General features: G+C 42.9%; 1 protein-coding gene and 1 pseudogene across 1 annotated transcript; both read right to left on the reverse strand.

Moving 5' to 3' along the window:
• Nucleotides 1–10,766: 10,766 nt before the first annotated feature.
• FAM124A (family with sequence similarity 124 member A) lies at nt 10,767–118,829 on the reverse strand. The gene is made up of 4 exons (XM_046028167.1): nt 118,722–118,829; nt 109,754–109,785; nt 91,344–92,077; nt 10,767–14,164 (listed from the first exon to the last, which is right to left on the reverse strand). The coding sequence occupies exons 1-4, from the start codon at nt 118,784–118,786 to the stop codon at nt 13,352–13,354; spliced, it is 1,644 nt and encodes a 547-aa protein (XP_045884123.1). The 5' UTR covers nt 118,787–118,829; the 3' UTR covers nt 10,767–13,351.
• On the reverse strand, nt 27,265–27,905 carry LOC123955965 (annotated as a pseudogene).
• Nucleotides 118,830–144,179: the final 25,350 nt, after the last annotated feature.

A 144,179-nucleotide genomic window follows, 5' to 3' on the forward strand; every position in this document is an offset into this window, starting at 1 on the left:
CTCATGAGGAAAATGGTGGAAACTATGACCTCATCTATCTAAGAGTGAATGAGATCGTGTGTAGAAAGGACTTAGCACAAGCACTGAATTCTCAATACGTGTCCGCTGTTTGTTTCAGCATCATTAGCATAGCATGTATTCTTCAGTGGGCACCTTGAGATAAGGTGGTTTCTTTGCTGAGCAAGGGCATAGTGCTAAATGAAGTTTAGATATGATCAACAGTAGCTCATAAAAGCAAAGCAACGGTAATAGACTCAAGTAATTTCAACCGGTAAGATGATGCTCCAAGTTCTGTAGACAATAATGGGCAGGTTTCCAGAAGGACCCAATGTACCCTCAAGCATACATTGAGCACATAAAAATACAACTCAACCTCATCATAAATTTGATCTACAGCCAAGAGCATCATGTCCATTATCAGGTGAGCGCATATAATGCTGGTCTCCCTGTGATGCCGTGTACCTTTGGTGGTATTTTGAGTCCCCTGCCCTTTTAACAGGACTCTCCAAGGAAGGTTAAATTAATGCTTTATTTCTCTCTGCATTCATTTTTCTATGGCAAGCAGAGACCTTTGCAGTCTGTGCCCATCAGCTCAACAGCCAGGCTAGGTTTGGCCAATATCCTTGGATGATGAGGTTGAGGCAGTTTTTCACAAAGTTCTGTTTTTGAAGGAGGAGCTAGATCCAGCATTCCTTTCCTTCATGTTCTCCAACTTTCCCAGTTACAGCACAGCTACTCTGCATGCATTTTCTCTGGCATCATGGGCTTTCACTCATCTTCCCAGACCGAATGCAAACATTTACTTCCTCCGAGAAGCATTCCTTGTTTCCCAGGAAGAGTTATTCGTCCTGCCTCTGGGCAGCACAGTGGTTCTTTCTTGTGTCATTGCCATGATCTCATTGTAGGGCAGTGTGTGTTTTTTGTTTTTTTTTTTTTTTTTTTTTTTTTTTTTTTTTAAAGATTTTATTTATTTATTTGACAGAGAGAGATCACAAGTAGGCAGAGGCAGGCAGAGAGAGAGGGGGAAGCAGGCTCCCTGCTGAGCAGAGAGCCCGATGTGGGACTCGATCCCAGGACCCTGAGATCATGACCTGAGCCGAAGGCAGAGGCTTAACCCACTGAGCCACCCAGGTGCCCCGGGCAGTGTGTGTTTAAGGGTTTGCTTCTACTGGTAGACTATGGGCCCCTAAATAGTATGGGTTTGTTTCTATCTCTACATTATAACAGGATGGTTTGAGGACAGTGAGATAGACAGTTATGAGGTCTCCTTCAAGCCTGCCTGGTGCAAAGTTCCTGTCATACTTGAGACCAGAGTGCTACTCTAGTGGTCACGATGGCCAGTGCCATGGATAAGTCCCAGCCTCTCCCCTGACTTCCCAGCACTGGATAAGCCCACATTATTACATCATTCCTGGACAGGGGGTGGGAGCCCCAGTGAAGGCAATGATCAAATTTCCTGTGATGACATGGGGACAGTAGGTCAGGGCTTTAGGAGATAACATTTGATGTATACAAACAAGGGAAACTGATAGATCGTGTACTCTAGGCTTGTGGACTAAAATCATGCAAATATATGGCAATGCTCATCCTTCACGTAGGAAATCACTTATTTATCCTTTTGACAAATATTTATTGAGCGCCTGCCCGATGCTAGACCTCGAAGGACAATGATATAGAAGTTAGGGATTGTCTTTGCCATCACGAAGTGTATTGTAGTCAGGTGCCAAATGAAAAATAATGCCATATACAGAGACACTTAAACATTGTGATCCCTATCAGAAAAAAAGACCAGAGGCTGATTGGAGAAGAAAAGGAATGGAGGGAAGAGAATCTGTGTGTGTGTTGATAATGAGGTGACAGGGAGACAGAGACAAATGGTCAAGGAAGGCCTTTTAGAGGAGAGGGCATTATTTTTATTTTTACTTTATTTATTTAATTTTTAATTTTTATTAACACATAATGTATTATTTGCTTCGGGGTACAGGTCTGTTGAATCATCAGACTAACACACTTCACAGCACTCACCATAGCACATACCCTCCCCAATGTCCATAACCCAACCACCCCATCCCTCCTCCCCCACCCCCAGCAACCCTCAGTTTGTTTCCTGAGATTAAGAGTCTCTTATGATTTGTTCCCCTCCCCAGTTCCCTCTTGTTTCATTTTTTCCCTCCCTTCCCCCCACAACCCCTCACCTTGATTCTCAAATTCCTCCTGTCAGAGAGATCATATGATAATTGTTTCTCTGATTGACTTCTTTTGCTTAGCATAATACCCTCTAGTTCCATCCACGTCATTGCAAATGGCAAGATTTTGGGGTTTTTTGATGGCTACATAGTATTCCATTGTCTATGTATACCACATCTTCTTTATCCATTCTATTGATGGACATCTAGGTTCTTTCCATAGTTTGGTTATTGTGGACATTGCTGCTATAAACCTTAGGGTACACGTGCCCCTTCAGATCACTACATTTGTATCTTTGGGGTAAATACCCAGTGCGATTGCTGGGTCGAAGGGTAGCTCTATTTTCAACTTTTTGAGGATCCTCCATGCTATTTTCCAGAGTGGCTACACCAGCTTGCATTCCCACCAACAGTGTAGGAGGGTTCCCCTTTCTCCACATCCTCACCAATATCTATCGTTTCCTGACTTGTTAAATTTAGTTCATTCTGATTGGTGTGAGATGGTATCTCATTGTGGTTTTGATTTGTATTTCTTTGATGCCGAGTGACGTGGAGCACTTCTTCATGTGTCTTTTGGCCATTTGGATGTCTTTGCAGAAATGTCTGTTCATGTAGAAGAGAGGGCATTTAAACTGAGCCCAAAAGAGTAAGGCAATCTGGGAGCAACGTGGAGGGGGAGGGGCGTCCCGGGCAGAGGAGACCATATGTGCAGGTCATATGAGTGTTGGGTGAACTGCAGCCAGCGTGTCCAGTCAGCAGAGTGGGAGCTGGGCAGGGAGGGGCATGGGAGGGAAGACTGAGAGAGAGATGAGGGGCCCGATCAGGTAGGCCTTTGTGGCTGGGGACAGGCACTTGGATTTTTAGTCCGAAGGCAAGGAAAAGCCACTGAAGGACCTGAAATAGGACAGGGATGTGGTCCAGCATGCAGATTCCATCCCGTTCCCCTCTCTTCTCCTCCTGGGCTGCGAATGCACCACCAGCTCCTGCAGGGGCTTATGCAGAGAGGTTCTTGACTGCAGGTGTTCTCTGCTGCCTTTTCTCCCAGGATCGATTGGGACATGGCAGTCCTTCTGAGGTCTGACCCATCTCTGAGGAAGGTGACTTCCGAGCTGCTCACCTGCTATGTGGAAGACCAACGCTTTGAGCCACACCCCTTGAAAGAGATTAGTGGCTCCTTCCCTACAACCATTGTTTGTGCCTAGTAACCTAGCGTTGGAAAGTCCATAGCTGTCCGCTGGATTTCAGAAATAAGTGACTCATTCACTGCACAGTAAGTAGATGACATGGTGACAATGCAAAGCAAATGGGACCCGTAGGTCCAGGGAATGGCTGTGGTTCTGAATGAGGTTCTCGATGCACCGTCCCATTCAAGGGCACCCCATGAGCTGTTTTATGTTACATATGTGGCTTTGAAGATACAAAGCCTCCAGGGGCCTTGGTTGGTCTACCCTGAGGGAAATCTTGGAAGGTGACAGTGGAAATGATTTTCAGTCTGAGGCAAAGAAACAGGTCAAATACATAAACCCCCGGCCTCTCCTTGAAAGGCTCTAATTCTAACCTGACAAACATTAAAGAGAGCAAGAAAGTGCGTTCGTGCCATTTCAATGTTCTTCTTCAAACATGTGGGTTTAAGCCAGTTGGGTTTGAAATCCGTTCAGTTTGTGTTTTTGCCAAGAGTTTAGTGGGCGTAAAGTTTAAAAATAACTATGTACACATAGGATGTCTGTAGGGAAATGGTGGGTAAATTCTAGGTTGGAAAAATGTTCTCTGAGCAAGTGCCCTTAGTGTTTAGCCCTCAATGTTTGTAAAGACAAGAAACATTTTAGAGGTCAGAGTAACAACTCTTACTCTTGGTCCAAATCAGGGTGTGTCTGGATCCAAACGTGGGTGTGCATAGAGTGACTCAGAAATACGTAATGGGGAGAATGAAGGGCCCAGGAAAAAATAATTAAAATAGAAAAAGAGGTGAGGGGGGAACGGAGAGAATTCCGTACAACAGATAGACAATTTAGGAGTTTTTAGTCTGGAGGCATAAAGGCTGATGGGATTGAAAACAAAAGTCAGAGTAAATGGCTGAGGTTTGGGTAAATTTGGACCCACTCAGCACGGCCTCCCGAGTTTGCTAGCTGCATAGTTTCTCCTCTTGACCCCGTAGGGCATTTGGATTGACTAATCATGATCAGGGTCAGGGGCCTTGACTTGGGCATCTGAGCATGGGGGTTTATCGTGAAAGGAACACCAGCCGGGCCCGCTGCGGAACTGTGCCCTACATGAAGACCTCACTCACATGCTCGCTCGGTTGAATCTTATTTACTGAGTTACTGCTTTGGACCAAGGACTAGTATATCATTTGCCTGGGTAATCAGCTTTGTGGCTCAACAACCACAAGACAGGGCACCCTGTGATTTGTGCTGAGTTAGGGACAACCGAGAACTTGCCCATTCTGGCACTAGGCAATGTGCTCTGGCAGTGAGATCCAGATAGGCTTCCTGAAGGAGGAGCCCTTTGCACTGGGCTTTGGTGGATGGTAGGATTTGGAGGGGCTGAGTTGAAGGAGTAACCTGAGCTTTAGCATGTGGATGGGAAAGCACAGGATACATTTGGCTGAGACTCAAGAGCCTGTTTGGCTGGAGCATAGAATAGCAACTGCTAGTATGGAGAAGGTGATGGGAGATGAGTGCTGCAAGTCTTGAGGGGGTTTCTGGGGAGAGAGCACTTTTGCTTGGTGGGCAAAGGGAGCCATGGCAGGGTCTTGAGCAGGAGTGTGTGCAAAGCATTTAAAAAAATTTTTTTGGTAAGAGCAGGCAGATGTTAGAACCACAGAAACAAGTTGGAAGTCTATAGCCATAGCCTAGGAAGGGGATAACATTGTTATAAAGACACTGGATAGTGGGCGTGGCTCTCAGAGAACAAAATCAGGGATGCAGAAATACTACTTTTTCCTTAAATCAAATTCATTCTGACTTAAAGCCATCATACTGTATGTCCTAGGGAAATTCCATTATAGTTATAATTGAGGGCTCCCCTCCGCTCAAATGGGGACATATCAGAGGGTTACATGGTAGGTGAAATAGGGGAAGGGCTTCTTGTCTCTTGTGGTCCTACTAGGAACCTTGCCATCCTTGCTGACTCCCTGGCCAGGGGGTCCACGAAGCCGATTTCTGTATCATACAGACAAATTTCCTGAGAGGTGAAGTATTTGAATGCCCTCGCTTCACAGATGAGGAAATGGAGTCACAGAAGATCATAGAAGCTGTCCAAGATTTCACAGCTCGTAAGGAAGGGACCAGTCTTTAAAGACCCTTGTTGTAATCACTAGACTATCTCCACATGTGCCTCTGGGGCCGCAGGGAAAGGAACAGAAGTCTGTCCGACCTGGAGAGGGTGAATAAGCAGGAATGGGGACAGATTTGATGTGAACATTGAGAACATTCAACGGTGGCTGGGTGTTCCTAGTTTTATTATCTTTGTTTTTTAATTATATAGTTGATAAATGCTTATCAAAGAAAATATGTCAAGTACCAAAAGGAAAATGAAGCAGAAAAAACACCACCCATGACTGCACTACCTGGAGGCAGAAGCTGTAATACTTTGACCTACTCCCTTACAGTCTGTTTTTCTCTGCACTGTTTTGTGTGGTCAAGGGCAGTATGCACACGTATTCCGGCTGCTTCCTAGTGGTTTACTATTCAAAAGTGTACTGTGACAAACAGAAGCATAAGGCTTTACCTCTGTTTTGGATCATTTCCTCATCTCTCCAGGGACAGAGCCTGGAAGTTGAATGACAGGGTATAAGTATTTGATAGATGTATTGTCACAGTTCTCTCTAAAAAGGTTGTGCCAGTGACTGCTAAGAGCCACATATAACTTAAACCGAATATTAGTTTAAGACCTTTGCTAATGTGAAAGGCGGAAATGACCTCTTGCCGTGCCAGACTTTGCATCTTGAAGTCATTTGTTCCTTAGAATGGCCCTATGAACGAGGCCCCCTTTCTTAAAATATTATTAAACTTGCTGACTATTTCCGTATCCTCTTCATTTTGGCTCTGAGGCGAGCGCCCTGCAGCCAGCTCTGATCTGCTCCACTTTGCCAATAAAGAAACCAAGGGTGAGAAATGAAGTTTTTTGATCAGGGTCACACAGCCAGTAAGTCTCAGGGATGACATTCAAATCTGGGTTTTTGAACGTGAATGAGGAGGAGAGAGAAGAAACCATTCACAGTACTGAAGAACCGCGGGGCAGAGGGAGCTGGTCTTGCCTGGTGTGTCCGTTGGGTGTGCCAGTTTGGTGTGGGTCACACTGATTCGGGAACCAGATGCGTGCATGTGAGGAATGCAGGTAGCTGAAGGTTTAGGTCCGTCCCATAGGGAAGCGTGTGAACTGAATGAGCGAGAGAGGCAAGGTTTGGAAGAGCAGGACTGGAACCAGGCAGGGTTCCTGGGGATGACCGCATGTGTTTGGGTCACACTCCTGAACTTGCTGCCAGGTGCCCCGAGTGCCCCCTTCCGTAACTTCAGCCAGTTCACTGTGTCCAGCAGAGGCATGAAGGCAAAGCTAGACAGGGAATCACTCCCGGGCGGTCTGCGGCAGGGCTGTGAGCTCAGACATGGACAAAGGAGCAGAGGGGTCCCTGCAGGTCTGCCTAGCCAGCTCAGGTGATAATCCTAGGGCCCAGACTGCTGCTAAGCTTTATGGCCAAGGAGGATTCCAGAACCGCCGGCGTGGGGTGATTTCCTTGTATTGGGCACAGGAGGCTCATTCTGCAGGAAGTGGAACATAACTCTTGGAGTGGAAATAATATGAGGACGGTCCCCACCGTACAGATCAACTTCCTCCGTCGTGCTGGGCTGCGTTTCCAGTCCTCAGACAACTTCCAAGGGTGGAGGACCTGACAGTCAATCCATTCTACCTGTTAATGTCGTCTTGTGTCTTCCCTCCTTGGAGTTGGATGCATCTTATGGGATAGGGAGGGAGGCTGAGGGGGAGGCGGGTGGCTCTGGTCCAGGCTGGATTGGGGGTGGGGGTGAGCTCGCTGCTGAAAGCAGTGCAGACTCAGGTGGGGTAAGTCATTTGGGAAGTCAGAGCAGGTGTGTAAGTTGCATGGAGGTTGGCCAAGTGGCAAGGATGGTGGAGTGGAAGGGGTGAGCCTCCATGGAGGGGTGAGACAGCAACCGCGGGGTGACTAGGACTGCGGCGAGGGGGCAGTGGAGCGTGTAGATGCCACACAGGCCCAGGGTGCAGTGGTCAGCAGTGGACCAGCCAATCTGGAACCCCAAGCAGAGAGGAGGCGGGAAGGCAGAATGGGTTTCACAGGCTTGAGGGACAGGCGGGTTAGGGAAGGGAGTTGGGTGGTAAAGGCACAAGGTCTGGCTTTGTGGCAGTGGCTTGAAATGGAGGAAGGAGAAGAGCCAGGAGGCTGAGCATGTGATGATAGAAAGACAGTTTCCCATCAGGTGGAATTCTGTCCAGAGACGTGGTGTCCAGAGGCACAAGGAGAACCTGTGTTGTGAGAAGCATCTGGAAGGCCACCCTTGTCTGTGTTCCCTGCCACCGAGGATTGTGGGGAGCCTGGAGCCTGGCGGGCAGAGCAGGTGCCCCTTCGCAGCCCGAGGGGAGGGAGGGAAACTCAGCCTTAGTTCCACAGCGGCTGTGTCGTAGGTAGCCCGGGAGGCTTTCATGTAAATGACACAATTTAAGTCTCATTATCCTCCAAGGTAGATATTCTTGTCCGTGTCTTACAGATGATCTAATGGGGGCTCAGGGAAGTGAAATAACTTGCCCTTGGTTCACAGAGTGAATGAACCCGTTCAGTCCTGGGTCCCCAGCACCAGCCTGACACGCAGCGGAACTCAGTAAGTGTTTGCTGAATGATAAGCCAATCCACGAAGAGCAATGAAGGAGGTGCGGGGACCCGAATCCCTATGGGTTCTCCAGAAGCTCCGGGAGGGGTGCTGAGGGAATTTATAAGTTATGTGGAAGGGCTTCTCTGTGCCGGAAGCCTCTCTTAACGGGGAGGTTAGGGAATGGAGTGGATTTTGGGGCCACAGGGCAAGGGTGAGGTTGCAGAGGGGCTCAGGAGATGGGGAGACTCTAGGCTTGCAGGCTGAAACTGGGGATTTCAGCGGTTCAGAGACCGCTGGTCTCTCAGGAGGATGTCGGCCTCACCCCCTGCCCTCCACTTGCCAAACTACAGATTGGGTCTCAAGAGACTGGAGGAAGCCAGCCTTTAGAATTTCCACTGAGGGCCAAATTTCCGTCTCCCCACAATATGGCTGGAGAGGTCTAGGGAGGTTCACCTGAAGCCTGAGCCGTGTCCGCTCCTCTAGGTCTTATAAATTCCAGCCTTCAATCAAGAAAGCTATCCTCTTGGACCAAACCAGTAACCTTTGAGACAAAATCCTTCATGGAAATCCCCTTCTGAGAAAGTAATTTTAGAAACTGTGTCAAGAAAAATGTGGTTCCCATTGAGGAATAACCTTGAGACAACGTTAACAATGAGGATAAGACAATGTCACTAGATCTTCAAACTCCACAGAACTGCGTTATTCATGTTTCCCTTTTTGCTTTGGCTCTTGGGAAGGTCTTCCCCGGCAGTTACGTTTTTCTTTATCGTTGGTGTATTTACGGACTCTTTTCTCCCTAGCCCTGATTTTCTACTTCTATCTGCATTGTCTTAAGTCCTTGTGGTTTCAATTGCCTCAGTACCTTGTAGAAATAATTAAATGCAGAGTAAAAAAATGGAAGAGAAATGGTTCCTTTTTGTTCATCTGGGTGGAGCCGTCTTCAGGAAAAGGGGGCTGCTTGACCTCCTGGCTAGGGCGGCCACCAGGTGGCACCAAAGCTTCCCCACAGCCGGCCAGCGCGGTGACTTGGCCTCAAAGTATTCTATTCATCAGGCCCTTTTTTGGATTGTGCCACGAACATGTAGAGCTCTTCCTGTCCAAAAGGTTCTGGGTTTTGTTGTTCTGGAAATTGGGCAGGGCTGACCTAAGGAAGCCTGGCTGGCTTCTTTCAGACATTCGACTTACAAGACAAACGTGTCAGATGGGGTGGTTGTGGTGATTCTCACCCAGACCACACCAGTTAGGGGCTGTGCCCCATGTGTGGAAACATTTTTTCTATGCCATCTTAGGCAACAGGAGGTGGGACCCTTATCACAGATGGAGAGATTAGGGAGCATGTCGTAAGGGCACAGAGAAGGGGCGTTTTCAGCTTCACCAAATACTCTGGTGACTTCTGTTTTGAATGGATATATTGATCCTAATTCTGAGCACAAAACTGGATGATAGTTATCACATCTCTAAAACAGAAGTTGTTAAAAAGACTCAAGTGTGCCGACATTACCATTAAGGTTTGCTTCTGTTATTCATATGATGGGATTTAAAGACATTTTGTGTTTGGACTTCTGTTCCCAAAGATTGGAGAAAAGCCTTCAGTGAAGGTTGGAAGAGTGTGATTATATACAAATATATAGATTCAGCTTCTTTACCCTTCCTGGGTAAAGGAATTTTTATAATGTGATGTCAATTTCTCATGTTATTTTCTCAAACCTCTGCTGGATCCGATCAATTGTATTTCCAGAGAATTAAAGAGAAACAGAATCCTATAAATCCTAGGAGACATCTATGTTCAGACCAGGAACATGGAGCAATGCAGTGGGCAGGGATGGGGAGGAAGACCATTGGGCTGTTCCCACTGCTCTCCTGAAATGCAGACATGAGATCATTGACCATAACTGGGTCATGTCCATCTGGGGGTTTGGGAGGGAGAAGCTCTCCACAGTTAGTTTTATTTACCCTCAAAAATCTCTTCCAGGAATTCAAGTCTACTTAGGTGTTTCTTACCTGATGAATAGGAGAATTCATTCATCTTCAGAAAGCCCAGGAGGAGGATAGATTTCTCCTGCGTGTCTCCTGAATTACGTGGGGCTGATGATATCAGCTGTGGGTTCAGAGGTCTTCCCAGTAAAAGTAAAATTTGGTCTAACCTGGAATACTAGACAGTGTAGTCCAACTGGCTTCCATGTGATTATTCCCTTGTACTGGGTCACAGGGCTCAAGGGACACCCAGCACTATAAGCCATTTTGTACAACCACATGTCTGCACTCCCAGAATATAAGTATCTTTGGTAGCTCACCACTCCGCCCCCATGGGTGACCCAAGATGATTTTTGGAGGGCTTGGCTGGTCAGTTAGGAACTGTCTAAGAAACATCTCATCTTTATAGTGGCTCCTTGGTGGTGCTTAGGTGACATGATGGGATTGTGAGCAGTAACTTGGGGAGTCTTTTTGGAGAAGAGACAAGGGATGGGTTGTGAACTAGACTGGGACACTTAGTAGCCCCCTCTCCCCCTCCCCTGGGCCATGCTGTGGGGAGGTGTAAGGCCAAGAAGACAAGAGACCGGGTTCCATTAAATAACAAAAAAACAAAACAAAAAAAAACCCCAAAACCACAACAAAACCCCCCCAAAAAACCTAGGGCTAAAATCTAGATTTCCTATACCTCAGAGCCCAGTCCAGGAGAGAAATAATTTGAGATAGCTTCATGTTTTTTAATTGAACACATTTATTGAGCATTTACAGTAGGCCAGCCTCCATCACAACAACAGCAATCCAAAAGTCAGGATCCCACAGTGGGTATCAGGAGCCTTCCCGGATGAGGAAAATTCTAGAGTCCAGAAGTGGAAGCCAGGCCTTTGTCAGTAGGTCTCTGTGACATTCTTCTGCACAGAGGGTACTGCCACTCCGGAGCACAGCCTGGGAGGGAGGCGGGGGGAATGCCCGAGTGTGGTCTGTGCTGGGTTCCTCCATTCTCCCCTCATGTTCTGGGGGCATCTTGCATTTCCTGCTTTTGAATGGTGTCGCCGACATCTTTGAGGTCCCTCAGTTGGTAGACTGGACTGTGCTGAGGGTGGGTTACTAAGAAGGGGTGAGGCCAGAGAGCATCACGGTTTGGGTTCCGAAGTAATCGTAGGGGTGCATGCAAGTATGTTAAACTAAACTCAGGGCACGGATGGGGCAAGCCAGGAGGAGCCATCACTTGACGGTGGTCCATTTGTTTATGCCTCATTGACCTTTGCTGCTCACGAGCTGGCGTCAACACCTCGGAGTTATTTTTCTCCTTCCTAACATTAACCTGTTGTTTCTCATCCCCCTGCTGCCTTGAGTCACATTTCCGGATGGGAGGTGGATGGCTAGTGGCTTACTAAGAACCATCTCTGCACAAAGAAGCCCCTCAGGGCCCTGAGCCCTGTGCTTCTGGGGTCACCGACATGACAGGAGGATCCTGTGGCAGCAGAGGGCTGAGGACGCAGATCCTTTATTGCTGACTGTGCCCGAGGTCCTAGATCAGCCTCTCTTTAGCACAAGGTTTGGTCTGTTCTCGTAAATAAGATTTGATTGGAACCCAGCCATTCCCGCTCACCCACACATCTCCCCTGGCTGTTTCCACGCTCCGATGACAGAGCGGGGTATTTGCAACAGAAACCAAATGGCTGGCAAAACCTACCACGTTTGTTATCTAGCCCTTTCTAGAAAATTTGTTTGCTCCTGGCCTAAAAGTAGAAGAGACCATGTTTTTATTTACTTAACTTGGAGAATCTTATCATTTGGGTGTTGGGGACAGGATCTAAGGTTCGCACTGCAGGAATGGCAAAGGCTTCACGGCTGCCTGGAGAGCAGTGTTGAAATGGATCCTGAGGCTGTGTGCAGACTGATGTGGGTGCTTTCAGAGAGGGGAAAGCTGGGCGAGGGGTCACGGAGGCAAGGAGCACCAGACTAGGAAGTGAGCAAGGCCAGGAAGTCCATGCTCCTGTTTCCCAAAGGGAGGTAGCAGGCAGGCACAGCTCGGCGTCACCGTGCCCCAGGCTCGGCACTGCTGAGGTCGGAGTTGTAAACATGCCCTCACTGAGTGGGAGAGGGAGAGAGGTGCTATTTAAAGATCACTCATGCTTCAACAGAAGCAGAAAACAGGCAGAAAAGGTTAAGGTTGGGCTAGAGCGCCAGCTTTAATTAAGGCTTCTATGCACTCGTGGAAGGCTGGCGATGAAACGGGGTCTGTCCAGTACAACGTTTTGGATAAAACTTCCCATTTGGAGAAGATGGGGGCCTTTATTAATTTGTGCCATCAAAGTGCCACTGAAAAAGGTTGCAGGTTGATTAGAAACAGATCAGGGTGTGTGGTAATACATGTTTACTGGAGAGAGCAGTATAAAGTGTGGCTCCTGTCCTTTATATACATACATATATACATAGCCCTTGGATGGTGGTTTTTAAAATGGAACTGTCTTAAGCCTAGCTACCCCTATGACGGATATATCCTGTTATCTTGTGACTCCAGCGAATGGTTCTTCAGGGAGCCCCATAAATCCCGGGAGTGGAGTGGTCTCCTGTAGACTCCACTTGTTACAGTGAGGTGTTGTTGAAAAGTGGATGCGAATCTGGTTTTTGGAACTCAGATCATATTTTGATTCCACCAAGAGTCTGTTACTCAGGATAAATCCTTATAAAGTATATCAGCTACTTTTGCATTAATTCAGATTTTCAGATGCGCACGGCATCACAGCGAGGCATTACCGCAGCCTGATAGGCTTTTCACTGTATTATCAAGCTGACTTTTCGCACTATCAGCACTACCTGGAAATTCTTAGAGCCACCGTTGCCTGGTGATGCAAATATGTATGCAGAATCCAGTAAGCCGTACGTTACGTTACTGCGCACTAATCTCTCATACAGGTCACTTAGTAGCTTTCCCACATTCAACATTTTGGCTTTAATTGTTTTTCCTTCACAGCATGAAAAACTGCCGAATCAGCTCCGGCTGACTAGGTTTTCTTTTCATTTCAAATAATGATACGAAGCATTTAAATTGTATTAAGTGCACTAAACCATATCTCAAAAGGAATTGGGTTTCAAAAAAAATTTTACAACTTAAGCTCGAGAATTTATTTGCATAAAAATGCGAGTGTTTTTCCAGCAAGTCTCTAAAACGTGCCACCTCTCAGGTGAGAATAGGTGGTGTGGCCCCCGTGCTAGCGAGCCCGTGAGAAGGACGGGATTTCCCACAGACCAGGGGGAGCGGGCTGAGAGCACGCACGGGTGGCGTGCAGACGCAGTGGGGCAGTAGGACCTGGGTCTGTGTGTCTGGAACACAAGAGCAGAGGGTGTTCAGATGTAGAATTCCTCCATGTCATTGTCCACGGGTCCGGCCAGCATTGGGGGCGGCGGGGCGTCTCTGCCCGCGGTCTGCTCAGTGCGGGGAGCATCACAGGGAGGCTCTGGGGAGGACTCTGTGCGTGAGGAAGGGCCGCGAGTGGGGGGAGCCGCAGCAGCAGCTGGGGCTGAGGAGCTGCAAGACCCTTTGGTGAAGAAAGGGAGGGAAGCCCAGGCGGTCTCTGTGGTCCCCGCACTCCCGGTGGGCAGCGGTCCTTCTCTGAAACCCTTGGGCTTTGACCAGGGGCTGCTGCACCTTTCAGGGGGGAGGGTTGCTTCCACAGTGCTGCAGAACCGACTGGGTGCTGAATAGGCAGAGACCACAGAGAGGTCTGAGGAGGACAGCCGGAGGCCCGTGTCCACGTCGGTCTCCTGGGCCCCCTCCAGGTCATCGATGGAGAGGAGGTGGCTGTGCCTCGCCTCCGTCGCCCTGTGCCCTGGGCCATCTGTGTTTGAAAACCACTGTGGTAGAGCTGAGGAGCCCGGCAAGCAGTCTCCTGTGGGCAAACAAAACAAGGACTTGCTTCTCTGGAAGGACCAGGGGAGGCTGGGAGGGCTGCCGGCTTGTCTGGCAGCTTCTTGCGGATGCCCGGTTGGCCGGCCTGTCTGGCCAGGGCCCGGGTGTGAGCTGTCCGGTAGGGGCTGCTGGCTGCTGCCAGGCGTCCGGCTCGGGGTGGTGGTGCTCGGGGAAGGCATGGAAGGAGGTCTTTGCTCGGATGCGTGGTGGCTTCTACCGGCCTTGGGAAACCTCTTGTGCACCCTTTGCGCCTGTAGGGGAAGAGGGCGCATCATGTTAGCGTAGGACTGGGATCACTGGCGAGGAGGATGTTAACTCGAAACTTCCGGCAGTGCCGTGGCACTCAAACGTTACCAGATAAGCTCATTCTCCAAACTCTAAAGCCAAGAGGTAGCAGAGTTTGGGTGAGTGTGGACCCGGCTTCTCAGCCTGAGGAGACCTCTCTGAACCTGGGAGGAGATGCAGCCCTTGGCTGCCGTCGGGGCTACTGTTATTTCAAGGACATAGGGAGGGCTGCTTGCTGCCTGGATTCACCACAAGCATGAGGGCCTGGCCGAGCGTGAGGATGCTGAGATGAGGATACCAGTAAATAGAAAAAGAACGTTTGAAGGGCGTGTCTCTCTCCAACCAAAGCAGCACTGTTCGAATGTAACTGATGGGAAGATGGGGGTGATCAGGGTAGGGTAGTACAGTCTTAGGTCAGGTCAGCTGTGAGATTGCCAGGCTATGTCCCAGGGGCAGTGGCCCATGGCTCAGGGTGGTAAATCTTTGATGAGTGAGGGGCTATCAGGAAATTAGCATTTATTCTCTTGCTGTCTGGAACCAGACTCTTCCATACTCTCTGCCCTGCAGGGACTGGACAGGAGGGGGTGCTGCTGGCTACTGCCAGACCCCACGGAAGCCCCTTAGGGCTTGGACAAGCACTGTCTCCCTCTAACACCTCACTCTGTTCTGCTCTTCCCCCCACCCTCCCTGCAGCGCACCAGGGACCTGCTTCTCTTCTGTGGAACTGGGGACCTCTATACAAGACAGTCTCCATCTGGTCTAGCTCAGTGCCCAAGTGTACAGGCCAAACTTACTATGCAAAATTTCCATTACATAATGGATTTAGGGACAGTGGGTCTGGCCCTATTTCGTATGGATCATCTAATTTATGAATCCTTGAAATAAGGGTCCTGAGTGTGGCTTACTACCTAGGATCTTTCCTGGCACCCAGCAGGCCCTTCCCTATACAACAGACACCCTTGCTTCCCTATTAAATGGGAACTAGGTTTTCCCACAGCCACTTGAGAGATATGGGTGAATGTAAAATACATTTATTTTGTATCTATTACAGGTGAAGGAGGGGAAACTAAAATGAGACTCCGTGTTTGACCACACGAAGCTTACCTTTCATTGAAAGATAAGAGAAAGAAATCGCTTGGGCAAGAACCTGAGGACGGGCACAACGAGAGGGCTGTGGAGAGACCATGCACACCTGCCCCGTGGGAGCAGAGGAGTCTGCAAAGGAGGTGGCCCCACAGGTGAGCCTTTGAGATGCACAGCTGGCCTCCCGCTGATGGCATGGGTGGGGAGGAGGCTGCGCTGGAGAGAGGCCAACCCAAACAGGCTGACTGTTAGCAGGGAGGCAACAAGTGTGGAGGGGGTGCGGGGCTGACAAACAGCCGGCTTGATTACAGTCGAGGTGTGTGAAGAAAAGCAGTGATGAAGTTCACGTGGGAATGGAGTCTAGCGCTGTTCTGGTCAAGGAGACCGTGGCTAGGTAAGAAATCTACATACTCATCCTTATGTTGCAGTCTTAATTCTGTTATTCATGTATGACCATTCCTTCCACTGATTTCTAAGGTCTTTGCCTACTTGCAGATCTCTCCTAATCTTACACAGTCTGATTCATTCTTTCAATCTCAACACTAACTGAGGGTCTTCTCCATGGGTGTGTTTAAGTTTTGAATGGGTTATTAAAGGTGCGTCAAGATACTGCTCTCTTTTACCAGCAGCCTCTTGCACCACAGAAAACATTCTAATTCTCATTTTCTATGGGATCTTTGGTGGGAGAAAGGGCCGGAGGGCCAGGCACATTAATTTTGAACAAGACTTAATCTAAGCCCCTAACAATGAACAATACAGTGTTCAAGGATGATAAAGTGAGCCGCGATGAGAAAGTGAGTGACAACACATGGACCATGTTTGGGCACAAAGGAGGGAGAGGCTGATTTTGCTGAGAGCTGAGGCAGCATGGGGAGAGGGTAGGAAAAGCTTGCCTTGGGCAGTCATACTTGGACAAAGTCTTGGAGGTGCACAAGGTGCCCTCCAACTGGGGGGCGACCAGTGTGGCATGGAGGCACGCTCATGCACAGAAGCAGCCTGATCAGAGGCTGTAGGTGTGAACCAAAGCAAGAGGGGAGCCCTGAGAGGAGTCTCGTCAGGGTGGGCCCCAAATCATGTGTTCATGTAAGTCCCCTGCACTTTAAAACCGGAAGACTTGAAAGCCAGATGGTGACACGGCCAAGTCTGTGGCTGAGGCATAAAGGAGAAAGGACTGGATGGGGAGGAAGACCGGTGGTAGAAAGCATTTTAGAAGATACTGCTGTAGTCTTTCACTTTGTAAGATCTGTGACAAGCCACATTCCCGGTTGCTTGCCCGAGTGTCTTCCCAAGCATCAATTCAGATATTCAGGTCTTTGTACGGATTATCTGTCCAACCTCCTGATCCTCTCCTTAAATTTCAGTCTCTATGTTCTGTGGTGTGTGTCCCCATGGCCTGATGATTCTAGTCTTGCCCTTTCTGTACAGTCCACTGAAATTTCCAAGTCGTTCTGCCAAAGGTGGCTTAAGGAACCGAAGGTCAAAGTAGCACTTATGGAGATTTTTGATGTCCAAGTTATTGATCTTTGAAGAACATGGTGCAAAATGCTTTTGGTACAGCCTGTAAGTGGGTACAGTGTGGTTCTCCTGATGGTCTCAATCATTTGAATCTGGCTAAACAAAAAAAGATAAGTCATGAAGTTCTTGAGAGAAGGAAGTCCTCGGGTATGGAGGACACTTTGGGAGGGGAGAGGCAATGTTTATTAATCAAGCTGTGAATCTAGGATTTTCCCCAAGGGCCCATTCCCCAGGGTGCCCCGATGTAGTTCTTATTTGGTAAATGCACATGACCCTATAACTTCCATCTTTGGAGCCTTACTCAAGGAGCTTGCATTTGGTAAGCGTGTTTGCATTCTGAATCTGCCTGAAAAAGGAAGCCTCCATGAGGATTGCTTCATGAGCATCAAAAGACCAAGGTTGCCATGAAAGAAACTGCCTGGGGACATCTAAATCTTCCTGCTATCAGGGGGCAGAATGGTGTTAAATTTGATTTAAAACCAGGAACAATTGGCACAGGACAAACAATTGGTGGTTTTGAAGGGATTTTTACCTCTGTGCTTGTTCAATGGAAACCTACCTGTGCTCTCTCATTTTGGCTCCATCATGAAGGCAGAAGCTCAGATAAACCGGGAATTACCTGCCTTGAAGAGAGGACACACCCCATGTTGGTTACTGGTGCTTCCACGGGGCACCTGGGCTGGTGGGGTTCCAGCTGGACCAGCACTGGCTGGTGTTAAGGGCAGGGTCGGGGGGCAGGGAGTTGCAGGAGGGTGGCTGTGAGCCTCCACCTCTCCCTCCACCCCAGCTCCCACGCTGAGTGCACGGGGAATGTGTTTGCTGCAAATCTGGTGGTATTCTCCAGCTCTGCAGAGAAGTCAGCTTCAGAAGCAGCGGCTGGTCTATCTTAAAGACAACTCACATAGACACTGGATGGAGCTTCTTTCCATGCCCTTCTCCTGGCTGTGCCTCCGTTTCTGGCCTCTCTTGTCTGCTTGTCTAACTTGACCAGGAACAGTACAGGCTGAGAATGAATCATTTAATATTCCAGGAAACTCTCCCTCAGGTGACCTTTCCAGAGTAAAAAACACCCTGTGGGCCCTCCTTCCAGGGAAGTCTCTCTCCGCCTGGCCTCGGGCTCTCAGGGCTGCCTTCTGTGACAGCAGCCATGGGCCTTGGAGTCCCCTGCCTTTCTCTCTGAAGCAGTGCAGGCTGCTGACTCACTGGAAGCCAGTGGTTCCTCCCTTCGCTATTTATGGAACAGAATAGCGTTAGATAAATGAATCTGCTTCAGGCAACTAGCCAGGGAGATCTGGTTATGTCTCTGAAATCACAAAGCAGTGACATGAGGCAGTCACCCCAGAATCTTCTCCGGCAACTTTGAGCCTAGGCAGTTTGCAGTTAGGAACATGAAGAAGTCTGAGCTGAGGCTTCTTTTTCAGTGATCTGGGTGTCAGTAGGCTCATGTCCCGGCCCATGGGTAGAACCCCTGGTGAAGGGGACCCTGCCCTGACCCAGTAACCCTGGGCAGTGTCACACTGGAATTCTCTCTCATTCTCACACCTCCTCTTTCTGAGAAGGGTCATTTCCTCTTGTGTCCTTGGTGCAAATACAACCAGGGTGACAATGTGTGCCGAGTAATGAGACAGCAATAGAAATTTTCATCCAGCGACTAACAAAAACATTAGGGGCAACTCAAGGAAATTGGGCAATGGGTTCACACGAAAAATCAGATTTTTGTTCTGAAGAAAAATGCATCTTGCTTCCCATTTTACTGTCCTCTGGGAAGTTTTCATATAGCCTATGTTGTCTTTGAAATTATTTAAAACATTTAAAGTTGTTTAAAAACTTTTTAAAGATTTTTATTAGAGAGCATGAGCAGGGGTGGGGGAGAGGCATTGGGAGAGGGAGAAGCAGGCTCCCTGCTGAGCAGGGAGCCCAATGTGGGGCTCGATCCCAGGGCCCTGAGATCATGACCTGAGCCAAAGGCAGATGCTTACCCGACTGAGCCACCCAGGTGCCCCTAAAAATTATTTAAAATAGAAATGATTAAAATAATTCTTCTTGAAATATAGTTGATATATAAAAAATAGAATCACCATAATAAGCCTAGTTAATCACCACACATCCCCCATGAGCTCAAAATGGGAGCTGGCTGTGGTGGGGGGAGGCTCACGGCCACATTCCTGCAACCCTTACCCCAGGCCCTTCCATTACCACCAGCTAGTACTGGTCCAGCTGGAACCCCACCTGCCCAGCTAGCGCTTCCACGGTGCACCTGAGCCCCCCTCTGGTGACCAACATCAGGTGCATCCTCTCTTCAAAGCAGCATAATTTAGGGTTTACCTGAACCCCTGCCTTCATGACGGAGTCAAAAATCAGACAGCACAAGTAGTTTTCCGTTAAACAAGCACAGTGGTGAAGATCTCTGCAAAACCACCAAGTGTTTGTCCTCTGCCAGTCATTCCTGATTTTAAGCAAAAAAAAAAAAAAAAAGTTTTTCTTGTAATGCAAACTCTTAATCTTCTCTCTTAGTAGTGTTCAATACACAACCAGGTATTGCTAACCAGTCATTAAGCTGTGTCACATCTCCAGGGCTTATGTATTTTACAACTGAAAGTACAACTTTGAACAGCTTACTCCCCATCCCCCAATCTGTTCTCTGTATCTGTGAGTTTGTTTGAATTCCACATCGAAGGAAGATCATAGGGTACCTTTCCCTGACTTGTTTGCTTTAGCATACTGCCTTTGAAGTCTATCTGTGTTGTTGCAAATGGTGGGATTTCCTTCGTTATGACTGAAAAAATATATTTTTCTTTATACATTCATCTGCTGATGGGCACACAGGTGGCTTCCGTGTCTTGGCCATTGTAAATAGTGCCGTAATGTACATGCAGGGGGGGGGGCAAGTTCTTTGTGGGTGTTTTCATTTTCTTCGATGAATACTCAGAAGTGGAATTGCTGGATCTTCTGGGAATTCTATTTTTAGTTGTTGAGGAACCTCCATAAGGTTTTCCACGGTGGCTGCAGCAATTTCCATTCCCACCAACAGCCTTCACTCCACATCCTCGACAACATACTATTTCTTGTCTGATACTAGCCGCTCTGATGGGCATAACACTTGGTTTAGATTCGCATTTCCCTGATGAGGAGCGATCCTGGGCACCGTCTTATAGACCTGCTGGCCATCTGAATGTCTTCTAGAGAACAATCTCTATTCAGATTCTCTGCCCATTTTTTAATCAGGTTCTTTGCTACTGAGTTATGTGAATTCTTTACGTATTTGGATATTAACCGCTTATCAGATAAACATTTGCAAATATTTTCTCCCACTCAGTAGGTTGCCTTTTCATTTTGTTGATGGTTCATTTTGTTGATGGTTTCCTTTGCTGTGCAGATGCCTTCTCCTTTGATGCCGACCCACTGTTTATTTTGGCTTTTATTGTTTTCCTTTTGGTGTCAAATTGAAAAAAAATCACTCGGACTGATGCCATGCAGCTTACCTGTTATCTTCTAGGGATTTCATCATTTTAGTTCTTATGTTCAAAGTTTAATCCACTTTGAGTTCATTTTCGTGTATGGTATAAAACAGTGGTCCAGTTTCATTTGTTTTAATGTGGCTGTCCAGTTTTCCCAGTACCATCTACTGAAGAAACTGTCCATTCCACATTGTATATTCATGGCTCCACTGTTGTAAATCAACCAACCATGTATGTGTGAAATTATTTCTGGGCTCTCTATTCTGTTCTCGGGTCTATGTATCTGTTTTTATGCCAGTATCATTTGTATGGCTACAGCTTTGTAATGTAGTTTGAAATCAGGAAGTGTGATGCCTCTGGCTTTGTTGTTCTTTCTTAATTAAGATTACTGTAAGCTGACTAACATAACACAGTAAAAAAACTAAAAAAAAATTAAGATTGCTTTGGCTCTTCAGAATTTTTTTGTGGTTGCATACCAATCTTAGGATTATTTGTTCTAGGTCTATAAAAAATACCACTGATATTAATAAGGATTGCATCGAATATATAGATTGTTTTAGACTGTATGGACATTTTTACAATATTGATCCTTCTAATCCATCAGCATGGAATACCTTTCCATTATTTGTATCTTCTTGCGTTTCCTTCCTCAGAGTCTTACAGTTTTCCATGTATGGCCTTTCACCTTGGTTAAAATTCATTCTTAGGTATTTTATTCTTTTGGTAAAATTAGAAATAGGATTGTTTTCTTAATTTCGCTTATGGATTATTGGTGTATAGAAATGCAACACATTTTTATATATTGATATTATATTCTGCAACATTACTGAATTCATTTACCAGTTTTGACAGTTTTTTTTAAATTTTATTTTAGTATAGGCTTAAGGGTTTTCTCTATATAATGTTATGTCATCTGCCAATAATGACAGTTTTACTTCTTCCTTTCCAATTTGGGTGCCTTTTATTTCTTTTTCTTGCCTAATATCTCTAAGACTTGCAGTATTATGTCGAATAAAAGCAGTAAGGTGCGAATCTTTGTCTTGTTTCTGGTCTTAGAGGAAAAGTTTTCTGCTTTTTCACAACTGTGTATGAGGTTAGCTGTGGGCTATTATATATGCCCTTTATTATGTTGAGGTATGTTTCTTCTGTTCCCAACCTATCCAGAATTGTAAATGTTGAATTTCGTCAAATTCAAATGTTGAATTTCTTTATTTTATTGTAAATGTTGAATTTCGTCAAATTCAAATGTTGAATTTCTTTCTGCATCAATTTAGATGATCATATAATGTTTATCTGTCCTTTGATAATATAGTGTGTAACCCTGATATGTGGATGTTGAACCATCTTTGCCTCCCTGGAATAAATCCCACTCAATCACGGTATATCATCCTTTCGAAACTCTCTGGACTTCTTGGATCTGCAGGTCTGTTTCCTTCCCTAGGTTAGGAGAGTTTTCATCCATTACTTTGTCAAATAAGTTTCCTACTTTTTCTCTCTCTTCTCCTTCTGGGGACCCTTATAATGTGAATGTTAGTCTGCTTGCTGTTGTCCATAAGTTCCTGAAGCTATCTTCACTCTTGTTCTTTTTCCTTTTTGCTGGTCTAAGTGGAGGAGTTCTGATGCCTTGTCTTGGAATTTACTGATCCTTTCTTCTGCTTATCTAGTCTGTTGTTGAACCCCTCCAGTGCATTTTTCAGTTCTATTTCTTCTGCTTTATGACTTAATCTGTGGTACTTACATTTTCTTTTTGTTGAAATTCTCACTTTGTCCATTTTCTCCTGAGCTTAGTGAACATAATTATCAGGTAAATTCCTTACCTCTATTTCATTAAGGTCTTTTTCTGAGATTTTACTTGTTCTTTCATTTGGAACATGTTCCTTTGTTTCTGCATTTTCTTTCATTCTCTGTGTTGGTTGCTATGCATTAGAGAAAACAGCCAAATCTCCCAGCCTGAAGGAGCAGGATCATGCGGGAGATGAAATTATTATTCAGTCTTGCTCTGGCTTTTCTCTGTATCTCGGAGCTTTGCGTTTGTCCCAGCAGTCTATTTTTTTTTTTTTTATAATTTTTTTTAATGTATTTTTTTTTCAGCGTAACAGTATTCATTGTTTTTACACAACACCCAGTGCTCCATGCAATATGTGCCCTCCCTATTACCCACCACCTGTTCCCCCAACCTCCCACCCCCCGCCCCTTCAAAACCCTCAGGTTGTTTTTCAGAGTCCATAGTCTCTTATGGTTTGCCTCCCCTTCCAATTTTTTTTTTAAATAAACATATAATGTATTTTTATCCCCAGGGGTACAGGTCTGTGAATCGCCAGGTTTACACACTTCACAGCACTCACGATAGCACATACCCTCCCCAATGTCCATAACCCCCTCCCCCTCTCCGAACCCCACTCCCCCCAGCAACCCCCAGTTTGTTTTCTGAGTTTAAGAGTCATTTATGGTTTGTCTCCCTCCGAATCCCATCTTGTCCCAGCAGTCTATTTTATTCCTAGTGGCTTCAAATAATTGAGGGTGCTCTAAGACTTGTGAGTGTCCCAAAGAGAGGATCTCAGTCAGAGCCTACATTCAGGCTGATTGAAAGCAAGAACCTCAGGCAGCAGAGTTTAAAATATGCAAATATAACTCTTTCAGGGGAAGACCGGGAGACAGGTGTTGTCTGCTTTCTCTGCACCAATCCGCTCTGGGATGATAGCCAATTAAGAAGCATTTCTTTGTTTGCTACCATCCCATTGACTCCGTGAACAGAAGCCCTGCTGGATACCAGGGTCAAGCTATCAAGGAATGTTTTCCGGAGTGGCAGACACAAAAGGTGGGACACCAAAAAAAGTATATAAGCAACTCCTTTCTTGCAACCTGGGGCTAGGAGGAGGAAAAGCATGAAGATGGAGAGCATAAGGATGGTGCCACCAGCCTTCCCAGTCTCTGGAGAGGATTATAGTCAGCTCCCATACAAGTATTGAAATAAAAGCATGCCCCATAGGCCACAGCTATAAAGATACAGTAATAACCTGCTTTTATAGAGAGAGTGGGAATTTCAGTCTGATACCTCTTTGCCCTGTGGTATAGTTGGTTAAAAACTCCTTTTCAATTTGTTATAGTCTCCTGGAGCCTGCAAAAGTTCAGGCCTGCTGGCCAGCAGAGCCAAGCAGCCTCCCCTGGAGGGCAGCTGCAAAAACAGGGCGCAAGACAAATGCACAAACTCCTTTCTGGGAGATACTGGTGACCTGGAATGAGGCAGAGGGAAGAGCACAAAAATAGCACCCACGGGCATCTGTTTTGTAAAGCATTTCAGTAGGTTCCTGGATATGTGTTAAATTAGATGTGCCAGGGGCACCTGGGTGGCTCAGTGGGTTAAGCCTCTGCCTTCAGCTCAGGTCATGATCCCAGGGTCCTGGGATCGAGCCCCACATTGGGCTCTCTGCTCCGCTGGAAGCCTGCTTTCTCCTCTCTCTCTGCCTGCCTCTCTGCCTACTTGTGATCTTTGTCTGTCAAATAAATAAATAAAATCTTTAAAAAAAAAATTAGATGTGCCAGCCCTCAGGTGAAGCTTTAAGACAGGTAAACAAGGGGTGGGTTTTTTTGTTTGTTTTGTTTTTTTTTTTACAGGAAGACTTGGTGCTTTCTGCTTTCTAGCTTTCTGCTAGGCCCTGAGGATGGGTAATTCTGGATAGCCCTTTAAGAACTACTTCTCAAAAAAAAAAAAAGGAACTATTTCTCAGGTCCTGATAGACTTGTGGGGCTTTTGGACAGGAGCCCCGTGGGTTTTCAAAGCTAGGTGTTTTGGGGACTCATTTCTCAGGTACAGACTTTAAAAAGCTGCAGCACTACAAGAGGAGTTCAAATCCCTTTACTCCCCAGGGAGAGGTCTGAGTTGTGAGATCCCTCCTGATGGTGGGTTACTTTACCAGGACTGAGATTCATTGTGAGACTGTCTCAGCCTATCCTACCATTTTTTTTTTCCCTTAATTGAAGTAGAGTTGACACACAATGTTTCATTAGTTACAGGTGTACAACATAGTGATTCAACAAGTCTAAATGTTATGCTATGGTCACCACAAACATGGCTACCGTATGTCACCATCCAACACTATTACAACCACACTATTTTCCCTATGCTGTACCTTTCATCCACATGACTTACTCATTCTGTAACAGGAAGCCTGTGCCTCCCACTCCCTTTTCCTCTGGCAACCATCAATTTGTTCTCTGTACTAATGTGTTTGTTTCTGGTTTTTCTTCCTTTTATTTCACTTAGCATAATACCTTCTAGATCTATCCATGTTGTTGTAAATGGCAATATCTTATCCCTTCTTATGGCTAATATTCCATTGTGTATATGTATGTGTGTAAACACACACGCCTTAATTCACTCATCTCTCAATGGACACTTGTGTTGCTCTATATCTTGGCTAATGCTACACTAAATATAGTGTTACTTATATATATAGATATATATACATCTAGATATATATATAAATACTTATATAGATCAACTTTTTGAATTTGTGTTTTTGTTTTCTGTGGCTAAATAGTAGTGGAATTACTGGATCATATGGTATTTGTTTTTAATTTTTTTGAGACACTTCCGTACTGTTTTCCACAGTGTCTGTACCAATTTACATTCCCAGCAAGAGTTCACAAGGGTTCCCTTTTCTCTATATTCTTGCCAACACTTACTTATCTTTTTGATACTAGCCATTCTGATAGGTGTTGATATCTTCTTGTGGTTTTGATTTACATTTCCTTGATGATGAGTGATGTTGAGCATCTTTTCATGTACCTATTGGCCATCTTTGTTTTCTTTGGAGAAGTTTCTATTCAGATTCTCTGCCCATTTTTAAGTTAGATTATTATTATTTTTTTGGTGTTGAGTTGTGTAAATTCTTTATGTATTTTTGGATATTAACTCTCTATCAGATATATCATTTGCAAATATCTTCTCTCATTCAGTAGGTTGCCTTTTCATTTTGCTGATAGTTTCATTTGCTATGCAAAAGCTATTATTTTTTGGTATAGTCCCAATAGTTTATTTTTGCTTCTGTTGCCCTTGCCTTATAGGAGCCATACCTAGAAAAATGTTGCTAAGGCATGGCCATGTTCAAGAGATTACTGCCTGTGTTTTCTTCTAGAGGCTTTATGGTTTCAGGTCTCACAGTTATTAGGTTCCTTAAAAAAAAAAAAAAAAAGATTTATTTTTTTAGAGTTGGAGGAGGGAGAGAGAGAGAGAACCAATGAGCAGGGGAAGGGGCAGAAGGAGAGACTCTCAAGCAGACTCCCTGCTGAGCATACCCACGCCTCCCCCACACCCAGACTGGGGCTAATCCCACTATCTTGAGATCATGACCTGAGCCAAAAACCAAGAGTCAGATGCTCAACCAGCTGAGCCACCGGGTGTCTACTCACATTTAGCTTCATAATCTATTTTTGTTTATGGTAAAAAAGTGGTCCAGTTTCATTCTTTTACATGTAGCTGTCTAGTCTTCCCAGCACCATTTGTTGAAGAGATTGTCTTTGCCCTGTTGTATATTCTTGCCTTTCTGGTTGAGATTAATTGACCATATATGCATGGGCTTATTTCTGGGCTCTCTAGTCTGTTTCCTTATTTTCTGCCTGCATGATCGATCCACTGATATACGTGGAGTGGTAAAATCCCTACTATTATTGTATTTCTGTCAGTTCTTGTCTTTATGTCTGTTAAAAGACACTTTATATATTTAGGTGCTCCAGTGTTGGCTATATAGATATTTACAATTGTTACATCCTCTTGTTGAAATTGGCCCCTTTATAATTATGTAATGACCTTTATCTTTTGTTACAGTGTTTGTTTTTTTGACATTCTTAACCCATTTTATTACATTGGCTGGAATGCTCTAAATCCATGAAAGCCTTTCAGAAAATCTTCAATTCACAACCCTTTAAAAAAGTGTGTTGAGCCCCCCGCCCCGAAAAAGAGAAAAAGAAAAGAAAAAGTAGAGAACTAATGACCTGGACAGGTACACAACAGCATGCCTTACTTCCTCTCATCCCCAACTGCTATCTGTGATGAAGAATTCTCAGAAAGCAGACGTTTTAAGAATTCATAAATGAGGGGCACCTGGGTGGATCAGTGGGTTAAGCCCCTGCCTTCGGCTCAGGTCATGATCTCAGGGTCCTGGGACCGAGCCCCACATCAGGCTCTCTGCTCAGTGGGGAGCCTACTTCCTCCTCTCTCTCTGCCTGCTTCTTTGCCTACTTGTGATCTCTGTCAAATAAATAAATAAAATCTTAAAAAAAAATTCCTATATGATCTCACCAGTGTAAAAAACGATAACAACACTGATCTGGTGCCTCAGGTCACGCTTTGTAGACCATTTTTTTTTTAAATTCCCAAGGTGTGATTATACATTTCCCATGCATTTGTGAGATATGTAAACATTATGCTTATATCCCACATGAGTCAAGCTAAAGGTTTTCTAAATACTGTGTGGCACTAGAAACTTCATGCTGTTATCAAGTCAGTATCAGTATTAAGCGAATGGATTCTACAATGAATTATCATAGACATTTACTGAAAACCAATATAAATCTGGCCCAGAAAGACCAGAACAGAAATATGCAATTTTCTTGATTTAAGATGGTCAAGTGTTGTTTTTTTTTTTTTTTTTTTAAAAAGGGGGCACCTGGGTGGCTCAGTGGGTTAAAGCCTCTGCCTTTGGTTTGGGTCATGATCTCAGGGTCCTGGGATGGAGCCCCGCACCGGACTCTGCTCAGCGGGGAGCCTGCTTCCCTTCCTCTCTCTCTCTGCCTACTTGTGATCTCTGTCAAATAAATAAATAAAATCTTAAAAAAAAAAAGGCTGTATACATTGTTTAAGACAAGTATGTATAAGAAGCTTTTGTGTGTGTGCTGACTTTATCATGACAACTCTAGCTGATTCTTTATGAAGGATTAGGGCTACACATCTTCAGCAGTGCACAAGAGAAACTCTGGAAAAGGCAATTTCTTGGGTTTAGAAAGGACTGTATTCTGGGAAGTACTTCAGGGGAACAGACAGTAATTCTAGGATTACAGCCAGGAAGGACTGGAAGACTTCAGGAGATGCTTCAGCCTCTTCTCGATTTTGAATGTTGAATAAGCCACTGAAGTGTGATATCTATATTTTCTTTTTCTTTGCAAGAAATTGAATAGCAGCAAATTACCCTATCCTGAATAGCAGACAGGTTCATTTTTTCAGTGTGCTGTTTCTCACCCAAGGCATTAGGAAGATCTCTCTTGCTTCCAAGTACTACACTGGAAGTCCTTGTAACTGTGGCTTTTCTACAAGATTATGTAGTTCATTTCGAGAGGCTTCTATCTTTTCACGATCAGCAGCATCTATCATGTAAACAATGGCATTGACTCCCCTGCAGTACCGTTCCCACGTGCTCCGGAATTGGAGTTGTCCTTCTATGTCCCAAGTCTTTCTTGTGATGTTACCTTTAGTTACTTTCCTCATGTTAAAGCCCACTGTGGGTATCCTATCTTCACTGAACTGACCTGATGCGATGACATTCACGAAGATGGTCTTGCCCGAGTAGTGCAGCCCCACTAGCGACCCCTCCATATCTTCCTTCCAGAAGATCTAGTGAAACCAGTCCAGCAGGTGGGAGATGAGCGCCAACATGATGGCAGCCGAGAGGGAGAACGGACGGGCGGGCGGAAGGACAGCAGCAGCGACGGCTCCAACAAGAGCGGGCCTCAACCTCGACTCCTCAACGGCTCCTCGGAGCCGCGGCACATATTGGCCTTGTTTTAATGTCTATTATGTCCAATATAAGCGTTGCTACCCTGGTTTCTTTGCTGCTATTTGAATGGAATTTCTTTTCCCATCCTTTCACGTTTAGTCTTTAGGTGGCTGTAGATCTGAAGTGAGTCTCTTGTAGGCAGCCTACAGATGGGTCTTTTTTTGTTTTTAAATCTATTCTTTCACCCTATGTTTTTTGATTGGAGCATTTAGACTATTTACATCTAAGGTGATTACTGATATATATGTTATTACCATTTTAACTGTCTTCTGGTTCTTATTGTCTTTCTCTGTTCCTTTCTCCTCTTGGTTTCTTTCCTTGTGATTGGTGATTTTCTGCAGTGTTATGATTGGTTTTCTCTTGTGTGTATGTGTGTATTATAGGTTTTTGGTTTATGGTTACTGTGAGCTTCATATATATTATCCTAAGTATACACTAGTCTATATCAATTGGATGGTCCCTTAAGTTTGAACACATTCTAAAATAATTGTTTTACTCTCTCCTCCTTTTTATGTATATGTTGTCATAGTTTATACTTTCCTTCTAATTATGGCCTTTTCTTTTCCACTTAAAGAAGTCCCTTTAACATTTTAAGGCTTGTTTAGTAGTGATAAACTCCTTTAACTTTTGTTAATCTGGGAAACTCGTGCTCTTTCCCATTCAGAATGATAACTATGCCAGGTAGAATATTTTTGGTTGTACGTTTTTATCCTTTCAGCACTTTGCAAGCCAGAAGGGAATAACATGATACATTCAGTTTCTGCTGAAGAGTCAGCTAATGGCCTTATGGGCCCTCCCTTTTGATTCTTTCTTGCAAATCTTTAGCTTTCGACACTTTAATTATTATGTGTCATGGTGTGGAACACTTTGGGTTCATCTTGTTCTTCTCTATTGTTTCTTCAGATAAGTTTTCTACACCTTTCTCTCTTAATCTTCTGGGACCCCCTATAAATTGAATATTTGTTTGCTTGATGTCCAAGAAATCCCTTCATCTATCTACACTTTTTAAAATTCTCTTTTCTTTTTGGTGTTCAGCTTGGGTGCTTTCTGTTACCCTTCCAGATCACTAATCCATTCCCACCCTTCTGCATCTGCTAATCTACTACTGATTTCCTCCAGTGCATTTTTCTTTCAGTTATTGTATTCTTCACCTCGGTTTCTCTTTGTTTTGAAGTTCTCATTGAGTTCTTCCCCTTCTCCCTCCACTCCTGCAAGCATCTTCACATATCACTACTTTAAACTCTTTTTTTTTAAGATTTTATTTTTATTTATTTGACAGACAGAGATCACAAGTAGGTACTTTAAACTCTTTATGAGGCATGTTGCTTACTTCCATTTCATTTCATTTTCTGAGATTTTTTTTTTTTTAAATTTGAAACCTGTTCTTCAGCTCCTCATATTGCTTAACTTGCTGCATTTGTTTCCATGAATTAGGTAGGACAGCTACTTCAAAACTTGAAGGAATGGTCTTGTGTATAGTCATTCCCTGTGTAGACTGCGTGGGCCTGGTAACTTTGGCTGGAGCTGTGGCTTGTGTGGGCTGGGTTCCCAGGGTGCTCTGTGATGGTGCTGTGGTGGTGAAGTGGGTGCAAACCAAGATTTCCTGAGGCTCTCCACATGGAGGGTACCCGGTAGGGTCCCTGCTCTGGATCTGAGACATGGTACAGGCTGGAGGATCCTGGGGTGCTCTGGCAGTGTGGCTAGAACTGAGGCAAGCATGAGCACACTGTGGGCATGTTCCAGAGCACTCTGTGCTGGGGGTAACTTAGCAAGCCATCTGAAGCTGAAGTGGTATGAGTCTGGGGTATTCCAGGTTGCTTGTGCCACCTTCCTGCAATGACTGGAGATGTAGTAATCGCTCTGCAAGGGTATCCCAGTGTGAGCAGCACTGTACTGACGCCATCTTGGTGGGACAGCTGGGTGTGGGTTAGAGGCCTGGAGGTCACTGAGGTAGGCAGGCTGGCTGGGGCACCTGAACCCTGTTTCTACCCATACTGTCAAGCTTAGGGGTGGGGAATTTAAACCATAGTGCTTGTTCACTTCTTAGACCTGGAGAGTTCCAGCACCTCCCCCACCTTCTGGCTGGTGTCTAGGGCTTGTTTCTTTATATTCTACTTGTTCTGCTAATCTGTAGTCTTTTTTCTTCCTGTGCCCTTGGACAGAAGGCTCTGCTCATAGCCTCTTTGTGAACTCAAGTGGTAGAGGTAGTACATTATCAAGGGTAGGGGTTCCCGTCATACCTCCATCTCTCTTGATGGTCTCAGTCTTTTGTTGTACAGAAGCTGTTCGTCCAGTCTTCAGTTGTTCAGAAGGAACTGCTTTATAAACAGTGCAGATTTGGTGTGCCCATAGAGGAGGGTGATTTCAGGGTCTTCCTACATTGCTATCATGGATCACCCCCCCCACTTTGATGTGGGTGTTTTGGGGTTTCTTTCAGAAGAATTTTTTTTTTTAATATGTAGCTGTAGATTCAGTGTGTCCATGGAAGGAGGTGAATTTGGGATACTCCTATGTCACCATCTCAAACTGAAAGTCCATTTTTAAAAAATGGGCCTTAGAAATGAGGACAATTTAGAGGAAAAATGCAGGTTTCATAGTAAGGTAAAACCCGTGTACATTTGGTGAAAACAGTGACATTTCTAGATAGGACACTTGAAAATTGTCAGAATGGTTCAAGCAAAGATTTGCTTAACCACTCATCTGTTCATTTCTTATAGAATGACACACCAGGATAATGCAGAATATAAGGAAAGTGCTTATTCTCCAGAATTGGCAAAATGGCAGCCAAGTGATAAACATCCATCTGACCTCCTGCTAACTGTTACATAGCCTCCCTCACTTCACTCCAGTGCACCGATTTGAACGATCTTGATAAGTACAAATCTGACCATGTCCCCTGGCAGAACAGACCCATTAGCAAGCTCTGCAATACTCTACTCCTTCAGCCTTGTAGCTTTCCGGAATCGTAATCTACGTGGTCCAGCTGTTTAGAACTTACATTTTCCCCCAATACATCAGGTTGGCTTATATCTCCATGACTTCATGTTCTTCTAAATGCTTATCTGCTTAGAGGACACCTGCCTATCTTCAGAGACCAAACTCAAGGCGATGCTGTGAACCCTCATCTGGCCACCTGCCCTCCTTTGTGAACAATGTGCACTCACTTCTCTTGGGCATATATATAAGTGTGGAATTGCTGGGGCACAAGGTGAGTTTTTCTTAAGCTTTGTAAGATTACATCAATGTATAATTCTATGAGGAATTTGTGTTTTAGTTGCTTCATATCCCCATTAACATTTGGCTTTACTGTTCTTTAAAATTTTTGCGATTCTGGTGGGTAATGATGGGTGGTGGGAAATTGGCATTTCCCAGATGACTGATTATATTGAGTATCTTATTTTTTATTATTCTTATATTTTTAATGGTCATTTGGATATCCTCTTTAGTGAAGTGCCTATTCTTTATATATACATATATTCTGGATCTGATATGTATACATTACAAATATCATCATTCATCTTTTAAGGCTGGTACTTACTGTGCTGCATTTTAAGAAATTGTTGCTGCCCATCTAGCAGCTATTCTAAACCACAGGGCGGGGGACCAAACAGAAAAAAACTTGGAACCCTGAAGACTGTGGGCTGTCATATGTAAGAGAGAGAATTAAGCTTGTATCTAATAAAGCCACTATTTGTCCTTTCATGAACCTGACCTTACAGACTACCAAAACATAGACATTTTGCAGAAATGTACATTGAACAGAGGAACTGGGTTAACTGCAAAATCTTTAGTTGCTGGTGTAAGGCTTTTAGCACCCCAGCTGAATGACTTCTAATACCTGCCCAAATGTTCATATTGGCACATACAAGCACACAACAAATTCCTACGGAATGAAGGAATACAAAAATACATGTGAGGTAAAAAAAAAAGCACTTCTAAGAGTGCATATTATCAGGGGAATATTAAGTATGTACAAATATCCGTAAACCACAAATGGTTTTCATAGGAAAAAAATCATGAGGACTATGATATTTTGAGAAAGTGGGAGCAACATCTATGGTAAAAAGAAAATTTTCAAGTCAAGAAATGCCTTAGGGACCACCTTGTTCAATAACAGTATCAGCTCTTGGGAGTGTGGGGTAAGTATCACCTCTTGGGAGTGTGGGGTAAGTATCACAGAAGATGCTAGATAAAAAGGGACTATGACCAGCTGGAACTGTTAGTTCTGATTGACCTGGTGTATATTTAAAAAGCTATCCATTTGAGGATCAACAGACAAGGTCATAGATCTGAGGAATAGCTTTAATGAGCGAATCTATAAATCTAAAGAACAATTCATGAAAGGAGCATATCATGTCCAATTTAAATTCTTCCCTAAGTTCTATGTTTTTCCCTGATTATTTTTCAGTATGACTTATGCATTACTATACCATTGGCTATAAAATAAAAGGGTAGACTGAACTGATTTTTGCGTTAACAAAGGGTTGTTACAATTTGACAAAGTATCACTGATTTAAGGAATTTCAGAAGAGAAATATTCCTTATCATACTTCAATGAACAGATCTTAGAAGCAGCTGACTGAAATAATTAGTATCAACTTAAGCAAAATCCCATTTTTGAAATTAGAATGAAAAAGCGTGAAGAAATCCTACTTCAACTGTGGAGCATGATAAAAAAATATATCTTTCTGGGACTTCCAAAATAAGGATAAGAGAGGGAGAAAGGGAGAAAGGAAGAGGAAACTTAAATGGCTGAAACTCCCTCAAACTGGGGAGACATATGGTCATCCAGGCACAGGAAGCAGCTCAAAGATCAATTTTCACCAAGACACCTTATAAACAACCTCTAAAAAAATCAAAGACAAAGAAACTTGAAACCAGCAAGAGGAAAAAGAACCATTACATACAAAGAAATCCCAACAAGGCTTTTGGCAGAAACCTTACAAGTGAGGAGAGAGTGGGGTGACATATTCAAAGTGCTCAAAGAAAAAAAAAACTCAGATACACAAGGAGAAAGAATTAGAGCAAAGCACTACAAAAGATGACAGCAAGAAAGGAACTATAAGACAATCAGAAAGCAAGCAATTAAGCAATTGCTTAATTAATATTGCTTAATAATATAATTAAGCAATTATAAGCAATTAAAGCTATAGCACATCCTTATTTATCAATAATTGTTTTAAAAAGACAAAATTCTCCAATTAAGGGACACAGATTGGCTGAATGGGGGAAAAAAAAACCCATCTGTATGCTGTCTACATGGGATTCACTTAAGCAGTAAGGACACTCACAGGCTGAATGTAAAGGGATGGACAAAGACATTGCAAGCAAATGGAAACCAAAAGAGAGCAGCGGTAATTAAATGAGATAAAATAAACATTACATCAAAAATTATAACAAGAGACAAAGAATGTAATTACATAATGATAGAGGTCAATTATCAGGAAGATACACAATTCTAACTAACTATGCACCCAATATGGGAGCACCTAAAAAAAAACCAGTTGTTAACAGATCTGAAGGGAGAAATAGACAGCAATGCAATAATAGTGGAGGACTTCACTATGCTACTTCAACAATAGATCATCCAGACAAAAAAATCAATAGGGAAATGGATTTGATAACCAAATTTGGTTATCAAATCCATTTCCCTTAGACCAGACATAATAGATGTATAGAGAACATTCTACCCAGCAGCAGCAGAATACATATTCTTCTCAAGTGCACACAAAACATTCTTTAGGATAGATCACATGATAGGTCACAAAAAATAACTTAGCAAATTTAAGAGTAAATGATACCAAGTATCTTTTCTGACCATAATGGTACAAAACTAGAAAACAGCAGTAGGAGGGAAGATGGAAAATTCACAATTGTGGAGATTAACGTACGCATGAAAAACCAATCGGTCAAAGAAGAAACCAAAAGGGAAGTAAAAATATATGAAGACAACTGAAAATGGAACTACAACATAGAAAAACTTCTAGGATGCAGCAAGAGCAGTACTAAAAGTTCAGAGCAATAAATGCCCACATCAAGAAATGAAAAGGATCTCAACCAATCTCCTTCTAACCTCAAGAACTGGAAAAACAACAAGCTAACACCAAAAGCAGAAGGAAAGAAAGATCAGGGCAGAAATAAGTGAAACAGTGACTGAAAAGTTAATAGGAAAGATCAATGAAACCAAGAGTAGTTTTTGTAAGATAAATAAAATTGACAAAGCTTTGGCTAGACTCACTACAGAAAGAACTCAAAACAAATGAAAGAAGAGGTGTTAAAATGGATATATTACTAGAAATATCCAATCTACCATGACTGAATCATGAAGAAATTACTGGCAAGGAGACTGTAGATTTTTGATTAGTGATTCAAATAAAAAGTCCGGAACCAGATGGCTTCACTAGCAAATTCTACAGAACATTAAAGGAAGACTTAAACTCTTTCAAAAAAGAGGAGAGGAGGGAACACTTCCAAACTCATTTTATGAGGTCAGTATTACCCTGATACTAAGTCAGATAGGGGCATTAGAAGAAAAAATCATAGACCAGTATCCCTAATGAACATGGATAAAATATTGTTGAAATATTGATTTCAACAATACTTGAAAGAGACATACACCACCATCAAAGAGGAAGAGATGGCTGATTTGGGGTTCAAACACTGTATGTATATGTTAGAATAAAACTTTATTTACACAAATAGGTAGCAGGCCAGATTTGGCCTATGGTTATGCTTTGTTGAATCCTGTCAAAAAAGCATTTCATACAGACTTTTAAGCCAATTATCCAATTTTACCAGCCCCTCACCAAAGCCAGAAACACTGCATGCACTCTGGTTCATCTCCCTTGGTCATCTTCCTCCTGCCTCCTTCCTTAGGGCAAGATTGGGTCTGAAACATCAAGTCTTGGCCATTCAGTGGCTCAGAATGATAAAAACAGGAGACTATAGTCCATTAGGCAGGTAGGGAGTACAGTTAGTGGACCCTTGATCTTGTAGGGAACAGAGGGGCTGTGTTACCCCCTATTGACCTGACATGCCCCAAGTGCTCCTCTATGGAGATGGGGGTGGATGGAATTCCAGTTCTGCTGAACTGGGGCACCCAGGATGCCTTGAAGATGGAAATGGCTGGTCTCACTATTGGAGTTTCTCTGAACTTAAAGGGTGGGGTACTTCTTTGTTTCTCTTCTTTGTTTTTTGGCCTGGACTCTAATCATCAATTCAGGGATAATTCTGTGTTATTCATGGATAACTCTGTGCTCCTCACCACTTTCTAACATAAATCAGTAAGAATGAATTATCAAAACTAAAAGGCAGTGGTTTTTCAAGTCTGACTTAGCTGCCTATATCTGACAAGGAACCACACCTAAAATAAGGCAACACAGAGGCATGTCTACAAACCATCTTCAAAACCTCCCAGTGGACTTGGCAATATATGTTATTGCCAGACTACTGCTGGTCATGTTGGTCCTCTCCTGGCCATTCTCAACTTTGCACCCCGCCCCCAACCACCACCATCAGGATCACTGAATACATGTGTTTTCCAGTACAGATTAAACAAAAATACACTTATTTGACAGAATAGTCCTCAAAACCCAGGCTGTTTTAAAATCATGCTGAAAGTAACAGAAATGAAAGCAGAATTTATTGTATAATACAATAGGTCAGTTTATAACCTGGTGGCTCATAAGAATTACTTGGGAAGTTTAAAAAAAAAAATCCTACTCTAGAGCAATTGAAACAATCTCTGGTGTGGGAATCAGTTGAAAAACTTTCCAGTTGATTTTATTATGAACCCAGATGAGGGACTACTGTTTTAGGCCAATTTCCTGATCTACCCTTATGCCTAGCTTTATGTTTCCTATGCCTGGGACCCATACTTATTTTTATGGCTACTGAAAGTATATTTTCAGGATTCTGTGCTTTTTTATATACTAACAATGTAACTGTAGAAAGAGAAATTAAGGGATCAATTCCATTTGCAATCGCAACAAAAAACATAAGATACCTAGGAATAAACCTAACCAAAGAGGTAAAGGATCCATACTCTAGAAACTATAGAACACTTATGAAAGAAATTGAGGAAGACACAAAAAGATGTCTCACACACACACACACACACACAAAAACAGGCCATGCTCATAGATTGGAAGAAAAAACATTGTTAAAATGTCTATCCTGCTCAGAGCAATTTATACTTTCAATGCCATCCCTATTAAAATACTATTGGCATTTTTCAAGGAGCTAGACCAAACAACCCTAAAATTTGTATGGAACCAGAAAAGACCCCGAATCACCAAGGGAAGGATGAAAAAGAAAAAGCTGGGGACATCATGTTGCCTAACTTCAAACTATATTATAAAGCTGTGATCACCAAGATTGCATGGTATCGGCACAAAAACAGACGCACAGACTAATGGAACAGAATAAAGACTCCAGAAATGGACCCTCAACTCTATGGTCAACTAATCTTTCACAAATCAGGAAAAAATATCCAATGGAAAAAAGACTGTCTCTTCAATAAACGGTGCTGGGAAAAATGGACAGCTACATATAGAAGAATGAAACTGGACCATTCCCTTATACCACACACAAAGATAAACTCAAAATGAATGAAAGACTTCAATGTGAGACAGGAATCCAGCAAAATCCTAGAGGAGAACATAGGAAGTAACCTCTTTGACACTGGTCACAGAAACTTCTCTCAAAACACATCTCCAGGGGCGCCTGGGTGGCTCAGTGGGTTAAAGCCTCTGCCTTCTGCTCAGGTCATGATCCCAGGGTCCTGGGATCGAGCCCCACATTGGCCTCTCTGCTCCGCGGGGAGCCTGCTTCCTCCTCTCTCTCTGCCTGCCTCTCTGCCAAATAAATAAAAAAAAAAACAAAAACACATCTCCAAAGGCAAGGGAAACAAAAGCAAAAATGAACTTCTGGGATTTCATCAAGATAAAAAGCTTCTACACGACAAAGGAAATAGTCAACAAAACTAAGAGACAGCCCAATGAAGGGGAGAAGATATTTGCAAATAACACTATGACAAAGGGCTGATATCCAAGATCTAAAAGAACTTCTTAAACTCAACACTCAAAAAATGGGCAGAAGACATGAGTAGATATTTCTCTAAAGGAGACATACAAATGACTAACAGACAAATGAAAAATGCTTCACATCACTTGGCAACAGGGAAATACAAATCAAAACTACACTGAGATACCACCTTACACCAGTTAAAATGGCAAAGATTAACAAACAGGAGATAATTAAATTGGCAAGGATGTAGAGAAAGGGGAACTCTCTTACACTCTTGGTGGGAATGCGGACTGGTACAGCCACTCTGGAAAACAGTATGAAGGTTTAAGATGTTAAAAATGGGATTTCCCTATGACCCAGCAATTGCTCTACTACATGTTTACCCCAAAGATACAGACGTACTGAAAAGAAGGGGCACATGCCCCTCAAAGTTCATAGCAGCAATGTCCACAATAGCCAAACTGTGGAAGGAGCCAAGATGCCCTTCAGCAGATGAATGGATATGGAAGATGTGGTACATATATACAATGGACTATTACTCAGCCATCAGAAAGGGAAAATACCCACCATTTGCATCAACATGGAATGAACTGGAGAAGATTATGCTAAGTGAAGTAAGTCAAACAGAGAAAGACAATTATTGTATGGATTCACTCATATGTGAAACATAAGCAATAGTATGGAGGACCATAGGGGAAGGGAGGGAACTCTGAATGGGGAGAAATCAGAGAGGGAGATGAGCCATGAGAGATTATGGACGCTATTTCTTAGTGTTTCAGAGAGGAGGAGGGGGGAAGGGTAACAGGGTGATAGGTATCGAGGAGGGCACCTGTTATGATGAGCACAGTGTGTTATATATAACTAAAGAATCTTTGAATACTACATCAAAAACTAATGATGTGCTATACAGTGGCTAACTGAACATAATAAAAAAAACTTAAAAAACCCTTTTTCTATTGCTGAACAGTTGATAGAGTAGGAGGACCCTAAGCTCACCTTGTCCACGTTCACAATTAGGTAACACATCAGTGTAAGTAACCTAGAAAATGACCTGAAGACTGGCAGAAGAAACCCCACAAATAAATGTAGAGAAGAGGCCACACTGAGGAGGGTAGGAAGGGTAGGAGGCACACTGGGGAGCTAAGTGAACTATATGGTCTATGAGAGGGAGGGACCCATGGACTCAAACTGGAGAAACTGATTATCACACCAGTGGCCTGTGCCGGGAGGATGAAGATCCATAACATTTGGCTTTAAAAACAAGAAGGGAGGGGTGCCAGGGTGGCTCAGTGGGTTAAAGCCTCTGCCTTCAGCTCAGGTCATGGTCTCAGGGTCCTGGGATCGAGCCCCACATCAGGTTCTCTGCTCAGCGGGGAGCCTGCTTCCTCCTCTCTCCCTGCCTGCCTCTCTGACTACTTGTAAACTCTGTCTATCAAATAAATAAATAAAATAAAAAAAAAGATGAATTTCATGAGTTCTTACAATCAGCAAGACTTAAAAACTGGAATTTTAAAAATCAGCAGGCTCACTATGGGAGAGCTGGCAGGGCAAGAGGAAACAGCACAAAAAACAGCCTGTGGAGATAGTTAGAAGCAGCAGTTTGAAAAACACCTGGGGTATACGAGACTGAGAGTCGTTAACTAATTTCAGAGCCTGTCCTGGAGGGCAAGAGATCACTGGGAGACTCTTCCAGGAACAATGGAGCTGGAAGGTGCCCTTTTCCTCCTCCGACCCCCCCCCCCCCATAAACAAATGGCCACCTGCGGGAACCAGTGTGGCACTAACACTTGCCACTTAACTTGCTAACACCACACTTCCTTCTTTACTCCCTATACTTCAATGGATCTTCCCGCTCTAGACAGGCCTGCTTCAGTCCCAGTGCTGCAGGTTTCCCTCCCCGAGACCAGTGCAAACCTTCCTAACACTGTGTATCCTGCCATTGTACATGCTGAAGATTCATCCTCTTCTGTAGACTCCTGGTGGAGTCTATCCACAGCAGTGCTGCAGGCTTAGCTACTTAGCAAGCCTGAAAGCAGCCCTGATAGAGGCTAACACCACTCCCAAGTGACTCCTACCCCAGGGAGAGGGAAAAATTATCACACACATCAGCCAGACTGTGGCTCCAGCAGTGGGTGGAAGGGCAGACAGCTGGTCTGACTAGGCCCCACTCACCAACAAAAGCTTCTCAAGGGACAACACAAGGAAAGTACCCTGCAGTTTGGTGCTGCTGCATTTCTGGCAAATGCCTGGTCTGACTTGTCAAAGGTGGCCCCAGCCTGACCCACTAACACAGGGACCAATCCCTGCCCCCAACAGGCAAAGAGAGCCATTACAGATGACTGAAGATTAAAATGACTCAGCCACAAGAGGAGGGCACATGCAACACACAGAGGGGAGAGCCCTGAAGCACCAGGTTCTAGGGAACAAAGGACATTGCACCACAGGACCACCGCTTTCAGGAGTGGGTGTTGTAGCTGACTTTACTAACACACAGAAACAGACACAGAGTTAGACAAAATGAGGAGACACAGAAATATGTCCCAAATGAAAACAAATCATAGCAAGAGACCTAAATAAAATGAAGCTAAGTAATATGCCTGACAGAGAATTTAGGGTAATGATCATAAAGATGCTCACTGGACTTGAGAAAAGTGGAGGACATCAGTTAGACCCTTAACAAAGACATAAAAAAACACACTAGATGGGATAAATAGACTAAAGGAAGTAGGAGAATGAATCAGTGACCCAGAGGACAGAGATTCTGAAAGTCACCAAGCTGAGCAGATGACAGAAAAAAAAAAAAGAAGTTAAAGGAAGTTATGACCACTAAACCAGTCCTACAAAAAATGTTAAAGGGGAAAAAAATGTTAAAGAGAACTCTTTGAGTGAAAGCAAAGACCATAAATAAGAGTAAGAAAAGCAGGAAGAACACAATCAGTAAAAATATGTATATCGTAAAAAGTGAATCAAGGGACTCACAAAATAAAAAGATGTAAAGTATGATACCATATACCTAAAAGAGGGTGGGGTGGGGGAGAGAGGTAAAGAATGGGTTGAAATTTAAACTACCATGAACTTCTGCTATATGCAGATAATGTTATATACAAACATAATGGTAACCACAAATCAAAAACCAGTAATAGATATGCAAAAAATAAAGAGAAAGTAATCCAAATGTCAATAAAAAGCCAACTAATCATGAGAGAGGAGAAAAAGATAAGAAAGGAACAAAGAACTACAAAATCAATCAGAAAACAGGGGCGCCTGGGTGGCTCAGTGGGTTAAAGCCTCTGCCTTCGGCTCAGATCATGATCCCAGAGTCCTGGGATCGAGCCCCACATCGGGCTCTCTGCTCAGTGGGGAGCCTGCTTCCTCCTTTCTCTCTGCCTGCTTCTCTGCCTACTTGTGTTCTCTGTCTTCAAATAAGTAAATAAAATCTTTAAAAAAAATTAAAAAATCATAAAACAAATAAAATGGTAATAAATACATAGCTATCAGTAATTACTTTGAATGTAAGTGGACTAAACATGCTAATCAAAAGACACAGGGTGACAGAATGGATTAAAAACAAAACAAAACAAGGGGCACCTGGGTGGCTCAGTGGGTTAAAGCCTCTGCCTTCAGCTCAGGTCATGATCCCAGGGTCCTGGGATCGAGCCCCACATCCGGCTCTCTGCTCAGCGGGAAGCCTGCTTCCTCCTCTCTCTGTGCCTGCCTCTCTGCCTACTTGTGATCTATCTGTCAAAAAATAAGTAAATAAACAAATCTTTAAAAAAAAAAAAAAAAACAAGACTCCTCTGTATGCTGCCTGCAAGAGACTCATTTCAGACCTAAAAGGACACCTGCAGATTGAAAGTAAGGGGATGGATAGGCATTTATCTTGCAAACGGATGTGAAAAGAAAGCCAGGGTATCAATACTTATATTGAACAGAATAGATTGCCAAACGAAGACTCTAACAAGAAACAAAGAAGGATATTAGCATAAAGGGAACAATCCAACAAGAAAATATGACAACCGTAAATATTTATGCATACAACATGGGAGCACCCAAAAGCAAAGCAGTTAATAACAAACACGAAGTAATCCATGGTAATATGATAATAGTAGTGGACTTTAACACCCCCTTATGTCAATGGACAGATCATCTAAACAGAAAATCAGAAAATCAGAAAATCAACAAGGAAAATTCCAACAAGGAATGACACGTTGGACCAGAGGGACATCACAGATATACTCAGAACATTCCATCCCAAAACAGCAGAATATACATTCTTTCAAGTGCATATGAAACATTCTCCAAAACTAGATCACATATTAGGCTACAAAATAAGTCTCAACAAATTAAAAAAAGATTGAAGTCACACCATGTATTTTCTATGACCACAATGCTATGAAGCTAGAAATCAACCACAAGAAAAAATCTGAAAGTAACATAAATACATGGAATTTAAATAACATGCTGTTAAACATGAATGGGTCAACCAAGTACTCTAAGAAGAAATTAAAAAAAAAATACATGGAAACAAATGAAAATGAAAACACAATGGTCCAAAATCTTTGGGATGCAGCAAAAGCTATTTTAAAGAGGGAGGTTGATAGCAATACATGCCTACCTCAAGAAGTAAGAAAAATCTCAAATAAATAATCCTATGTTACACCTAAAGGAGCTAGAAAAAGAACAAAGAAAACTCAAAACCAGTAGAAAGAAGGAAATAAAAAAATTAGATACCGGTTGAGACTTGATTTGTGATGCAGGATGTGATCTATTCTGGAGAATGTTCCATGTGCACTTGAGACAAATGTGCATCTGTTGCTTTGGGATGAAATGCTCTGAATATACCTGTGAAGTCCATCTGGTCCAGTGTGTCATATAAAGCCCTTGTTTCCTTGTTTGATCTTCTGCTTAGATGATCTGTCCGTTTCAGTGAGGGGGGTGTTAAAGTCCCTTAGTATTATTGTATTATTCGCAAGATGTTTCTTTAAATTTCTTATTAATTAATGTTTATTACTTATATTAATATTAATATCAAAATTAGAATAAAAATAAAATTATATTAATATTATAAATATTTGTTATTATTATTATGCCCAATTATTTATTAATTAGGCATATTTATAGTTGTTGGATCTTGTTGGATAGTCCCCTTAATTATGATATACTGTTCCTCTTTATCTTTTATTACAGTCTTTGGCTTAATCCAATTTGTGTGATATAAGGATTACTACCCCAGCTTTCTTTTGATGTCCATTAGCATGATAAATGGTTTTAACCCCCCCTCCAGTCTGGAGGTGTTTTGGGGTCTAAAATGAATCTTTTATAGGCATCATATTGGTAGGTCTTGTTTTATTATCCAATCTGATACCCTATGTCTTTTGATTGGCCCATTTAATCCATTTACATTCAGAGTAATTATTGAAAGATATGAAATTAGGAACATGACAGGGATGTCCACCTCACCACTGTTGTTCAACATAGTACTAGAAGTATTTGTCTCAGCAATCAGATAACAAAAAGAAATAAAAGGCATCCCAATCAGCAAAGAAGTAGTCAAATTCTTACCTCTGACTCTGGAGATAACATGATCCTCTGTGGAAAACCCAAAAGGCTCCACCCCAAAACTGGTAGAACTCATATAGGAATTCAGTGGCAGGGTATAAAATCAATGCACAGAAATCAGTTGCATTTCTACATGCTAACAATGAGACAAGAAAGAGAAATTAAGGAATCGATCCCATTTACAAATTCACCCAAAATTACAAGATACCTAGGAATAAACCTAACCAAAGAGGTAAAGGGCCTGTACTCTGAAAACTATAGAACACGTATGAAAGAAATTGAGGAAGACACAAAGAAGTGGAAAAACATTTCATGCTTATGGATTTGAAGAACAAATATTGTTAAAATGTCTATGCTACCCAGAGCAATCTACACATTCAGTGCAATCCCTATCAGAATATCATTGACATTTTTCACAGAGCTGGAACAAATAATCCTAAAATTTATAAGGAACCAGAAAAGACCAGTGATATAGCCAGAGGAATGTTGAAAAAGAAAACCAAAGCTGGTGGCATCACAGTTCTGGACTTTAAGCTCTATTGCAAAAGTGTAATCCTCAAGACAGTATGGTACTGGCACAAAAAAAACCAGACACATTGATCAATGGAACAGAATAGAAAACTCAGAAATGGACCCTCAACTCTATGGTCAACTAATCTTTGACAAAGCAGGAAAGAATATGCAATGGAAAAAAGATAGCCTCTTCAACAAATGGTGTTGGGAAAATTGGACAGCCACATATCCAAAAAAATGAAGAATGAAACTGTCGTAATGAGACTAGTGCCGTCCAGCGAGAGGGGATGCCACTGATGGTGGCATCTAAAACCACTGCTAAAACCCAGGATTGAACCAGGAACCTTTAGATCTTCAGTCTAACACTCTCCCAACTGAGCTGCTTGTGGAAAGAACCTATACAGATGAATGGATAAAGAAGATGTGGTATATATATGCAATGGAATATTATGCAGCCATCAAAAAACCAAGATCTTGCCACTTGCAATGACATGGATGGAACTAGAGGGTATTATGTTAAGTGAAATAAGTCAATCAGAGAAAGACAATTATCATATTATCTCTCTGATATGAGGAATCTGAGAGGCAGGGTGGGGGCTCACTGGGGAAAGGGAGAGAAAAATGAAATAAGATGGGACCAGGCAGGGGGACAAACCATAAGAGACTCTTAATCTCAGGAAACAAACTGAGGGCTGCTGGAGGGTGGGGGGAGGGATAGGGTGGCTGGGTGATGGACGTTGTGGGGTGTATGTGCTCTGGTGAGTGCTGTGAATTGTGTAAGACTGAAGATTCACAGATCTGTACCCCTGAAGCAAATAATACAATATATGTTAATAAAAAAAAAGAAGAATGAAACTGGACCATTTTCTTACACTGTACACAAAAATAATCTCAAACTGGATGAAAGAACCAAATGTGAGCAGAAATCCATCAAAATCTTAAAGGAGAACACAGGCAGCAACCTCTTCATCCTAGGCTGCAGCCATTTCTTGCTAGATACGTCTCCAAAGGCAAGGGAAACAAAGGCAAAAATGAACTATTGGGATTTCATCAAGATAAAAAGCTTTTGCACAGCAAAGAAGACTAATTGATAAAACTGAAAGACTCCCTACAGAATAGGGAAGATATTTGCAGAATCCTTATCAGATAAAGGGCTCATATCCAGAATCTATAAAGAACTTATCGAACTCAACACCCAAAAAACAAACAATCCAGTCAAGATATTGGCAGAAGATATGAACAGACATTTCTCCAAAGAAGACATACAAATGGCCAACAGACACATGAAAAAAATGCTCCACATCACTTGGCAACAGGGAAATACAAATCAAAACCACAATGAGATACCATGTCACACCAGTCAGAATGGCTTAAATTAACAAGTCAGGAAACAACAGTTGTTGGCGAGGATGTGGAGAAAGGGGAACCCTCCTACACTGTTGGTGAGAATGAAAGCAAGTACAGCCACTCTGGAAAACAGTATGGAGGTTCCTCAAAAAGTTAAAAATAGAGCTACCTTATGACCCAACATTTGCACTACTAGGTATTTACCCAAAAGATACAAACATAGTGATGTGAAGGGGCACCTGCACCCCAATGTTCATAGCAGCAATGTCCACAATAGCCAAACTATGGAAAGAGCTGAGATGTCCATTGTCAGATGAATGGATAAAGAAGATGTGGGATATATATGTACACACACACACACAATGGAATATTACTCATCCATCAACAAAATGAAACCTTACCATTTGCAATAACATGGATAGAACTAGAGGGTATTATGTTAAGCGAAATGAGTCAATCAGAGAAAGACAATTATATTATTTCACTCATATGTGGATATTAAGAAACAAAACAGGATAGGGATGCCTGGGTGGCTCAGCTGGTTAAATGATTGCCTTTGGCTCAGGTCATGGTCCCAGGATCCTGGGATTGATTTCCACATCTGGCTCCCTGCTCAGTGGGCAGCCTGCTTCTCCCTTTGCTTCTGAAGCGCCCCCTACATGTTTTTTTTCTCTCTCTCTCTGATAAAAAAATAAATAAATAATAAAATATTTTGAAAAAAAGAAACAAAACAGGATCATAAGGGAAAGGAGGGAAAATAAAGTAAGATGAAATCAGAGAAGGAGACACACCATAAGAAACTCTTAACCACAGGAAACACTGAGGGCTGCTGGAGGGAAGGTGAGCAGGGGAATGGGGCAACTGGGTGATGGACATTAAGGGAGGTATGTGATATAATGAGCACTGGGTATTACATGCAACAGATGAATAACTAAACTCTACTGCTGAAACCAATGATACACTATATATTAACTAATTGAATTTAAGTATGATTTTAAAAAATAAAAAAATAAAAATATTAGAGCAGAAATAAATGAAATAGAAATTAAAAAAAAAAAAAGATCAACCAGGAGCTGGTTATTTGCAAAGATCAACAAAATTGATAAACCTTTAGCCAGACTTATCAGAAAGGAGAGAGCATGCTCAAGCAAAATCAGAAATGAATGACAAGAAATAATAACCAATACCACGGATATACAAAGGATTATAAAAACTATATGCCAACATATTGGACAACCTAGAAAAAAATGGATAAACCCCTAAAAACATACAACCTCCTAAAACTGAATCAGAGAGAAAGATGAAATTTGAATTGATTGATACCAGCAAGGAGATTGAATCCATAATAAAAAAAACTCCCAACCAACAAGAGTCCAGGAGCAGATGGATTCACAGGTGAATTCTACCAAACATTTAAAGAAGAGGTCAAACTATTCCAAAAAATAGAAGAGGAAGGAAAACTACCAAGTTCATTCTATGAGGCCAGCATTACCCTGATATCAAACCCAGATAAAGACACTATAAAAAAGAAGTATAGGTCAATACCTCTGATGAGCACAGATGCAAATATCCTCAACAAAATATTAGCAAACTGAATCCAACAATACATTTAAGGGAATCATTCACAATGATCAAGAAGGATTTATTCCCAGGTTGCTTGGGTGGTTCAATATTTGCAAATCAATCAATGTGATACACCACATCAATAAGGGAAAATGTAAAGAACATATGATTGTTTCAAAAGACACAGAAAAAGCCTTTGACAAAGTACAACATCCATTCATGATAAAAACCCTCAACAAAGTAGATTTAGAGGGAATATACCTCAACATATTAAAGGCCATCTTGGAAAAACCCACAACTAACATTTTATTCAATGGTGGAAAACTGAGAACTTTCCCCCTTAAGATCAGGAACAAGACAAAGATGTTCACTCCTACCACTTTTATCAAACATAGTACTGGAAGTCCTAGGCGCAACAGTCAGACAAGAAACAGGAATAAAAGGCATCCAAATGGTAAGGAAGAAGTAAAACTTTCACTATTTTCAGATGAAATGATACTATATATAGAAAACCCAAAGGGCTTCACCAAAAAAATTGCTAACACTGATGAATGAAGTCAGTAAGGTCAGGTCACAGGATACAAAATCAATGTATAGAAATCTGTTGCATTTTTATACACTAATAATGAAGCAGCAGAAAGAGAAATTGAGAAAACAATCCCATTTACATTGCATCAAAAAAAAAAAATACCTAGGAATAAACTTAACCAAGGAGGTGAAACACTTGTACTCTGAAAACTATAGAACACTGATGAAAGAAACTGAAGATGACATAAATGGAAAGATATTCCATGCTCATGGATTGAAAGAATAAATATTGTTAAAATGTCCATACTACTCAAAGCAATCTACAGATGTAATGCAATCTCTATCAAAATACCAACAGCATTCTTCACAGAACTAGAATAAACAACCTTAAAATTTGTATGGAACCACAAAAGATCCCAAAGCGCCAAAGCAGTCTTAAAAAAGAAAAAGCTGGTAGTGTCACAATTCTCAATTTTGAGATACTACAAAGCTGTCATAATCAAAACACTATGGTACTAGCACAAAAAGAGATACATAGAAAACAGAACAGAATAAAAAGCCTAAGACCTAAACCCATGATTATATGGTCAATTAATCTCTGACAAAGGTGGCAAAAATATGAAATGGGAAAAAGTCTCTTCAACAAATGGTGTTGGGAAAACTTGACAGCTACATGCAAAAGACTGAAACTAGACCACTCAGATACACTACGCACAAAAAAGAAATGCAAAATGGACTTAGGACCTAAATGTGACACCTCAATCCTTAAAAATCCTAGAAGAGAACACAGGCAGTAACTTCTTTGACATCGGCCAAAATAGCTACTTTCTAGATGTGTCTCCTAAGGCAAGAGAAACAAAAGCAAAAATAAATGATTGGGATTAAATCAAATAAAAATCTTCCACACAGTGAAGGAAATTATCAACAAAACTAAAAGACAACCTACTCAATGAGAGAAGATATATGCAAATGATATATCTGATAAAGGGTTAGTATTCAAAATATATAAAGAACTTATACATCTCAACACCAAAAAACCCTATAACCCAATTTAAAAATGAGCAGAAGAAATGAACAGACATTTCTCCAAGGGAGACATCCAGATAGCCAACAGACACATGAAAAGATGCTCAACATCACTGATCATCAGGGAAATGCAAATCAGAACCACGAGATATCAGCTTACACCTGTCAGAATGGTTAACATCAACAACACCAGAGACAGAGAGTGTTGGTGCCACTTGCACTGTTGGTAGGAATGCAAACTGGTGCACCACAGTGGAAAATAATGTGGAGTTTCCTCAAAAAGTTAAAAATAGTACAATTGTATGATCCAGTAATCACACTTCTGGGTATTTACCCAGAGAATATGAAAACACTAATTCAAAAGGGTATATTTACCCTATGTTTCTTACAGCATTACTTGCAACAGCCATATTATGGAAGCAGCCCAAGTGTCCATCAAGAGATAAGTGGACACGGGAGAGGTGGCCTCTGCATACAATGGAAGACTATTCAGACAGAACAAAGAATGAGATATTACCATTTCTAACAACAGTGATGATCTAGAGGTTATAATGCTAGCAGAAATAACTCAATCAGAGTAAAACACCTTATGATTTCACTCACATGTGAAATTTGAGAAACATAGGGAAGGAAACTTACAAAGGAAAACAGACAACCTCCAACACAGACTCTTAACTATAGAGAACAAACTGATGGTTACCAGAGGGGAGGTGGGTAAAACCGGTGAAGGAGGTTATTGGTGAGCACTGAGGACAGTATAGAATTGTTGAATCACTCTATTGTAAACCTGAAACTAACATAACACTGTATGTTAACTCTACTGGAACTTTAAAAAACCCCAAAACTCTCTTTTGTACTTTCTGTGAAATAAACGCTTATAACCTTCCAGACGTCCCCCCCCCCCCCCATCTAGGATTCTAAAAAACCATGGAAACCAAGACCCAGAATATTGGGCCTTGTAGAATTTGCACCAAGAAAGCTACTGGGGGAGGCAGAGCTAACACAAAGGAATATTCTTTTCTCTTTGTTTTATCCCCCTCCCATATTAATAATCAGAACAGCATTCACTTTTTCCTCATTTTATACAACTATTTTGGCTAAAGTATACTGACTGTGTCCTCTCAATTAACCTTTGTCTGGAAAATGATATGAATAATGGAAACCCTAAAGAATAACTTTCCACTGCCATGTTCCCCTCTCAATAATTTTTTACTTTGTTATCTGAAAATCTACGATAATAACAAAATGTGCTTTTTAGCCTTGAATCCTCATCAGTTCCTATCATTGCTGTTACTTACGTAAGTTTCTTCTTGAAGTATTATCTGTTAACTCACTTAAAACAGAACTACTGAATGCCTCCATAATGCTTGTGCCAGAAACACAAGGCTACCGACATCAGAAGAGATCAACTAACCGCTTCACAGAACAAAGACCAAGGCTGAACAAAAGCTCCATCAAGCCTTCCCCAGAACACACAGCCATCATTGTCAGCGCAAAGATGGACCTAATCTTTTCCATAAATCTGCCTCACTGGGGAAAAAAGTTGATTGTTGAGATTACTTTTGTAATAACAATGCCTCCACTCAGCGCACAGAATTTAGGACAGTACCTAAAAGTTTCATGGGTTAGTTGATATGTCAAGAACTCACTATTATTTGAGAAGCAGCAGTACTCATTATGTCCTTAGGTACTCTCCTGGCTAGAATGGTGTGTGGGCTTTCCTGGGTGATGAAAAGTAAAAATATTAACTTTAAAAAAATCCTGTCTTTGGAGAGCTTGCTGTTCAAGACACAGATGCAGAAACAGAAGGACCTAAAGATGGAACAACTTGATAGCTATGCAACAAATACATCAATTAAATAACCATTTTTACTGAAGATGAGATGGGATACAAGTGTCTTCATATGTTGTAAGTGATGAGTCATTTCAGGCTTGTGTTTTCAGATATGGCAACAACCTGGCATGTATTCAGTTATAGGATATTTGCCTGAAGAAGTACCAGCCACTTTAACCTGCTGAAATATCTGGGCTGGAGGACATATGGGGCCGGGTCATTGCTCCAGGTTGGGCCCACCCTGGAGCTGCAAAAGATCATCAAGGGGATGGGCCGGATCCCAATTTCTGTGAGATTTTGGGGAGCCCTAAGTAAACAGAACCTGTCCCAGAATGCCACAGGTGGGAGTGGGTCCCTCATTGGTCCTAAACTCTCCCCACTCAGTAGCTGGGTCCTTGGACTTTCTACAGTCTTGGGGACCAACCCCAGCTGTACATGGACTCATTCTCCCTGGGATTAAACTAATTTTCCAGTAGTTATTCACTTAAAATTCTAAAATTTCAGTGTAGGTCTTATCTTCTTTTGTGTACAGAAAAATAACCAAAACTACATTTGAAAAATTAATATCCAATTAAAATCACTAATATTAAACCCAATTTCTTCTTATATTTATGATTTGAGTTCAACTCCCAAATCTTATTCTAATCTATCAAATTTTAACAACTAATACTTATTTTTAAAAGAGCTCTTGCAGCTTAATTTCCTTTAACATCTTAAACTGCATTTATACCTTTAATGTAATGATTTTCTAAGTTGTTCAGTGACTGCTGATTTGATTAACAAAATCCTTAAAATGCTTTAAAAATTCCTATAAATCTGATCAATTAAACAAACACTGAATATTAAATCCTCTTAAATGTTTCGATTTTACAAATTTACTAAAACTTCACCCTATATTCCTCAAAACTTAAAATGCCAAGTAAAAATCAATTCTAAAGTATATTTTATTTTTTAAAGACTGATTTATTTTAGAGAAAGTGCACATGGACATATGTGCATGGGAGGGGGTGGGGTAGGGAGGAAGGGAGAGAGGGAATTCCAAGCAGACTCCCTGCTGGACATGGAGCCAGACGCTGGGCTTGATCTCAAGACCCTGAGGTCATGACGTGAGCCGAAATTAAGACTCAGATGCTTAACCAATGAGGCACTCAGGTGCACCTCAAAGCTGCATTTTAAATTGGAACCACAAAGTTGATCTCTTATTCTAAGAGACCAAATTCTCTAAAACACAACTAATTCTTGAAATATCAAACATGAACAAATTATTTCTGAACCTAAAACAGAAATTTCAATTTTTTTTATTATTTATGTATATAATTCTACTTTTTTCTGGAATTAAAACATAAATAGCCTCTAAAGGGATAACTATATTATTCCAAATAATTTGGGGTTGCTTTTCTAGCTGACTAAGGTTACACATGGATAGCTACTTGGTCAGGAGGTGTCCAAAGGAGGGACAAGTAGGACCCTCTTTTATGGCTGCAATAACAGGGATTCCAGGACTTAAAGGGCCCATCTCCCCAGCTGAGTCAAATCACTATGCAAATCCTCTCCACTAATAGACTTCTGCAACCTTCTCTCAGATTGTGGCTAACTTCTATTACTGCTTCATTAGGTCTGTGTGTCTTTGTTTCTCTGAGGATATTTACATGTTATCCCACTGGATTCTATATTTTTCAAGGCTTTGCTGTCTCTACAGTCCTCTGATAACCAAATGTTCTTGGGTTCATGGAGTAGAAGGGCCAGTTGAGCCTGGAAGGCCCAGGTAGTTGAAAGGTCCCATGTGAAGCTGGTGTTAAAGGGATGACCCCAAAGCAGCTGGGAACTGAAGAGAGAAGTAGGATCAGAAAAGAAAGGTGCTAAGCTGTTCATAACTCACCTATCGACATCATAAAAACTTAAGGGGGTCATGGAAAACAATGTGAGGTGTTGACTTCCAGGGCCCTAAAACATGGCACCTTCTTGTGGCCATCTGTGGGCCCGTAGGCTTCTAGAGTCGCCCCCCCCCCCCCGCCCCGCCGAGGTCATGATTCTCCTCCCACTGCGTTGGTGGGTGACAGAGCCATGACTGAACACCTGACCTAAGGGAAAGGAAGCAAAACACTGGACTGAGTAACTGAATTTGCTCCTCAACAAAGACACACAGTCTAGGGTGGTCACACCAACAGCGTAGCAGGAGTCTGAAGTTATGTCTATAGAAAAAAATATTAGTTTTGATCTTACCCCATTTATTCTGGTGAAAAGAACATTAAAGACCTTCTTTTTTTTTTAAGATTTTATTTATTTATTTGACACAGAGAGAGAGATCACAAGTAGGCAGAGAGGAGGCAGAGAGAGAGGAAGGGAAGCAGGCTCCCTGCCAAGCAGAGAGCTCGATGCGGGGCTCGATCCCAGGACCCTGAGATCATGACCTGAGCCGAAAGCAGAGGCTTAACCCACTGAGCCACCCAGGCGCCCCAAGACCTTCTTTTTATAGCATTGGAGAAGGTTATAAAATTGTTTCTTTACTTAACAATGACCAAGCTCTGGAAGCTTCCTCCATGATCTTGTTTACTATTTCTTTATAACAGTTTTCATTGATCCTTTCTACAACCCTTTCAAAAGAGGGTCATCAAAATTGATTTTTTTCCTATGACTGAAGGTATTAATTTTTCAGTTGTCAAGGACAGAAACTCATCTCTTACTTTTTAATAAAGAAAAACCTAAGCATACTGGAGACATAGCTGCAGAAGTGCAGTGAGTCACAGGAATTAGTGGAGCTTAGGATTCACACAGAGTAAGGACCATCCTCTTCTCTTCTCTAGCCTTTTCTCATAGGTCAGTACCATTCTTTTCTCTCATGGCAGTGTGGCTTTCTCCCTGTGGTGCAGCTGCTAGCTGCTCCCAAGCTTTACATGTTAGAGCTTCAGCCCCCTGGAAGAAGACAAACTTTTCTTTCCCAACCAGTACTAATTCCCCCATACAAAAATGACATCAGTGCACAAGTAGTGTAAATACATCAACTACAGGGGGAGGCAGGATTTGGTTATCCTAACATGGTGCTTAGGATGTACCTATGTGAATGGGGGAGGAGGCTTTCAACAATGGAGTACTAGGAAGGGAATACCTTACTTGGCCATGACATGGAGAGGACCAGTGCCAAACAGTAATAGGAGGACATCTTAACCCCTTATACTTCTAATCATTACTTAGATGGTTCAACATTAGGCTTTTTCTTAAATAAATTACATTTCTCATTTACGTTGTTTGAATGTCTTTTGAATCGAAAGGGAGAACATTAAAAAAAGTCTTGTTTATATTAAGGTTAGGTGACACACCACAAAATCTAATTTCCTGGACATTTCTACAGAGTGAACAGGTAGTCAACAACCTAATGATTTAGCTGTGATTTGAGCCTTGCAGTATTAGATATTTTCTTTACTTCTCTTTTTTAGGAAGATATTCTTCTATTTTGAGGTCCAAGGAAGAAAAATCTATTTGCAGTTTCTGACAACAAATATTACAGATAAACAATACATTGGGATCAGACTAAAATGACATACAAACATACATTTTGAATTTTCAAAGTCATATACATATATTGTTAAGTACACATGGAAGATTCTCCAGAATAGGTCATATGTGAAGCCACAAGTCTTAATAAATTAAGGAAGTCTGAAATCATATTAACCATCTCTGACCACAATGATATGAAACTAAAAATCAATTACAAGAAGAAAATTGAAAAATTCACACATATATGGAGATTAAACAACATGGTATTGAACAACCAAAGGGTCAAGTAAGAAATCAGAATTAAAAAATTACCTGGAGAAAAATGAAAATGTAAATACAACATACAAGATTTATGGGATGTAGCAAAAGCTGTTCTAAGAGAGAACTTCATAACAATAAATGCCTATGTCAAGAGACAAGAAAGAGCTCAAATAAATAGCCTCACTTTACACCTCAGCGAAGTAGGAAAACAACAAACAAAACCCAAAGTCAGTAGAGGAAGAAAATAACACAGATCAGAGCAGAAATACATGAAACAGAGACTAAAAAGACAATTAAGAAGACCTATGAAACTAAGAGGTGTTACTTTTAAAATGTTAATTCCAGTGTAGTTAATACAATGTTATATTACTTTGGAGTGTACAGTACAGCAATTCAACAATGAAGAGGTGGTTTTCTGAGAAACAAAATTGACAAACTTAGAGAGACCCGCCAATAAAAACAGAGGACTCAAATAAAATCAGAAAGGAAAGCAATGTTAAAACTGATACCATAAAACAAAAAGATCAAATGATATGGCAATAAAGTGCACAGCCTAGAAGAAACAGATAAATTCCCTAGAAACCTACAACCTACTAAGGCTAAATCATGAGGAAACAGAAAATCTGAAGAGATAAATTACTAGGAAGGAGATTGAAGCAGTAATTAAAACCTTCCAATCAACAAAAAGTCCAGGACCAGATGGTGTCACTGGTGAAATCTACCAAACATTTATTTATGCCAATTCCTTCTCAAACTCTTCCAAAAAATAGAAGAGGAGGGAACACTTCCAAACATTTTATGAGTTCAGCATTGCCCTGATTCCAGAACTAGACAAGGGTGCCACAAGAAAAAGAAATTACAGGCTAATACCTCTGATGAACACAGATATAAAAATGCTCAACAGTATATTAGCAAACTGAATTCATAAGATATTAAAAAGATCATACACTGTGTTCAAATGGGATTTATTCTAGGATTATAATGGGTAAACATTAATCAATGCAACACACCGTGTCAACAAAATGAGGATAAAAACTCTCAACATACTAGGTATTGAAGGAATGTACCTCAACAAAATAGAGGCCATATGTGACAAGGCAACAGCTAACATCTTACCCAAAAGAGTGAAAAACTGAAAGCTTTTCCTTTAAGATCAGGAACAAGACAAGAATGGCCTCTCTCACTACTTTAATTCAACATAGTATTGGAAATCCTGGTCAGAGTCATTAGATAAGAAAAAGATAAAAAGCATCCAAATAAAAAGGAAGAAGTAAAACTGTTCCCTATTTGCAGATGACATAATATTATATATAGAAAACCCTGAAGACTTCACCAAAAAGTTAGAACAACTAAATTCAGTAAAGCTGCAAGATACAAAATGAACATATAAAAATTTGTTGAATTTATATACACAAATAGCTATCAGAAAGAGAAATTTTAAAAATCCCATTTACAATTGCATCAAAAAATAAAATAAGATTAAATTAAAGCAAGGAGATGACAAACTTGTACACTGAAAATTGAGACACTGATGAAAGAAATTGAAGATCACATAAATAAATGGAAAAAGTATTCCATGCTAATGGATTTGAAGAATTAATATTGTTAAATTGTCCATACTATCCAAGGTTATCTACAGACCCAATGCAATCCCTATCAAAATTCCAAAGGTATTTTTCACAGAAATAGAATAAATGGTCCTAAAATTTGTATGGAAATACAAAAGACCCCCAAAAAGGGAAAGCAAACTTGAGAAAGAATAATAAAGCTGGAGGCACCACATTTTCTGATTTCAAACTATATTACAAAGCTATAGTAATCAAGTAGTGGTATTGGCATAAAAACAGACACAGGGATCAACTGAAACAGAATAGAGCGCCTGGAAATAAACACATGAATATATAGTCAATTAATTTACGACAAAGGAACAAAAAAAAGTGGGAAGATAGCCTCTTTAATAAATGATGTTGAGGGTTCCCCTTTCTCCACATCATCTATAACACTTGTTGTTTACTGCGTGTGGTGGGAATGCAAGTTGGTACAGCCAATTTGGAAAACAGTGTGGAGATTCCTTAAGAAATTAAAAATAGAGCTTCCCTATGACCCTGCAATTGGACAACTGGGTATCTCCCCCAAAGATACTAATGTAGTGAAAAGAAGGGTCATCTGTATGCCAGTGTTCATAGCAGCAATGGCCAGAGTTGCCAAACTCTGGAGAGAGCCAAGATGCCCTTCAATGGATGAATGGATAAAGAAGATATGGTCTATATATACAATGGAATGCTATGCCACTACCAGAAAGGATGAATACCCAACTTTTTTTATCAACATGGACGGTACTGGAGATTATGCTGAGTGAAATAAGTCAAGCAGAGAGAGTCAAATATCATATGGTTTCACTTACTTGTGGAGCATAAGGAATAACATGGAGGACATTGGGAGTTGGAGAGGAGAAGTGAGTTGGAGGAAATCAGAGGTGGAGATGAACCATGAGAGACCATGGACTCTGAGAAATAAACTGAGAGTTTTGGAGGGGGGTGGTGGGGGGCTGGGTGAGTCTGGTGGTGGGTATTAAGGAGGGCATCTATTGCATGCAGCACTGGGTGTGGTGCAGAAACAATGAATCTTGGAACACTGAAAAAATAAAATTACCAACCCCCTCCCAAACCTGTGACAACCATCTAAGCTAAAAAACAAACAAACAAAAACAGGAGAGCTACATGCAAAAGAATGAAACTGGCCCACTATCTTATACCACTCAAAAATTAACCTTAAACAGAGCAAAGATTTAGATGCTTGAAATCATAAAACTCCTAGAAGAAAACGCAGGGAGAAAAAGATCTTTGATATTGTCTTGGTGATAATTTCTTGGGTAGTCACCAGAAGTACAGGCAACAAAAGCTAAAATAAACAAACAGGCGTACATAAAAATTAACCCAAAATAGATTAAAGACTTGAATGTAAGACCTGAAACTTAAAACTCTTAGAAGAAAACACTGGTGTAAGCTCTTGACATCAGTCTTTGTGATGACTTTGGTTTTGACACCAAATACAAAAGTGACAAGGACAAAAATAAACAAGTAGGACAAAATCAAACTAAAAAGCTTGTGCACAGCAAAGGAAACCATCAACATAATAAAGGCATACCTACTGCATGGGAGAAAATATTTATCTGATCATTTATCTGATCAGATAAATCATTTATCTGATAAAATGTCTAAAATATATAAAAAACTTTACAACTCAATAGCAAAAAAAACAATCTGACTTAAAAGTGAGCAGAGGATGCCTGGGTAGCTCAGTTGCTTAAGCAACTGCCTTCAGCTGAGGTCATGATCCTGGAGTCCCAGGAATCAGACTCCCCGCTCAGCAGGATGTCTGCTTCTGCTTCTCCCTTTGACCCTCTCCCCTCTCATGGTCTCTCTCTCTCAAATAAATAAAGTCTTTAAAAAAAAAAAAAACAGTAAGCAGAGATCTAAATAGACATTTTTTCCCCAAAGACATATAGGTGTGCCCACAGACATAATATGCTCAACATCATTTATCATCAGAGAAATGCAAACCAAAACCACAATGAACTGTCACCTTACACCAGTCAGAATGGCTCTTTTCAAAAAGAAAAAGAAATAACAAGTGTTGGTAAGAGAGGACATGGAGAAGAGGAAACCCTTGTACACTGTTGGTGGGAATGTAGGTTGGTAGAGGATCTACAGTAAACAGTATGAAGGTTCCTCAAAAAGTTAAAAATAGAACTACCTAACCATCCATTAATTCCTTCTGGGTAATTTATCTGAAGGAAACAAAAATACTCAAATAAATACCTGCACTCCCATGTTCTTTGCAGTATTATTTACAATAGCCAAGACATGCACACAACCTAAGTGTCCACTGATAGATGAAAGGATAAAGTCACACACACACACACACACACACACACACGGAAGAATATTACTGAGCCATAATAAAGAAAACAATTTGCAACAACATGGATGGACCCTGAGGGCATTAAGCTAAGTGAAACTTAGTCAGACAGGGAAAGACAAATGCTACATGACCTTTCTTCTATGTGGAATACAATAGATACAGAGATTGCATTGGTAATTGCCAGTGGTGGGAGGTTGGGGGAAGGGTAAAATGGATTTAACTGGTCAAAAGGTATAAACTTCCAGTCAGAAAATAAGTAAGTCATGGAGATATAATGTACAGCATGGTGACGACAGCCTCATGATACGCTATTGCATATTTGGGGGCACCTGCGTGGCTCAGTGAGTTAAACATCTAACTTTGGTTCAGGGGGTCCTGGGCTTGAGTGCCATGTTGGGCTCTCCACTCAGCAGGGAGTCTGCTTGTCCCTCTCCCTTGCCCCTCCTCCCACTTGTGCTCTCTCTCTTTCAAATAAATAAATAAAATCTTTAAAAAAAAAAAACACAACCTCTTGCAGTTCCATTCATGATAATGCAAATGCTGGGTATTCATCCTTTTTGATGGCTGAGTAATATTCCATTGTGTATATGGACCACATCTTCTTTATCCATTCACCTGTTGAAGGGTATCTCAGCTCTTTCCATAGTTTAGCTATTGTGGACATTGCTGCTATGAACGTTGTGGTGCATGTGCCCCTTCTTTTCACTACATCTGTGTCTTTGGGGTAAACACCCAGTAGTGTGATTGCTGGGTTGTAGGGTAGCTCTATTTTTAACTTTTTGAGGAAAGTCCACACTGTTTTCCAAAGTGGTTGCACCAGCTTGCATTCCCACCAAGAGTGTAAGAGAGTTCCCTTTCTCTGCATCCTCACCAACATTTTGTTGTTTTCTGACTTGTTAATTTAAGCCATCTGACTGGTGTAAGGTAGTGTCTCAATGTGGTTTTGATTTGAATTTCCCTGATGGTTAATGATGCTGAACATTTTTTCATATGTCTGGATGTCTTCTTTGGAAAAGTGTCTATTCATGTCTTCTGCCCATTTTTTGACTTGATATTTGTTTTTTGGGTATTGAGTTTTTTGGGTATTGAGTTTAATAAATCAAACAGAGAAAGACAATTATCATATGGTTTCACTTATTTGTGGACCATAAGGAATAGCATGGAAGACATTAGGAGAAGAAAGGGAAAAATGAAGGGGGTTGGAAATCAGAGGGGGAGATGAACCATGAGAGACTATGGACTCCAGGAATCAAACTGAGGATTTTAGAGGGGAGGGGGATGGGGGATGGGTAAGCTTGGTGATGGGTATTAAGGAGGGCATGTATTGCATGGAGCACTGGGTTTTATATGCAAACAATGAGTCATGGAACACTACATTAAAAACTAATGATGTACCTAATGGTGACTAACATCACATAATTAAAAAATTATAAAAAACAAAAACAAAAATCTCTTGCATATTTGAAAGTTTCTGAGAGTAGATCTTAAAAGTTCTGCTGATGGATAGTAACTAGACTTACTGTGATCATTTTGCAATATGTCAAATCGTTTTATTGTACATCTGAAACTAAAAAATTTTTGTTAGTTATATCTCAATTAAAAAAACACCAAGGAAACAAATCAACATCAAAGTTCCTGAAGTAGGGGTGCCTTGGGTGGCTCAGGTCATGATCTCAGGGTCCTGGGCTGATCCCCGTGTTGGGCTCCCTGCTTGGCAGGAACCTGCTTTTCCTTTTGTTCCTCCCCCTGCTCATATGTGTGTGCTCGCTCTCTTTCTCTCTCACATGCTCTCTTTCTCAAATAAATAAATAAAATCTTAAAAAGAAAAAATGGTCTTAAGTATAGAGCAGAATAAAACATCTTGGTACAGATTCACCAGCCTTAGTCAAAAGAAAATGAATCAGTAGTCTGGGGAATATATGCATTTTTATCACTCTAGATGACTTTGATGCAGATGGTTTAGAAAAATAACTTCTACATATATTTTGCATAATATATTATGCAAAAGCAGAAGAGGGCATTTGAAAGCTAATATGGTCATTTCATCAAAGGAAGTTTATCTACATGTTTCTAGAAGTTTTTGGTCTATATTCTAATGAAACTTAGCATGTCTGAGGACAAATATTGCTTGACTAAAGTTTAAATTAAAAATTCTTAGGCTTTGAAGGTTTAATAAACAATGTTTTGATAAATAGAATCAGCCTTGTTTTACAGGTTTTAAAAAGCATGAATCCATTTCTCCCCTCAAAGTACCTCCTAACATCCTATACATAAAATTTTTGTTACATTTATTTTTATTTTTTTAAGATTTTATTTATTTGAGAGAGAAAGCACAACTGGGGGAAGGGCAGAGGGAGAGGGACAAGCAGACTCCCTGTTCACTGGGAAGTCAGATGCAGGACTTGATCCCAGGGCCCCAAGATCATGACTTGAATCAAAGTCACACGCTTAACCAACGAGCCACCTAGGTGCCCCTGATTTTTGTTACATTTATTATCTGTCTTTTCCTGCTAGTATGTAAATTTCCCACAAAGGCAGGGATTTCTGCATTGCTTACTGCTGTATTCTGAGCTCACAGTACCTAACACAGAGTAGGTACTCTGCACATTAAATAACTTGAATGAACAATTGGTTAAATTTAGACATGATGTAAATTCCCCATGACCTAAAGATTACAGGTCTGTGTTGATGCCAAAGACAGCCGTAAGGGTTAATTATGGCAGCTGATGTTGCAGGACTGTTTCTTATTCCCAAGTGCCAGTATGAGAGTGCTGGTGCTAGGTAGAAGCCAGAGAGCCATGTGGGAGCAGAGATATAGGAACATGGCCACACTGGCAGCAGGCCATACTCTTCCTAGGTAGGGGGCCTTTTTTAGTGTGAGGATACTCAAGTTGCTGCCCTTGTGACTTCCATTCCTTACAGACATTTTTACAATGGCTATAACTGGACGATTGTAAATCATTAATCTATGTTGCCCATAATAGGCCTCATCACCCTCTTTCTAGTTAAGTTGCCAAGTCCTTCCAGAAGCAAACTGAAGGTACTTACTACTCATTACTGAGCCCCACGAGCTCAGCTAGATTTGAGGTTGGACAAGAGGATGGTACTAATGCACATTAAAATGCTGCTTTAGATATCCAATTCAAGAGTAAAGAAGCACTGTATTTTGTTTTTTATTTTACCTAGCACATTATAACTTTTATATATTCTAAATACAAATCTTGCAATGTCTATGCAGGTGGCTCTAATGAAAGGCCCCCCAAACTATCCCCTAAAATTGGCTGAAAATATGTTTACGTTTCTCCAATGTTTATACTTCTTTTCAAATATACAAAAAATGTTGAAGGAATAGTACAAGGGACACCCTACCTACAACAGTTATTTTGTCTTGTTTTCTTTATCTACATGTGTACAGATATATCTTCTATGTCTATATTTTATCCTTCAGTTGGTCTATATGTATATGCATATTTATGAGAATATATTTATGAGAATATGTATATGTGGTAGAATCTATATATAGCTTTTTGCTGAATCTCCTAAAAGCAATTCGTGGCTCTCACAACATTTTACTCCTACATATTTCAGCCTGCATCGCCTAAGAATAATTTAGGCATATCCCATTTAGGTGGCTGAGATGAGCACATCTACATATGTACCAATCAAGCATCTTGAATTCTTGTCTCAGGCAGGAAGGTGCTTTGTTATAGTCTGGAGAGAAGCCCAGAAGTTGGAGGTCCTGGTAGTCACCAATTCAGCTACTGGCAGAGCCCCCTCTATACCTGTGAACCCTTAGTGAGTGAGCCACTTGTTAGCTCTGTGGCCTGGGGCAAGTGACTTACCAGCTCTGATGATGATAGTGCTGGTGGTGATAATGATAACAGTAGCCCAGCAAACACTCAGTAGACCTTACCATGTGCCATGACTTACTTCTAGATTTTTCCTAGGAGGAGCATCACCAAAATGGTGACTCAGCTTGTTCCTGCCTTTGCTCCCCTTCGTAAGAACTAACAACTATTCGTGAACAAGACACCACTGAGAAAACCCTAGAACTGGGGAGGGGGGTAAGGCTGAAGCACCCCCTATACCACAGAAACCAAGACAGATTGATTAGAAGAGTAAAAGAATCAACTACCTTGACCACATTGCCCCTCCCCCAGGACAGTGTAGCACCATGCAGAGAGGTCTCCCCTGAGCCTCCAGTAGGAAAAGAAAACTTTGGATGGACATCCAGGTCCCCTAGCATAGTGGGTTGCTTGTTGGGAGCCCCTACTCCTGTCTTACCTCATGCGGATCATGAGGGAATCTGTAGAGCTTGACTGGAAATCTGATTAGATGGAGAAGGTGGGAGGGGCTCACAAACAATCAGCAATGGGATTCTGGCACACTGAGTTCCTACCTGCAGCATCTAAGTAGTAGTCCCAAACAACTTCGTTCATCTGCAGAGCCAAGATGGTGGCACAAGATGATCAGGGAACAAGAACACAGGTCTGCCTGATTCAGGACTTCAAATGAAAAGGTTTCACAGCTCTAGAGCCTGGTGAGTCCCCTCACACAGGCAGGGAGCTGAGTCATAGTCCTGCCTGCTACCAAGAATAGCTCCTGGCCCTGCCTAACCAGGAAGTCAGGCTGGAACACCTTAAAGCCGCATAGCCCAGGAACACTTGAGTGGAGTTTGAAAGACAGAACAAAGTCGGTGGCACCATTAGCCAGGGTACTTGAGGTGTGGGTTGACTTAACTCAAGACCACAAAGAACCTTGACAGGCTTGGAGACAGTTCTCTTTTCTACCCAGGCAAAGGAGTTAATTCATTGTTCCATCCACTGGTGAGTATAGCTCCCAGCCCCACACAGCCAGAGAGCCTTCCAGAACACCTGGGAAGTTATATGAAGTTCTCTCTCCTGCTCTGTCTGGAAGGGGGAGCTAATTCATAGCTTCGTTCACTGCCGAGGAGGGTAGCTTTGGGGCCTGCCTGACAGGGAAGCCTGGTACTAGTCTGGCCCAGTAGCACTACAGCACACCCAGCCAATAGTTCTGCCTGTCTTCAGAGGCAAGCTGGTGACCCAGTCTAGACAGAGGCGGGGGCACAACCAGAGCAATCAGAGCTCTGGCTGAACAATCAGAGCAAGTCTGCCTGATTAGCTCTCCAAACAAGCGTCTTGTCAGCCTTGAGGTGTGTGTTCCTGACCCCCTTACCCCTCTGGGACAGGGAAGCTAACCTGTAGCCTTGCCCAGTGCTGAATACAGCCTCCAACTGTGCTAACCAGACACCTAATCAGAGCTCCTGGGAATCTCAGCAGTTCACTCCACAACCCTGATTACTGTGATAGTTGAACAGAAAATCCAAGTAGTGGCTCTGCATCCACAGAGTCAAGATGGTGACCCTATCTGTCCAGGGAGCTTAGCATGTAGGTCTGTGTGATTTCCCAAAGAACCCTGTCAGATCTGGGGACTGTTCTCCAGTCCCAACCATGAAAGGAAGGTAATTTATTGCTACATCCAAAGCAGGAAAGAATCTCTTAACCCCACCTGACCTGGGAACTTAACGAGGCCTCCCAGGACTCTGTAGGGCCCATTTTGCAATTCCTATTTGAGAAGCACTGAGTGGAGAACCTAGCCGGTGGACCACCCATCTAAAGAGTTAGGATAGTGCCCTGTCAGGCCAGGGAACTTGGTGCATAGTTCATTCTAATTTGACCCCCCAAACAAGAGCCTGTTTTGAGTGTTGGGGCCCTGCCTGGGTAGAGAAACTAAATCATAGCCCCATTCACTGCTGAATGCAGTTTTCAGCCTGCCTGACTAGGGGCACCAGAGCACATGAGAAGGTATATAGTCCACTCTACAGCCCAGCTTACAGTGGCCCATGAATGGAGTACAGAACACAGGGTTTTCCCCATTTGCAGAGCAAAACTGGTAGCCCTGTCCAACCAGGATATTCAGTGCAAAGTCTGTTCTGATTCAATCCTCGAATAATGAGCAGTGCAGGCCTTGAAGCCTATTCTGCTACCCCACCAGAACAGGGAAGCGAATTCATAGCCCTGATTATTGCAGAGTATATAACCACTCCCAGCTATGTGGGAAGCCTGACCAGAGAATTCAGGTAATCATGGAGCCCATTCCACAACCTTCCTTGATCAGGGAGCTAAGAACAGTCCTATCCAGTGTTATCAGCCAATGGCAGCTCTCCCCAATCCCCATCATGACCTCAGAGCCTGCTCTGTGGCCTCATCCAAAAATAGACCCTGATAGCAAGTTCCAGCTGTTTAAGTATATTATCAGATGACATGTTCTGAACCCTGAGCTGAGAAGACTGGTGAAGGACTGCTTGCCATAGTGAACCTACAAAGTCTGGAAAAGGAAATAGCTTACTCAAATACACACATACTAATGTAAGGAATCAGGAATCATGAAAAATCAGATAAACATGATACCACCTAAGGAAATTAATAAAGGTCCAATAATTGACTTAAAGAAATGGAGATCTATGAAATCCATGAACTATCAGACAAATAATTTAGAATATTCTTCCTAAAGATGTTTAATAAACTACAACACACAACTAAATGAAATTAGGAAAACAATTTATAAGCAAAATGAGTTCAATAAATAAATGGAAGCCATCAAAAAAAATCAGCAAAGTGCACAGAAATCCTAAAGCTAGAAAGTACAATGATTGAACTGGAGAATTCAATACAGAGCTTCAAAAGCAGACTCGACCATGCAGAAGAAAGAATCAATGATCTAGCAGATAGGACATTGGAATTATCCAGTCACAAGAGCAAAAAGAAAAAAAAATGAAAAACAGTGAAGAAAGCCTAGAGAATGTATGTGACACAAACAAAAGCAACAATATCCACATTATGGGAATTCCAGAAGAGAAAGAGAAAAGGACATAAAATAGATTTAAAGCAATAATGGCTAAAAACTTCCCAAACCTGTGCAGAGAAATGGACATCCAGAAACATGAAGCCCAAAAGATCCCATATAGGATGAATCAAAATAGGATGATACTACCACACATTATAATTAAAATTTTAAAAGTTGAAGACAAAGAATTCTGAAAGCAGCAAGAGAGAGCAGACAAGTTTCACGCAAGGTCACTCCCATCATACTATCAGCAGTTTTCTCAACAGAAACTTTTTAGGACTTCTCAGGCCCAGTTAAAAAAGATGATATATACAAAATATTAAAAGAAAATCTCTCAGAGGAGGGGCAGAAAAAAAAGCATTTGACAAGATATACCATCTGTTCCTCATTAGAACGCTTCAAAGTATAGGGATAGAGGGAACATTCCTCAACTTCATAAAATCTATGAAAAACCTACAGTGAATATCATTTTCAATGGGGAAAAGCTGACAGCCTTCCCTTTGAGATCAGAAACATGTCAAGGATGCCCACTCTCACCACAGTTGTTCAATATAGTACTAGAAGTCCTAGCAATAGCAATCAGAAATAAAAATATATTCAAATTGGCATTGAAGAAGTCAAACTCTCTCTCTTTGCAAAGACATGATACTTTATATGGAAACCCAAGAGACGCCACCCCCAAACTACTAGAACTCAGCAATTCAGTAATGTGGCAGGATACAAAATCAATGTACAGAAATCAGTTGCTTTCGTATACAATAACAAAGAAAATATAGAAAGGGAAGTCAGAGAATTGATTCCATTTATTATAGCACCAAGAATGATAAGATACTTGGGAATAAACCTAATCAAAGAGGTAAAGGATCTGTACTTGAGGAACTACAGAACACTCATGAAAGAAATTGAAGACACAAACAGATGGAAAAGCATTCCACGTTCATGGATTGGAAGAATAAACAGTGTTAAAATGTCTATACTGCCTAGAGCAATCTACACTTTCAATGCCATCCTAATCAAAATTCCACCAGCATTTTTCAAAGTGCTAGAACAAACAATGCTAAAATTTGTATGGAACCACAAGAGATCCTGAATTGTTAAGGAAATGTTGAAAAAGAAAAAACTGGGGGCATCACGTTGCCTGATTTCAAGCTTTACCACAAAGCTGTGATCACCAAGACAGTATGGTACTGGCACAAAAACAGATTATAGATCAGTGGAACAGAGTAGAGAGCCCATATATGGAACCATAACTCTGTGGTCAAATAATCTTTGACAAAGCAGGAAAAAATATCCAGAGGAAAAAAGACAGTCTCTTCAATAAATGGTGCTGGGAAAATTGGACAGCTATGTGTAGAAGAATGAAACTTGACCATTCTCTTACACCATACACAAAGATAAACTCAAAATGGATAAAATACCTCAATGTGAGGCAGGAATCTATCAAAATCCTAGAGGAGAACATAGGCAATGTTCTCTGGATTTCTTCTTTCAAGACATGTCTCCAAAGGCAAAAGAAACAAAAGTGAAAATGAACTTTTGGGACTTCATCAAGATCAAAAACTTCTGCACAGCAAAGTAAACAGTCAACAAAACAAAGAGGCAACCCACGGAATGGGAGAAGATATTCGCAAATGACACTGATATCCAAGATCTATAAACAACTCCTCAAACTCAACACTCAAAAAACAGATAATCATGTCAAAAAATGGGCAGAAGACATGAACAGACACTTCTCCAAAGAAGACATACAAATGTCTAACAGACACATGAAAACATATTCATCATCATTCGCCATCAGGGAGATTCAAAGCAAAACCACATTGAGATACCACCTTATACCAGTTAGAATGGCAAAAATTAACAAGACAGTAAACAACAAGTGTTGGAGAGGATGTGGAGAAAGGGGAACCCTCTTACACTGTTGGTGGGAATGCAAGTTGGTGCAGCCACTTTGCAAAACAATGTGGAGATTCCTTAAGAAATTTAAAATAAAGCTACCTTATGACCCTGCAATTGCACTACTGGGTATTTACCCCAAAGATACAGACATAGTGAAAAGAAGGGCCATCTGTACACCAATGTTTATAGCAGCAATGGTCAGAGTTGCCACATTGTGGAAAGAGCCAAGATGCCCTTCAACAGATGAATGGATGAAGAAGATATGGTCCATATATATGATGGAGTATTATGTCTCCACCAGAAAGGATGAATACCCAACTTTTGTATCAACATGGATGGCACTGGAGGAGTATTATGCTGAGTAAATAAGTCAAGCAGAGAGAGTCAATTACATGGTTTCACTTACTTGTGGAGCATAAGGAATAACATGGAGGACACTGGGAGAAGGAAAGGGGAAGTGAGTTGGGGGAAATTGGAGGGGGAGACAAACCATGAGAGACTGTGGACACTGAGAAACAAACTGAGGGTTTTGAGCGGGAGGGGGTGGGGTGTTGGGTGAGCCTGGTGGTGGTTATTAAGGAGGGTACCTATTGCATGGTACTGCACACTGGGTGTGGTGCATAAACAATGAATCTTGGAACACTGGAAAAATAAAATATAAAATAAAATAAAATAAAATAAAATAAAAAGAGGGGCACCAGGGTGGCTCAGTGGGTTAAAGCCTCTGCCTTCAGCTCAGGTCATGATCCCAGGGTCCTGGGATCGAGCCCTGCATCAGGCTCTCTGCCTGGTGGGGAGCCTGCTTTCTTCTCTCTCTCTGCCTGCCTCTCTGCCTACTTGTGATCTCTGTCTGTCAAATAAATAAATAAAATCTAAAAAAAAATAAAAAGAAAAAAGAAAAACTCACAGCCAAGAACTGTATGCCAGCAAAGCTGCCCTTCAGAAATGGAGAGAGAGATTTTCACAAACAAAAGCTGAAGGAGTTCATCACGATTAGACCTGTTTTACAAGAAGCTAAAGGGAGTTATTTGAGTGGAAGTTAATAGACACTATTTAACATCATAAAAACATAAGAGGATATATGAAATTCACTGGTAATGGTAAATATATAGTCAAAGTTAGAGTCTGCAATATGGTAATGGTGGTGTGTAATTCATTTACAAATTTAGTTTAAAAGTTAAAAAAAATAAGCATAGTAAAAATAACCACAACAGCAATAATCTGTTATGGGATACAAAGTATAAAAATATGTAAATTTTAACATCAAAAAATCTAAAATGTGAGTGGGAGGAAAATGGTAAAATTTAGAAATGTTTTGGGAGTTGTTACTTGTTTAAAATAGGGTGTTACAGGGGAGCTTGGCTGGCTCAGTTGGTGGAGTATATAACTCTTGATCTCAAGATCGTGAGTTTGAGCCCCATGAGGAGGTAAGATATTACTTAAAAAAAATAAATTAAATAGGGTGTTATAATTTTAAGATATTTTGTGTATGCCTCATGGTAACCATAAGGGAAAAACCTGTAGTAGTGACACAGAAGAACATGATACAGAAGTCAAGGCATACTGATTCTGAAACACATCAATATATTTAAATACATCAATACATTTGAATACATATATAATATATACATAAAATATGCACATAAAATATGCACATAAAATATATATAAAAGCATAGGAAACAAGGAACAATGGATTTACAAAATAGCAAGAAAACAATGAACAGGGATGCCTGGGTGGCTCAGTGGGTTAAAGCTTCTGCCTTCGGCTCAGGTCATGATCCCAGGGTCCTGGGATTGAGCCCCACATTGGGATCTCTGCTCAGCAGGGAGCCTGCTTCTTCCTCTCTCTCTGCCTGCCTCTCTACCTACTTGTGATCTGTCAAATAAATAAATAAATAATCTTAAAAAAAAAGAAAACAGTGAACAAAGTGGAAATATTAAGTATTAGTAATTATTGTAAATTAAATGGATTAATTTCTCTAATCAAAGATTGAGAATAGCTGAATATATTAAGAAAAACAGCAAGATCTAGTGATATGTTGCCTACAAGAGACTGACTTTAGCCTTAAAGTTATATGTAGACTGAGAGTAAAAGAATGGAAAAAGATATTCAAGCACATGTTAATAAAAACAAAAACCAAAAACAAGGACACCTATATTTATATCAGACAAAACAGACTTTAAACAAGTAATGGAAAGAAGATAGAAAAATGGCCATTATATAATGATAAAGGGGTCAATCCTTTAAGAAAATACAGCAATTTTGAATATTTATTCTCCCAACTTTGGTCTACTTAAATATATAAAGCAAAACCTAATAGCAATAAGCCTCAATAAATAATCATTGGGGTCTTTGTAAAACACTCTCAACAACAGACTGGCTATCTAGACAGAAAATCAAAAAGGAAACAACAGTTTTGAGCCATATTATAGAACAAATGGACCTAACAGACATGTACAGAATAACATACCCAACAAGTGCTTCAAGCACATATGAAACATTTTCTAGGATAGACCGTAAGTTAGGTCACTAATCAAGTTCTTAGCAAATTCCAGAAGACTGAAATCCTACCAATATCTTCTCTGAACCAATGCTATGAAACTAAAAAAATCAATAATGAGGAAAACTATAAACTCCCTAACACATGGAAGTCAAACAACGCTCTCTTGAACAACCAATGGATCAAGGAATAAATTAAAGGAGAAATTTATAAGTATCTTTAGACAAATGCAAATGAAAACACAATGAATGAATACCAAACACAATGAATGAATACCAAAACTTATGGGATCCAACCAAAGCAGTAGTAAGAGGAAAGGCCATAGCAATAAATAACTACATAAGCAACAAGAAAGATATCAAGTAAGCTTAACTCTGTGCCTCAAAAAAGAGCAAACTAATCTTAACTGAGGGAAGGCAATAGTAAAGACTAGAACAGAAATATATGAAATAGAAGCAATGAAAGCAATAGGAAAGATTAAAAAAAATAGTGCTGGTTCTTTAAAAAGAGAAACAAAATAGAGAAACTTTAGCTAGACACACCAAGGAAAAAGGAGCAAGGATCCAAATAAACAAAATTATAAGTGAAAGAGTAGACATTACAACTGATATCACAGAAGTTTAAAAGATCCAAAGAAAATACTATGAACACTACAAACTGGACAATCTAGAAGAAATGAAAAAAACCTTAGAAACATACAGCCTGCTAAGACTCAATCATTAAGAAATAGAAAACCTAAAAAGACCAATTACTAGTAAGGATACCAAATCAGTAACAAAAAATCTCCCAACAAAGAAAACCCCAGAACCATATGGCTTCACAGGTGAATACCAAACATTTACAGAAAAATTAACATGAATTCTTAATGTTTCCAAAACATCAAAGAGAAAGGAATACTCCCAAACTCATTTTACAAGGCCAATATTACCCTGATAAAAAGCCAGAAAAAGACACAACAAGAAAAATACAGACCTATTGCTGATAAATATAGATGCAAAAATTCTCCATAAAATAGTAGAAAACCAAATTCAGTGGTGCAATAAAAATATCATTTGCCATGATCAAGTGAAATTTATCCTTGGGATGCAAGATGTTTTAGCATATGCAAATCAATACATGTGATACATTCATAGAATGAAAGAAAAATCATATATCCTCCCAATAGATGCAGAAGCATTTGACAAAACTCAACATCCTTTCATGATAAAAACTCTTAACAAATTAGGTACAAGGGACTGTATCTCAACATGATAAAGGCATTTTACAACAAGCCCACAGTGAACATCACACTTGATGGTGAAAAACTGAAAGCTTTTCTTCTAAAATTAGGAACAAGTCCATGGTGCCCACTCTCATTACTCCTATTCAACATCTATATACTCCTATATCAAAATACTGGAAGCCTGAGCCAGAATAATCAGGCAAAATAAGTAAATACATACATACATACATACATACATACATATATACATACACACACACACAAATAATTTTTTAAAAATTTAAAAATGATAAGCATTAGCACTAGAAAGGAAGAAGTAAAATGGTCTCTATTCTCAGATGACATGATTTTAGATATTAAAAATCCCAAAACACTGCCAAAAAAGTGTTAGATCTAATCAATGAATTCAGTAAAGTTGCAGAACACAAAATTAATATACAAAAATCAGTATCATTTGTGTAATAGCATATTTTCTGAAAAAGAAATAAAGAAAAACAATGCCATTTTACAATAGCATCAAAACCAATAAAATAATCAGGAATAAATTTAATCAAAGAATTAAAGTTCTTTACACTGAAAACTACAAGATGATGAAAAAAACCGACGAGCACACAAATAGAGAGGGGTTCAATGTGCATGGAGGAGAAGAACGAGTATTAAAATGTCCACATCATCCAAAGACTTACGTAGACTCAATGCAATCCATATCATGATTCTGATGGCATTTATTACAGAAGTAGGAAAAACAATCCTCAAGTTTACATGGAACCAAAAAAGACCCCGAATATCCAAAGCAATCTTGGAAGAGGAACAAAGTTATAGGCATCACACTTCTAGAAACTATCTTATAAATCTATAATAATCAAAACAGTATGGTACTGGCACAAAAACAGACAGATGGACAAACAGAAGATACTTGAGAGACCAGAAATAAACCCATACACTGTCAACTAGTATTTGTCAAGAGGGCCAAGAGTACCGAATGGAGAAAAGACAGTTTCTTCAATTAATGCTGTTGGAGAAATTGGATATTCATATGTAAGAGAAAGACATCAGTCTCTAGGAATGCATCCATTTTTTCCAGACTGATTTGTTGGCATATCCTTGCTCATAATATGTTCTTACAATTGTTTGTATTTCTTTGGTGTTAGTTGTGATCTCTCCTCTTTCATTAATAATTTTACTAATTTCAGTCCTTTCTCTTTTGCTTTTGTTAAGTCTGGCCAGGGGTTTATGAAACTTATTCTTTCAAAGAACCAGCTCCTACTTTCATTGACCTGTTCTACTGTTCTTTTGGTTACTATTTCCTTCATTTCTTCTCTGATCTTCATTATTTCTCTTCTCCTGCTGGGTTTAGGCCTAACTTGCTGTTCTTTCTCCAGCTCCTTTAGGTGTAGAGTTAGGTTGTGTATTTGTGACCTTTCTTGAGTCTTGAGAAAGACCTGTATTTCTATATACTTTCCTCTTAAGACTGCCTTTGGGATAGTCAAAATCTGACAGATTTTGAACAGTTGTGTTTTCATTTTCATTTGTTTCCATGAATTTTTAAAATTCTTCTTTAATTTCCTGGCTGACCCATTCATTCTTTAGTAGGATGCTCTTTAGCCTCCATGTATTTGAGTTCTTTTCAACTTTCCTCTTGTGGTTGAGTTCTAGCTTCAGAGCATTGTGGTCTGAAAATATGCAGGGAATGATCCCAATCTTTTGGTACCAGTTGAGATCTGATTTGTGACCCAGGATGTGATCTATTCTGGAGAATGTTCCATGTGCTCTAGAGAAGAATGTGTATTCTGTTGCTTTGGGATGGAATGTTCTAAATATACCTGTGATATCCGTCTGGTCCAGTGTGTCACTTAAAGAATTTATTTCCTTGTAAATCTTTTACTTAGATGATCTGTTCATTTCAGCGGGGGGGGGGGGGGGGACGTGTTAAAGTCCCCTACTTTTATTGTATTATTGTCAATGTGCTTCTTTGATTTTGTTATTAATTGGCTTATATAACTGGCTGCTCCCATGTTAGGGGTATAGATATTTAAAATTGTTAGATCTTCTTGTTGGACAGACTCTTTAAGTATGATGTAGTATCCTTCCTCATCTCTAATAATAGTCTTTGGTCTAAAATATAGTTTGTCTGCGGGTGCCTGGGTGGCTCAGTGGGTTAAAGCCTCTGCCTTTGGCTCAGGTCATGATCCCAGGGTTCTGGGATCGAGCCCCGCATCGGGCTCTCTGCTCTGTGGACAGCCTGCTTCCTCCTCTCTCTCTCTGCCTGCCTCTCTGCCTACTTGATCTCTGTCTGTCAAATAAATAAATAAAACCTCTAAAAAATATAGTTTGTCTGATATAAGGATTGCCACCTGAGCTTTCTTTTGATGTCCATTAGCATGGTAAATGGTTTTTCACCCCCTCACTTTAAATCTGGTGGTATCTTCGGTCTAAAATGAGTCTTCAGACAGCATATTGATGGTCCTTGTTTTTTAATCCATTCTGATACCCTGTGTCCTTTGATTGGGGTATTTAGCCCATTTATATTCAGGGTAACTATTGAAAGATATGAATTTAATGCCATTGTATTGCCTGTTAGGTGACTGTTACTGTATATATGGTCTTTGCTCCTTTCTGATCTATGTTACTTTCAGGCTCTCTCTTTGCTTAGAGGACAGGACCCCTTTCAATATTTCCTGTAGGGCTGGCTTGGTGTTTGCAAATTCTTTTAGTTTTTGTTTATCCTGGAAGTTTTTATCTTTCCTTCTATTTTCAATGACAGCCTAGCTGTCATTGTATTCTTGGCTGCATATTTTTCTTGTTTAGGGCTCTGAATATATCATGCCAGTCCTTTCTGGCCTGCCAGGTCTCTGTGGATAGGTCTGCTGCCAATCTAATATTTCTACCATTGGAGGTTACAGACCTCTTGTCCCAAGCTGTTTTCATGATTTTCTCTTTGTCTCTGAGGCTTGTAAGTTTTAAACCATTAGATGATGGGGTGTTGACCTATTTTTATTGATTTTGATGGAGGTTCTCTGTGCCTCCTGGATTTTAATGCCTGTTTCATTCCTCAAATTAGGAAAGTTCTCTGCTATAATTTACTCCAATGTACCTTCTGCCACTCTCTCTTTCTTCTTCTTCTGGGATCCCAATTATTCTAATATTATTTCACCTTATGGTATCACTTATCTCTTGAATTCTCTCCTCATGATCCAGTAGTTGTTTATCTCTCTTTTTCTCAGATTTTTTTTCTTTATCATTTGGTCTTCTATATCACTAATTCTCTCTTCTGCCTCATTTACTCTAGCAGTTAGAGCCTCCATTATTTTATTGCACCTCATGAATAGTCTTTTTGATTATGACTTAGATTTTAGATCTGTTATTTCTCCAGAAAGGGATTCTCTGGTATTGGCTATGCTTTTTTCAAGCCCAGCTAGTATCTTTATAGTCATCATTCTGATAAACTGCCAAAACTGAACCAGGAAGAAACAGAAAGCCCGAACAGACCCATAACCAGTAAGGAAATTGAAGCAGTAATCAAAAATCTTCCAACAAATAAGAGCTCAGGGCCAGATAGCTTACTAGGGGAATTCTACCAAACATTTAAAGAAGAATTAATACCTATTCTCCTGAAACTGTTCCAAAAAATAGAAATGGAAGGAAAACTGCCAAACTCATTTTATGAGGCCAGCATTACCTTGATCCCAAAACCAAAGACCACATCAGAAAGGAGAATCACAGACTAATATCCCTGATGAACATGGATGCAAAAATTCTCAACAAAATGCTAGCTAATAGAATCCAACAGTACATTAAAAGAATTATTTACCACAACCAAATGGGATTTATTCCTGTGCGCTGCAAGGTTGCTTCAACATCTGCAAATCACAATGTGAAATCACATTGTGACACAATACATTAATAGAAGAAAGAACAAGAACCATGTGATACTCTCAATAGATGCAGAAAAGGCATCTAACAAAGTACATTCCTTCTTGATCAAAACTCTTCACAGTGTAGAGGGAACATACCTTCTATCATAATAACCATCTATGAAAAACCCACAGTGAATATCATTCTCAATGGGAAAAAACTGAGAGCTTTCCCCCTAAAGTCAGGAACATAGCAGGGATGTCCACTATCATCAATGGTATTCAACAGAGCACTAGAAGTCATAGCCTCAACAATCAGACAACAAAAAGAAATAAAAGGCATCCCAACTGGCAAAGAAGAAGTCAAACTCTCACTCTTTGCAGATGATATGATACTTTATATAGAAAACCCAAAAGACTACCCCAAAATTCCTAGAATTTGTACAGGAATTCAATAAAGTGTCAGGATATAAAATCAATGCACAGAAACCAGTTGTATTTCTATACACCAAAAATAAGACAGAAGAAAGAGAAATTATGGAGTCGATCCCATTTACAATTGCATACAAACCCACAATATACCTAGGAATAAATCTAACCAAAGAGGCAAAGAATCTGTACTCAGGAAAACTACACAGTACTCATGAAAGAAACCGAGAAAGACACAAAGAATGGAAAAACGTTCCATGCTCATGGACTGGAAGAGCAAATATCTTGAAAATGTCTATGCTACCTAGAGCAATCTACATGTTTAATGCAATCTCTATCAAAATACTATCCACTTTTTTCAAAGAAATGGAACAATCCTAAAATTTTAAGGAACCAGAAAAGACCCTGAATAGCCAGAGGAATGTTGAAAAGGAAAACCGAAGCTGGTGACATCACAATTCTGGAATTCAAGCTGCTCTGTACAAAGTTGTAATCATCAAGACAGTATGGTACTGGCACAAAAACAGACACATAACTCAATGAAACAGAATAGAGAGCCAATAAATGGGCCCTCAATTCTATGGTCAACTAATCTTCAACAAAGCAGGAAAGAATGTCCAATGGAAAAAAAGACAGTCTCTTCAACAAATAGTGTTGGGAAAATTGGACAGCCACACACAGAAGAATGAAACTGGACCATTTCCTTATACCACACACAAAAATAGACTCACAATGGATGAAAGACCTAAATATGAGACAGGAATCCATCCAAAATCCTTGAGGAAAATACAGGCAGAAATCTCTTTGACCTCAGTTACAGCAACTTCTTCCTAGAAACATTGCCAAAGGCAAGGAGAGCAAGAGCAAACATGAACTACTGGGATTTCATTGAGACAAAAAGCCTTTGCACAGCAAAGCAAACAGTCAACAAAACCAAAAGACAATTGACAGAATGGGAAAAGATATTTGAAAGTGATATATCAGATAAAGGACTAGTATCAAAAATCTAGAAAGAACTTATCAAATTCAACACCCAAAGAACAAAGAATCCAGTCAATAAAATGGGCAGAAGACAAGAACAGACATTTCTGCAAAGAAGAAATCCAAACGGCCAACAGACACATAAAAAAGTGCTCAACACAGCAATGGCCACAGTCGCCAAACTGTGGAAAGAACCAAGATGCCCTTCAACGGATGAATGGATAAGGAAGATGTGGTACATATACACGATGGAGTATTATGTCTCCATCAGAAAGGATGAATACCCAACTTTTGTAGCAACATGGATAGGACTGGAAGAGATTATACTGAGTGAAATAAGTCAAGCAGAGAAAGTCAAGTATCATATGGTTTCACTTATTTGTGGAGCATAACAAAAAACATGGAGGACATGGGGAGATGGAGAGGAGAAGGGAGTTGAGAGAAATTGGAAGGGGAGATGAACCATGAGAGACTATTGACTCTGAAAAACAACTTGAGGGTTTTGAAGGGGCGGGGGGTGGGAGGTTCTCTATTACCCACCGGCTGGGTAATAGAGAGGGCACGTATTGCATGGAGCACTGGGTGCGGTGCAAAAACAATGAATACTGTTATGCTGAAAATAAACAAATAAAAAAAAAAACAAATAGTAACAGACACAAAGGGAAAAAAAAGTGCTCAACATCACTCGGCATCAGGGAAATACAAATCAAAACCACAATGAGATTACACCTCACACCAATCAGAATGGCTAAAATTAACAAGTCAGGAAACAACAAATGTTGGCAAGGATGCGGAGAAAGGGGAACCCTCCTACACTGTTGGTGGGAATGCAACCTGGTTCAACCACTCTGGAAAATAGCATGGAGGTTCCTCAAAAAGTTGAAAATAGATCTACCCTATGACCCAGCAATTGCACTACTGGGTATTTATCCTAAAGAAACAAATGTAGTGATCTGAAGGGGCATGTGCACCTGAATGTTTATAGCAGCAATGTCCACAATAGCCAAACTATGGAAAGAGCCTAGATGTCCATCAACAGGTGAATGGATAAAGAAGATGTGGTATAATTATACAAAGGAATATTATTCAGCCATCAAAAAAGAAATCTTGCCATTTGCAACAATGTGGATGGAACTAGAGGATATTATCCTAAGTGAAACAAGTCAATCAGTGAAAGACAATTATCATATGGTCTCATTGATATGAGGAATTTGAGAAACAAGACAGAAGATCATAGGGGAAGGGAGAGAAAAATGAAACAAGATGAAACCAGAGATGGAGACAAACCATGAGAGACTCTTAATCTCAGGAAACAAACTCAGGTTTGCTGGAGTGGTGGGGGGTGAGAGGGTTGGGGTGGCTGGGTGATGGACACTGGGGAGGGTATGTGCTATGGTGAGTACTGTGAATTGTGTAAGACTGATGAATCACAGATCTCTATCCCTGAAACAAACAACACATTATATGTTAATTTAAAAAAAAAAGAAAGACATTAGACCCTTATTTTACCACTCACAAAAGTAACTTAAAATAGATCAAAGACATAAATGTAAAATTAGAAGCCATAAAACTCCTAGATGAAAATGTAGGGGGAAAAAACCTCCTTGACAAGAGTTTTGGCCCTGAAATTTTGGATATGATTGCTAAAGCACAAGCAACAAAATAAAAAATAAGCAAGTGGGATTATATCAAACTAAAAAGGTTCTTTGCAGAAAAAAAAATCAACAAGATGAAAAGAACTCCTATGGAATGGGAAAAAAATTGAAAACTATGTATCTGATTGCTTACATATTATGTATATTGTTTTAATGTAAAATATAAAATATTTATACATTATTATATAAAATATTACATAGATATATAAAGAACTTATTACTAAATAGCAAAAAACCAATAATCCAATTTAAAAATGGATAAAGAGGATGCCTCGGTGGCTCAGACAGTTAAGCATCTGACTCTTGATCTTGGCTCAGGTCATGATCTCTGTATCGTGGGATCCAGCCCCATGTGGGGCTCTGTACTCAGTGAGGAGTCTGTTGTTCCTCTCCCTCTATTCCTCCTCCTGCTTGTGCTCCCTCTCTCTCAAATAAATAAATAAAATCTTTAAAAATCTTTAAAAAATGGGTAAAGGATCTGAGTAGTAATTTTTCCAAGCAGGGATACAAATGGCTAACAGGTACATGAAAAGGTACTTAACATCACTAATCAATGGGAAAATGCAAATCAAAACAGCAATGAGGTATCACCTCACACTTATGAGAATGCGCATCACCAAAAGACAAGAGATAACAAACGCTGGCAATGATGTGGAGAAAAAGAAGCCCTTACGCACTGTTAATGGGATTATAAATTGGTGCAGCCACTATGGAAAATGGTCCACTGGTTCCTCAAAAAATTAAAAATAGAATTACCATATGATCCAACAACTCCATTTCTGGATGTATATCCAAAGGAAACAAAAAATCACTGTCAAAGAGATATGTGAGCCCCATGTGTTATTTACAATAGCTGAGACATGGAAACAACCTAAGTGTTGTGTAGTGATAGTAAAGAAGGAAAGTGAGTAAAGAAGCTGTGGCAAATACACACAGTAGAATATTACTGAGCCATCAACAAGAAGGAAGTCCCGCCATTTGCAATGACACTGATAAATCCTAAGGGCATTATGCTATATGAAGTAACTCAAGCAGAGACAAATACCATGTGATCTCATCTATATGTGGAATTTAAAGAAGAGCAAGCTCATAGAGAAAAAGATCAGATTTGTGGTATCAGAGGTTGGGTGGGAAGTGTGGGAATTGGATGAAACCAGTCAAAAAGGATAAACTTGCTATTATAAGATAGATAAATACTAAGGATATAACATACAACATGACAGTTAACATTGCTATATGGTATGTTTGAAAGTCATTAAGTGTAAATCCAAAGAACTCTCACCCCAAGGAAGAACTTTTTTTGGTAACTATATGAAATGACTGGTGGTCCCTAAACTTCCTGCGGCAATCATGTCACAATACATGTCGGTCGGATAATTATGCTGTACACTTTAAAGTTAGAGACTGCTGTCAATTATATCTCAATAAAACTAGAAAAAACTTAAATCCTTTCCCTATACTTTATTGACTTCATCTCATAACCAACCTTCAGGGCTTCGTGTTATTGTCAACTTAGCTATGCCAAAACTGTTTCCCAGAATTCCTTTCTCCGTAGGATTCTGTTTAAGGTTGGTCACAAGAGGAATGTGCTGGGAATGTGAAGTGGAAAGAAAGGAGCAGCCATTTCTCACGCTCTACAGGTTGGAGCAGGGTGCCAGGCACTGTGGCAGCGTGTACGTGCAGTGCCCAGCTGCTTCTCTCCTGGAGGGCACGTGGCTGCCAGGTCTGCAGCCTCCAGCTCCCACTGGCCCTCCATGTTCAGCTGCTGCTGGCCCTGGTCAGGTGCCTCTTGGGTCCATCCCGGCTCACCTTTGATCCCTGTGACTTCCCATCAGCTTTTCCTCCTAACTGTTCAGATTTAGGGAGATCTCAGGTCCCACACTGAGGGCACAGCCTTCTCTGCCAGCTCCCAGGATGATGTTATAGTCCTTACTCTAGATCACTCATGTGCCGGTGCGAACATGACTTGCCTGGGATCAGAGCTATGTATTGGGCAGAGAGGGTATCCAAATGCAAACTCTGGCTCAGAGGCCAAACTTGTGATCATCATTTTTGTCAGGCCAGCGGCTTTCAGCAGCAGTGGACAGAAAGCCCCGCAGACCAGGACTGGACTTTGTCCGGGCCCTGTGCCTCCTACTGCTTGTGTCACTCTCCATAATTGAACCCTCGGCTCCTTCCTGCCTTCCTTCCTGACCTACTGTTTACCCTGGCCCCCCACCTTGGTCCACATGGTGGAGGTAGAGGTCACCTAGTGAGAAAGCTGAGGGCTCCTGCCCAAGGACCTGCAGCTTTCAGGCTCCCACTGACAACAGCAGGGGCTACGGTGGGTCCAGGAGCCCTCTCTACTTTCCTGTGGCCTGGGTGGGTGATTCAAAGCTTCTGAGGTCCATTGGTGCTGGTGATGTGGGACTATTTTTTAAAAGCAGGTGTTGGCCGAGGGCCAGCTGTAGGTGGGCGCTGTGATAGCTGCACCGGTATATGTTAACTGGCTCCACATAGAATTCCCTTCCAGACCACCCCAGGAAGAAAGGGACTCCTCTCAGGTGACAAAAATCCAAGCCAAACATGTTGGGTGGCAAAGCTGCATGGGAGTACAAAGAAACGGACAGAAATTCCCTCAGCATAAAGTTTCAGAGGGTCCAGGGGCTCATCCCCTTGGCATGAAGCCAAGAATCAGGGAGAAAATTCCTTAAACTCAAAAGTAATGTTTGAATTTCCATTTCACTGGATAAAAGGTTAAAAGTGAGATAGAGAAAACTAACCAAAAGGTCTGAAGCCTTTTAGCAAAAGTTTCTTTTCAGACATTTTTTGGGGACAGGTGAAAAAGAAAAAGTAGACACAACATGTTTTTAAAGAAAACTGACATATACCACTTACCTGACCAAAGAACAAAATGAAACAAAAACTAAGAACCAAAAGAAAATATATTAAAATGCTGTTATGGTAGCAGTAACAGAGTCATTAAAAAAATTCTAGGTTCTGTATCCAAAATCTATAAAGAACTTACCAAACTCAACACCCAAAAGAATAGACGTTTTTCCAAAGAAGACATCCAGATGGCCAACAGACACATGAAAAGATGCTCAACATCACTCAGCATCAGGGAAATGCAAATCAAAACCAGTGAGATACCACCTCACACCTGTGAGAATGGTTAAAATTAATATCACAAGAAATAACAGGTGTTGGTGAGGATGCAGAGAAAGGAAACCCTTGTGCAGTGTTGGTAGGAATGCAAACTGGTGCAGCCAGTCTGGAAAACAGTATGGAGGGTACTCAGAAAGTTAAAAGTAGAACCACCCTACGATCCAACAATTGCACTAGTAGGTATTCACCGAAAGAATACAAAAGTATAGATTTGAAGGGGTACATGCACCCCGACATTTACAGCAACATTATCAACAATAGCCAGACTATGGAGAGAGCCCAAATGCCCATCGACAGAGAAATGGATACCTATGTGGTATATGTACACAATGGAATGTTAGCCATCAAAAAGAAGGAAATCTTGCCATTTGCAATGATGTGGATGGAACGAGAGTGCATTATGCTAAGTGAACTAAGTCAGAGAAAGACAAATACCATATGATCTCACTCATATGTGGAATTTAAGAAAGAAAACAGACGAACATATGGGAAGGGGAAAAAGAAAAAAAGAGAGGGACACGAGCCATAAGAGACTCTTAACGATAGAGAACAAGCTGAGGGGTGATGGAAGGAGATGAGCGGGGATGGGCTAGATGGGCGGGGATGGGCTAGATGGGCAATGGGCGTTAATGGGCATCACTTGTGGATGAGCACCGGGTGTTGTATGTAAGTGACGAATCACTGAATTCTATCCCTGAAACCAATATTGCACTGCATGTTCATGAACTAAAATTCAAAATTTGGGTGATTTGGCTTCATTATTTTCTAATAAAAATTAGAAAATATGAAAACATCAAGGAAAGGCCAATTGGAAGGTAATAAAAAATATATTAACACAGGAGGAAAATTCAGTGGAGACTAAAGTAGGTGTTTTAAGGTTAGGCCAACTGACAGAGCTGTCAGATCACCAGGCAAACAGGAATTTGGTCCAGATCTGTGAGATCTACAGCTCAGATGCCTGGCTGCTGGCTCCCAGAAAGCACTGGCTGGGGTCCCGTTGTCCCTGGCCCCGGAGGGAGGTGCTGCCCAGAGGCACACCCACCACACCCCACTTGGCCGCGCCATGCTTGCACACGTCATACTCCATGGAATGGTCTGGACCAGCTGGTGAACTTGGTGCATAGGGACTCTCCTGGCCATCTTGTCTGTTTCCAGTACCATATGTAGATGAGAGGAGAGCGCTGGCTAACTTGAACAGCTCCCGAAGGCTCCCGAAGAAGGGACTGTCCACTTCTCTTGCAGTTTACTTCCAGATACAATGTGGTTGACCTGCAGGGGACCAGCCCTGCCTGCCGGGAGCCAGTTGTCACACGTGGAGACAGCAGCACTTTCTTGCAGGTATGCCACCAAACGTGACTCCTTTGGTAGCAGAGCCCCAGGCAGACCACCACACAGATTCAGTGAGACAGGGAGGCCATGGGGAAAGCTGCTCTGAGATTAAGAGAGAAAACATGCTTAGGATTCCTCATTTTCCTTCCTCTGCCTCAAAGATCTGATTCCAAGTCTTGCCAAAGCCTATAATCACAGTTTGCTGCTTCTTCTTCCTTTTTTTTTTTTTTTTAATTTCCCTAAAAAAAATTATTCTTCCTTCCGGGCCTGAAAGAGCTATGATGTCACTTACACATTCTGCAGGAATGCCAAACCCAGACGATGATCTGGGAAAGGATTTTCTGGGGGAGACTTTCAACCACCCTGGGTAGTCTACACAGATAAAATAACCCAGTATAGGCGCAGCAGTTTTCTTCAGAGCCTGGACTGGGAGCCACAGACCTTGTGAGTATAGCAAATTGGCATGCCCCATGGCCTCCTGTTTATATGGTGTCTTCCTGCTTCCATGACTGGATGCCCTGCCCCTTGGGAGACTGCACCCCTACCCTGAGAATATTAGAGACCAAGCAGGGGGTACAAACTAATGTCTACCGAGTAGCCGCTATGCGATGGACATCAGGCTTAGTGCTCAGAACAGGGTAAGAAGCTTTAGGTTTTGCACAGTGGAGAAAACCAAACACAAAACAAAAAGGCAACCCACCAAATGGGAGATGATCTTTCCAATCATATGTCTGACAAAGGATTAATACCCCAAGTATATAAATAACTCATACAACTTGGCATCAAAACAACAAACAATCCAATTTAAAAATGGGCAAAGGACACAAAGAAGTGTTTCTCCCAAGAAGATGTCCAGATGGCCAGCAGACACACGGAAAGATGCTCAACGTCACTCATCATCAGGAAAATGCAAATCAGAGCACAGTGAGATACCACCTCACACATGTCAGAAGGGCTATTTCCAAAAAGACAAGAAATAACATAGTGTTAATGAGGATGTAGAGAAAGGGAAATCCTTGTGCACTGTTGGTGGGAATGAAAACTGGTGTAGCCACTGTGGAAAACGGTATGACGTTTCCTCAAATAATTAAAAATAGAGCTACCCTCGATCCAGGAATTCCACTTTTGGGTGTTCTCCTAAAGAAAGCAAAAATACTAATTCCGAAAGACATATTTGCCCCTATGTTCATTGCAACAATTTTTTTTTACAGTAGCCAAGATACGGAAGCAGCCCCAGTGTACACTGTAGATGAATGGATATAGACGTGGTGCATACATGTACACACACACACATATTATCCAGCCATAGAAGAAGAATACAATCTTGCCATTTGCAACAACAAGGATGGACCTAGACAGTATTATGGTGAATAAATCAGACAAAGACAAATACTATATGATTTCACTTAGGTGTGGAATCTGAAAAACAGAACAGAAACGGATTCATAGATACAGAAAACAATCTGGTGGCTGCCAGAGGGAAGGGAAGTAGGGAATGGTTAAAATCATGGAAGGGGATTAAAAGGTACAAGCTTCCAATTATAAAATAAATAAAACATGGGCATGCACAGGGAATACAGTCAGTGATATCGCAACAACTCTGTGTGGTGATGGATGGTAGCTAGATTCATCATGGCGATCACTTCCTAATGCAAATAAATGTTGAATCCTTATGTTGTGCACCTAAAACTAATATGTCAATTACACTTCAGTAAAACAAAATAAAACAATAAAGGAAATACCTTCAACAAACAAATGGCCTCCAGTGGGTTTCTAGTCACTGGGGGGAGGAAAAGAATTATTCTTTTTTAAAGAAAAAAAAAACTAGCAATTCCATTCTGCTGAACACAAAACAAAACGAAAACAGTTTTAGGAAGCTTGGCTTACCTTCTAGACACTTCTTGTGATTTGACTCCCCCCCGCCTTTTTTTTTTTTTTTAAAGAATTGATATATAGCTGACATATATATGCTACAGCATTCTATTAGTTTCAGTTGTACTATATAATGAATGATTCAATACATGCGTATACTGGGAAATGATCACCACTGACTTGCAACCTGTGCTCTTGATCTATGCCAAGCCTGCTATTAAGTACAATGACAGTACATTTCTAAAGGTGAACGCGCGCCAGCAGCGGTCATCAAATGTCAGGCAACAAGTAGGTAGTCCTGCCTGAGAATAGGCTGTGCCTGGTGAAGGTGCACAGAGAGTGGCGGGCAGCAGCCCCGGGAGCTGGGAGGGGGCCGGAAATGCAGGATCAGGCCGCCCTGCACCTGCTGGGCCAGTGTCTCTGCGGGGGGGGGGGGGGGGGGACCCCAGGAATCTGTGATTTTCATGCCTGCTGAAGTTTAAGTGGCGCTGGCAGAGGGAATGTCCAGGCCTCTACCAGGCCCCTCGGAAAAGCACAGGGAACAACCCAGCTGACAAGCGCTCATGAATCAGACGTACCTAGGACCACGGCCATCCCCTGCCCGACCCGCCATCCATGGCTGGTGGTAACTGGGAGCGGCAGTTACCGGGCCTAAATCTCAGGGCATGTGTCTGCAGGACCGGGGTGCGAATGGCCGCTGTGGGTAGAAATACCGAGGGGTAAAGTGAGGCACTGGAGTACAGTTAACCCCAAAGCGTAGCACCTTCTAAGCAAGCAATTAATATTTATGATCACATCACAATGACTTCTTGGCTAAATTCTTCCCTGCTCAGCTTGTACCCAGGCAAAAAGCTGACCAGCTGGAGGTGGTCTGCCCCTTCTGGCAGCTGGGAGCAGAGGAGCCAAACCTGGAGGGCGGACTGGTGCTGTGTGTGTCTTTTGGCTTTCCCAGAGATGCTGGCTGGACCTCCTCTCCTCTTTCAGGCGCCCCCAGGGAGAAGGGCTCTCCCATGCCTGGTGGACAGGGAGCAGGGCAGAAGGGCTCCTGTCAGCACAGCCAATGCTCTCTGCGTGGAAGAGAAACGGGCCCTGGCATGTATGGCTGGGAGCAGCCAGGGGAGGCCGTCCATGCCTCTCCTTTGCCCTCTGCCCAGTGTTCTGTGCTTTGAGTCCCATTGGAGTCGACTGGCACACAGTGCTCCCCTCTGCACCTCCTGGCCTGGTCTCCTCCTCTGGGCCCTCATCACTCTGCATGCCCCCCAGTCCCCCATCTCCTCCTAACAGCCATGCCCGGGCTTTCCACTGCCCAGTCTGCCTCCACCTGGCAGGCCCGAAACAGCCCCAAGCCTCCCACTTCTCCCTCTTCTATCTTTCTTTTATTCATTCGAACACTGAGTGTTGGATCTGTGCCAGACACTATTCGGGGCATGAGGGACACACCAGTGGACACATCAGATAAAGTCGCTGCCCTCAAGGTGCTAATGCTGAGCCAACACGGAGCGTGTTAAAAGGAGGAAGAGCAGGCGTGACGCACAGTTGACAGGGTGCCAGGCAGGCCTTGCTTATAGGGCACATGGAGTGGGGACTGAGGGGCTGAGGAAGCAGCCACGTGGCCACTGGGACCGGGGAGCAGAGTGGACAGCGGTGGCTCCAGCAGAGGGGACAGAGAGGCCCAGGGTGTTCCGAAGGTGGACAATGAGGCAGGTGGCTGGGCAGAGGGAGGCAGGAGAGGCGAGAACAGCGGGACGGGGGCGCAGCATTGGGTCTACTGGCCGCCCAGGGAAGTGGCTTGTGTTCCACGTGGGACACAACGGGTGGCCCCTGCGGGCTCTGAGCAGAGGAACTGCAGGCCTCGCTTGTGTTCTGAAGGGCCCTCTCGCTGTGCAGGGGAGAATGGGCTGCGGAAATCAAGAGCTGCTCAGGGGCTCGGGGGGCAACACCAGTGGCGGAGTCAGCGGAAGCAGCAGTGGCGAGAAGCAGGCAGATTCTGTGTGTATCCTGCACGGGGAACAAACACGGGCTCCTGAAAGGGAAAACCTCAAAATGACTCTGGCGTTTTTGTCTTGAGCATCTGAACAATGGTTTGCCTTTTCTTGCGCTGGTTTCTCCCCAGGAAAACTGGTGTCCTCTGATGGCAGCCCAGAACCCCGACCACTGCCCTGGGGTCCGACAGCCCTGCTTGGCCCTTTGTGCCTGTTGCTGCCCTGGGGCTCTCCTGGATCCCCCAGACCCAAGGCCACCCTTAGTTCAGCTCAGCTCAAGCATCGGTTCTGCTACGGAGCCTCTTGCGACTCTCTGACCCTGGGCCAGCATCACCCAACCCAACTTTTGTGTAACGACAGCTACCATTCACTGGTTCCTGGTGCTGAGTGGCACCTCAGAGGCACTCCAAGTGTCTGAGTAACTCTGCAAGGTAAGAATTAATAGCCTAAACATTCAGGTTAGAAAAGAGAGTCTCAGCAATGTAATCCCACATGTCTGGCATCACTCAACTAGTAAGTAAGAGTTAGGGTCCGACCCCAATAAATCTGGCTGCAAGGCCTGGGCCATACTGCCCCGTAGGAGTATTTTAAATCACAGCACCTGGAACATTCTGCTGGAGTTTTTGGTTTGCATGACTGCTGCCTCCGCTGGACAGCGAGCTACTGAAGGGGAGTAGGGAGTGACAGCGTTGGTACAGAGGGGTTGTCCAATACATGTTGGCCAAAGTTTCTTCCTTCAAAATGGGATCACAGCCCAGACATGAGAGGCTATAAGGGTAGTCGTGGACCCATTTGAGATTCATGGCTCTAGGCCCTCTTCCCCAACCTTAAATTCATTCATTCATTTGATAATCTAGTAGTAGAGACCAATAATATACAAGAAAACAGATATACAAAATAATTTTAGACAGTAGTAAGTGAAAAAGAAGACAGATAATATAATAGTGCTGGGGCCAGAGAAAGGAAGCTACTTTAAGTGGGGCAGGGAGGGAAGGTGTCTCTGAAATCTGAATGATGAGCAGGAAACTGCTATGTGAAGATCTTGTAGGAGATCATTCCAGGTGGACAAAACAGTAAGTGCAAATGTCCTGAGGCAGGACATGAGCTTGCTACATCTGAGGAACAGAAAGTAGGCCAATATGGAAGCCATAAGGGAGCAAGAGGGGAGAGAAGTGGGAGATAAAGCTTGAGTAAATCATGGCCAGCTGATGTAAAATCTTAGACCTTGGTGAAGATCTGGATGGGACTGCAAGGGCCATGAGAAGCTTCTGGAGAATCTTAATCTGATGCACCTTTCCCAATGATGCACATAAACACAAGCACAAAAACTGTGCTTGGGGGCCCAAGAATGGTAGGTTCAGAATTTCTGCTATAGAGTCTTGTTTTGGAGTGCATGGGGGTGAATCATAATAAAACAAGCATCATTCCAATGTTTGCTCTATTCTTTCCCACCTCCTTGAGTAGAAAATGATGTGCTGTGGCCTCCCAAAGGGCAAGCCTTTTTTTGCTTTCTTAAAAATAAGTCTCACACTGTGCATTGCTGGCAGAAACAGAAAATGGCTCAGTCACTATGGAAAACAGAATGGTGGTTCCTCCCCACAAAAAAAAGTCAAACACAAGTCAGACCTGGCCATTGCACTTTTGGGTATATGCCTGAGAGAAGTCAAAGCAGGAACTCCAGCAGATATTTGTGCCCCATGTTCACAGCAGCATTATTCACAATTGCCCAACGGGGTAAGCAACTCCAGTGTCCATCAAGAGACGAGAGGATAAGCAAAACGCGCCATGTTTATAATGGAATATTAGGCTTAGGAAGGAAATCCTGAAGCGTGCTACAACATGGATGAACCTTGAAGACATTATGCTGAGTGAAATAAGTCAGTTATGAAAAGACAAATACTGTATGTGTCCACTGATGTGAGCTCCCTAGAATAGTCAGATTCACTGAGACAGAAAGTGAGCGCTGGTTGCCAGGGACTGGGGGCAGGGGGAGTGGGGGTTGTTTAACGGGCAGAGTTTCAGTTTTGCCAGATGGAAGGAGTGCTGGAGCCCAGAGATGGTAGCAGTGATGTTTGCGCCAACAGTGGAATGCACTTTACCGAACTGCACATTTAAAAATGGTTAGGACGGTGACGGGTATTTTAGCACAATGCAACATTTTTACAAAGTCTCTGAGGCCCACTCAGCCCCTCAGTTGCATCCCCATCAGCATCGGTCTCCCTGCCCTAAACAGCGGAGTGTCCCCGGTGTGGTCTAGTTAAAGCACCTTGCTGAGACTCTAAAAGCTCTCCAGAGAAGAAAGTCCCGGAGGCTGAGGCTTGCAACTCTTAACAATTCTCTGTGTCAGATTTCTTGCCTTTTAAGTCTTACTTAGATCCTTTTGTTTTGAACTAATTGCCCCTTTTGCCTTAATGCAGATGCAAAGAACAGCTGGTGACCATCGTCTATGGAAAGAGACTTCCAAAGACTTAGACGCCGTTGTTACACTACCTTGCCTCTTTGACGATACAGAGCCACCTGCTTTCAACACCTCCCGGCCTAAAGCCGCAGTCCTAGTCTCTTTGTGGAACTTTGAGAGCTTGGGGCTCTCAGCTGTGCTTCTGTCTGTATGTTTGGGGAGGACCCCAAATCATTTCTTAAGGAGAGCTTTGGCTCTGCCCATGGCATTCCCATGCATGACAGGTCTCCAAAGGAGGCAGGTAGCCTTCCACTGAGGCTTGTGCCCTTATCAGATTCCTGGGAGCTCTCTAAGAAGATGTCAGCACGCAGCTCAAATCAGCTGAGCTGCAGGACCTCTGACCTTGCTTGACCGGCTATATGGTACAGGTGTACGATAGGCACCTGGCTGGGAGTAAGAAAGCTAAGCTCACGGTTACTTGCTACGTACCAAAGCCTGCCTAAGAGAAACAAATCTGGAGAAATCATCTGAAGATGCATCCCTCCCTCTGGGATGGAGCCAAGTCCCCAGGAGTGGTGGGGACCACTTTGTCGTGCCCACCCTTCCTCTGTGCAGTGGTTTTTCTGCTTGGCCAGGCACCTTGGCCCACTCTGTGGCTCCATGTAAGAAAGAGGTTTGTGAGGTCCTGGTGCAGTTATTCTAGGGGCACTGCTGAAGGTGGGCTGTTCACTCCACCGTGGACACGGGAAGGTGGGGGGCACTGCTTCCAGGACTCAGAACGTCTTAAACATGGCGTAATTGTACCTTGGATCTAAATCCTATTGCTGATGATTTTACACTTTGTTTCTGCTGCTAGAGAACTTTAAGTCAAATATGGGGACTACTTCTGGAAGAATGTTGTCCAACAGAATTCAGTGATGATGGAAATTTTCTGTATCTGTGCTATCCAATATGGTAGCCACTAGCCACATGTGGCTTAGTAAGGACAGAGAAAATATCTTTTGTATTTAGTAAGACAGAGAAACTGAATTTTGCATTTTACTTAATTCAAATTTTAAATTTAAAAGGCCACACGTGGCCAGTGGCTACCCATCAGCTCTAGACACGATATGGGAAATGTGTGTGTTTTGGATGTCACCTTTGGTTCTTCCGACTTCCCTATCAATATATTCCATCTACTTCAAGTCCCTTTGCCATCTAATTATTTTTTATTAATCTTGTCAGCTACCTTAAATCTTTTTAAAATGTGAGATCTACTTGTAAATATGAAAAAAATAACATACACACATTCCCAATTTCTTTGACTAGGTACCTCTTCTCCCTTTTGTGCAAAACAGAGTAATTAATATGTTCATTCAAGGGAAGGGCATCACAGGAGTTGGGGAGAGACCCTTTCCTCTGTTTCTTTGGTTCTGTTTTTTCAGCTGGGTGCTGCTTACACAAATGTTCAGTTTGTAAAAATTCATTGAGCTGTGTACTTATATGTACTTTTCCATATATTATTTATACTATTCTTTAATAAACAGTAAAGGGAAACATATAAAGAGAAGGTGTTGTGTCCAAAGTACAATGTTAGTTTAGCTCCAGGGGATATGGGAAGATTCACAGAACATGGACCATGACTCCAGAAAGCCCTACTTCAGCATCATTGAGCGCTAGTACAAATGTCTACGATGCATTTTTCCAGAAGGATCTCAGGCAGTTTCTGATGCTAGCAACTCCCCACCCTCCTCTTCCCTGCCTTTTCCCCCTGGACCAGACAGTACGAAGAAAGGAGGAGGACGAGTTTCAGGAGGGGGAAGTCTTTCTTTCCCTCTTATCAGATCTTAGTCAAAAACATTCCAAATTCTTATAAAAGGTTGAGTAGCCCCCAGAAAAAAACCTTTCATCTTTTGTTTTCCAAAGGAATTAAATCAGAGGAAGAGGTCTCTGGAATATGGAACACCGACGGGGCAGAATGAGGAAAGAAAATTCAATCTGTATTTTAAGCAAGCCAACTAAAAACTACCCAACCAAGATTTGTTGCAGTGTACAACTCCACCCAAGTGAACAAAAGCATTTATATTAAAAGTTATCATTGAAACGATAACTTGGGAAACATATACTGCTAAGGACAATGCGGATAAAAGGCTTTCTCTCAAGGGGTCCCTCTTCATGACGTAAAGATCTTAATTCTGCTAAAGACTGAGACATAAATTTTTACGTAGAAGTAAGTTAAGAGGCAGGCAGCTGCTTATTTCATGCTAGAACAGAAGGTTGCTCTCCGCAGTGATTCAGTCCCAGTAACCTGTAAATGGCCATCATCAAGAATTATGAGGGGGCCATTAGTCATTTCTGTCCACATTAATTTACCTCCTCGATATATTACTATATTGAACAAAGGCCTGCATTCCTGAGACTGAAGATACAAATCTTTTTTCTTCCTCTTTTCACACTTCGATGCTTGAACTTCAAAAGCCTCCACCTGTACAGATTTTATAACCATTTAAATGTGTGAATCTTCTTTGAAATATCCTTTCAGTGGTTCCCTTTGAGCACAGTCCAGGCCAAGCTTTTATACTTTGTTCTTTCACTTACGTGACTACAGGCATCAAGCAAAAAAGTGTTCTAATTACTGCAAAAAAGGAAGAAGTCCTTCAAAACAATCACATTCATTTTGGTCTTTGCATATAAACAAAACCCTTCCGTTTACTTTTACTTTATCAACCGCGCTATATTTTGCATACAGAATTGGCCGCCTTCAAACACTGAAGAATTTTGTTCTCACATTTCAAAAGAGATTACAGAGCAGATGCGAGCTAGCAATCAGTTCACTGAATAATAAAGCGATACTTAGTTTCTTATCTGTATAGTTCAAAGGAAAATCAGAAAATAACTTGAGTCCTATAAACAGTAAACGTCTCAGAGGTGACCTTTCTGACTTGAGCAAGTGGCCTGGCTGTAGTTTTAACCAGGTTTCTGATATGTGCCAAATTCTCACTTCATTTTGTGACGTGTGGATTACAGTTCTGATGTTTGATGTCAAAGTCAAGAAAAACTAGGAAGCTTTACCCGTGACTTGAGTAACTGCGATCAGCACCTTTCAAGATAAGGGCCCCTGATGCATTATCAACTTCTCCTTCCAGGTAGCCAAATGGGAAAACAGAGATGCCTAAGCCAGAGGTTTTTCAGAAAAACAAAGTCCTATATGCTCGGAGCTGATTTACATGTCAATTCCAGAAAGCCTGGGTGTAGAAAGCATTTATCAGGCCAGGCTTGGCGTAGGGCATTCTTAAGCCTACCTGCTACATTTTGAATTCTCGAGTATAGTAACCAATGATCCTAAATGAGGGTCAAGGAACCAGTGGGAGGACAGGAGGAAAAGGGGTACAACCACAGAGGAACAGGACAGTCTACTGCATCCTTTCCCTTAAGGTACATTCAATCACCTCCTCCCAAGATTACTGAAATCAAGAGCTCCTCCGAAGGCATCGGTTACTTCTTCAAATATTTATGAGAAAGTAATTTTTTAAGTGATCACTGGATTTTGACAACCTATTTACTGCCTTGCAGTAGAAGAGTGGATGGGAAGGTGGTGGGGAGGCACGAGAGGAGACATCTATCTTCTCTCAATATAGTTTACAGTTTTCAAAGAGCTGGGTTTTCCTGAGGGTCCTTTGGGGAAGTGAAGGATACACTGGAAAAAACTCCCTAAGTGTGAGGGAGTCGATCCAGGAATCTGAAATAACAAGGTCCTGGGGATGTAAGCGGATCTGAATTCCCCAGGGGCCACACGAGCGTTTAGTGGCGGCTCAAACAGCAGGTGAAGAGGCAAGCAGAGGCACTGGCAGTTGCTGGCTGAGGCTCACAGCCAAGGCAGCCAAGTGAAAACAACCGAGAGCCTCCTCTTCTGTTTCAGCAGTGTAGGGACACCTAGCCTTTGTCTAAGAGCCACTCAGGGGGCCACTGTTCCCTCCTTTCTCCTAACTCATTGCTCTTTACTAGGTACTGGGGTAACGGGGGTTTCTGGCAGAGCCAACCCACTTATTTCTCTGTCCTCTCCCCACCAGCCAACAGGCGCAGAAACAAAGACCGTTCCCCCCCCACCCCCCCAGCCAGGTACCTGCAGAAGGATCTTGTTCCCGTCGAGGTCCTCTGTCTGCCAGCGCCCCTCACTGATGGGGCTGCAGGGGTTGGGCAAGAGAGGCACGAGCTCGCCGATGTCCTTGACCCGGAACTCCAGCACCGAGGAGTCGGTGGGGATGGGGGTCTGGTCACAGGGCAGTCTTTTCAGGGAGAACTGGATGTCCACATCCAGATTGGAAAAGATGGGGAAGATGCAGAAGTCCGTCTTCCTCTGGCTGGGGCTGCGCCGGAGGATCAGCTCGTAGAACTTGAGGATGTCGGCGTAGTTGTCATGGCGACAGTAGATGGTGAAGCGCACGATTTCCTTCCCGTAGTGCACCGGCCGGATGGCCCACAGCGGGGTCCCGGGCGCCAGCGTGAAGAAGTCCTGGCTGCAGGGCAGGTACGGCAGGAACCGGCCGGGCACGCGCTCCGTGTGGTGGTGGCGCCAGGGCGGCCGCTGCAGCGCGCGGTGCAGCTGCAGGATCTGCTCCTCGCCGTACTCCTCCTGGAGGAAGAGAACCACCGCCAGCGCCGGCTGCGCCACCTTCCAGGGCTTCCGCCGCCGCCGCGACGCCCTCCTTTCCGACACCCGAAACAGCTGCAGGTCCGGGTGGATCCAGGCCAGGACCTTGTCGATGGCCTCCTGCAGGGGCTGCGATTCCCCCGGGTCTGCGATGATGTGGATGCTAACCAGGAAAGGGTCCTGCGCCTCCTCCACGGACAGCTCACCTGGGGGCACCACAAGAAACACAAGCAAACGGAGACCCTGTCATTAAAAGGGCCCTGTGATGACACGCACCGCGGCGACAGGAAGAGAAGCTAAGGGCTAACTGAATGGAGTCTGTGATCATTAGGATTTTCGGATCCCAAGTTCGCCCCCCCAAAACCCTGGCCGCCCAAACACTAGAGAAGTATTGCTAGAGATAGGCCCCAAACTGGGCAGGGCTAGGAAAACCCCCAATGGCATCAGTTTGAGTGTACCTCCTGTTACGCAGCAGAAAGTCCAATCTCCACTGATCTGGAACCTATAACACGGCCATTAGAAAAGATGCTGTCGCCTTTAGGGTAGACTATTTATTTAATACTTCCCGAAGCACCTTCAGCGCCTTACCCCATAAATGATCCCTCTTCCACTGCACTCATCGGATTTGCTTATTTCAACTGGCTTCTTGTTCATTCACCCCCACAAACATTTATGGAATCCTTTCTTCACGCCTCACGCTAGGGGCTGTCCAGGCACGACTTGGCTACACTATCTCACAGGGTGAACGGTTTGCTGGTCACACTGGCGTATTTCTAATTCAGAAATACTCAGCATAGTATCTCAGATAACCTGATAGGGTTTTCTTTTAAAAGATGGCTCTGTTTGCATCTTTACAGGCTTTATGACTCATCCAAGGGAAATGAAGAAATCTTTAAGTCTATTGTGACTTGGGGGGTTAGATTCATCTAGAATGTAGATCTGTCATTAAGCACATGCCTCACAATGTCCACTAGGGTATCAGGTAGAAGCCCATCATGCAGTCAATAGCGTTTGAGAAGTGTGATGTGCTCTTAGGAACAATAACATACATCAATTTACAAGATGAGAAGCAATTTTCCTCTAGCTTTGCAAGACATGCCAAATAGGCTTGAAGGTATAGTTCATCACATGCATCTGTGATAACATAGTTTCTATTTTGTTGGCTCAAAACCTATCTGAATTTTTAACCCAACTCCGTTAACTTATTTCACTTGGGAATAGTTAATTCAGTTTGTTGTAGCCTTTCTTATTTATTCATTTATTTATAGATTTGTTGAGCAATCAATATGTATCAGGCACTGGAAAAACAAGGAAGCTGGTATCATTGAGTATTATGGCAATCTGTTTACATAGACTCTGGTGTGAATAGTGCTGCTCCCTTAGAACTGTGCAATGTATAACCTGCACACCCACAGCAGTAGCCCTGTGAAGAACCATAAGCCACAAATAACTCTATAAACAGTCATAAAAAATTAACATTCAATCTGATATGTGCCTACAGGAAATACAGTAGAGTAGCATTTTAGGCAGGGGTTAGATTCTAAAATCACCCTAAGGGAAAAATTACCTAGAGACAATATCACCACTTAAAGTCCCTTGAATTTCCAATATAGTACTGAAGGGCCTACTTGCAGCGAGACAACACAGCCAGACAGGTGTTCCTCTGGCTGAACACCAGATGAAACTGCAGGCTTGCTGATTGGCTTGTGTTACAGAAGAATAGTCTTGTGCCAGAAAGGCCCAGACCACCACTCAGCAGGCTGTGCCTTTCACCCTGCAAGAAACTTCCGAAACATAAGGATGACCAAGGTAACAACGAAGTCAAGTCCCAGTATTTCCATGATCATGGACTAGAATGGTGGGTGGCATTGTTCAAGCCCCATCCCCTCTGGCTGAGCACGTAGTCTTGAATTTGTACGAGTTACATGTGAGCATGATGTAATTCCAATTTACCACTGCAGGGCAAAGGAAGGAGCAACGTTTCCTCCAGAGTGCTTCTGGGGAGGTTTCCTGGAGGAGGCACCATGTGAACTGGGACTTGAAGGGTAAACAATCTCGCTCATAATAACCTCAAATGTGGGGGAGATCACTGCAGGAAGAGGGAAGATGGTTAATGAAGGCACAGAACTGTGCAAAAAAAACAAGCACATTTGGAAGGGGGTGGTGAGTAATTCTGAAACATTGCAACAGATGCAGTGGGAAAAATGGACTAGCGCCAAATTATACAGGGCTTCAGCTCAATTTGGTAGTGATAAGGGGCAGTGGAAAGTTTTAATAAAGGGATGTGGGGAGCTAGTCAGGGGGAGGCAAAGTAAGAAGTCAGAAGATGAGTGAACAATCTAGACAGATCATAAGGACTTGGCCCTAGAGGAAACTGCATTATGGGCCCTCGTTCTTTATCTTGCCCTGTGTCCTTGCTCTTTGCCATATTTATAGTTCCTCCCATTAATGGATGAAGTGCATTTCCCCACTCTTGGACTTCGGACACCCTTGATCATATGCCTAACTGTGGCCAAGAGAAAGACACAGTGGTGACGTGTGTTTGGGCCTGCCTTCTTGTGCTTCTGATGTGGCCATGAGAAGCTAGCCAGAAAGCAAGAGGTGCCAGAAGGCAGGAGATCTACATGGATCCCAGCCACCCGAGGTAAGCCCAGCCTGTATCGGCCAATCTCAGACACCCACAAAGACATCATAAGGGCTACCTAGCTGTGCCTGGTCTAGAAGTAAGGAATGACTGTTGTTCTAAGCCACTGTTTGGGGGTGGTTGTTATACAGTCATACTTACAGGTGCAGGAGGAGTCAGTGGATATACAGAAGGGGCACAGATTCGGAGGCACAGGCCACTGGCCTTGGAGCCCACAGGCTGGGGTGGGGAGCAGGAAAAGGAGAGGAGTGATGTTTCTGGTTGGATCCTGATGCTTAAGGAAGAGATACAAAATAGAGTAAGAACAGATTTGTGGGCAAAGATAAGGGGTTCCACTTTGGCCTTGCCATGTTGGCATGAGATGGCGGATTGACTTCCAGGAGGGATGCCTGTTAGCAATGGGACCTGTGCACTGTTGAGCTCATGGGCTGAATTTTAAGGATGGATCAGTTAACTTCAGATTGTATTCTTGCTTTTATGTGGTTCTCTAATACATGTGTGCCCCCAATGTATACTTATATCCAATATAAATTTGAATCAGTGGAAATTCATCATGATGGCTTAAAAAACAACCAGAATTCACAGACTCTTGTGGTACTTCTCTTTGTTTTGCTCTTCTGCTCACCTGACTACATTGTTTCATTGAACATTAGCGCCATTATCAGCAGAAGTGCCTTTGAAAGAAAAACAGTGACAAGGCAAACCAGTGCAATTTTCCACCAGTCAGTAACTCCAGGAAAGGTAGGAGAAAGTACCACAATCAAATAAAATGCATATTTCACTTTTTCACGGTGGCCTGATCTCCCAACAGTGGGGACAGGTGATATTGCTGAACATTATTGAAAGCTCAGTACAAATGGAAAGAGATAAAATGGCCTTGAAGGATTTGGAGGATGAAGAAATTTCCTTGAGAAAGTTATGGGTGATTTCTGTGAGAGAAAGAAAGGACATATGGAGTTGAAAGAATGTTTAGGAAAAGACATTGTCAGAGCAGCGAGGCAGTCCTGATAAGACCCTGCACCTGCTCTTCAGGGGGTCCGTGTGGCCACAAACACAGAGATATGTTAGCTGATCTGTGCACAGTGTTTGCTGTGGCCCGGCACTTACTCCATGATCTATGTATATGAACTCACTGAATCCTTTGAACAATCCTAGAAAGGGGACGAGGTGCTTTTTTGTTCCGATTTTAGAGAGCAGAAAATTGAGGCACAGAGAGGCAAAGCAATCTGCTGTGGTCACACAGCATCTGAGGTCTGTGTGCACCATCACGATGGCTCTGCAGAGACGTGTGCTTACCCTCTCCGCTGTATTCATTTCCCAGCGGAATGAGCGGCCGCCCCGCCCCATCGTTTCTGGCCATGCTGCTACTCCCTCACCCTGCTCTACTGCTTCTCCGCCACTGGCCAATAGCTCCCTGTCTCGGACACCCATTTACAGCTCTTTCGTCTGGCTCTGGGTGTCTGAGGAAGAATAACCCAGAAACCGCCTCCCCACGGCACACGCCCAGCTCCGTCTATCTGAGCACTGCCCGCTGGTGCTCGTGCTTGCAGACAAGCGTGAGAAGCCTGGGTGGGGAGAGGCCCCTGTGGAGGTAGCTTCTGTGTCTCCAAGACGGAGTTGTCAGGGTGCTCCGTGCCAAGACCCCTCTATCAACCATACAAAGGTTTCCCAGAGAGCAGTAACAGAGGCTATGCAGAAGCCTATGCGGGTGAGTGAATGTCACTGCTTTGCAGAAAGGCAGGATGCCCAGGCTCGGGGCAGGGCAGGGACACAGAGAAAGGCCTCTGACCAAGTGCCGGCTTGCCTGGGCAGCTTGGGATGGAGCCAAGAGAAAGCAAGGAAGGGAGATGAAGACCTGACCCCCGAGCTCTGTTTGCATGTGTGAACTGGGGCGATCAAAGTGGCTAGAGTCCGACCCTGAGAAGGAGGAGGAGAATGGGTGGTGGCGTTAATACCCTTCGGCCATTGCCAACATGCGCCCACCGCACACGGCCCTGACATAACCAGGCCCAAAGAACCACAGCATGCAGCTCCCAACCGGCACTGGATGCTGGGGTTATACACGCCCCAAAGAAAATGGGCCTCCTGGAGCTAGACAGGAAACCAAGTATTTGAGGGGAAGGAGAGAAAATGTGAATAATTCATTGTCATGGAAAGCCTCTCCGCCTCCCTGGAGAAGCAGAGACGCCGTGACTGTGGGATATGTGCTGCCTTTATCATATCCATTACACGTCTTCTCGAAGGACCTCAGAGAGCACCTGTTCGCTTGGGGCAAGACACAGACCAAAAACCAACTGGGCAGCAGTCAGACTTCCCCAGGGCTGGTTCGGAGAGGGGAGCTGATCACAAATTCACGGGTAGTAACAAAGCTCTCAAGACTACTTTGTGCTGCCTGAGAAGAGAAGGAAGATTCTTTCCCAGGGGATTAGAGACAATTAGATTTTTCCTTTGATAGTATGAAACAAAAACCAGCTTCAAGGAAAGCACTGCACGAGTCAGGCCTTTCGTGAGACAGGTGTACTGGGAACCTGGATATTGGTTACATTTCTCTCCAACGTGTCACCTCTCCCGTATATCCCTTTTGTGGTCTTTTAAGTTTAAAAGAAGACGATTTAGACACGAATAATCACATGTTAAGCTCTATTATTTGCCAGAGGACTGTCCTAAGAGCTTGGCAGATATAACCTCATTTTATTTAAAACAACACTGGGATAGAGGTGTATCTGCCCCCTGTTGCAGGGGAAACGTTACCGGATCTGATAAGGGCCATGCAGCTAGAAGACAGTAGGGTCTCCGCTGCGCGCACCATTGAGCCTTCTCTGCCCTCTAGCCTATTATCTTCGGTTTGTGTGGCTGGGCTTTGACACTGTGGCTTAGCTCCTTCAGGCCACGTGGGCAGGAGACTCTGCTGTGAGTGGAGGACTCCACTCACAGTTGGGGCTGTTTCTGGCAACCGCTGAGCAGCAGGGACACCCTAAGCTTCTGTCTGGTAAAGGTGTGGGTGGAGACTGAGGTGTTTCTGCCTGTGGACAGATGTCCCAGTATCAGACCTCCCACTCGGCTGTCTCAAAGCTGCCTGAGCCGGGACTCCTCACTGCCGTTCTCCACACCCCAGGGCCTCACACCAGCCCTCCTGTGCAGTCTCCCACTGCCTGGTGCCTGCCAGGCTGGACCTCCTCCCGGAACTGGCAAACTAGTGCGTGTCCCCAAAGCACTTGCTTCCCAGCAGCAGGTATGTCTACTTGAAGGTCCAGATCTCTCATTCCAAACGGAGTGCCTGGCCAACTCTTCAGATACAACAAGTTCAGAGACCTCTTTCCGGAAGTTCTCGGCAATGGTTGATGTCTCTGTCATTTTATCCCCAACGTATCAGAGACAATTTGCAATTCAACCGCAATCATTTATTTGATCAAGCAGTGTTTATTGAACACCTGCTATGTGCTAGGCACTGTAGGATACAGTGGGAAATAAGAGAATCGCTGCCTTATTAGAACTTAGAATCTAGTAGGGGGAGTGAGAGCATGAGAAAATATGTTAAATGATGTCAGGTAACTCAGGCAAGACACTTCATTGAATAAAGCCGACTGAATGTGGTGAATCATAAGAGATTTTCAAGGCAGCAGCCACAACCATTAACCAACAGCTGAATAAGTTGCTATGTACCAGTGCCCCCAGAAGCCCCCAGGAGGCTAAGAGAGTCAGACGAAGGGTACCTCCAGCTGCCATTAAGTGCTTGGCTTAGGGAATCTGGCCCCAGATCTTGGCTTGAGATTCTCCAACCACAGGCATGAGGCTGAATAAACTCCTTATTTGCATTTCTAAAGCCCCACTCTAGGGCACTGAACAATTCAGGGGCTTGGCTCCTTGGTCTGGTCAAGTAGACCCTCCTGACCAAGCAGCAGAACACCCAGGTGAAGTGTGACTCGGGTATGCCGCAAAGACGTGCCAGGCCCGGGCTGCCGCTGTGAAGAAAAATTAGGTCAGCGGGCAGGAGGCAAAGAGGCTCCAGAGTGGCAAACACAAGCCCCACTGCATTGTGAAGTGCCACAAAAGGGCCAGCCTCCCCCCATTAAGCTGCCAGGTCTTCCGGGAACGCCTGAAGTAAATGCTTTCAGAGACGGGCTTCCAAATTCCTTCCCCAGAGACTCTATTCATCCAGAATTAATGAATAACCTGCCTTTATCCCCTTTTTAAAGCAGCTTTTAAAAAAACCTAGTTTCTTGAACCTCTGAACTGATGAAAAAATTGAAGCGATCCCCTGTTCCCCTGCGCACCCCTAAGATAAGATTTCAGACTTTCTCAATTCCTAGTAACTTTATGATTTTGACAAGGCTTTCGGTCGAGCTGCAAGTCTGGGCTGTGAAAGTGGCAAGGCTGGTCCCTGTACCAGCCCTGGCGCAAGTCACAAGTAGATGCAGGGTGGGCCTGGTGAGACTCTGACGGCAGCAAGGTGACAGGCAGAGTTTTAAACGCAGGGGATCCAGACGGCGCTCATAATATAGATAAAACGCTTCTCCTCTCTCAGCCTGAGTCCACAGCACTTTCTTGTCATGGAAGAATGGAATACGGGCTGATGTGGTTTAGCCAAAACCTCTGTTTTCATTTGGCAGAGGAAGACAGTGTGGGATCTTTCTGATCCTGAGGCCTCTTCCAGCTCTAACTATAGTATTTTAACTGTTCACCCTGTTCTCACCTTCTGTTGCAGAAACAATGTCAGGGATCTGGATGTGTGATACCTACATGCTCTTGAGCTCATCTGAAACCAGGACACTATTGAGAAAGAAATCATAGAGAAAGGAAGGTAGATTCTTGAGATACCCTGCATTTCCCCCCCCCACTTGAAAATGGGACATTCATTTTATTTTGTATGTCTTCCTAAGTTTCATTCTGAAACAAACCTGTAGGTGGGAAGAGGAGGAGGAAGCCAAGACGAGCCACTAGCCGGAGAGTAATGACAAAGACATTATGAATTCCGACACAGCTTGACATAAATTCTGGAAGGGGGCCAGAAGGTTGATATGTAAGTAGAAGGTACAAAGCAGCTAGAAACACTTAAAATATCTAGCATAGTTATCAAAGCCCTCAGGACCATAATGATTTTGAAAGTTTGTGAGAAGGTAACTAAGGTCTGATGAACGCCAAAGTCCGGTGCTTAATAGTGTAAGAACAATAACTTTTAGAACGTTGAAGGACTCAAAGTGACAGAAGAGATGCTAGCATTTCACCCAGCATCCTTTCTTCCGCCAAGTAATTTCCATGCATTCTCTACCACTTCATATATATCTTGTCATTTTCATCAGTAGCAAAGCCACGTCAGGACTTCAATAAAATTCTACAGATTTGGAGATGAGGCAGCAGGGCATGCAAACAACAAGATTAGTATATTCCTCGTGTTTTGAGATGTAAAATATATTATTCAAAACAAAACAGACAAAAGAGGAGGTTGGTAACCAAAATCTATCCCAAGAATTTGTTCGTCAGTGAACCCTAGACCTCTAGTACTACTAGAGCTGGGTGCAGGAATCCTCCCAATTACAGTAATTAAGTTTCGTTTTACAAAGAGATTTATTCTGGCAGGATGCTGAGAAATCGAACAACAATTAGCTATTACAACTGTTCTGGGAAAAAGAGCTCCATACGTCATTATAAAATACATTCTGAATGCCACAGTAGAAAAACCAGTGCTGAGGTCTGGTGCTGGCTTTGCTCAGGATCAAACTAGCAATGTAGGAAAAGAAGCGTAGGGACTCTGTGTGTGGCTGAAAATTTGATAAAATATTCAAATTGTTGACCAGTCTGAATAGGACACTGACACGTTCCTAGTCCCTTGTTTCTTTTCCTTCGAAATGATGTACCTTACAGCCCTTGGAAGAACAAGCTAATTGCACAGGGCTAGAAAATTAGAGGTGGCAGATTTAGTCCAGCCTCCTCATGTCACAGATGAGGTCATCGACCGCGACTCAACGGCAGATCTAGAAAGAAAACAAACATCTCCCAAATTCACCCATTTGGGGCTCTCCCTTACCTCTCAAGCGCCTCTTGCTAACAGCCCCAAGGACTGCAAAGCAGGAGACATGGTCCCTCCCAGAGCTCAGAACCTGAGGGAGCAAGGTGTTCACACAGGAGAAATGTAAGAAAAACCTAAAGTGGGAGACATGTTCTAAATGACATAGCAGATGAATTTCAGAGACGATAGCCAAAGTTCCCCTTTCCCACAAATTTTCTGTTTTCCTTTGCCAGTAGAGTCTGGGCTATTCATTGCTTCAGGGAGGGTGGAGGCAGATAGATCCATTAATCAAGTTTCTAAATTCATGTCTATTTTTCAGATCGCGGCAGAGAGAAGAGTCTTGAAGGGCAAGGCTCTCTATTGCAAGGGCTGGGGTTCCGGAGACAGAAAAGGCTTTCTGAGCTAAGGAAAGCTAAAACCTTAAAGCAGAGGACTTGCCCCACGAATCACAGCACAGAAGAATGTGTGATGCTGCAGAATGGTCTTTCCTGCTCAGGAGATGCCACGTTTCGGCTTCTGGTGGAAGGAATAAGACTGGGAGTGACCTGACCAAAGTCTAAACGCCAGAAGGTTTCCAAGAAAGGGTCATGTGCCAACACTTCTGGGCTCAGCGCCGCAGGGTTGTAGGCCCCAGAGCAGAACACACCTGTGCCTTCACTTCTAGGTGCGAGGTCGGCTCAGGAGTGACGTTCCACTTGACTATAAATACAGCAGTTCTACTGTTATGCCTGAGCATGGGCCTGTGAAAATTCCCACCTATTATGGAGCTCTCCACAAAGTGTTAGAATGTGACTCCATAAGCATGCCAGCTGGTAGAAAGACGTGTCTGGCTTCTGAGTCTAGGTTATCTGTGCTCCTACATTGTGAGGCTACACACATTGTAGCCTCACTGTGCTCCAGTGTGAGGTGGTGAAACAGTAAAACTGAATCATGGAGGAAGCCCAGCTCTCCCTGTAAGGGACAAAGGGAAGACTTCTCACAACTGCTCTTTTCCAAAGGACAGAGGAGCCTTCCGGGTGCAGGCTGCACAGCTCAGAGGCACTAACAATACTGACAATAATGTCAGAAGATGCCAGGTGATATAAGAACACAAGGGGGAATAGAGCAGATGGAATAGTCCTTCCCTTCCATAACCAATATTGCACAAAAGAGAAGTTTGATTGACATGGTGGAAGGAGAGAAGGTTTACAATTCAGTTCTGAATACTGCAACCTTTAGTGGTTTAGTGGCTCTTTGCACAATATTCCCCAAATTCTTCCAACTTGTTACCTCATCAGAAGTTAGTGGCAACACTACTGATGTTGAATAAAGATAGAGAGTGTCCACCAGAATGGGAAATACTTTCCATAAAGCCTATGCAGGGTACTGATGGCTTTTGCTGGCTGGTACCGCTTGGTGCCTGAGGTCACGTTTGGAGTGTAACTGATACCATACTTTTCATGACAAACAAACACAGAGTTTCGAGTTGTAGGTTTCCAAAACGTGAGAGTCTCCCGTTTGTCACCTACTCTTTGGAGAACTTTTGCCCACTGTTACTTTGTGCGTGTGTACGTGTGTGCGTGTGTGTGTGTGCGTGTGTGTGTTGTGTGTATCCACCCATATTGGTTTTTGCTCACAAAAATCACCAGTTTTATGAGACCCTGGTGCTCTCACCCATGCCAGTGGGAAAATGAAATGGTACCTCTAGAGAATGACTTGGCAAGAAGCATCAGAAACTTTAAAAAGAAAACCACCTCAAAATTTTTACCTCAAAATTCCACTTGAAGAAATTTACCCTAAGGAAATAATGAAGGATACACACACAAGGACTTAGCATAAAAATAATTCTGGCAATTCTGTTTATAATTGTAAAAAAGTGAATATAACCTATGGTACCAACAAAGGGCACTAGTGGATATACAGAAATGCAATGGAATACTGTATATTCAAACTATCATATTTTACTGATATCAAAGTTCACATATGGTTAATTAGAAAATGGGACTGTAAGACTATACAATATTATTTTTGCTAATAATATATACCTATAGTAATACAGATGCTCAGAAAAAAATCGATAAAGGCAGACACCAAATTATGACTACTGGTCGTTTCTAGATGGCAGGAATCTGAGCTTTCTTCTTTTGAGTAATCATTAATTTCCGATTTTTTGACAGTGACTATGTATTATTTGAGTAATAATAATTATTTTAAAATTGGGGAAAGCACCAAGCACATCAGGAATGGGGGATGGAAGCTATTGGCCTGTGTTCCTTCCCTTGGTGGTTGGGGGGGGGGGGTGTTAAGGGAGTGTCCCCATGACCCTGGTAGACCAGCTGTCCCTGATGTGTCATATCAGCTTTTCAGGAAAAATGTGGTTGTGAGAAGTCTTCCTTCATTTTTCTTTCATATCCCGGACAGAAATCGACACTCTCTATGTAGTTGAAATTACACAATTAAAACTTACCTTTGGAGCCAGTAGGACTATATCATATTCTGGGGGGAATGGATGCCAGTGGAACAGCATCAAAGGAGTTGACTGTGTGGTATATTGTCTTCACCCTTTGATTTCCTGATGTGTATCTTTGGTTATTGCTTTTTTCTTATCGACTGCCAAATACCAATATTGCTCAGCCTTTCAGGTTCCTGTGCAGAGGATTTTGGCCATACAGAACCCACACTATCAAATAACTGTCTAAGGTCACTAGCTTTCAGCTCATTCATCTTGGGCTTCATTTACTACTCTGTGATCTTACAGATAAGGTTGCTGCCTGCGTCTACAAAAAACCACTTCCAAACCCATACCTCTAGCTTGCCTGATAAAGGACAAATTCTGTTTTCAAATAAACCACTCAGTAGAGGAACACAATTTTCTTCTTTTAAATGATCAATAATCCATAATTTAAATGTTTGTCAAGTGAAATTTTTTCTCATCTAGATGTGATACAAATCCTAGGGCCTACAGATTATGCCCTTAAAAATTAGAATCTTAAAGAAAGGTGGATAGACCATATCTACTAGGGATTTAAGAGCAATCCTGCTGACTGGGGAGAGGAGCTAGATTAGTGCCCCTCAACATTTCAGTACAAACAACTCACATGACTCAGGAGGTCTGGGGTGGGGCCTGGAATTCTGCATTTCTAACAAGCTCCAGGGTGATGCTGATGGAGTGCTCTGTAGACCATACTCTGAGTTTTCCAGTTTGGTGATTTATGTGCTCTGCCAGGCCAAGAATACCTTCTCCGGGCAGCTGACAAAATGCAAAGCAGACCCCACACTGTGCCAGCTGACATTCTGTGGCTCTCAGGCTGTGGCTAAGCCTCTACCTGAGTGGCTTCAAGACCCAGACTTGCAAAAAATGACACACCCGCACCTGCGGCCTTTTCATTAGAGTTACCTACAAGCTGCAAGCTACAAGCTCCAGCTTGAGGAGGAAAGTCCAGGAGCATAATGAGCATCTCAAACCTGAAGCCATACTTTCCACAGAAAGCCTCAATGGTTGGGGACATGGGAAGAGCCACCAGCACCAAGGCCCTCTCTCCAATAGTTAGGCCAAGCAGGAGTGAGGCCAGTGCATTCCAAGGAGGAGAGAAGAAGCCTTGAGGGTTCTTTCCCACATGGCAATGGGAGCAGCGGCTCTACCAAGGCGTAGGTATACCAGATGCCTATTGCCAGGGAGTATGATAGGGACTTCTGAGTAAAAGCTTTAATCCTATAGTCACTGTGGAAGGCAGGGCCACAGAGGAGGACAAAACGGACAAGGAAGTCAGACTGATCTTTCCACCAGAAAGCATCTTAATGATTTCTGGTTGGTCTCCACAGCCATGGCCACATATCAAGGCCACGGTGGCCCAACAGAACCACTCACAGAGAGCCTACCTAAGGCAGTAGATTCATTCCAGCTGTGCAGCAGGTCCCCCTGAATCTCTTTTGAGAGAAGCTCTGTGCATGAACATGACTGTTGTGCCAGAACATGCTTAAACATACTAAAAATGGAAATCGTTCTTATCTGGGGTTCCTTTGCGGGACGCAGCAAAGTTAAGTGCTCCTGGCTCAATGGAATGACCAAGTAGAGATTCAAAACCCTGATTTTCCTCCACTTGGAAATCAGAGTTTCCCTAGGCTTAGATTTGTTTTATGCCAACCGTTTGGTCTATGGAAGTAAATCAAGCATCTTTAGTATCACTAATAAGCCCTCTGCACACTGAGGAAGTAGGAAATGGGTGTCAGTAGAGACAGGCCTGAACTGGGCTACTTAGGATTTGTCTGATCTGCCTCACAAACCATATTACCATCCACAACTAACTTTGCCTAAAAGGCTGTACTCTAAATTAGAGAAAACTGGTGATGTTTCTTGTGAAGTTTTAATTGCAAAGGAGTGGGAAGCTGGGGATGGATAGGTGGGTGTTTTGGTCTTTTTGCAAACCTGCGTCCGTTGCCAACTACATACTGGTCACAGAATTATACACATGCAATGGCTAAATTGTTCTTCATAAGGGTTAATGAACAGATCCGGGTTTTGCCTAGATCTTATGAAATAAGACCCTAAAAGAATATTTACTCTGAAAATCATAATGGGGAAAGTATTGTACACAGAAGAAAAAAAAATTAAAGACTATGAAATTTACAAACAGATCGAAGTTAAATTGGCTACTACCACCTCTTCCAAGATATTGACCTTATTTGGACAAGCAGCCTTAAAACGCCAATCTGTCAGTAAGTTATCTCCTTTCCCGAAAACAGAAAAAAAATAATGACTATTTCACTATCCTGTCTGAATTTAGCTCTTGGATCTACAGACAAGGGTCATTTTTATTTAAACGTTCCCCCTCAATGACAAGTTCTATGGAATGCAGTCATGTCTTTTTGATGGGTTGCTTTCAAAGCGCCTTACCTTTTTTTTTTTTATTAATTAGGTAATAATTAATAAGCTCACAAGGAGCTTATCTTTCCTTCCACACTGAGGGGAGGAACAGATGTGGCCAAAGACAAAATTCAAAACATACGATGCTTTGATATCCTAAAACTTCAAGGAAATGAGACTGTGGAGAAATGAAGGGGAGAAGATGGCACTTATGTGGAAAGATATACCTCTGAGACGAGGCAGCCTTGGGGAGGGATGAGAGGTCGTCCCACACAGCAGTAAGGCAGGACCCGCCAACTCCTGAGGTGGCTCGAGACCAGTCACAAGGGCTTGCAATTAACTAAGACACTTAACTTTCCTATTTGAAAAACACCTGCAATCCACTTGGCCCCTTTCTGTCAAGAAGAGAGCATGTCCAAGGTCCCACAGCATCAGCTGGGCCTGGTCAGGGCTGCCCTCAAGGGCAGGTCACAGACATGGCAGCCCCAAGAAAGCTGAGGGGACCAGACCTCCACTAGCCCTACAGCCTGGCCCAAGCAGCAAGGAGAATGCAGGCAGGACTTGGGGAAGCTACCCGAGTCACTGGAAGGACAGAGCAGGAAGCTAGGAAAAGCAAGTCAGGGAAGCAAGAGGAGGGCAGGAATCTGAGGCTTGGGTGGGTGGGAAAATAGATTCCAGGACTCCCACCCACACGGGAGGTGTCGCTATTTTGCACACTTTGGTATGTGGTCCTGGGCTTGAACCAGTAGAACACACTGGTCATGGCCATTTCTCCATAATTTCAGATATGGGGAATTCCTCAGGGCATTGCCAAGGGCCCCTGCATCACTGTGACTCACTTCGATCATTTGCATTTCGAAAAGTACGAAGGGGCACAAAACTGCAAGGCATCCCCGCGGCCACTGGCCATCTGTAAGGGCCAGGTAGAGAGTTAATGACTGTACCTGGGTTTTGAGAAGGCACAGTTTTGAGGCACAACTTAGGAGGGCAAACAGAGGAACAGTATCCAATAAAGAGAACTAGTTAATTCTTTGAACTGCCTCCTACTGGCATTATCCTGGGGGGAGAGATCCTCAAGAAATGTGACACTGTCCTAAAAACATAATTTTTCAGCTCCCAGGATCTTCTAAGAGAAATTCTCCAGGTATGATTATAATCTTTATTTGAATGAGAATATTCAATCATGCATGAGGGGAATTTATCATCACGTGGCATGCTTGATCTTCTTCCCCTTGGCATGATTACTGCTTTACTTTGATCCTGTTTATAAAATTTCTCCTTTTTATTTAAATCACTTAAGAATGCAAATTGTACATAGTGCCTTGATGATCTTCTACCTAGGTTTCTGGGAAAACCACCTAAAATTCTGAGAGTATAAATTAAATTCATCTTTCTTAGGAAATATTATGATTTATTGAGATTTGAGTGTTAACAGTGTGTTTAGCTTTGCAGAAAACATAAGGCGAAAGCCTGTCAGCCCTGTCAGTCTCAAAAAGGCAAAGGGACCCATGGCAAGTAGAAAAAAATTTTACCCAAATTTACGTTTACCCAGTTTATGGAACAAAACCATCCATTAAAGAAGCCCCCTCAGCCACTTCCCCTAGAGTTGGAAGTGACATCAAACATAACCAATGGGAATGTGATTCTGGGACCCAGGAGGTCGAGGAAAAATAGAATGCCCAAGGACTCCCATGCCCTCCCGGACTCCATACCAGGACTAGGACCTAGGGGACCTAACTCCCACACTGCAACTCTTTTTTTATTTTTTATTTTTACAGATTTTATTTATTTATCTGACAGAGAGAGATCACAAGTAGACTGAGAGGCAGGCAGAGAGACAGAGGGAAGCAGGCTCCCTGCTGAGCAGAAAGCCTGATACGGGACTCGATCCCAGAACCCTGAGATCATGACCTGAGCCGAAGGCAGCAGCCCAACCCACTGAGTCACCCAGGCGCCCCCCACACCGCAACTCTTATACTTTCTCTAGGTGATGACCTTCCTTCTTCTCCCATCAGGGGTGGGCAGCATGAGGAAGCAGTCCCTGCTTTCTCAGGGAAAAGACACCTAAAGAGCAGCTCTTGTTTGAGGAGGAAGCTTTCCTGTCAGCTCTAGCAGTGATGAATTCCAGCTGTGGACAGATTCCAACCCTGGCTCAACCCAAAGAAGTGCTTATGGCCCTGTGAACTCAGGCACAAAGGGGTAAAAGAGCATCATGGGAATGCTGAACAGGAATCACTAGTAGACAGAAAAATCCATTTCCTAACAGTGAATAGATAGGACCAATGCTCAGATGCCAACCAGGAAGCATTCAGAAACAAGTCATTCAGAGAGGCTGCCCAGGGGCGGGGATGACAATGAGAGGCAGGAGCCATTCACAGGACCCACAGGAGGGAATTGGGACCAGTCAGCTCTGTGGGTTCCTGCTGGTCACATAGTGGGTGCTAGCCCAGCTGGGTTGTGACAAGGAGAGTGACCCTGGAACAGCCTTATTTAGGGTGGAGAGTAAGCTTCTTAACCTTCTTGCTACTCAGTCCTCTGAGTGTGATTGTGTAGTTTGTGGGGAAATGCGGTTTTAAAAATCTACTTGGAAAATAACTCTTTATGATTGTAGCCTGTCAAACCTTGTTTTAAAGGACAGATTGAAGACTTCAGACTTTTTTTTTCCTTCTTCAGAAAGGGTCCACTCTGTTATCTTTACTAATGGGCAAACACTAGACAAAGACAGCCAAGGGCCCAGCAGTACCCACTCACCCCTTCCTCCTGCCCAGAACAAGGATGTGCTGCCTGCAGTCGAGGCAGCCATTTTGTAACTCTAAGGCAGCTCTAAGAACAGAAGCCAAAAGCCAAGCAGAACAATGAAAGGAGCTTCCACTTCAGACCTGCATGGCCGCCTTCTTCTTCTTTTTTAATGTTAGAGGAAAACAAATGCCAACCTGAGTCATTATTTTTCCTCTATTATTTATAGCAAATACATTTCCTAACTCGAACATGAAACACATACCCATCCTCACCAAGAGGTCCCAACACTGAAGACTGATGCAGGAATCACCAAGTATTTAAAGAGAAAAGGAAGAGCAATAAAAGGCTATTGATCCCAGTTGCACCAAGAGAAATTTCAACTCTGAGATCGCAATTAAAATAATGGAGAGGAAAGCCTCCCAAACCAAATTACCAGTTTCGCTGACAAGAGAGATGCTTTGTTGTGACCCAGAGGACTGATGTGAGAGCTACAAATGGAACAAAGGCTTTGGGCAAGTATTTCACAAAAAAATCATTCTTAAAGAAATGTAGCTTCTGGGCAAAACTGAGTGGAATGAAAATAGCAGCAGAGAGAGAGTTCAAGAGAGCTTTCCTGGATTTTTAGGAAGGCAGAAGCTTCAGGGAGGGAATTCAAGTCACTGGAGCATTATTCTCATTATTACTAATGGTTCTTAATAACTAAGGGGCAATGTTGGGTCTCCAGTTGGCCAGAATGATCAGAGATTACTCATTGCAGTTATACTAATAACTAAATATAGTTTGACACTAAATTACAATTCCAGAAATACAGCTTTCTGCACAGTCTCTTATTGTGAAGGAAAACTAAGCCAGAACATCGATAAATAGAATAATCCGATTAAGTGTCTTTCCATTGGCGTACTACTTAGAATTGAGAGTTTAACAGGGAAGATAGAAAAAAAAAAAAAAAAACACCAGTATGTACTGAATCAAATAATAAGGGCTTTTACTGGAAGAAATTTTTTTGTTATTTTAAAATAGGTGTTTAATTAATCTGAATGGCTTTGGTCATTTACACGGTGATCTTAAACACTGTGAACTGTTCCTAGATATAAAGCCTAATTTCCCATGACTAGATTTACCTGTCAATTAGTATTTAATGCAGACATCTTTTTCTATGCTGACAGTATGTTTATGAACGCATTCCCAGTCGCCTTTCTTAAACTGTATTGGTAAGTGCCCATGATACCCACCTGCAGATGCGGAAATCCAAGGGAGGACATTGGCCCGGCAGAGGAGCTGGGTCACCCAGGGGTCTAATGAATGTGCTCTGAGCCTTAGCCTGCAGGCAGCGGGTACTTGATAAACGTCCGGTGATTGAATGAGTTACCTGGGATTATTTGGAGAAGCTGTTTTAGAAGCATCTGCCCTAACAAAGCCTGGGCTAGTTCCTCTCGGCTCAGTTTCCATAGGGAAAGCAGTGGCATAGCTGGTTCTGAAACCAAGGGACAGTTAAATTCTCCAGGAAGAGCCCCAGCTTTCAGAGTCAGAGAATCCTGCATCACACACTTTGGCAGGTATCCCTTGGGTGATTCCTCCGTTATAGCATGGGTTCCCCAGATAGACAGGATTGAGAAGCCAGTACCGAAGCACATTTAAACCATACTTACTGCTGGTGGAGGACATGTGGCTGTAGTCAGACCTGAAACACAAAACCTTAGTATTAGTAGGATTAGACACTATTTTTCTGTATCCAAATGAGTTCTTCAAGCTAGAATTTTAAAAAAACAGTCAGGGGTAAGTAGCATTTACATGGTAAGGACCTGTAGTAAACTAAAAACCGTAGCGCTGGGGGTTTTGGTGCAAAATAAAGTTACATCCGAATTTGAAGGCAACACGTTCAAGGCACATTAGAAATCAGGGGTCCTTCAGATGGGCTCTGTGACTCTCCAAGATGGGAAACTAGCTAGGTCCTGAACCATCTAAATTCACTGGCAAATTCTCGCGTGGAAGTTTATTCCTCTGGGGAGAAAGCTCGAAGTCTTCAACACATTCTTAAAGGGATTCATGATGCCCCCCAAAGGTGAAATCACTGAAAATGAGCACCCTTCAAGTTAGAGTGCATCGTGGGGATATGTTTCTTTGCTGACATGAGCAGAGTGGTGATGGACCCTGGCTTGTGAGGGCTTGCTTCCACAGGCAGGGTCTGCCTGGCCATCAGGAAACCAAGGCACAGTAATGTTTGACTGATTTCAGCTCCAGCTGAGAAGAAATCCTGCTGCACATTACAGTAACAGGATGTGGGCTGTGATAGGGAAAGGGAAAAGGCAGGGTTAGGGCCAGGGTGAAATTACCCATCAGTTTCGAGGCTGAAAAACCAGCAGCTGGCACTCAGCCTCTGTGAGAATGGGCATCTGGCCAAGGATCTGCCTGCTTAATCTCGTCGAAGTTTCTGCTCTACTTGTGTGGCTGGGAAGCCTTCCCTCTCTGGCAACATATCTGGTATAGAAGCTCTTGGTTTTCTCCCCGCAGTGTCCCAAAGTCATTCTCAGTAAGGAATTAATCTCTCAGGCACACAGGGATTTATTCTTCAAGGTGGTGGTCAGAGGACATGGTTATGCAAATAAAGTAGTCAATTATGTTTAATTTTCCACAGATACACTTTTATTTACTTAGCCTCATGTCGCTTTTCTTAAATCATTCAATTTTCACTCCATTGACTTTGTTACCATATATACAAAACTTCAAAAAAAAATCATAAAAAGCACACCTCTTACTAGTTAAAATAATCTATATCGCTCAAGCAAAATGATGCACTGATTTATTGGTAGGGGAACAAAATGGAAGAAAAACAGCATGCAGTTTTCTCTTTTCAAATGAAATGTCTTAGTAGTTACAGAATGACTGAATCTTAAGGCTGGAAAGAATAGCAACTATTAACATTTGCATATCCCTTTATGTATTACAAACTGAATCCGCCTATATCTAACCCACTTTTTTTTTTTTTAAAGATCCCATTCATTTACTTGACAGAGAGAGAGATCACAAGTAGGCAGAGAGGCAGGCAGAGAGAGAGGAGGAAGCAGGCTCCCTGCTGAGCAGAGAGCCCAACGCGGGACTCGATCCCAGGACCCTGAGATCATGACCTGAGCCGAAGGCAGCAGCTTAATCCACTGAGCCACCCAGGTGCCCCTCTAACCCACTTTTTAATGTTATCGGTTAGGAAACTAAAGTGATACCATTGGCGAGGAGACCGGGAGGTGGCCAGTGGACCTGAAGTAGGAGTGCAGGGTGATGGCGAGGCAGGACCTGGAAGGTAGGACGACTGGCTATAGAGCATGGCGACATGCTGGCTAAGGGAGATGCAAGACAGGATCAGGACAGTCAGGATGAGTCACCCCCAGAGTGGATACATTCAATTCTTTCTCGAACCAGGCAGGACATAAATTAACTTTAGGACCAAACTTAGAAATGTGGTAACTGTGTGTTAATATTTTAGTTATTTATTCGACACAGACAGAGAGAGAGACAGTGACACAAGCAGGGGGAGTGGCAGGCAGAGGGAGAAGCAGGCTCCCTGTTGAGCAGAGAGCCCAACATGGGGCTCAATCCCAGGACCCCGGGATCATGACCTGAGCCCAAGGCAGACGCTTAACCGACTGAGCCACTCAGGTGCCCCCATTCATTTTATCATTAGAAATTTGTCTGTATTTTCAGCTAGGATTTTCCAAAATTCCCGAGGCAGATGGGTTTCAGAAATGCATGTATTTTTAAGATCCGCATACAGATGGAGATGAATGTAGAATGAAATTTACATGTGAAACCTATTTTGAGAATCTTAAGGTGTAATGGTAGTATTTTAGGGCAGGTGCTAGCAAAGTGAGCGTCCGGCCATGCATCTCTCCATATATATTTCTTGTGACTAAAGGCACTGCCTGGGTCAAGCCTGGCAGCTCGTCAATCTCCTGTCACTCTTGCTCCGCTCCAGTTCCTTCCCCAAACAGCAGCCAATCTTTGCAAAGCACAAATCTGATCATGTCCCTCTTTGGATGAAGTTCAAGCACAACATAAAACCCACTTTTCATGAATGATGGTCTCTGCCCAGCTCTGCAGTCTCATCCATCACCCCAACTTCCATCCCTGTCCCCCATCAAAATGGAAATCAAACGGGAAGAAAATCCCCTAAAACCTTACATGGCTTTCCAGCCTCTGATTCTGTTTATGAAATTTGTACACAGTTGCTGTAATGATGGAGAGAGAATTTTAAACTGCTCTTTTCACTACACACCATCACAACAGGCTGCTACCTAGTTCTTATCATTGTAATTTTAGATAAAGTGATGTATTATAATTTATTCAACCATTTGCCTTTTGTTTGCTATGATTGTTTTTAATTGTTCACTTTTGCAAACCACACGATGATGAGATACTTGCATATATAATATATACACATATATATATACACACACACACATAAATATACATACATATACATTGATATTTACTTTCTTTTCCTTATAAAAATGATCATGATGGGAAACAGGAACTGAGTCAATGTACAAACACTTTTGTAGCCCATAAAATACATTCTAAATAACTTCAAAAGGTTATTTATGGGAAATATTGTTGGTGAAAGACAAACTGTAAAGCTTAAAACAATTTTGTGCTTAAACAGGTTCAAACAATTTCAGATATTGACTACAGTTCTCTGGAGGAGTAAGTTACCCCCAGCTTTTTTAGGATAGGAAGGAACAGCAATAGGGCACCTGTCTTGTGAATCCTGTTTATTGGTCTTACATCCTAAGAATTAATCCACCTAGCTCTCAATAAGACATCCAACTCTGTGAGAATGAAGCCTGAGAGGTCAATCCATGAATTTTGGGAAGAAAAATGTATGGGCACATGATACAGATAAGCAGAATGATGCAAGGATTAGAAACTTTCACACGCCTGACACATAGAGTAAACACATTTATAAACATTACATTTATTTGGTATCTCTGCCAATCATGACCAGAAAGTTAGATGCAGTCCCTTGACTGCCTTTTAATTACAATTATACATACAGGGTTAAGTGTAAAGGGGTCTGCACTTAAGATAGTTTATCACTGTCAGCAGCCTACCTGCCCATATAGGTATAGGCTACCACCTTAAATTCTCTTTCTCCAGGAAAAGCTTGGCATAAGAATTGATCTTGGCGTTTCGATAATATTGATTTTGACGTTTCAGTAAAACATCAGCTCAGTGCATCACGGACCGCATCTGTGAACTCTCAGTCCATTGAATTAGATGCCATGGTAGCTCAGAGCTAACTAGCTCCACCCTGAACACAAAGATAATCGAGTACCTAATAGATCATCCTGTCTTCTTTGCAAGATTTCCCCCTTTACTGTTCTCTAAACCTGTCCCGTCTTCAAATTTATTCCCCCATTCGTTCCCATTCACCTGCTTATAAACTCCAGCCCTGTGAATTGTGTGCTATCTCTAAATCACAGTGAAGTATCAATTGAAGGCCACCCAAAGGGTATGGCAGGAGTATATTTTCAGAAGCTCAGTGACAGGTGACAGGGAGGTGGAGGCTCATTAGTGCCAGACAAACTTGTGAATTAAAATAGTGCACCAGATATGGTCCTATTTGGAAGAGTGGCTCAGATAGCCATATCTGGGAGACATCACAAAGGAAACACCCATTAAAAAGCATTCATCTTACTTTTTGTCTTTTATTTCGGTTTGCAAAAACACAGTTTGTCCCTCTGTTAAGGGATTCTGTTTCTTAGGGTAGTTTACCATAGTCAGTAGCTGGCTTGCCAGTTTTTTCTAATGACGAACACACAGGAGCACAAAACTTGCCTTCCAGTGCATTTGGAAAAGGGGAGCTCCAAAATGACATCAATTGCCACAGAACAATACTAGTTAGCTTTTAGCCTGGACTGTACTAGGTGGGTCAGACAGCAAAGACAACATTTCAAGCAAAAGAAAATGTCTGAGTAGGAATCGAGAATTAATTGCTGGGGTGCCTGGGTGGCTCAGTGGGTTAAAGCCTCTGCCTTCGGCTCAGGTCATGCTCCCAGGGTCCTGGGATCGAGCCCCGCATCTGGCTCTCTGTTCAGCAGGGAGCCTGCTTCCTCCTCTCTCTCTGCCTGTTTCTCTGCGTACTTGTGATCTCTGTCTGTCAAATAAATAAATAAATTTTTTTTTAAAAAAGGGGGGGCCACAGATAAAGATATAGGAGAAAAACTGATGGTTTGTAAAGTCCACTTTCTGAAAAGGTGAAGGCAGATGGACTTTAGACCTCTCCGTTTGATGGGCTTTGGGTAGAAGGAGGGACAGCTCTCTTCTTACAGCTTAGCAGGGGAGACAGGTTTCCGTTCTGGGCAAATGCAGCCCCCTCCCCAGGGAAGTGGGGATTTGAAATAGTTGCTTGGGCAATGTTGAGTGAGAACCCAACCGAGATTAATGATTATAAATGTATGAAGGTCCCAGTCTAGCTTGCTATCAAATTTCCGGCGGCAGTGCTCAACTACCTTAGGGGCAGGCAGAGGGAGATGGTGAGTGGTCAGGATGGTCAGGGAGAGGAACTTGTTGCCAGGCAGGCATGAACAAAACATAGGAGCAAAGGATTTGGGGATATATGTGGAGCTGACTATGGATCCTTTCGGCAGCGTGATCAAAGGTTCCAAGAACATTTTGGGTCCCGCTGCCAGTGGGCCGGTGGTGCTGATCGCTTTGAAAGTGACAGTCAAGAGAGTCAGGCTGCTGGGGTTCAACTCCACGCCCTGAGTTTTCTTTTCTGTAAAATGTGACAATGATAGGACCCGCCTCACGGGGTGGTTGTGAGAATTAAATTAGTCTATACTTTTAAAGTCTGGCACAAGTGAACCCTCAGAATATTGTTTCTCATCATACTGTTAGTATTGTTATGAAGAGACTCTGAATGACAAAGTTAGAGCTTTATGTAAAAAAAATGTATATTTCTGGGTGCACTCAAGATCCTATGTTCTTTATACTCATCACAGTAGATGTTCTGATGTTTTTAAATGCCATGAACAATCTGAACATCTTTCAGAACATCTGTGAGATGATAGGATCTGTTTTATTATATAAATATAATTATTATTTTATTTTACCATAAGGAAATGGAGGTTCAGAGGTTGCATGACTAGTTAGTGGCCTCAGTTGAAGCCTGCATCTCTGACATGCTTCCCACCTAGCGGAGTTGCCTCTCCAGGAACCACTGATGGGCAATTCTTTTTTGTTCTTTTTTTTTTTAAGATTTTATTTATTTATTTGACAGACAGAGATTTCAAGTAGGCAGAGAGGCAGGCAGAGAGGCAGGCAGAGAGAGAGAGAGAGAGGAGGAAGCAGGCTCCCTGCTGAGCAGAGAACCCAACTCAGGGCTCGATCCCAGGACCCTGGGAGCATGACCTGAGCCGAAGGCAGAGGCTTTAACTCACAGAGCCACCCAGGTGCCCATATCTATGCCCCTTTGTATAGAGTCTTTTCTATAAGCATCTCTTTACAGGAGACTAATTATTGCCTATGCATTGGGAATCCTTCCTGCATCCCACTCTCCCTTCCAGCTACCGCCTCTCCTCACCCTCCCTTTCTCAGACACTGAGAAAGGGCTCTGTCTACCTTCTCTTCCACACAGTCCACTCCCTCCTGGAGCCAGGCAGACCTGGCTTCTGCCTCCACCTGCCACTGTCCACGGATCCACCTTTTCCTTCATTACCTGCATTTGCAAAAAAAGCACTTCACATTCCTTTAGTTTAGTGAGTTTCTCAACCGCACAGCCGATGCCTTTCCCTTCTTCCCCTTGGCTTCTAGGACACCTCATCCTTCTTCTTGTCGGTGTCTCCTTTTTCTCAGGCCCCTTTCTCAGCTCCTCCAACTTCACCTGGCCTTTAAGTGTTGTCATTTCTCAAGGCCGGTCTTAAACAGTATCTGCTTCGCAGTTGTTGAAAAATCAAATGTGTTAACAAAATATGTAAAGGCTCAGTCCTCAGCACAGAGTAAGATGCCAGGTGTTTACTATCTTTACTATCTTTAGTTGATTTCATCTACTCCTAGGACTGCAACTGCCATTTTTTGGCTGACCATTCCCAAGCATACTGTCGTCACACCCATATCCTCTCTGACCATCTCTCTAGATAGACTCAACCGCTGGCTCATCATCCTTCCTTGGCTCTCTCTCAATACCTCGGATACAACATGTTGAAAATGAAACTTCTCCTACCCTCGCTGTAGTGGCGAGGGGGAATCACAGACTACTTCAAGAATCTGGTGAAAAGTAAGTCTCTTCTTCCCAAAATTCACAAAGAATGTCATTTTGCATGTGACTTCAAGCCATTCATGGGCCTCAAGTTGAGGACCCCTGCCTTAGCCGATGGGTCACCTGAGCCAAGTCTTAAAAGAAGATAGAGTTTCACCTGGTGGGCAGGCATGCCAGGTGGAGAAAGGCAGAGCTTGGGAAAAGGGCAGTTTGACCAAAGCAGAATCAGAAACACCTTGCTGATGTGGCTTGAGGCAGGATACAAGGGTGGGGTGCTGAGACACAAAGCCACAGAGACAGAAGGGGACCCTATCACACTGGGACTTGGAGGCCAAGTCCTCTAAGCTCTTTGTACATTAGAGATGACAGAGCCATTAAAGGTTTGGGAGAGAAGCATGATCAGATTTGTGTTTTAAAAATAATAGTGACAGCACACATGTGTAAAGTCTCCCCAGGCAGCGACATGAAAGCTGGGGGTGAGTTCTGGAAAAGCCAGGAAATTATGAACAGCTTTTTGATAACCAAACCAAACTGCAGGAGACAAACGGATATGTGGCAAATACAAGATCAGGAACTATACACTGAAACTCCTTAAGCACGTGCCATTTTACTTTCATCTTTAGCTTAAGGACGCTACTGAGGCAATAAGGAGTCTTTAAACAATTCTATTCTGTCACAACAATACACTTTAGGGCAGAGGCAGTGAAGAGAAGCTCTGGTGTCAGTATATTCAGCAAGCCCCTCCCAGCAACCCTGGCAGCTGTCATGCATTTCGCTGGGATCCAAGGGTACAATTGCTCCTGGGTCAGGGCTTCTCCTCCACTTATCCAAGAGAGAAGCCTTGGAAAAAATACCTGTTTTAGGTGAGCTCTGCAAATTGAAAATGAATGGACCGGTTGGAGGCTTATTTTATGCAGCTGAAAATGAGCTGGTTAATTTCACTTTGTTTCTTCTATTCATGGCCTAGCTAGCTAACTAGAGGGGGGGGGGGCGGGAAAGTCAAGGATCTTCAATTACAGTTGATAAATGCCACATACACAAAGTGTGGGGAGAAAACAAGGGAGTTCTGTATTTGGGATCAGGTTACCCTCCAGAATGTAATTGGGTTCTATAGTGAACTGTAAGTGATCTCAAGTTTGGATAACAGCAAAAGCCCATTGCAGAGTACTTGCTATAGGGTGTAAAAGTGCCGGATTTGGGCTAGGAATGGGGGGAGGCTGCAAGGAAGGGTGAGCCTGGGCAGTGACTGTGTCACTCAGGGGGGCAGCCCCTTGTGCCCATTCTGGCCTTGGGCCCCCATCCAGTCCTCTCAAGGCTGCCAACCCCCGGGATTAGTCTAAATCTCCCCAACGTTCCAAGGAAGAGGGTTTCTGTAATCTGGGCAGCTCCAGCCCATCTCCAGGGTTCTCCAGAGAGGAAAGGACACCCTTTCCTCCTGGATCAGTACTGGCATCCTGGATGTTTGCTGACTCTGCACAGGAAAATCCTCTAGAGATAGGAGCTGGGTGGAAGCATTTATAATGACATTCATCTCCTAAAAGATACTCCATCTTTTGTCCCACTCAGGAAAATGGTGTCCTTGGGAGAAGGCTAATTAGTCTCCAGAGGTAAAGGTTTGGGCCAATTGTTTGAGTCCGTTAAAGCGATGGGCACATTTCTTTAAGCAGGGCTACATCATAGCACCAACTTCATCCCACCTGTACCCAAGGCTGGGACAGGTGGGCAGAGAAGTTTGGCGGGGGGGAACAGGAGTTGAGGAGGGAGTCTCAGCAAGCACAATAAAGCCATGAAATGAAAAATGTCATCCTCTTATATGATTTCTGAAAGACTTCTGGGTGCCAGGTGTCCTATCCTCTTCTCCTCCCCAATCCCTCATCCCGGACTCCGGGAGCGGCGCGGCTAGAGGAATAAAGTCCTCACGGAAGGCTGAAACAAGTGCAAGAGCATCTGTTTCTCTGGCAATGATCTCAGGGGGACATTGCATTCGCTTGGTATTCCACATCATCTCAGTGATAACCGGGGCAAGAAGGGGTGGTGTGTGGTGGTGTGCACGAGGTTTACTCTGAACCCTGAGTCCTTCCACTTTTCTCCCCCCCCCCACCAACCCCGGGGATGGGGCCCGCCCCACCCGGGGTAGCTACGGACCACGCTGCTCTGCCCTCGGGGCCCGCCCAGGAGACAGCCGGCCCGCCACAGCCCCTCTACCTTCCACCCGGGACCAGGCAGGTGGGGGAGCCCCCGCGGCCCCATCCGGGCGGCAGCGGCTCCGGCTCTGCCGCTGGGTCCGGAAAGGTTCCGGCCGGGGACCGGCCGCAGCACAACTCGGAGAGCGCCCCCCGCCCACTGCCCGGCCTCGCGCGGCTCACCCTCCGGTCTCGGCGCCCGAGTCCACGCAGTCATCCTCCTCGCCACCGCCCGCTTTGGGGTCCATGGCGCGCTCCCCGCCGCGCTCGGCTCGCGGGCGCCGGCGTGACCCGGGGTGTGCTCCCTGCGGGCCGCCCCGCCCAGCCCCGCCTAGCCCAGCCCGAACTGCTGGCTGGGCTCCCGCGGAGCCTCTCGCGGCCGGGGCTCCGGGAAACAACTCTGGCGCGGGCCGCACTCCCCCGCGCCGCGCCGCGCCCTCTCCCGGCCGCGCCCGGCCGGCCACTGGCGGCCGCTCCCGCCCCGCCCCGCCCCTCGCCGCTCGGCTGTGGGAGCGTGTGTGCGCGCGCGGGGTGCTCCCGTGAACTAGGGCCTGTGCGCGCGCGCGTGCCGGCGAACGAGACCGCGGGCGCGCGCAAGAGGGTGTGTGCACGGGATGTGAGCGGGTGCGCGCGGGTGTGTGCAGGCGAGCAAGGGCTTGGGCGCGCGCAAGAGGGTGTGTGCACGGGGTGTGAGCCGGTGCGCGAGCGTGTGCTCCTCGGGTGTTGTGCGCCAGTGTGTGGTGCGAGTGCACGAGTGGGCGAGGTGTGTGAGGTCGCGTGCGCCTGTGTTGTGGTGTTGATATAGGTGGGTGGGTGAGGTCGATGTTTGTGCGGGCGCTGAGCGTGTGTCCGTCTGTGAATTGTGACCACGTGCGGTGTGTGAATGAATGTGTGTGTGCATAGAAGTCGCCCCTCTCTCCTGGGCCCAAAGCCCCAGGATTCTGCGTCCCAGGGATTGACCCGACGTTCCAGAGCCCCAGAGCTGGGAGCAGCACGGAGAAATAGGGGCTGCACCTTGAAAGCAAGGAGGGATCTGGTTCACTACTGGGACTAATGGGAACCTCTAGGTGTTTTCTCTCAGTTCCCTCAGAATTGGCAACACTGAATTCATTATCACCTTTCTTAGTGCAGGTCTGAGTGGCTTCCCAGCACCCAACTTGACAGTTTACAATCAGCGTCATGCATTCTTTTGCTATCAAAAGAAAAAAAAAGCCTTCAAAAATAAAGACCATTGGATGTACCTGCATTCAGGAGCCTTTCCAGTTAAGGGGATAATGGATGTTTGTAAAGGACTCTCAACCGCCCCCCCCCCCCCGGCCCCCTACCCCACCCCCGTGCCTTGGAGTGAGGTTATGATCGCTGTTGGAGGGTCACACCTCTTCTTAGTGGGGTGAGGCTGAATGGAAGCTTGAGGGGAGGCAGAACAAAACAACTCACATTTAACTCTGACAGCCCTGCCCAAGCCATTGGAAGGCACTCATTTCTACTTTCTTCTGTTTTCAGGCCAAGTTACTTAATTTCTATGACCCTTACTTATCTGTAAGATGGGGCTATTGATATCTACTCTATAGCCCACTGGAAATTTAACGAGATTTTAAAATTTAATTTTACATACATGTAAAAATACTTAGCATTGGTCCTGATAATGTCAAGCAATAGTCACAGGCGGCTGTCATAACATTTAAAGCACAAGCTAGCTATGTTTCTAATTTCAACTTGCAAAGCAGTGACAAGATATATCTAAAGAGGAATCTATTTTCTTTTCTCTCCTACTCCCCCCTCTTCCGTTCTTTCCTCTTTACCTAATTATCACTCCATTTTTATTCATATCTTAATTAAATTACACAAAAAGAGGAATCCAAGGAATAAGAGAAGAATACAAGCACAATCTCATCATTAAGAAAAAGACACAGGAGAAGGTGCCAACCTCAAATCTTAACTGAATTATCTTTACTGAGGGTAAGATCCTTGCCATGCAAAGCTGAAATGGATGTATTATACTCAGTTTGTGCTTATTAGCTGCAAGAAGGAAGTGTGTCAGTTCCTTAGGGGAGATTCCCCTTGCCCCACCCTATAGACTGATTTCTAAAAGGAAATTCTCACGCAAGCAAAATTATTGCATGTTGCCATTAATGACCACTTGAAATTGATCAATTCATCCAGTAACTATATAAATACCAGACCAGAAGGTGAACTCTGGATACACAAATAAGGGAAAATGGGAACAGATATGCCTTCATGGAGCTTGTAATTCAGAGGTGGAGACTAATTAAATTACAGATGCTATGATATAAAACATAAATGAAGATTAAATACTCCAAAAAGAATGATGTGCCCTGAGAAAGAGAACATTATTTAAAATGGGGTGTCAAGGAATGCTCTCTTGGGAAGGGATATTTTAGCCCTTCTCTGCCTCAGGGCCTTTGCACTTGCTCTTCCTTCTTCCTGGAATACTTTCTCCCAGACTTTCTGTGAGATTCCTGCCATATGTCCTTCAGGACTATGTTCAAATGGTCCTTTCCTCAGAGAACCCTTCCCAGCTAAACCTAAATCCCAACATCCCCTTATTCTGTTCTACTCTTTGTTATAACTCTACCAGGCCCTTGCATATGAGAGATTTATTTATGAATTACCTGCTCTTCCCTCCCTGTAGAATGTCAGCTCCACAACAGCAGGGACTGTTGGATTCACTGCTACATTCCCAACATGTGGGGCAATAAATGTGTTTGTGAATGAAAGGGAAGCAGCCCCATGGAGGAGGCAGGAGTGAAAAGAGCTTTCCAGATGGAGAGACCAGGGAATGTGAGGCAGGATAGGGCACTAAGCATTCAGTTAGAGTGGAAGAAGGCTGGGTGACGAGAACACAAAGTGGCAAAGATAGTGGGGAATTTCTATACAAATGTGACATCTCCGGGAAATGAATAGACCATTAGAGCCTATTTGGAAAGTAGAAGCACACATAATGTCCGTGCAATCAGAAGGAAGAAATTGATAAAGTGTAACAAACATTCTACCATGTTAGTGTCCTTACCACCATGAGGAAACCTACTTTGTCAATCTTGGGTGGGGACAATTCATATTTGTCCCTTCGCTGAATACTCAGGAAAGGTCGATGAAGCAGGTTTATCTTTTCATTTTACAGTCAAGGAAACTAAACCTCAGTGAGTCCAAGTGCCTTGTCCCGGGCCACCCAATGCACAAGCGGCGGAGCCCGGTGGACCATTTACCGTGCGTGGGATCTCTGTCACCTACCTGGAAGGCTAATGTGTGGCCCAGTCACATCCTCAGGAGAATGGCACAAGAGAAAGGGTGGAGGAAAATGGTAAACTAAGTGCAGCCCTTGGAGGGGGGTGCAGGAAGAATGGATGCTACTTAAACTATTTCAGGTCTTCTCAAAAATCCAGAAAAAGGTCAGTCCAGATTAAAAAAAAAAAAAAAAAAAAACAACCTGGACTGCATCTCAGAATGATGCCTTGATTCAGGTCTCCTCAATGAAAGGGGACTCAGGTATTATATTTGTCATCAGCACAACATCTGATGGCAGCTCAGTGATGCACTTGTTATCAGGAAGAGAAGTTCGAACAATAATCATGGTCCCTCCGAACCACAGATCTCGGTTATATGAGGGCTCCTGCTTCATTCCTCGGAGCTTAGGAGCCACACATTATTTGTTATGTATTTGGTGAAAGAGCTGCCAGCAGGTAATCAGCATGAGGACCTCACGGCAATCACCAGAAAGTATACTGCCCATAACGTTTGCATGGTTTCCAGGCTTGACTTCCAGCCATTTAACGCTGATTGCCGTAATCACGGGGTACAGTGCCCCCCATCTCTTTCCCCAGCAAGGTGGGGGCAGAGCAGTATCAGCGGTCTTAAGGGGTCATGCCTGTTGCCTTCAAGATGTTCCCATAAGTCTGAGGACAGCGTGGGAAGAACACTGAGGGTGCTGTCACGGGCCAGGAAATGCAAACCCTGGGTTCTGGACCTGAACCTGTCATGTCACTAGCAAAGAAGCGTGCCTCTCCACTGTTTCTAAAGCTCTTGCTGCATTTTGGGCATTGTAGTAGCAGCTTTACATACACGATCTCTTGAATCCTTACAGAAACCTGGTGAGGCTTTCTTTGTCCTTCAGACACGCTTCTTGGTACAAATCTCATGGGAGACTTGAAGCCCTCCAGAAACTAGGAAGTATATCAATCCTAGACGTCACTGATTTTTTTTTAAGATTTTATTTATTTATTTGACACACAGAGAGAGATCACAAGTAGGCAGAGAGGCAGGCAGAGAAAGAGGGAGAAGCAGGCTCTCTATTCAGCTGGGAGCCCGATGCAAGACTGAGATCACGACCCCAGCCGAAGGCAGAGGCTTAACCCACTGAGCCACCCAGGTGCCCGGTCACTGATTTTTTAGTCACTTGTTCTCGGTTGCATTGACAACATTCTCATGTTGTTTCACCTATTGTGCTCGTTTCAGTCTCTGCTGATGTTTTCGCATGTGTCGGTGTATTAGAAAATAAGGCCATTCATGCATCTATTTATTGAGCTCTCACTGTGCGCCCAGTGCCAGGGACATGATGGGGAAGGAGCCAGAGGCAGTGGCTGGCCTAACAGAGCTGTCGAGGTCAGGAGAGGACAGTTTATCATGTTCCAGGCCCCAAGGGCAGGATGGCTTTCCCACCAAGGCTTGCCTTCCTTAGACGGCTCCTCAAAGCTCTTGACGGGGTGTACAGTGTGTTGCAGTCCATTAGGGTAGAACTGGCATATCAGAGTCCTTTACTAAAGGAAAGGAAAAAAAAAGAAAAATCTCGAAATAATGTGATGGTAAGTAAAGAGCATCAATTTTATTGATGAAAGAGATTAGTAATTAAGAAGGAAATAAATAATTGGGAGGGGCTAAGTGTTTTGAACAACCAGAGGATAAGTAGCTTGAAGACTAAGAACTTGAAGCATTGGAGATTGAGAAAGGTAGAAGTTAAAATCTCCTGGGCATGGGATTGGCCTGGCTTTGAGATTCAGTTTGGGAGGAAGCTGGGCCACACCTTGCATGAGTGGACCTTCTGGACCATTTGCTGAGAGGCCAGCCTAATCTAAGATAGTTCTTTAAATGAAATACTAGTTTAGGGTATGCAGAAGCAAATAGAATGGGAAAATATGTTGGTTTGGGAAGTTTTGCTCATTCCCCAAATCCACATGTCCCAGAAATTAAAATTTCAGGTTAAAAAGAGATGGGGGGGGGGGAATCTCTTTCTTCCAAGTCTCCAGAAGAGTTTATCTAATGTGAAAAATAAATATTATGATCATGACAAGAAAAATTATAAACTATTGACAAATCTCCTTAGACAAAGAAAGCCACTAGCCTTACATGCAAACATAAGGGGACCAGATGACAAAGGGATAAATGGAACTAAGGATAAATGGTTGAGTTGGAAAATAATCTCATTAAAGTATGAATGACTTGGCTTGGATAAGAGGGAGCAGGGACGGTGGTCCTGGCTGGGAGGCTTCCCAAGACTCTGAGCCTATGTTTCCTGGTGTGAGATCTGGAGTCCAAGACCAGACACCCCACAGTATGCCCACAGTTACCCCTCCAACTGCCAGGGGTGGGCCAAAAGCGAGAGAGGAACAGAAAAGACCTCTGGAAAAGTGCTGTGGAAATTTAAGAATACAATGAAACTTTAGACTCAGAACACTGAGGATAGCTGAGCCTTCTAGGAATTGTGTCCGGGTCACCCACTTGTCATCACATTGATGGTCTAGACTTGGACAGTTGAGCTGTCATCCTCACATTCTGACACTTTCCTTCTGCGATCCAATCTTCCACAGCTTTGTCCACCTGCATTAATCTGCTAGGACTGTTATAACAAAGTCTCCCAGACTGAGTGGCTTAAAAACGAGGAATTTATTTTCTCACAGTTCTGGAGGAGGGCAGTCCCACATCGTGGTGGTGGTGGTGGCGGGTTTGGTGTCTCCTGAGGTCTCTCCCCTTGGCTTGCAGATGGCTGGCTTGTCTCTGTGTTCTCGCATGGTCACTCTGCTTTGCACGCACATCCCTGGTATCCCTTTGTGTGTCCAAATTTCCTCTTTTTATAAGGACACCTCACGGATTGGATTAGGGTCCCTAATGCCTCATTTCAACTTCATTATTTCCCTAAAGACCTTATCTCCCTGGGGTACTGGGGGTTGGGCTTCAGCCTCGAGATTTGGAGGCACACAATTCAGCCCATCACACTGCCTTTGAAGGCGTCTCATGTAGGAGGTAAGGTGGTAAGACTGACTTTTTTTTAAAAAAATATTTTATTTGTTTATTTGACAGAGATCACAAGTAGGCAGAGAGGCAGGCAGAGAGAGAGGGGAAAACAGGCTCTCCGCTGAGCAGAGCGCCCAATGCGGGGCTCAATCCCAGGACCCTGAGATCATGACCTGAGCTGAAGGCAGAGGCTTTAACCCACTGAGCCACCCAGGCACCCCAAGACTGACTTTTGATGCTGGCCAGACTGCCCACATTTAAACTGTCCCTCTCTCACTTTCTAGGTTTGTGATGTGGGGCAAGTAAGCTCTCTGAGGAGTGGATCTCTTGTTTGTATCTCCAGCAAACCAAGAGCTTTGGGAGGACGGCGAAGTTACCACACGCAGGGCTGACACAGTGCTGGCATGTGGGAAGCATTGGGTGTTACCATTCTGCTCTGCAGTCAGCTTCCAAATTGCTCTCTCTCACTTTGTGAGCCTCTTGGATTCTGTGTCTGACCGTCCAAATGCTCTTGACCCTCTCCATACAAGTGCCATGCCCATGCACTCACGGACTCCTCAAAATGACACTGACCTGATGATCCTTCTGGATCTGCTCCACATGAGAGAGAGACCCTGCCTTTGAATGCTGACAGTCATTAGCGGGAGATTGAGGCAGGTAAATGCTACACCTCAACACCACGTGAGAATGTTACGACAGATGTCTGTGGGGTTCACCTTAGAATGTACAAAATGTTGTTTGAGCCAGTGGAAGTGAGGAAACCATGCATCCTGAGCAGCATGGGAGGGAAGTGGGGAAGAGCTAGACGAAGAGATGGGGAAAGGTTTCACGGAATAGACAACGTTGTTGGCAAAACAGGTGACGGGGGTTAAGGAGGGCCCTTGTCATGATGAGCACTGGGTGATGGACGAAAGTGCTGAATCACTATATTATACATACACCTGACACTAACATAACACTGAACTTAAAAAACTTTAAAATAAAATAAACGTACTTTCTGTTGTGTAAAAAAAAAAAAAAGACAATGTTGAGCTGAAGGAAGGACTCGAGTTCACTAAATACACAGAGAGAGGAAGGGCAGAAACCTTGCTTCTCTGAGGCTCCCCTCCTGCTCCCCCCACCCCTTCTGGGGAGTGGACATTACAGGCTTCTCGGTTCCTCCCCTGGCCCACCGAGGACCTCAGTGTTGGCTCACGATCATCCCTTCCACCAGAGTCTTGCCTTCATTTTCCAGTTGCTCCAACTACAGTCGACAACTCCCAGATGCAAACCTCTGACTGCCAATTCCAACCTTCCCACTCTCGTTCCTGTCTCCCGACCTGTTCCCTAGCCTCAGGAAGGCTTCTACTGGCACGCCTCCAAGTGGAATGTGTCTAAATGTCTAAATGTCTAAAATGTGTCCGGATGGATCTGCTATTGCCCAACAGTACGGCTGACAAACTTTCGTCACTACCACCTACTCACAGAATACAGGCAAACGTCTCCCCACAGCATGGACCTTTCTAGCTTTCTTTCTCTTTCTCCCTTTTTTCTACCCCCTGTGACGGACCCTTCCTGGTCCATCAGCTGCTCTGGATCAGGGACAGCACTAGGTGCTGTGGACAGACATAGGGTCCCATCCCTTCCTTTAATAAGCAGCTGCCAGCTGTATCCAAGAGTTAGAAAGTGACTAGACAGTTTGCAAACCATATGATAACTTCTTTCAAACCCAAAGAGAGGGCTGAAGGGGTTCTCCTTATCTCTGCCAACTCCTGGACCTTTTATATAACACCTGTTGGTGTACTCATCTTGTCTGCTTACTGTTTTTTGTTTGTTTGTTTGTTTGTTTTTTGGTGCCAGAACCACGTCTGGGCCCCTGGAGACTTCTTTCTGTGAGGTAGATTTACAAGTATCAGGAGCCACAGAATGAGAAGGTTGCCCTATTGCACCAGTGGTCTCCGTGGGTTGAGCCAAGACTCAGGCTCAGATTACCACTGTGCTGGGTGGCACCCTGACTAGACCAGCCATCCTCAAGATGGCGGCTGGAAGAACCACCAACAGTATCTTTGGGATACTGGCTCTGGTAATGTGGTTGTTGGTTTTTTATAGTCTAAGAACCTGAGTTTGTCAACATGCACAATGACTACCTTCAAAATAAATCCTTTCCACCTAAGGCTCCTATCCCCAGGAAAGTTTCCCTATTGCTTGCTCCTTCTGTCTACTACATCTTCAACCTGTCACAGGTCTGTCTCTCCACTAGCATTGAAATACACTCACCTCTCTCATGTTCAAAAAGAAAAAACCAACCTTTTTAACCCTATGTTCTCTATCAACATCTGCCACTCCTTCACACAGAACATTTTCTGAAAATGTGGTTTCTGTTTGCAATCACTTTCTCCTTTCCATTCTGGGTAGGTTTCTTTTTTTTTTTTTAATTTTTATTTATTTGATAGACAGAGATTGCAACTAGTCAGAGAGGCAGGCAGGGAGAGAGAGGAGGAAGCAGGCTCCCTGCTGAGCAGAGAGCCCGATGTGGGGCTTGATCCCAGGACCCTGGGACCATGACCTGAGCTGAAGGCAGAGGCTTTAACCCACTGAGCCAACCAGGCGCCCCCCATTCTGGGTAGGTTTCTGTTGCCTTCCATACTAGTAACTTCTCCCTTCTGGGGCAGGCTCTTCCCTTGGCTTCCATGGTATCACATGCCTTGGTTTTCTTTCTGGCCCCCTGCTCACATCTACTTTGTCTCCCATGTAGTTTCCCCTACTGTCTTTATGGACAGGAGTCCTCAGGGCTGTCGCTAGGCCCCCTTCTCCTCTTTCTTTGCATTCTCTCCCTTGACCTATGATTTCAGCTGCCACACACAGGACACCCAACAAGACATGTCCATGACCTCTCCAGCTCTGACACCTCCTTTCTGCCTTGGGCGGGTCTCTCCACCTTATTATCTCCATGACATCTTTCCTTGAAGGTTTCAAAGGCACTTCCAATTAAAGTGCTATAAAACTGAGCTCATGATCACCATCCCCACCCTTCCCGCCCTCCCACTCTCACACCTGCCACAATTCTCTTCTCCATCCCTCATCCAAGTGAATGGTACCATCATGTGTCCTAGTTGCAAGCCAGAGATCTAGGTGTCATCCTTGAAAACTCTCCCTAACCACTTACCAATGCATCACCAAGTCCTGTCAACATCTTTGCTTGTCTCCAACTCCACTGCCATCATGGTAGTCCTTTCTTCCCTCTCTAGGCTAACCTATTATGTTAGTCTTCAAATGGCTCTGCACATCCTTTCCCACCTCTCTCATCTAGACACCATATTCTTCCTGAAAGACAAGTCTGTGTCATCTCTTCCACAGTCTAAAGGATTGTCATAGCTTTCAATTGCTCTTAGGACAGAGACCAGAATTTTACCAAACCTCCAGCCATGTGTCATCACAGCCCCTCCCCCACCCCATTCTCCCTGCATTCTCTGTGCTCCAACTACATTGGCCTTCTTTAACTCCTCAAATGACATACTGTGCTTGATCTCCAAGCACATTGGCTTATGCTGGTTTCTCTATCTGGAATACTCTTGCTAGCTCATCTTAATCTACTTGGTCATCAGATCACCTCTTAATAATTATTTCCGCCTACTAGATGGATCCCTCTATTTACATATTCAGAGGCTCTTAACAAAGAGGTCATCTCATATTTGTTTGTATGACTCTTTGATCATTCCCTTTTTCCACCTGTAAATTATTAGTTCTACAAAGACCAGACTGTTCTGTTCACCATTTTACCTTCAGTGTCTAACATAGGGTTTACATATACTGCATGTTATTACAACAGACACTTCTCTGCCTAGCATTTAATACTGAGTCTGGCACATAGTAGGCATCCCGCAAATGTTGCTGAAAGGGTGACTAAACACATGGGCTGTGAATGTTCTAAGCTTTTGGAGAAAACCAGAAAATTCTCAAATATATTCACCTTTAAAAAAAAAAAGGACTTGTGGTCTTATTAAAGCATTCATCATGGGCAAGGCAGAATATGTAACTGAGCAGACATGGTTCAAATAATTAAAGTTTCGTCCCGCTGGGAGATTTACTTACTGGAAGAAGCAGGGGGAAAGGGTACAGTGAGTGACAGTGGTTAATTCTCACAACCTCTCAAGAGTTGACCCAAGTGACCTCTGGACTCTTCCAGGCATGAATAATATAATGTGGAAAACATTACATTATGAACTGGCTCTGTTTGGATGTTTTCATTTTTCCATAATATTTTCCAGAATTCAAAGTATTATTTCAAGTCATCACAAGGTAAATTAGGTCATTTTCTTCCCATTCTATCTTTGACAGGCAATCTTCTACTGTGACGGTCATTTTGACATGTCACCCAGGATTCTCACAGGGTAGAGGTTGCTAAGCACTGAGGACTGTTTGCTGGAGGTTGTAGAATCTTCTCTTCTGGAAGGGAAGAGGATTTCTTAGTTTCTCAGGTTTAGGATAAATGTTCTCCTGCTGAAGGGGAGTGGATTGATCCCATGAGTTCCCCAGGTCCCCCTTTGCATTATGATTCCATGATCCTATTAATGTTTGACAGAAGGGCAAGTCTAAATGTGCAATTCCATATAACCCTTGAGTTTTCTCTGGGGGATGAAATTGAATAGAAAATGGAATATATCAGAGTGAAGGGAATCTAGCTGTGTGCTTTGGAATAGTAACTAGCTGCACAGCTTTATCACCCTGGAAACATGCAAGGCCTGAGATGGTGATCTTAGATTAGAGGGCTTGTGCTACTGACTCCAAATTTATCTGGATTTGGCTTCATGGTGGGAGGAAACACATGTGATATTTTATCTGTGAGTCTGAGAACACTGACAAATGGTGTTCTAAGTGATTTAAGAAACCAGTAGTGCATAAATCAAACAGATCAAGGTGCAACCCGTGGTTTTATGCTAAAAAGAAGGGAATGTGGGGTGCCTGGGTGGCTCAGATGGTTAAGCATTTGCCTGCAGCTCCAGTCATGATCCCGGGGTCCTGGAATCGAGCCCCACGTTAGGCTCCCTGCTCAGTGGGGAGGCTGCTTCTTCGTCTCCCTCTGCCTCTTCCCATGCTTGTGCTCTCTCTCAAATGAATAAATAAAAAATCTTAAAAAAAAAAGAAGAAGGGAATGTTGGTCAGTGTGCTGTGGAAAGTTTTAGGTTGTTTTACACATGATGCTAAATATCAAGATGCTTCATGAGAAAAAAAAAAAAAAAAGACTGTCAAACATCTGCCCATTTGGTTTATGTGATGCCAGACACTGAGATATTTGGAAACACTGAAATGTCTGACGTTGCAATGATAAACTTTCTGGATGAACAATTATGTGGGTTTTTTTCTTGAATTCCTTATTTTGGTGCTGCATACATCATTTTTGAAAAGTTGCTTTACTATATGTTAGTAGGATTTACATAGCCTTTCAAAACATAATGTACAGCTATCCGGAGAGGTATTGTTGTTGTTTTCTGAATAAGTGTTTTCCAATTCTATGATATAATTTTTCCCAACAGAAAGATTGTAGAAACTTCCATTTGCCCTCTGATCAGCAGCGCACACAGGGAGCTGCACCCTCCTCCCTAGAGTACTTCTTTCGCTTGGTATCACCCGTTTGTTCTCTTCCCACATTTCTGGATGTTGCTTCTCAGATTTCTTTGCCAAATCCTACAGATAATCTGACTTTCTGAATTGGAAGAATACAATTAGAATGCAGTTGGAAGAGAACAATTCTCTTCTAATGTCTCTCTCCTCTTTCTCCATTCATTCCCTTGATGATCCTATGCATACTCACCAATACAATCACTATCAATATGATGACTTGTAAACTTACAACTTTCACCCATTTCTCTCAGCTGAGCTCCAACCTTAAGCTCAATTCCCTCCATGGTATTCTCTTTTGGATGTCTCAGAGATGTGTCAAATGCAACATGTCCAAAACAGAAATTATGATCTTCCTCCCCAAACCTGCTGCTTTTCCTCCCTATTTCTTAGTGTATGATCCCACCATCTACCAGAAATCAGGGAGTCATCTTTGGTACCTCCATCTGTCCCACTTTTCACATCTTATTATCAGGAGTACACCTGGTAAGTGTCTCTGGGATTCTCCCCTTCTCTTTATCTCCAATGGGAAGAACTCAGTCCAGATCTTGGTTGCTAACCTAGATGACAGCAATGGCCTACTAACTGGTACTGCTGTACCCATTCTTGCCCTCTAACAATATATTCTATATACCAGGTAGAGAACTTCAACAGAAGTGCAAACCAAATCATGTTACTTCTCTGCTTAAAGCCCTTCCATGATCTCCCAACATCCTTAGGGGCAGTAGGAAGAATGGGCTTGCAGGGCAAGACTATACATTATATCTTAGAAATGCTGACCTTGAAATGCCTGTGGGATTCAGTTAGGGTCCACTAGGCAGATACAGATAGAGTCATAATAGGAGATGTAGCTATGGTAGTTGCTGCAGGAACAAAGAACCGAATGGAGATATCATAAAGGTAAACTAGGAGCATCCCCAATAGGGCTTACAAAGTGGTGATCAAACTTGAATGTGGCCACCGCATTCAAGAGGCTTTGGAGGATGAGGAACTCTACTTTGCAACCCCCCCCCCCGCCCCCACCGAATCAACCAGTGTTTTAGGAGCTGTTTCATATACATCTAACTCACAAGGGATCGATGCACAACCAACATGTCAGTTCATTAATTTAGAGTAGAAACAAAACTACTACGTTCTTCCAAAGACTTAAGTTCACTGCTAAGTATATTCTCTGCCTGAAGACAAATTACTGTAAGACAAATTATAATCAGAAGGCTGCTTGGTGAGCATAACATCTAAGTTAGGGAAGGGAGATGAATGGCTCTTATTGAATTGCCGGTCCAGAATATTCATGTACATGTTTCTAGGCACTGTTGAGTCGGTGTCTTGAAATTTTATCAGTGCTTAGCTAAATTTGAGGTTGGGGTTAAAATAATGAAACCATTTCTACCCACACACGAGAATTATTTTCTACAAACGGTTTTTGCGCCCTTATAAAAACAAAACAGCAAACCACCAAAGGAAGACACCGGGCTGTAGAAAAGTTCAACATTTAATAGCAATATTTAGTTCAAAATATGTCATAATTCGAAAGGTAACTTTGTACTCTCCACAGGAACCAGCTGGAAGAATGTTCTAATTTATTAAACTTCTTACCCTGAGGAAGATAAAGCAGTTGAACGAAGAGTCATTTGATTCCTCTCTTCTGCTTGGGTCTTAGAAAAAAACAACCAGAAGAAGAAGTACCATGCTTCTGATGTAATTGCCTTGGGGGAAAAGAATCAGCGAGAAGCAAGCTCTGCTCTAATGAGCAGAAATTAGGAGAGGCACAACGACTGTTCTGAGCACAGGACTGCTGAGGTTTGTGGTATTTCTCCTGCCCCTCCCTACCCATTAGGAGGACACTGAGAATTTCACTCTGAGCCAGGCACTGTTCAACACCCTTCAAACATATTAACTCTTGAACGCTTAAAACCCTGTAAGCTAGATGCTCGATTTATCCCCATTTTGCAGACCAGAAAAATGAGGTACAACAATGCATGTAACCTGCCGAAGACACATAACCAGTAAGTGACTGAGCTGGGATTTGAGCCTAGGAGGTTTGATTCCTAAGTTAACAATCTCCAGATCCTAGCCTCTTCCTTTTGCTCTTCCTGGAGACGGGAGTGTCCCAAATTGGTGATCTCTAGTCCTGGGAGAGCCAATATCATCTGTCTGCAGTAAGCCACAATCGGCTTGAGGAGACCTATGCCTGTACCCATGGAGGGGTTCCACCAGAGGTTCAGAAGAAGAGAAGGGGCTGAAGTAGGGACATGGGTATTGGTGCCTTTTCTATTTTTTTCCTTCTTAGCCATATACCAAAAGTTGAGATTCTTAAGTAGCCTGGCTGTGGAATTCTTGCTTAAGGCGGGTAGGGGGTTGGGAAAACAGCAAATGAACCATGGCAGTGAGCTCTCGGGTCAGGCAGCAAGGGCTCCCTCTCCTTTGGACTGTGTGTTGGACACGTAGACAGGCTTGCATTGTCTAGTGGCTTTTTCTTTAGGCCGCCTGCTGACCACATCCTTCTATTTAAGTCTTCCTTCAGGAAGAGCAAAACACAAGGGCAGTTTACTGGGCTTGGACAGACACAAATAAATAGCTTCAGTTTTGTGTTTCTGCATGATCTCTCTATTTGTCTTCTATATATGGTTAATATTATTCACTGTGTTATTAGATTTTCTGTTTAACACTGAACAGGTGACATTACTCATGAGTTACAATGGCAATGGTAGTGGGGATGGGGCGGAAATGGTCTCATTTCTCCCAATAGATTAATATAGGGAGAATGTTATAAGCATTTAACTGAGAGTCAATGCCAGGAAGAGAAAGAAAAGAGTCAAACAGATCCTGGGAACATCACTCTTTAGGGAAGAGCACAAGAAGAAGGAGACTGGGAAAGATCCTAGATTAGTGGAAAACTGTTACGGAAGCCAAAGCAGAGTTTGGGGGAAGCATTTTGTCATCAAGAATGTCGGACAGGGGGCGCCTGGGTGGCTCAGTGGGTTAAAGCCTCTGCCTTCAGCTCGGGTCATGGTCCCAGGGTCCTGGGATCGAGCCCCGCATCGGGTTCTCTGCTTGGTGGGGAGCCTGCTTCCTCCTCTCTCTCTGCCTGCCTCTCTGCCTGGTTGTGATTTCTCTCTGTCAAAGAAATAAAAAAAAAAAAAAAAAAAGAATGTCGGACAGGAGCGCCTGGGTGGCTCAGTGGGTTAAAGCCTCTGCCTTCGGCTCAGGTCATGATCCCAGGGTCCTGGGATCAGCCCCACATCGGACTCTCTGCTCTGCAGAGAGCCCGCTTCCTCCTCTCTGCCTGCCTCTCTGCCTAGTTGTGATTTCTCTCTGTCAAATAAATAAAATATTAAAAAAAAAAGAATGTCGGACAATTTACAATAGCCAAGAACATACACAAGCAGCCCAAGTGTCCACAGATGGATGACTGAAAAAGGAAGATGTGAAATATATTACATGAATATATTACTCAAGCACACAAAGAATGAGACATTACCCCTCCTTATAAAAAAGGAGTTTCGCCATTTGCGAAAGGATAAACCTAAAACATACTATGCTAAGTGAAATAAGTCAGAACACCACACATTTCACTTATACAGGGAATCTAGAAAACAAAACAAAGAAACACACAAAAAACTAGAAACCAAGTCATAAATACAAAGAACAAACTGGTGGTTGGTTGCCAGAGGGGAAGGGGTTGGGGGGAATGGGCAAAATAGGTGGAGGAGAATAAGGGGCACGGACTTCCAGTTATAAAATAAATAAGTCACGGAGATGAAAAGCACAGCATAGGGAACATAGTGAATAATATTGTAATAATTTTGTATGGTATGGGTGGTGACCACACTATGGAGAAAACTGAGTCACATACAGAATTGTCAAATCACCATGTTGTATGCCTGAAACTAACACTGTATGTTAACTATGTTAACTATACTTCCAAAGAGAGAGAGAGAGAGAGAGTCAAATATTATGAGGAGGTCAAGTAGAACAAGATTCTGAAGTAGTTGCTAAGAATCAGAAAGCTCTGACAGAAAAGTGAAACAAGGTATCATCACAATGATGGCAAAGCTCCAGCTCATAATCAGACATGCTGGGAATCAGGTGATGGAGAGGTTTATTAATTCTGGTCCAGGATGTTGCAGACCCAAATCGGATTGAGAATTAGGCAATGTGACCCTGAATCCAGGTAGGAGCTAAGAGATTACTCCATTAGACAAGTGTGGACTGGGTTTTCATATTGGGAGAATGTCCATTAAAGGGTGCTTAAGTCTTATGGCTCAGGGTCATTTGCAAAACTGCCCTGCATATCTTCAACTGTTAAGAAGCGGCTTTAGCTCTCAAGAATCATGCAGGATTTCTCAAAGGAGTCACCCCAATTCTCTTGGGATAGTAATCTCAGTTCCATTTCCCTTAGAACAACAATCTCCATTTGCTTAAAATAACAAAAGTATTTATTCGGTTAGTGTCTTTAACCCTAGAAATCAAAGAAATGATGAAATAGATAAAATCTATTCATACTCCTGTGTTAAGTTCTGAAATGATATCATATATTTGAATGTAAAATTTAGAAGAAATTCAGCATATTATTTGATATGTTCTCCTACCTCAGGGCCTTTGCACTTGCCACTCTTCTGCTGGGAAATCTCCTACTCCCAACAGTCTTGTGCCTTGCTTTTCTAAATCCTTTGTATTTACTCAAATAACAACTTACTGATAAAGTTTTCCCAATTCACCTTTTTAAAAACTGAACCTTATCCCTCCCCATCTCTGCTCAATTTTCTTCACAGAACTAGCTACAATCTGACATGCTATACTTTTTCATTGTTTATTTGCCTTCACTGTGCACAAGGTACTGTTCTAGGTGCTGGGAGATACAATGATAAACAAGTAAAACAGACTTATCTTTTTTGAAAGAACGTTTCAGTGAGCTGCTTGAGGTCAGAGTGAATCTATAAGGGCATGGTTCATTAGCAGAAGATGATAACTGCAAGATCTTCTCAGGCCCAATAAAAAATGAAGAGGACAGAATTGTCTAGAAGGATCTCAAGTATCTTAACCCAAATTAAGTTATTTTAGTAAGTTACATTAACTTATTATTGAGTCAGTATGTGATTTCTTAAGTTTTAAAATATACGCATGTGGTAAAAATTTCAAACAGAACAAAACTATATAATTAAAAGTCAGACTCTTTTCCATCCAAAACTTTTTAAAGAGATTTCATTTATTTATTTGAGAGACAGAGAGAGCAGAAGCAGAGCGAGGGGCAGAGGGAGAAGCTGGCTCTCCGTTGAGTGGGAAGCCCGACACGGGGCTGGATCCCGGGACTCCAGGATCATGACCTGAGCCGAAGGCAAATGCTTAACTGACTGAAACACCCAGGCTCTCCCCCATCCCAAATTTCTTGTCCTTTTAACCCAATTCCCTCCAACAGTTTGTCTTGTTTCCTTTCAGACATTTTTCATGCACAGACCCACATATATGAATGTATTTTTTTAGCCAATTTGCAATATTATATACAGCCTGCATTGCTTTGGTTTTTGTCACTGAAGGTATTTTAGAGATGTACCTATATATACACAGGCCTGACCTCTTCTAAAAGAGATTTTCTTTTAATATTTCATTACATGGGTTGCTTTTTTTTTTTTTTTTTGAGAGAAAGAGCGTGAGCAAGTAGGGGGCGAGGGGCAGAGGGACATGGAAAGAGAGACTCTTAAGCCGTCTCCCCACCCAGTGTGCAGCCCAATGAGAGGCTTGATCTCAGGACCCTGAGATCATGGCTGGAGGCAAAGTCAAGAGTCAGAAGTTTAATCAACTCAGCCAGCCAGTTTCTCTTGGGTTGCTACATTTTAAACTAGTAACCTGTTGATGAAGCCAAACAATATCTCAAGGAACATCCTTATAGCACCTCTTTGTTAATTTGTCCACATATAAGTGTATCTGCAGGCTCAGTTGTTAGGAACAGAATTGCTGATATGAACATGTGAGGGCACACGGCACAAGCATTGAGAGTATTTCCTTCTCAAATCCTAGTTTGAATGAATGCAATCCTTGGTTTTACTTCTAGCATTCCCACTGTGTTAGTCAACCATAGGACTTAATACTCCATCCCTTGCTGTCCAATTTCTTATCCCAATAATGAAGATACTTGATAGCTATGCAAATAATACATCAGAGATGTAATTTATTAAAGTGGTACCAGAAAGTACCACTTATGCACTGGGAGATTTGACTTAATAATGCAATTCCACAAGCCTTTATTAAAGGCTCAATTCATAGGCCTGATTCATCCTTTTGTGTTTGTCTCAGTCATGTGTGTGGCCCTCAGCCACCACAGTGGGGGGCTGGAGGGCCCCTGCTGTGATTTACCATCTGAAATGGCAGCAGCGCTGGGCTTTCTGGCCGGGCTTTGAGCGGCTCAGCTGTCCCTAGCAGGAGAGCTTTCTATGAACCCATTAAGTGGAGGGAAGAAAACCCCTCTCGCCTAAGGAGTCATGGGGCATTCAGCCCATCCCAGAACACCTGGGCTTGCTCCGATGCTGTCTGTAACTTTGTGTCAGGGACACCAGAGGGACGATGGGACAGCCCGTGTGGAAATCCTCGCAGAGAACATTTGACTGGGGGAGTTGACCCGCAAGTTTTAGGTTCACGAACAGCTCTTGGAAAATCACAGACAGGCTTTTTAAATTTTTTAAAAAAGATTTTATTTATTTGAGAGACAGGGCAAGCTCCTGAGCTGGGTGGGAGGGGCAGAGGGAGAGGGAGAAGCAAACTCCCCGCTGATCAGGGAGCCTGACAAAGAGGATGCAAGGATTTAGGACTCCATCCCAGGACCCGGATCATGACCTGATCCGAAGGCAGGTGTTTAACTGACTGAGCCACAGATGGGCTTACGAGCAGCCTTGGAGAAAGAACTGCCAATAAAGTCACACTTTTTTCTTTTTCAATCAGGCAGAAATATTAGTATCAACAAAACTGAAGCAACACCTTTCTAGTGGTACGCTGGTAAGCCAGCTCTCCGGAGGGGTCTAAAAAGCCCGAATTTATAGTGCTTGCCAGTTTCTGTGCTGTAACTATTTCCACTAGGCCAGCTGGGAAGATCTGTACAGATTGGCTCTGTGCACCTCCTAAGCCAGTGTGAGCTGGCCCTAGCTCACCACAGCACCCTACCTTTATGCAGAAACGAAAGAACGGTTCATGTCTCCAAACAGAATCCTTGTTTGCAGTTTCACAATTAGGGCAACACTGCCACTTGTCCAACTGACAGAGGTTAGGGACCATTTTATAACTAACAACAAAGAATACGGTTTCTATTGCTGCTAACAAAACCCTAAAATGGCCTTGAAAACCCGTTTTATTATGCTCACAGATTTTTGTGGGTTAGGAATCTGGACAAGGGAGATTGGGGGACGGCTTCTCTCTGGTATATGATGAGAACCTTGATTAGGAAGATTCAAAGGCCATGGTTGATACTTGGAGGACTGGAGTCTTCTAGAAGGCTTCCTCAAATGTCTGGTGGCTGATACTGGCTTTTATCTGTTACTGCAGCCGAGGCTATTGACCAGAACATCCATGCATGTCCTCTCCATGTGTCTCCTTGGGCATTCGCAGAATGATAGCTAGGTTCCAAGAGCAAGCATTCCAGGAGAACCAGGTGAAAGCTGTTACTGCCTTTTATGAGGTAGACTTGTTTCTTATTTGTTTCTTTCTTCAAGGGAATTTGTAAGATACAATGTCACTGCTAAAATTACATGCCCACCCAGGTTCAAGGGGAAGGAATCCAGATCCTACCTCCCAATAGGAGGAGTATCAAAGACATGTTTCAAGAAGAGTTAGTGGAATAGGAAGTATTTTTATGGCTCTTTTTGGAAAATATATTGCGTTAGAATTGGCATTTAGGGAATTCTTCAGAGAAGTAGGTGGGAATGACTCCCAACCAGTTCTTCCCCCATTCACCCTTGAAGCTTTCATCCTTCAGGGAGACATCTAAGAGCTCTGTTAACTATCCATTTCCTTGAGGTGTTCCAGACTCCCTGCTCTAGACTTGACCACCAACAAACAGTGTGAAGGAACTCTCTTAGCTTAAGAAACCAAAAGAACCACATTCATCTATCCAATAAAGATTTATCGGCACCTGCTATGTACCTGGGACCATGCTGGATACTTGGGAGAACAGGCAGATATGGCCTTGCTCTCTAGCAGCTTGCTTCCTGAGGGAGGAGGCAAACAACAAAGAAACAAGTAAGAAATACAGATCACTTGTACTAAGTACTAAAAAGACAACTAGGGTCCGTGATTGAGAATGACTGGCAGGGTCCTTATATTAGAGGACGCAAGTCTAAAGTCCCCGAGGTAGGAAGGAGTGAAGTGTGTTCGAGAGTCATAGAGAGAAACGGGGAGTCAGACAATACCAAGGGACTGAGTGGAGATAACCTTGAGTGGAGCCATGAGCCCAAAGATGGCATTGAACACTGTGAGGAGTAAAAGATGACCCATGAGAGAGTCCCAGGGGGACTCTCAGCTTTTTTATCTTTCAAGATTTTTAATGTCTTCCTTTAAAAAATTTTGATTACATTCTTTAAATCAAAATTTTAATTTTAATTAAAAATATAATTTTAATGATATCTTGCAGAGCTGATGGAATACACTTTAGGAAACACTGAGTTGACCTTTCTTTTTTGTCCTTCAGTTTTATAGAAGGAGGATAAAAGAAAAGCTTACTAACTGTGCATTTCTGTCTCCTCTGCAGAATGACAGTAAGCAAATTATCAGTTGAGTTAGTCAATGTGCCTTATATAAAGAACTTTGTGACAAATTCATATGAATCAATACCAGGAAAAATAAACTGCTTCTCTGAATGAACTGGGGCAGTTGAAAATCCCTATCAGTGACTCAAAGATGAATCACAGCATTCTAGAACTAAAAAGGAGCTTAAGTTAACCTAGTCAAACCAACTACTTTTATGGAGGAGAACACAGACCCAGAGATGTTGAAGAAGATCCTTGGACCCCACAGCAGTCATCTCCGGTCATGCCCAGTGGGGGAATGCAAGGAGATGTTGCTTCACCACATTGAGCTCCCAGGCGTCTTGGCCGTAGATCTTGTCCTCAACCACGGTAACCAATTAACCATAACCAATAACCAATTACCCCAACTACCTGATAACATCTGCTATCCTCTCTTAAAATTGATTGTTTTTTGGCTAAAATTAACAAGTCAGGAAATGACAGATGCTGGCGAGGATGCGGAGAAAGAGGAACCCTCCTACACTGTTGGTGGGAATGCAAGCTGGTGCAACCACTCTGGAAAACAGCATGGAGGTTCCTCAAAAAGTTGAAAATAGGGGCACCTGGGTGGCTCAGTGGGTTAAAGCCTCTGCCTTCAGCTCAGGTCATGATCCTAGGGTCCTGGGATCGAGCCCCGCATTGGGCTCTCTGCTTGGCAGGTAGCCTGCTTCCTCCTCTCTCTCTCTCTATGCCTGCCTCTCTCCCTACTTGTGATCTCTGTCTGTCAAATAAATAAATAAAATCTTTAAAAAAAAAGTTGAAAATAGAACTACCCTATAACCCAGCAATTGCACTACTGGGTGTTTACCCCAAAGACACAAACGTAGTGATCTGAAGGGGCACGTGCACCCGAATGTTTATAGCAGCAATGTCTACAATAGCCAAACTATGGAAAGAACCTAGATGTCCATCAACAGATAAATGGATAAAGAAGAGGTGGTATTTATACACAATGGAATACTATGCAGCCATCAAAAAAATGAAATCTTGCCATTTGCGACGATGTGGATGGAACTAGAGGGTATTATGCTTGTAAAATAAGTCAATCAGGGAAAGACAACTATCATATGATCTCCCTGATATGAGGAAGTGGAGATGCAACATGGGGGGTTTAGGGGAAGGAAAAGAATAAATGAAACAAGATGGGATCGGGAGGGAGACAAACCATAAGTGACTCTTAATCTCACAAAACAAACGGAGGGTTGCTGGGGGGAGGGAGGTCAGGAGAGGGGGGTTATGGACAGTGGGGAGGGTATGTGCTATGGTGAGTGCTGTGAAGTGTGTAAACCTGGCAATTCAGAGACCTGTACCCCTGGGGATAAAAATACATTATATGTTTATAAAATTTTTTTTTAAATGATTGTTTTTTCTTACTGTTTTTAAAGAGTATGCTTTACCTGGCTTCTAGTTAACAGCTCCAGATAGTCCCAGAATGCATAGTCTTAAATTATGTTAATTTTTAAAAAGAATGAGTACACAGAGAAATTTATAGATTTTGGGTGTTTGGAGCCTGGAAAGTATTTTCCTGTGTAAACCACATTAAACATAGCAGTTAGTTTCTACCACCCAAATCCTTAAACTGTAATGGAGATGAAGTTTATTCATCTCTTCCTCCTTGCGTTGGTCCATTATTGCCCTATAGGGGCTTGTATGATAACCCTTTATTCTTGCCTATTAGGGATGAACCTTCTGATGGAAGCAGAATGGGCACAAAAGACCTCTCTAAGGGTCACACTCCAGCAGGGCAAGCTAAGATTTGTATATTCCTGCTGACGCTCCTTCGCTTATACAGTTTTTTTTTTTAAGATTTTATTTATTTATTTGACAGAGAGAGATCACAAGTGGGCAAAGAAGAAGAGAGAGAGAGGAGGAAGCAGGCTCCTTGCTGAGCAGAGAGCCCGATGTGGAAATCGATCCCAGGACCCTGAGATCGTGACCTGAGCCGAAGGCAGAAGCTTAACCCAGGTGCCCCACTTATACAGTTTTAAGGCATATTAATTTGTATAAAATAACAACATCTGCCATAAACCACCATTAACAACCACGGTGTCTTCATTTGGCATTTAAATGATTTTTTGGAGTGAAATTGTCTTTATGATTCAGTATGCTATACCATAGGCTGGTTATGTTAATAAAAGAAGAAGAAGGAAGGAAGAAAGAAGCAGTATTTGAAAAAAGAAGAAAGAAGGCAGGAAGAAGAAGCAGTATTTGAGGAGATAGTGGCTATTTTCCAGAGCTATGGAAGGACACCAATCACATATTTAAGAAGTTGTATGATCTCCAAGAAGAAAAGAAAAAGGGATGCACCATGGTGAAAATTCAGAAAACTAAAGAATAAGGGGACATCTTAAAAGCAACCAAAGAAAAAAGACATATTACTTTTAAAGAATTGACAGCAATACTTTTCATGAGCAATAAAAGATCATAAATGAGCAATAAAAAGTCAGAAAGCTGTGAACTTACTTTCTCAGTGAATTAAAACAAACAAACAAATCCCAGATGTCCACATCTAACTAAAATATCCATAAGAAAGGAGTCTCAATAAAGATAAGCTCAAACACACAAAAAAAGAGTTTTTTACTAGCAGCCTTCCAGATAAGAAAGACATTTTGTTATATGTATTATATACTGTATTCTTATGATAGAGTAAGTAGAGAAAAGAAAATGTTACAAAGAAAACTACAAGGAAGAGAAAAATACATTTACAGTACTGTACTGTACTGAAAAAATCTGTAAGTGGACTCACACAATTCAAATCCATGTTGTTCAAGGGTCAACTGTATTCATTCTTTTTTTTTAAAGATTTACTCATTTATTTGAGAGAGAGTGAGAGCACAAGTGGGGTGGGGCAGAGGGAGTGGAAGAGAGAGTCTCAAGCAGACTCTACGCTGAGTGTGATGTCCGAGGAGGGACTTGATCTCAGGATCACAACTCTGAGATCACAACTCTGAGATCACAACCTAAGCCGAAACCAAGAGTTGGATTCTCAACCAACTGCAAGACACAAGCATCCCTATTTATTTTTCCTTAGTGGTTATACTAGAAACCACAGCATGCACTGTTACTTTACCAAAGTCTAATAAATACTTTGCATCTCCTCTTGGCTAATATAAGGACATTGGAACACTTGAAATACATTCACAATCCTTCTGACTTACATGCTAGTGTTGCTGAGTGGAGTGGAGGTGGAGCCCTCTTTGGGAAGGTCTGGACTTTGGAGAATAGTAATATTGTGCCATTTGTGATGTGACCTTTCTGTGTGAGTCCACGGAATCTTTAGCAATGACCTCATAATCATGACCTTCTTAGGTAATTTGATTTCCTATGAAAACTACAGTAAGACTGAGTTCATGTTCTGGTTGATTTCACCTGAATCAAGGTCAACAGCACGGATGAGTGAATACAAGTCTGACCAATAAGCAGTTTTTGATCAGACAGTGGGGAGTTGGCCTTCAGTGTGCCAGAAACGGACAATTCCTGATGATGGCCTGGTCCAGGGTCTAATTGTGGGAGAGGTTATTGAAAGAGTGTGCCTGCGAAGTTTCTGGAAGTGAGGAAGTGAAGACACAGGGGCAGACTTCATTCATAACAACCCTCATGTTCTGATTATCATTGCTTACTTTTTATGGCTGTCATTGTAATAAGCCCATCACTTTTTTGTGTGTATTTTCAATCTACTGCATCTGTATGACAGATGAAAAGTGAAAAATTGAGGATCCTCAGGTGGTAGTTTGAGGAACACCAAGCATCTGGCAGTGGGAAGATAAAACGTCACAGTGATTGATGAATCACCTTTATCCAGACATTTTGAAGTCAAATCGGAACAGCCAGAAAATGGATATTGACAGACAGTTTCCTAGAAATGAAATTTAGAACTTGGAATAGGTCATTGCATCTAGCCTGAGAGCCTCCAGAAAATGGGGTCTCCATATTAGTTAAAATTAAAGCTGGCCAGAAAGATGAAAGGCAAGAGCCTGGGAAGTCTGTCAAAGGAAAGATTTTGAAAATTTAGGAGCAGAAGATGAAAGACAATGTCACTGCCAAGATAAAATAGCCTCGGAAGTAAAACCTACACGGGAAGCAAAGGTCAAGAAATACAAGGAGATAAAGCTCTGGACGCTTTCACGGTACAAGCAGACAGGGAATACACTTTTGAAAATAAATGGAATGAGACATTAAAGAGGACCTTTACAAAGTTTAAAGTCTACCCTTACTTGTGGTTTTGGATCGGATTTAAATTTTGTTGGAGCAAGGTCCAGATGAAGAATAAATCAAATTTAAGTGTACTACATAATGTTCTTAATTAAGTAGAAGTCAGAATTTTTGATAGTAGGAATGGAGAAGAGAGGGACCAGTTCTGTTGGCCATGTTCTGTAGACGCTTCTTAGACATTAATGTGCACTGAAACACCTGGGGAATCTTTGTTGTAGATTTTGATTCAATATGTCTGCTGGGGAGCCAGAGGTATTGCGTTTCTAGAAAGATCTCAGGTGAAGCCAGTACAGTTTGTCCTAGGACCCCACTGTGAGTGACAGGCTATAGAGCAGAGGCTCCCCCTCTTGGTTTCCCAAGAAAGCTCCCCAGGTAATACGGATATGCAGCAGGTGCCTGGAACCAAAGGTAATGAAAAACTTGGAGATTAACTAATAGAAGCACTGGAGGAATCAGGACAGTCATAAAGCTTCTTCAAAGAAAATTTGATTTTTTCCCCCCAGCATGTGAATAAAAATGTTGTACATGTTTGTATGAAATATCTAAAGCAGCACTGGAAATTTGGAGGGGGCTTAGGTATGTTTTTAATAAACCATACAGTGTCTGCTTTGAAGAGGTTAAAGGCCTGGAGTGGATGAAAGAGGAGAGATGAAATGAGTAAGTCTGTAGCCACATTTATATTTCTGTAACTTCTTTATACTTTTTAACTGTTTGGATAATAAATGTAGCCAGTAGCTTCTTATGTTTAAAGAGCCAGGAATGGAGACAGGGAGAGAGAGTTATCTGAGTGCATGGGTGTGCAAATGTACGTGTG

Source organism: Meles meles, chromosome 14 (genome assembly GCF_922984935.1).
Source record: "Meles meles chromosome 14, mMelMel3.1 paternal haplotype, whole genome shotgun sequence".
In the NCBI taxonomy this organism is placed as follows: domain Eukaryota; kingdom Metazoa; phylum Chordata; class Mammalia; order Carnivora; family Mustelidae; genus Meles; species Meles meles.

What these genes read in the sequence shown, in the direction of transcription:
- FAM124A (XM_046028167.1), bottom strand. Translation starts at nt 118,786, where the DNA reads ATGGACCCCAAAGCGGGCGGTGGCGAGGAGGATGACTGCGTGGACTCG. An exon ending in TCGGGCGCCGAGACCGGAGG is followed by an intron (nt 109,786 to 118,721) that starts GTGAGCCGCGCG and finishes TTTGTGTTTCAG; the next exon opens with GTCTGACTACAGCCACATGT. An exon ending in GGAACAAGATCCTTCTGCAG is followed by an intron (nt 14,165 to 91,343) that starts GTACCTGGCTGG and finishes CTTCCCCTACAG; the next exon opens with GCGCAAAGGGTGCACAAGAG.